At 43.8% G+C, this 144,179-nt stretch overlaps 1 protein-coding gene and 1 non-coding gene across 3 annotated transcripts; both read right to left on the minus strand.

The window, feature by feature from the left end:
* Nucleotides 1-39,208: 39,208 nt before the first annotated feature.
* SLC25A37 (solute carrier family 25 member 37) lies at nucleotides 39,209-84,779 on the minus strand. 2 transcript variants are annotated; one of them, XM_031949658.1, is made up of 4 exons: nucleotides 84,454-84,779; nucleotides 48,782-49,010; nucleotides 46,594-46,650; nucleotides 39,209-42,959 (listed from the first exon to the last, which is right to left on the minus strand). In XM_031949658.1, exons 1-4 carry the CDS (start codon nucleotides 84,667-84,669, stop codon nucleotides 42,439-42,441), a joined length of 1,023 nt encoding a protein of 340 aa, XP_031805518.1. In that variant the 5' UTR covers nucleotides 84,670-84,779; the 3' UTR covers nucleotides 39,209-42,438. The 2 variants fall into 2 exon arrangements, with proteins under 2 accessions (XP_031805518.1, XP_023351072.2); XM_023495304.2 differs by lacking the exons at nucleotides 48,782-49,010; nucleotides 84,454-84,779 and adding an exon at nucleotides 48,048-48,687.
* On the minus strand, nucleotides 62,235-62,453 carry LOC111718743. Its single transcript, XR_002769231.1, has one exon. It is a non-coding gene; the product is annotated as a small nucleolar RNA SNORD17 (small nucleolar RNA).
* Nucleotides 84,780-144,179: the final 59,400 nt, after the last annotated feature.

Here is a 144,179-nt window from a genome sequence, read left to right on the forward strand (position 1 = left end):
AGTCCCAATTCTAGAGGTAAAAATACAAAACTACCAAGGTACCCGATGGCAACAAGCTCACATTCTAATGAGAGGGATACAATACAAACAAAAAGTACATAGGATAGGAATTTCTGGGAGGCAATGATACCCCTCGGCAGAGTGCTCTAGGAACATCGGAGAAGGGAGGGAATGCTTTCAGTCAAAGAAAGAATAACAGAATTGGGCAGCAGATCAGGGAAGTCTTCACAAGAAGAGATAGTGCCTGATGAGCCTTGAAGGAAGATAAGAATTTGGAAGTTAGAGAGGAGGAGAGAGCCCAAGTGGGACTCAATGGAGTACACTGAGAGAGGAAGTAACCTGCTAGATTCGTGGCACAGCTAGGAGCCCACTATTTCTGCCACTGGCTATGTAAAGAGGAATAATATTAAATAAAGCTGGAAATATATGGCAGAGCTTAAATGTCAGAAGGAGGAGTTTGTTTTATCCTAGAGTTGCCTACAGGGACCCAGTGAAAGTTTCTTCAGCAGGAGAATAATAACTGTGCCTGATTTCAGCAGGGTCCATTAGAGAAGAAAGAAACTGAAGTCAAGGAGACCAAAATGAGGAAGGAACAACATTAATGCAGGAAAGATGTGATTAGAACCCAAGTTAGGGTAGTGTTATTTGGAGAGAGGGGAGGATGCTAGAATAAAGAAATTTGGAAATTTGTGAGAAAAACAGATTTACAGAGACAAGAGTGTCAAAGAATCAAATTTCCTTGAGTGAAAAAAATGGTGGTACTTTCAACTGGTCTCAAGAAGTGGGAGGGAGAGTCAGATTTAGGAGAGAATACAATAAAAGGATGAGTTCCACTCTGGACAAGGGATCATTGGATCAAAATTTAGACCAGAAAGAATCTTAGAAATCATCTAGTCCACATATAGATATAATAGGTGATAAAACTGAGGCAAACCAAGGTTAAATGGTTTGTTCAGTGTCAAAAAGTTGCAAGTGACAGAGTCAAGACTCAGCCTGAAGTCTCTATCCTTAATATTCAGCACTGATTCCAGTGAGTTTCGATCTTCTCTAATTGGCTCGGCTATTTTTTCAGATGGTATCTCCCAGATAGAGTCCTCTTGGGTGATTAGAGTACAGGGCTGCAGGCTCATAATGGTCTGTGAGGTTTGGCTTGGGAAAAGGACTCTAATCTGGAACCATCTCTTTGCTCCGGCCCCTTTCCTTCATCCCTGGAGCCCAGTTCTCTCCTGATAACAAACTACTTCTTGTAAAGATGTGCTCCAGGACAAAAGACATCTGTCCTAGTGGCCCCCAGGGCAACTGTGACCAGATCACTTTGTTCCTGCTCTTCCAGGCCCCATCAGTGAGTCAGAGCTGGCATTTGGAGGCAAAGACGTCTACAAATCTGGGGTAAGGTTTCCTCTAAAAGATGAGCATCTTTGACAAAGTTAACTAGTTTGTAATACTAAAAGTCAATGATTTGTAGAGGAAATCGTGCCTTTACTCAAACCATTCTCCTAAGACCTGGAATGGATTCTCAATTTAAAGCTGGAAAAGATCCAGAGGTCAGTAAGTCTAAGCGCCTTATTTTTACATACGGGGAAACTGAGGCCCAAAGAGGGGAAAGAGATGTGTCCAAGATCACTTAAGTAGTTTCAAAGAGCTTCTCCCCGGTCACATAGACGAGATTTTCAAGTTGAGTGAGAGTTTGCCTAGTACAAAGCTTCTTAGACTGTGGGTTGCAATCCCATGTGGGATCAGATAAATGAATATGGGGGTCATGAAATTGATTTATTATCAGTAAATGTTTGCTTTATATACTTAATTTATATACTTATATATCCTTGGTCATGTAAAAATTTCTCAGATGAAAAGAGTTCACTAGTAGCAAAAGTTTAAGAAGCCCTGACCTAGAAGTCTTATCCAGTTGAAACTAAAAGGAAACCCAGTCTCTTTCAACTTGCCATCAAAAACCTTGAGTCCCTTACTATGTATAAGGCATCATAGTGTACCAAAGATAGTGTACCAAATACTAATATATGGGGGAGCTCTTTATTAAAAATAACCGCCTTGCTATAAATAAATCTCTGCTCAATGTATTTCAACAACTGATTCATAATTTAGAGTAAGATTTAAAGAAATGCAAACCCAAGTACTTTTCGCCCACCTAAGTACTTTTCTGTCCCTTACTTCCACAGTTTAATTTCCCTGACTTCTTTCAAGGCTCAGTTCAATTCCCACTTTCTGCAGATCTTTTCTAGGTCCTCATCCCAAGATGCTACGCCATCTACTCTATATATCTTGACTATTCCTGGTTATATGTCCCTTGAGAGGATGTACCATCTTTTTGTCTTCCCTTCTATTATTCCTCTTGCTTAGCTCAGTGCTTGGAACACCGAAACTACTTGATAAACACTTATTGACCACCTGACTCCAAATCTATAACTCCCATCTATCGCTGCTTAATATAATCTTGAATTTTCTGAGCCCATCTTTAAGAGAACCTTTAAAAATACACAGAAAAGAACAGAAGGAGGTTCAAAGGGGCACATAGATAAGCCAAGCTGTATTGGAAGTACTATATTAAATAGAATATGTACTTTTAAAAAGCCGTACATAATAGAGCTTCATAATGTCCCATACAATCTTTCTGTTCTTTGTATATGGATAAGTTCATGTTTGTTGATGTTTCTCAAATTCACAATAAAAAAGAAAGAAACTTAACCATTTGCTGACAATACTTAGCAGGTTCCCCACTTCTCCCACTAGCTGGGCTTCATCCTTACTTTGGATGGGAACTAAATAAGAAGTTCAGGATCTGCTGAGTCCTTCATCAACACATTGGCTGACTCCCTCCTTCACCTAATCTTTGAAAGCACAAGAAGAGGAACTTCTCAGTTCCTCTGAGAAGTATCACAAATTCAAGTCTTCCAGCCCCTGGATGTACTCCCTAGAGCACGACAGGGAAGAAAGAATGAGGGCAGACATATTCAGAACTTGAATTCACAACCCAACAGTTTTCTTCCAGCAGATCTTCCCTGGAATGATGGAGTTTCTTCAACACCTAGCTGAATATATTAATAAGAACAGCAGGAATTGATTTAACATGGTGCTTTAAGGTTTGCCAAGAACTTTGCACTTGTTTGATCTCTCAACAATCCTGTAAAGTGAATGCTATTATGATTTCCATTTTAGAAATGAGGGAATTGAGGCAGAAGGAGGTTAATTGACTTGCCTAGCACTCTTTCCTCTGTAGCACTGAGGTATGATCTTATTGATATTGGGTCTCCAATTTATATCAATCACAAATCACTCAGCTTTCCAAAACTCATCTACACAGGGTCCACTAAGGAAAGAAAAAAGATACTTTATAATTATTATTTCAATTGATCTTCACAACAATCCTAGGGATGCTAAATGCTGTTCTTATGTCAATTTTGCATTTGGAGAAACTGAGATAAATGAAGTTAAATGACTTGTCTAGAATCCCACTAGATTTGAACTTGGGTATTCTTGATTCCAAGCCTAGGATTCTATCTACTGAACCACTGAGCTGACTCCTGGGTCCTTTTTCTGGATCTCTTGACATCACTCAGGTACCACTGAAGCATCTGGGCTATGTACCTGTCATCCCTCTTTCTTGTTCCCCTCTTTTTCCATTCAAATATCTCTTTGATTTTTTTCCCACCATTTTTTCATCCATTTCCCATTGGTTGAATGCAATTTGTACATACATATGTATGATGTCATTTACCTCTCTATTGCTTTGGGAGTGACTTGCAGTTATGTTTCTTCAAAAAAGTGCTTTTCCTATGATTCATAGGCACATAGGACTACCTATAGAACATGAGTATACAAATAAGATTTTTTTGTTTCCAGGAGAAGCTTGGGGTCTTTGAAAGCATAATCCAATTTCCTAATGCCTTCCAGCTCATTCTCTGCCCTTCATTTCACTCTAGTTTCAGTTTTGAAGTTACTCATGGAGTAAGGGACTGATTCAGTCAATTGAGTCTGTCAGATTCATTTGGTGAAAATATAGTATAGACCTTTGGCAGAAAGGGGCATCTCCAATGAGTTGAACCATGGTCACAGGTATGAACTGGTAAATGTTTAACAACTGGTTTCCTAGAAAAACTTATGTCCACATGGGATACACTTTTTAAAGTTAAACTCTATTATTGTCATTTTCTCCATCACTTTCTTAAGTCTAGACAATTGACAAAACAGTAAATTAAGCCCTGATTTATAACATTTGCCAGTTGTCAAAGTTTGCTGGCAATTATTACATAACAAATTTTCATGATCTGCTCCTAATCAGTTTGAGCTAGCTCTGGGGTCCCATTTGAACCAAGTGCGGAACTGAGATGAAAATGGGATTCTGGACAGCAATCCCATGAGGGGACTTTTACCTTGAAGGGAGAGCAAATGTTTTCTACGTTTGTGCATGCTCAGGAGTCATTTGTATCTAAGGCATTTTCTGTGGTAGAAGAATTAGCCATCTGTACCTGATAACTACTTTGTATTTGGAATTTCTTTTCTAGAATGGACCCTGGTACTATCATTTTGGAGAGGCCTTAGACATAAAATACCTAAACTTTTAAAAGATATTTTCCAAGACTTAAATTAAAGTGAGGGGATGATGAGGCAGAGGGATAAGAAATTGAATTTCACTATTTAGTGTCAGTCCTATCTCCTCGGGATTGACCCTAGTTCTCTGAACTCAGAGTTACAGAGCCTTATGGAAAGGGAATCCTAAGTGAGAATCACATTCAATTATATTATACCTTCACAAAGTTCAGAATATTTGGTTCCACAAAGACTGTGGGGGGGGGGGGGGAGGAGCAAGCGGAAGAGCTCATGAAGAGCCCTTCAGAGAAATAACAAGAAATAACAAATCTCTTCACTTTACTGGGACTTAGTGTCCTCATTTCTGAAATGAGGAATTTGGTTTCATCAGTGGTTTCATCAAGCTCTAATAAGTTAAGAATTCTTAGTTTTAGGATTCTTTAACCTGGAGAAGAAACTTCACTAGGGCTACTTCACTAGGGTTTTCTAAATATAAGATGCAGTATTAGGGCAGATGTGTTTTGAATTAGAACCCATAGTTTACTCCCATCTGATGTGATTTTCAGGGGAAGGAAAATAGCATTTACATAGTACCTTGTAGTTGGAAACATAGTTTATTTGTCTTTTTAGCCTTATGACCCTCACAACCCTTTGTGAGGTGGGCACTAACCATTTTTAGGATGAGAATATTTAGGCATAGAGAAGTTAAGATTTGTTTAAAAATTTAAAATTAGAAGGGAATTTTTGGTCTATATTGTCACTCAAATGACAACTCAAATGAGTTACCTGATGTCACAGTCCTCTGGCCTCAACTCTCAGGCTCTTCCCACCATGTCCCCTAGACCAACAGAAGAAATACCCCCATTTCCAAGGTGTCATCCTCATCAGCTTATCCACAGTTCTTAATTATCACAATAGCCCACGATAGCAGGCTCCTTGCTGCTCCCCAAACACAACTCCATCTCCCAACGCCAAGCCTTTCCACTGGCTAAACCTCATGTTTAGAATTCAGGCTTTCTTCAAATTCCTGAATTGCATCAATAAATTCTTCCTTTTCAAGAAGCCTTGTCCAGTTCTCCTCATTCTTACTACCTTTCCTCTGCAATTATTTTCAATGGATCCTGTAAATATATCTTGTTTGTACATTATTATTTGCATGGTATTTTTCCATTAAAATTGTGAGTTCTAAAAAGGTAAGGACTGGTTTGGATTATAAAACCTTTCTTTGTATCTTCAGGGTTTAATACAATGGCTGGCACATAGTAAGAGCTTAATAAATGCAGGTTAACTTGATTTCCTTGTTACCCCAAACCTTTGTTCAAAGGCAAATATATTACCCATAATCAAGTAAATTATCATCTGCCATCCATCACTATAGATAATATCATCAGATTTGTCCCAGCAAATATAGGATGAAACATAGGATAAGTAATTTTGGATGGAGATGATGGAATACCCTGAATACTGAGAATACTCTAAACCATGGGACACTGTAACTGGGAACCCTTGTCAATCTAGGAGACATGGGGGATTGTAAGATGGATGAAAGGGGAGTGTGACAAAAAGGAGGATAGAAACACATGCATTTGTTGGGAGAATTGAAAGAAGGGCTGATATGAAGAGCCTTTAAAAGCTGGATTCAATATACTTAGGTCTACAACCACATGGAGCAAATTTCTGCTTATAAGTATAATAGCTGATTATCATCATCCTTCACAATTCACATGTACCTAGTGTTTTCTCTTTCTTAATCTCCCAGGAAGTTTCATACTTTCCTTATAATATTATCTCCCATTTAAACTGTATACATCATGCATATGTACAATTATTTTCTCCCACTTTGATCTGTGATAATCTTAAAAGCAGTCTGTCTTTTGTCTTTCTTTGTATTTCTGGTTTTTGACACGGTGCCTCCTACATGGTAGGTGATTAATACATGTTTGTTGACTGACCGACTGGGTTTTCCAAGATCTTTCCAGAACATTAAGGGCTAGCTAGCTTTGCAATATAAATAGAATGCCTAGAGTTTTCTAATGTAAAGAGGTTAGGATTGGAGAGAAATGGTGATGTGACATTTTAAAGTGGTGCTTTATGAGGATGCAAGAGAAAGATTGTAGAGATCCTGGAGGCAGGATGCAATAAGAGAAGAAGATGAATGAGGGCTATTGCACAGTAGCATTATTATATATTACAACGTGTGCATTCTTGGAACAGTCTTTCTTTTGTTTAATTGGGAAGCCCCCTTCCCTCATCCAGGGAACAGCAATACCAGGGATGGATATTGGGAAATAATGTCTTAAAAGGACTCTGCTGAGGCTGCAAAGGGGCCAAGTAGTGGTCATTCTAGGAGCAACCCAACAGTAGGAGGTGAGTGGGAAGGGAGGAGACCACTCCATACTTTTCTCTCTGAGATGGAATTACTTGATGGCCGATCTCCTATCACTGTAGCTCTTCAATGTGCCTGGGAGGAAGCAGGCATGGAAGCCTAGGAGAAAATTCAGGTTTCAAATCTCATGAAGTATTTGGGTTCCCTGACACTCAGGGGATTTAAAGTCTACACTGTTCATTTCGTTTTCCTTGCAGGAAAGAGTCCCTTGAAACTGTGTAGGAGTGAGTAATCCTTTCAAATCACTTAATAAACTGGCTTAGAATTTCAATAGGATGGGGGCTGAGCCATAAGAGATTCACGAGTTATAAATTTTCATGGTCCAAACTGAAGGCCCAGATAAGGCAACTAGGGAGTTCTGAGCATGTTCACTTGGTAGGGAACTGTTCACGCATGTGCAGTTATATTGGTAAGCTCAAGCTTGGAGTGCCACCTGTTGGCCAATGAAGACTGTACATGCTGAATAAGCAATCGATCAAAAAATATTTATTAAACACCTACTGTATTCCAGGCATTATGTGAAGCATGGGGTAGACAAAAAAGAAGTAAAAAAGTCTCTGTCCTTAAAGAACTTATAGTCTAATAGAGGAGAAATACAAGCCAAGATATACAAAGTAAACTATATGCAGGGGAAATGGTTATTTTGTTGAAGATCTAAGCTTAAGAAGCCCAAGGTTCCCATCCGCAGCCATTTCCAATCATCTTATCTTGCCACAGAATCTAGATGGTTCTAACGGGGAGAGTGCACAACCTTCCCTCACTTCAACCCAATATCATGGGATCACCTCTGATGTCATGGTCCTCTTCGAGAATGAAGGACGAACAGCAACTTCTGTGAGTAAAGCTGGCCATGGAATTGGTCAGCTGAAAAATTCTTTCCTTCCTTCCTTCCCTCCTTCCTTTCTTCTCTCCCTCCCTCCCTCCCTTCCTTCCTTTTTTCCTTCCTTTCTCCCATTCTTCATTTATTCGTTCCTTCTTTCATTTCTTTTTTCTTCCTTCCTTCCTTTTCCCTTCCTTTCTCCTATTCTTCCTTCCTTTCTCTTCTCTCTCTCTCTCTCTCTCTCTCTCTCTCTCTCTCTCTTTTTCTCCCTTCTTCACTTCCTGCCTTCCTTCCTTCCTTTCCTCTACAGGGAAAATAATTAAAAGAGGGTAGGCACTTTGCATGTCTTTATATAAGGCTCTGGAACAACATCCTAGTGTTAAAACTATAGATGGTCAGATCTAGAAAACATTTTTTAATATAGCTATAAAATGTCAGAGCTGAAAGGGACCTTTGAATACAAATGAGCAAATGTCAGAGCTGAAACTGACTTTAAAACATAATGCATAGAATTAAATTAATAAAAAGAAACTTTGAATCTAGAGCATAGAATGGCATAATTGAACAAGACCTTTCAGCTGTCCAATTCAGCCCCTTCTTTTAATAGAGGAGAAAAATGAGTCCTAGAGAGATTTATGCAATTTCAGTGGCACGCCAGGACTGGAGTCTGGAACACCTGTCTCCCTGATTTAATCTTGATCTCAGGCACTGATAAATTATGTGATTCTGGGCAAATCACTGAACCCTATTTGCCTCAGTTTTGTCATCTGTAAAATGAGTTAGAGAAGAAAACGGCAAACCACTGTGTGTCCTTGCCAAGAAAACCTCAAATGGGGTCATGAAGAGTTGGACATAACTGAACAACAACACAATAATGAATGGCACAAATAGATCTAAAAGTCCTATCTCCTGTCTTTTTCCTGTCTTTGAATATCCATCCTCAGATACAGTGGGTGCTTAATAAATGCTTATTTGCCGGCTGAGTTCTGATCCAGTGGTCATCCTACAGTATAAGGAATTCTCTCTTAGACAGTATCTCTACTTAGAAGAATATTTCTCTATGAGATAGTGTGGTATAGTAGAAATGGCACTCACATTGGAATCAAGACAAGCTCCAGCTCTGACACTTCTATATTCTGTGACTTTGAACAAGCCACTTTATTTCTCTCTGCCACTGTTTGCTCATCTGTAAAATAGGGGTCATAGAATCTCCAAATATTAGAACTAAAGGAAACTTTTCAGTCACTCAACACTCTCAGATAATAACTCCCTTGCTGTTCCTGCCTATCTGCTTCACATACTTATTATGGAGAAAGCACTTTGTAAACCTGAAAGTCCTTTAAAAGGTGAGAATTGTCATTATGTTTATTCTTACCATTCTCCTACTCTCCTCTGGATTGCAGACTCCTGGAGGGCAGGAATTGCGTCTTATCTGATCTTTGAACCTCCCCTAGCAAATTCTGAGAAGGCATTTGATAAATGAGTGTGGATGGAAGTGGTTAAAGATCAAATAAGATAAGGTTTGGGGAAGTACTTTGACTTAAAAAAAAAGTATTATACAAATAGGTACTGGAGATATATGAAAGTGTTTTCCCCCTTAAAAGACTTATGTTCTATTGGCATATGTAACAAGCAACTAATAAAAGTGATAGATTATATGGTTCTGTGGACTGGGTGGAAGGAACCTTTCAGACAAAATATTCTTTGAAAATCTGGAGACAGAGGCAGCTAGGTGGTGCAATGGATAGACCACCAGCCCTGAAGTCAGGAGGACTTGAGTTCAAATCAGGTCTCAGACACTTTTACACTTCCTAGCTATATGATCCTGGGCAAGTTACTTAACCCCAATTGCCTCAGGAGGGGGAAAAAAGGAAAGAAAGAAAATCTGGATACAGAAGAACACAGTGATCCCCCTGCTCTGACCAGGCTAGAGCCTGGAATATCGAGTTTTGCTTTTTTATTTATTGATGTGTTTGTCATACCTTTCAACGGAACGTTAGTTCCCTAAAGATAAGGATTATGTTTATTCTCTGGCAACATGGGACTCAACCCTGGACAGTTTGGTACTTTGGAATAATGTCAAAAATCCTTTATAATAGAATCTGCGAATTGGAAGGAGACTCAGTGGCCATGAACAATCCATGAACAAAAATCCTCACTACATATCATAGCAGACAAGTGATCATAGGTTCTTTGCTTGGAGAGGAAACCCCACCTCTTGAGATAGTTTGTTCCATTCTGGGACAGCTTTCCTAACATCCAATATAATCTATCTCTTTATATCTTCCCTCCACTGTTGCTGGTTCTCCTGGGTTTGTCTGTTATTGTGTTTGGCTTGGGGTGTGTAATACTTAAACACCCCAATTGGTCTATGATCTCACAGATTCATATGTTCCCTCTAATAGTGCAGATCTGAGCCTGCCGCTCTTGTCCAATTTTTCCCATAAGTTCAAGGTAGCTGGGTGGTCCAGTGGATAGAGGAATCAGAAAACTTGAGTTCAAATCCAGCCTCAAACATTGTATGATTCTGGGCCAATCACTTAATCTCTGCCTGCCTTAGTTTGCTCATGTAAAATGGCATAATAATCGCACTTCTAGGGGGATTGTGAGAATCAAATGAAATTATACATATATGTGCATATATAGAGTACTTTAGAAACCTTCAAGTTCTATGTAGATACTAGCTATCATTATTGTTATTGTTAACTTTGCTACAGGGAGCCAATCCTCAGTCAAGTCCTTCTCATTGCTCCTCAGTTCTCAGCATGTACAGAGAGGACAGTCAGAGACCTACCCATCCTCCTTTGCTTCCACATGACCAGCCCATTTTCTCTTCCTAGCATGCAATTCCTGGGTGGCTTGATTTTTAATTCTTATTGATCGATTGGCACATACATGCCTCATGAAATTCAAAGGCATAAAAGACCTCTCCATTTACAAAGCTGGTGTTCTAATTGAAAAGACATGGCTATGCTATTATTCTAAAGGACCTTTGCTTATTTGAAATAAATTGTTCCTTTGAACAATCTAAGTCAGTGGTTCTCAAAGTATGATCTAGAGAATCCTGGGGATCTCTGAAATCCTTTTAGAGCGTCTACAAATTCAAAAATAGTTTTTATTTCCAATATGGTAAATGTCTATAAATATAATCCAGATAAACAAAAACGCTTTGGAGAGATCCTCAATCATTTTTAATAGGATAAAGATACTGAAAACAAAAGTTTGAGAACCACTGATCTAAGTGATTCATTGGGAGGGTAGGTAGAGCGGTGGGTAGAGTGCCAAGTCTGGAGTCAGGAAGTTTCTTCCTTCTAAGTTCAGAGAGATACTAATTGTGTGACTCTAAGTGAATCACTTAAGTTTGTTTGCCTCAGTTTCTTCATCTGTAAAATGAGCTGGAGAAGTAAATGGCAAACCACTCTAGCAGCTCTGCCAACAAAAACCCCAAACTGGCTCATGAAGAGTCAGACACAGCCTAAAAATAACTGAAGAACAGAATTGAAGTAAGGACAGTTGAATTGAAAAAGAGGAAGAACTTGCCAATGGGTGTGGGCGAAATAAGCCAGGGAGAATATCACGAATCTGGGAGTTACAATTAGGGGAAGATTGCTCATAAACCCCAAGAAACTGTGACACTAACCAACATCCATGAAAAGAACTAATAGAAGAAGGCAAACTTTATATCCTAAGTACCCAGTGAGTGGTATGAGCAATTAGTACTCTAGGGGTTCTGAGCCAGGAGAGATCACTGTGGTTTGAAGAACTCAGGGAACATTTCCGGGAGGGTGTGGGACTTGGGCAGGGTTTGGAAAGACGAGGTGGATTTTCTTTTCAAATGTTTGTTACCCCTTCCCCCCTCCCCTGACTTTACCCACTATGAAATACTGTCTCCTCTTTATAATCAAGACAGCTAAGGCAAACCAACAGAAGATAAAGGAAAGGAAATGGATCAGAAAGGGTATGAAGGTGCTACACCCATAATCCACCATCTCTCTGGGAAGTTTTTCATCATCAGTCAAGGTGAGCTGAATTTTGAGCACTAAAGTAGAGAAGGATATAGCTTATCCTTATTCAGTGCAATAATTCCGGCATGCCCTCTCCTTGGGGGTCATATTGACACTAAGTATTTTAAGATGCTCCAGTCATCCCTGGCTTTGCTGAGTGCTTTATTTAACTTGGCCCTACAGACTATACTTTATGATGTTTCACTCGCTCCCTTCTTGTCTATTTATTGTCCATGAAGAATGATGGCAAAAACTCTTTCCAAATGCCAAAAAAATATCAACATTTGGCTTTCAAGTTATTGATATTCAGATTTATTTCAGTCATCTAGCACTTTCCTGGAAAATTTTTGCTCAGGGTTCCCAGGAAGGCTGCCCAGTGAGACTCTGGGAGAGGCACTCGGGACTCTCTCATCCAACAGTCAATGTACAGGGCTTCAAGGAAATCCTGCTCCCTGAAGAAACTTCCATGGTCTGTTGGGTGCATAAGACACATTGAAAAAGACCCAAAAGCTGTATTTACACTTGTTGCTGTCATCATTCCAAAGCAGCCATTAGTGACGTTTGGGTAAATAAAACTATTTTAAGTGTCGCTAAATACATATTTGAGAGATGTTAGCTGGTTTTCTTTATAGGCCCAGGATGGCCCAGCTTCCATTTCAAGTGAAACCTTAGTTGGGCAACATGTGCCCCATGAAACGCTCCTCTGATTTCTCTATCTACTTCTATTTTTTTTTCCTAACAGAATGGAGAGATGAAAACAGACCACTTCCCTGAATGATACTTTTTGGTCTGCCCAATTACAAAGGAAGAATTCCTTCCCAGTCCCAAGATGCCTTGGGCATTTAGTCATTCAGTCACTCAATCAACAAGCTCTGCTCTTTGCCAGGCAGTGTGTTAAGTAGTGGGGACCAGATCTAGGATTTCATAGCAGAGGGAAATCCCAGCTGAGAAAGGCCCTTCCTCTGAAGCAAATCCACACAATACTATTATTTATAGTCTTAGAGAGTTGCCAGTCTCTGTCAGAGGCAAAATTTGGACTCAGGTCTTCTGAGTTTGATCTCTCTTTGGTGGACCTGAGCCCATGGGAGCTAAAACACATGTTGCATCTTTGAGATCTGATCTCTCTCTATAACGTGTTCTCTCTCTATAACTCTCTCTCTATATATATATAAATGTTAAAATCGAAATAGTTCCTGATCTCTGGAAGATTTGTTCTTTTGAAATCAAAAGGAGTGAGATAAATAGCAACATGTGCATATGGAGAAATACAAAATAGATAACAGATAATGGGGGGAGAGTAGAACAGTAGTAAATTGGGGAGTGTCAGAAAAGTCTTCACTATGAGGTAGAACTTGTGGCGAGGAAGGAAATCGTATATGAAGACTAGCAAAAAGGCCAAGTTTAGTAGTCGTTTATGGGTAAGGGAAATGTATAATGATGCTAGAAAGGTCAATTGTAATGAGTTTTAAGTATCAAATATAGAGGTTTACATATTATCCTGGAAGTAATAAGTAACTAATCAATGTTTTTGAATGGTGGGGCTGGAGAAGACTTTTGAGAGTTCCTTGGACAACAAGGAGATCAAATCATGCAATACATAGAGAAATTAATTCAGGCTATTCACTGGAAGATCAAATACTGAAAAGCTGAAGTTTAAATACTTTGGCCATATAATGAAAAGATAAGATTCACTGGAAAAGACCTCAATTTGGGGAGAGATGGAAGGCAAAAGGCAAAGAAGATGGCAGAGGATGAAATGGATAGAAGGTGCCATGGAAACAAATATGAGCTTGGGCAGATTTTGAGAGATAGTGGAAGATAGAAGGAGCTGGTTATGGTTCATAGGATCATGAAGAATCATGACTGAACAACAAATTTTACTGAATAGGGGAGTAATGTAGAGAAAGATGTGCTTCAGAAAAATCTTTTTGTCAACTTTGTGGTGTATGGATTGATCCAAGACAAAGGTTTGGAATCCTTGCAAGGGCTTAAAAGACTAGAAGAGACAGATAATGATTTGGGACAACAGCTCAGGAGAAAGATTAGGGCTGGTTACATAGATTGGAGAATCACCTCCACAGAGCTAAATGAATCCTTAAGAGTTGATGAGATCATTGGTTGAAAGAGTCGAGAGTAAAAAGAGGAAGGCCCAGGACTGGACCTTGGGGGGATGTCTATGGCTAATGGGTGTGTGAGGAATGAAGTAGCAGAAAAGTGGGAAAGAGCAGTCAAATAAAAGGTAAATGAGTAAAAAGAGGATCACTAAAACTCAGAGAGGAGCAAAAGTGAAGTGCAGGAGAGAGTGGTCAAGGATTTCATGTTGCTGACAATTCAAGAAAATCAAGAAGACTGAAGGGCTCAAGGTTAGGCGCTATCTTGTCCCCAAATTTAGTCCAGTGGTTTGCACATAGACAGAAATGTTTTTTAATTCATTCATCTCTACCTCTTAGAATCTCCAGTTTTCTTCAAAGTTCAAATCAAGGGCTACCTGATATAGGAAACTTTTCTTGATTCTGCCAACTTCCCAAAAGACTCTGACATTCTATTCTCTACTCTCCATTTGTGGGATCCTCTGTTCTAAATACATGGATGTGATTGGACTGGGTTCAATTTTTAGGGAGCCTCCTTTTCTCTTTGGTTTACTATGTTTTCTACCCCAGCATTCTCAAGGAAAAACTACTTAAAGTTTAGATTTTGACTCATTCCAAGATTTCTCCAAAAGCAAGGAATGGTGGGAGAAGGGAAGAGTAGAAAGGAACTCTCGGTATACAAAATGAATCAGGCATGGGACAGGTATTTATTTCCCAAACACAAAATATTCATAAGAAAGACTGAAATTGGGGTTCAGTAACTTAGTTTGTAATTTAAACTTTCTCAACACAAAAATGCAGTTTTGCAGGACTGCTGAACAGGTATTTCAATCTCTCCTTAGTTCCCATTAGACCTTTCATTATAGATATCTTCTGGCAAGACAGTCCTGAGTTTAGGATCTCGGTGATGATTAGCTGCTCCAAGAACACCTGAGTGGCTGCTGGGAACTCTTCCCCTTGTCACTAGTCATCTCAGACCAAAGGACGCAGGATCTTCAAACCTCTCAAATTCACAGGCAGACTGGACTCCAAGCCCAGGCTCTTGGGACTAATACTCATTCCCCCACAATTAGGAGGACAGAAGAACAGTGCCGAGGCATCCCCACACTCAGGATTGAGAATACTCAGCTGCACCATGTATTTTAGCTTCCATGGGCTCAGGTCCACCATTTCTGCTCATCTGAGTGGACAAATGATTCCTGATCTCCAGTCCTCATGGGAAACCTGATTGTTACATGGAGTGAGTCCAAGGAAGAAGAGACTAGGGATGGATTTTACTGCCTTTTTGAGAGGTCCACTAAATCATCATCTCTTCCTGCTCATCGGGCAATGAGGCGATTGATTTGTCATCTCAGAGCCCATTATTTCTCCTCAATAGAAGGTAAGCCCCTTGGGCACAAGGATTATTTTGTTCTTGTTTCTGTGTTCCGAACATCTTGCCCAGTGACTGACACACAGTAGATGCTTAAAGAAGGACTGTTGAATGAAAGTACTGTCAGTAGCATTTACATTTTCTGGCAAGGTGGGATGAGGCTCATTAACTCATCAACTGTGATCAGTCTCCCTCCCTCCACATCCAAAGCCACAAATATGTAGGATCCTGGGAGGGCGTGGGCAAAGAGTTATCTCCATTACATCCCTGCTTTGCTCCGGTTGACACCTTCCTCAGTTCCAGTCCAAAACAAATGCCAAATTAGGCCAGAATGCTAGAAAAGGCTCTGGAACACGCCCCAGTCAAGTCCCCAAAGTCGATTGGAGTCATTCTCCCAGAACAAATGAGTGCCTGGACCCAGTGAGCAGTCACCTATGCTTGTGCTCAATAAAATGTCCGTGCCCATGATTTGCACAGAAGATGGAATATCTCTGGAACTACCCAGCAATATTGTCTCGAGGTCTTGTATCAGAAACTATAAAATTGTTTTCTACTTGACCTAGGAGTAAAGTCCAGTGAAGAAGGCAATGACTCTGGGGTTAGAGGTGGGGAGTTCACACCCACAGCTGTAAAGACCAGCTACATAACCCTTGGCAAGTCACTTAAACTCTGCCTCAATTTCTCTACCTGTTGAATAAGGAATTTATCTTGCATCTTTCTGAGCTCTAGAGATTAGTGAACTCACAAAGATTCACTTTACCTTATGGCATAAAGATGATATCCTTTCACCTTTATTGTATTTAAAGTAGGGGTTATTAACCTTTCTCCTTCTGGACCCTAGGCTATGCTTTCAAATGTTAAAATAACTCTGAAAAAATGTGTTGAGAAACTTTAAATTTTGATCTTTATTATTAACAGTTGCTTCATTATTTTCTTAAGTTTGGACAATCAACAAAAGAACAAATTCAATCCTTGATTTGTTATGTTGGCTACTTTTAAGGGTGAGTATTCACTCGATAAATTTAATAATAGACTCTCTCTAGTCAATCTGAGCTGAGTCCTGCACACCTCTACCTGGATTCCCTTGGGAATCTGGTGGTGTCTATGGATTTTCTCAATGATGTGTTTTAAAACAATTGATGGAAATTAGAAGTTAGTGAAAATAAAAATTCAAGTTTTTCCTTTACAAGTTCATAGACCCTCAGGAGTTGATCCATGGAGCTTGCGTTTAGATCATTTTCTTAAGAGTGTGATACTAAAGAACTAATCAGAATAGGGGAAAAGAGATTCACTTAGGGGAGGATTTTGAGAGAGATCAGAGGTATTTTGTTTTTCTTTTAGTTTGGTCAAGGAAATAACAAGTCTGGAAGTGACTCTAATCCCAAATGACCTTTTCAGGGATAAAGTATAACCTGGTGTAATTAAAGGGATCTATTAAAGACAGTCATTAACTTGGGTTAGTCTGTTTGGAGTTCTTTTTCAGAGAGGGATAGAGACACAGAAAGACAGAAAGAGAAAGAGAGAGAGAGAAAAAGGGAAGGCAACTCATTTAGAGACTAGAATCACTCCTTTCCCTTCAAGTGACCAAGTAAAGAAATGCCCCCGAGTCTGTTCACTGGGCCTTGTTTGACTGTTTTCTTATCAAGGTAAACAGAAAGATAATATCACAGTCTAGGGGTGGAGAGATTGGAGAAACTGATAGGGAAATCATGCATATAAGTGTATTTCAAGGAAAGGAGAAGATGAAAGAAAATCAAAACTCTGGGATTGGACCCCTCTACATATTCTTCAAAGTGTCAGAGGTAAAATTTGCCCCTCTGAGCCTTGGTTTCCTTACCTGTGAAATGGGGGTCAAGGTGTAATATTTCCCTTACAGAGTTATGATGAACAAAAAGAATTTTGTGAATCACAAATGGTTCTGTAGAAGAAGGATAAGTCGATCAATAAGCATTTATTGCATGCCAACTGCATACCAGGCATGTTATACAATGCAATGCTGTAGATATAAAGAAAGGCAAAAGATAGTTCCTACCCTCAAGTATCTCACAGTCTAAAGGGGAGACAAGCAACTAATACAAACAAAACTATGTACAGAAGTAGGAGATGATCAGCAGAGGGAAGGCACCAGAATTAAGAGGAAGTGGGAAATGCTTTAGGAGAAATGGCAGGCAGGATTTCTGTTCCGTGAAGACCAGTCTGACTAAATGTGGAAAGCATCAGTAATGGTGGGTTCAAATTGGTCTCCTTGCCTTCAGTCTTCCCTTCTTGCATCCACCTTCCCTGTAGCAATCAAACTATTTCCCAACAGTGCAGATCTGGCCATATGGCTCCTCTGCTCTGGATAATTTGATGGCTCCCATGGCCTCTGAGATAAAATACAAACTTATCGTCTTAGCATTCATAATTTGTGTCCAGCCCACCTTTCCAAGTTTATTGCAAGTTATTCTCCCCTGTGTACTTTGTGCTCCAGTCAAACTGACCTACTCCTTATCAATGATTTGAATAAAGACCATTTATACAAGATGGTCATCAAATCGGCAGAAGAGCTGGGGGAGAGCTAACACACTGAATGGTAGAGTTAGGATCCAATTAGATCTCAAAACCCTCCAGAACTGAATGGAATACAATAAGATTCAATAAGAATGAATGTCAATGGGAATGGACTTGGGTTCAAAAAGTCAATTTCACAAATGCAAGGGAAGGGAAGCATGGTTATCAGTTCTGAAAACAATCCAGGTGGATAGCAAACAAGATAATCAAGAGTTGGATGTAATAATAAATAAAGCTAATAAATTTTTGTGCTGCATTAAGGGAGTCAAAGTTTCTAGGAATAAGAAGTCTGTAGTCCCTCTTTATTTTGCCCTGGTCCATATTTGGATGATCTCTCCCAAGAGGACAGGGTCCCTGATATTATTTCCAAGTCAAAAAGGAGCACACTAGCACTTGTAGCCCCAGCAAAAGAGGGTATCCGGTCACAATTTCAGGACAAAGAGGGGAGTTGCAGAGTAACAAGGTTCCTTCTTAGATAAAGACCAGCACTCAGGTCAGTTGAGCAGTGACTACACTTCCCCTTGGCTCTTTCCCCCTTAGAAGCACTGAAAACTTACAGACCTCCAAAACTGTCTCTGAAAACAGCAGCACAAAAGCTTGAGACAATGCCCCCACCACTACAGAAACAAAGCCTAATTTAAAATAAAGTTAAAAGTAAAATATTAGACTGGTTAAAAAAAAAGAATTTGACTGTAAGAAACTACTATGGTGATAATGAAGATCAAAACACAAGCCCAGCAAAAGACAAGGAAAGCAAAATAACTACAAGCACAATTTCCAAGAAAAAAGCAAATTGAACACAAGCCCAACAAGAATTCCTGAAAGTTTTTAAAGGCTTTTTAAAAATCAAGTAAGAGAAGTGGAAGAAAAATTGGGGGAAAAAATGACAGTGATGCAAGAAAATTATGAAGAGTATCAACAACTTGTAATAGAGGCATACACACATACACACATACACATACTGAAGAAATTAACACTTTAAAAAACAGAATTGGCCAAATGGCAAAACAGGCTTGAAAAAAGAGAAGACCTTAAAAAAATAACTGATCAAATGGCAAAATGGACAAAAGTTCATTGAAGAAAACAATTCCCTAAAAATTAGATTTGCACAAGTGGATACTAATGATTCCAAGAGACATCAAGAAACAATAAAACAGTTTAAAAATGAAAGAAAATTCGAAATATCTCATTGGAAAAACAACTGACTAGAAAAGAAATTCAACTGGGGAAAGATAATTTAAGGATTATTGGACAGTCTGAAAGCCTTTTCAAAAAAAAAAAAAAAAAAAAAACAACCAGCCTAGACATCATATTTCAAGAAATTATCAAGGAAAACTGCCCTGATATACTAGAACAAGAGGGTAAAATAGAAATTAAAAGAATTCACCATTTGGATGCTATACCATTTGGTGCATATATTTAGTATTGATAGTATTTAATATTCTATGGCAAAATATATTTTTAGCAAAATATATTTTCTCTGCTTATTTCTTTTAATTAGGTTTATTTTTGCTTTTGTTATGTCTGAATTCTGATCTGATAATTGCTATCCCTTTCTTTTTAAATTTTTAAAAACTCATCTGAAGAATAAATGATTTAGCTCCAAACCTTGATTTAGCTCCAAACCTCTGTGTGTTTTTTTGTTTCAAATATGTTTTTTGTAAACAACATATTGCTGGATTCTGGTTTCTAATCCATTCTGCTATCTACTCCCATTTTATGGGTGAATTTATCCTCACATTCATAGTTATGATTAACTTCGTATTTCCTTCCATTCTATTTTTTCCCTATTTATGCTTCTTTGTCTCTCTTACATTGTCCCTCTTCAAAAGTCTGTTTTGCTTCTGACCATTGTTTCCCTTATATCTTCCCTTATATCACCCATCTCCCCTCTTATCCTCTTCCATTCTTATATCCCTGATGGGTAAAATAATTTGTATCCCCAATGATTGCATATGTTATTTTCTCTTTGAGAGTAAGGTTCAAGTCTTGCACAAATGGTGTAGCATCCAAATTCTTTTTTTTAATTTTAATTTTAATTTTTTAAATTTATTCATTTATTTATTTTAAATAGCCTTTTATTTACAGGTTATATGTATGGGTAACTTTACAGCATTGACAATTGCCAAACCTCTTGTTCCAATTTTCCCCCTCCTTTCCCCTACCCCCTACTCCAGATGGCAGGATGACTAGTAGATGTTAAATATATTAAAATACAAATTAGATACACAATAAGTATACATAACCAAACCATTATTTTGCTGTACAAAAAGAATCGGACTCTGAAATATTGTACAATTAGCCTGTGAAGGAAATCAAAAATAGCATCTAAATTCTTAAAGAAAAAGTTAAACGAACTATAGGAGGAAGCAAATACAAAACTATATTAATAGAGAACTTCAACTTTTCTCTCTCAAAACTAGATAAATTTAATTATAAAATAAATAAGAAAAAAAGGCAAGAATAGAAATTTAGAAAAAAATTAGCTGTACTAGATCTCTGGAGAAAATGAATGGGAATAGAAAAGAGTTTACCTTTTTCTCAGCTGTACATGGCACTTTCACAGAAATTGACCTATATTAGGGCCTAACAATCTCACAACCAAATGCAGAAAAGCAGGAATATTAAATGCATCCTTTTCAAACTAGTATGCGATAAAAACACATTCAGCAAAAGGACATAGAAGCATAGATTAAAAATCCATTGTAAATTAAATGATTTAATTTTTAAAAAATGAATGAGCCAAAAACAGGTCATAGGAATAATCAATAATTTCATTAAAGGAAATGACAATATTGAGGCAACATTCCAAAATTTGTGGGATGCAGCCAAAGCAGTACTTAGGGAAAATTTTACATCTGTAAATGCTTACATCAGTTAAACGGATTAAAAAACCAGATCAATGAATTGAGTATGCAATTTTTAAAAACTGGAAAAAGAACTCATTTTAAATCCTTAACTAAACACTAAAATGAAAAATTTTGAAAAATAAAGGCAAGGTTAATAAAATTGAAAGGAAAAAAAGCCATAGAACTAATAAACAAAATTGAGTTGATTTTACAAAAATATCCATACACAATAAAATAAATAAATCAATGCTTAATTTGATTTAAAAAAGGAAAGAAGAAAACCAAATTATTAGTACTAAAAATGAAAAGGATGAATTCACCACCAAGGAATATGGAACTAAAATTATTATTAGGAGCTATTTTGCTTGATTATATGACAATAAATCTAACAATCTAAGTGAAATGGATAAATATTTACAAAAATATAAATTGCCCAGATTAATAGAAGAGAAAGTAGATTACTTAAATAATCCTATCTTAGAAAAAGAAATTGAACAAGCCATAAATGAGTTTTCTGAGAAAACTTTTTAGGACCAGATGGATTCACAAGTAAATTCTACCAAACATTTATTTTTTTTAAATAATTATAACTTTTTATTGACAGTTCATATGCATGGGTAATTTTTCACAACATTATCCCTTGCACTCACTTCTGTTCCAATTTTTCCCTTCCCTCCCTCCACTCCCTCTCCTAGATGGCAAGCAGTCTTATACATGTTAAATATGTTAGTATATTCTAGATACAATATATATGTGCAGAACCGAACAGTTCTGTTGTTGCACAGGGAGAATTGGATTCAGAAGGTAAAAGTAACCTGTAAAGAAAAACAAAAATGGAAACAGTTTACACTCATTTCCCAGTGTTCCTTCTCTGGGTGTAGCTGCTTCTGTCCATCATTGGTCAATTGGAACTGAATTAGATCTCTTTGTCAAAGATATCCATTTCCATCAGAATACATCCTCATACAATATCATTTTGAAGTGTATAATGATCTCCTGGTTCTGCTCATTTCACTCAGTATCAGTTCATGTAAGTCTCTCCAGGCCTCTCTGTATTCATCGTGCTGGTCATTTCTTACAGAACAATAATATTCCATAACATTCATATACCACAATTTACCCAACTCGATTCTCCAATTGATGGGCATCCATTCATTTTCCAGTTTCTAGACACTATAAAAAGGACTGCCACAAACATTTTGGCACATAAAGGTCCCTTTCCCTTTTTTAGTATTTCTTTGGGATATAAGCCCAGTATCTACCAAACATTTAAAAAACAACTAGTTCTAATACTATATAAACTATTCGGGGAAATAGGCAAAGAAGGAATCCTACCAAATTCCTTTTATGACATAAATATGGTGCTGATACTTAAGCCAGGAAAAATAAAAACAGATGAAAAAAACTCTGAACCAATTTCCCTAACAAATATTGGTGCAAAAATTTTAAATAAAATTCTAACAAGGAGATCACTGCAAAATATCACAAAAATTATACAATATGACTTGCTGAAATTTGTACAAGAAATGCAAGGCTGACTCAATGTTAGGAAAACTATTAGTCTAAGTGATCATATTGGTAATAAAAAGAAACCAAAATCATATGATAATCTCATGGAAAAAATTATCTGTCAGATCTTGCTAAAGGAAAAGTTTATGACTAAATAAAAGATAGAGGGAAATACAGGAAGCAAAATGGATAATTTTGATTACATTCATTTAAAAGATTTTGCATAAACAAAACCAATGCAGCCAAGATTAGAAAGATTAGGGGAAAGAATTCTATAGCAAGTTTCTTTCATAAAAGTGTCTTTTCTCAAATATACAGGGAACTGAGTCAAATTTATAAAAAATAAAAATCATTCTGATGACTGGTCAAAGGATATAAAACAAGCAGTTTTCAGATGAAAAAATCAAAACTAAATATAGTCATATAAAAATGTTCTAAATCACTCTTGATTAGAGAAATACACATTAAAATAACTCTTAAGATAGGACTTTACACTTATCAGACTAGCTAACATGACAGAAAAAGAACATGCTAAATGTTGTAGGGGATCTGAAAAATTGAAACATTAATGCATTTTTGGTGGAGTTGTGAACTGCCCCAACCATTCTGGAGAAAAATTTGGTATTAAAAAGCTTTTAATCATAGAAACATCATTTTCAGGAGATTCAGAAGTTATCTAATTCGATGACCTCTTTTAAGAAACAACCAAGGTTTTCTGGTTTCCAATACAAGCTTCTTTCCTCTGCTCTATCCTGCCTGTGACACTCTGTCCATATGGCCATTCTTTCCTTTTGCATTTGCATCTCCAATTGTTAGCATACAGTAGGTGATTAATAGATTTTTTTTATTGACATTCCTTTCATTTTGATGGAAAATTTTTCATTGTACATACTTTAACTTTCAATTATTATCTTCTTCAATATATATGAGGAGGGTTGCCCAAAGGGCTATCAAACTGTGCATACCCTTTGATCCAGCAATATCTCCCAAAGATTGTCTGTATCCCAAAAAAAATCACAAAAGAGGGAAAAGACCCACATGTGCCAAAATGTTTGTGGTAGCCCTTTTTGTAATGGCAAGGAACTGGAAACTGAGTGGATGCACATCAGTTGGGGAATGGCTGAATAAGTTAGGGTATATGGATGTTATGGAATATTATTGTTCTTTAAGAAATGATTAGCAGGATGATTTTAGAAAGGCTTGGAGAGACTTACATGAACTGCTGCTAAGTGGAGTAGAACCAAGAGAACATTGTGCACAGCAACAACAAGATTATGTGATGATCAATTCTGATGAACATGGCTCTTTTCAACAATAAGGTTATTCATGCCAGTTCCAATGGTCTTGTGATGGAGAGAGACATTTGCAACCCAGAGAGAGGACTGTGGGGACTGAGTATCGACCACAACATAGTATTGCATAGTATTTTCACTTTTTGTGGTTTGTTTGCAAAATAATATTCTTCAGACCCTGAACTTGCAAAGAACTTAAAAAAAAAAAAAGCTGCTCTTATCAAAAGAAAACTGCACATGCTTGATTCCCCTCTTCAATCTCCATCTTAATTGTTGAGTGTCCTGCCATTCTTCATGGCAAATACTGTTCCAAGAGCAGAAAAAGCTGGCATCCAAGCAGTTCAATTTACAGGTGAGAAAATTGTGCATCAGCTAGGCTCCATCACAGGAAGCTTTTTGGAATGAGTTCTGGGTGCGGCAGGACCATAGCTGGGAGAGATTAGTCCAATCTTTTAATTTTTTCTGAAGAAACAGAATTTTTCCTTTTCATAGAGTCTAAATCTGTTTGTTGGCAACTTTTGTCCAGTTGCTTTCAGGGTCAGACAGACATCAGTGTAACAGATGTGGTGCAGGGAAGAAATGAGGGATGGAAGACTGGAGGTCATCATGATGACAAAGAACAGAGTCTGAGGTTGAAAGAGAGTGAGATAGGTTGTGATCACATAAAATAGTGTCCAAGGTGAGCGATGGCAGATCAAGGTACCTCTGGTTTGGGGTGATGGGGTGGAAACTTGGGTCACAGGAAATAAGGAAGGGAATGAGTTGAGAGGTTGGAGTGGTTGGCGGAGTATCACTTTGCATGTGGAAATTTTCTAGTAAGAAGGCAAGAATTGGGGCAAGGAAAAATTGTGAATTTATTGAGAGAGGAGAGTGTCCTGGAAATTGATAAATAATAGTGAGATCTTGATACTACAAGTGGAAGTGGGGAGCAAAGAGCATTTCAACTCCCCTGCCATGATCGATGAGTGGGTGAAGAATGAAAGGGCCACAGCAGGAATTGGTAGGTCGCAGTGGAGAAGGAAAAGACAGAAAATGACAGTTAGCTTGATACTGAAAAGAGTAGATAGATTTATCGTTGAAGTCGTGGGAGGGCGGGGCAGCCAAAAGAGATAGAGAATAGGTTTGAGTACTAACAGCCAAGGATTCAGAATCACTGCAATTGAGGGTTGATGAGATGGGACTGTGTTAATTATTGAGGGATTGAGTTCCATTCGGTTATTGTTGCTCATAAGGGTTAAACCTTGAGGTGGAGCTGTCTTAGACCATAAGCCCCTATGTGTAGTTAGGAAAATCTGGGGAGGGGGACGGAGGGGCCAGCATTAGGGCTGTGGGAAGCCCCGGTGAGCTGGGAAGCTCTCCACCTTGACCAGCCAGGTGAAGCAATCTCTGATCTCGTTTTCCTCATCTGCAGAAAGGGGGCTTTCTCTCTGCCAGGATGGCTAGGAGGAAAGCGCCAGGGAAACTTGAAGGTGCCAGCAAGCTAGAGCAGGGACAGTGATTATGACAGATCCCTGGTGAGGGAGGCAGCGTCCAAGGCCCCTCTCTCCCGGTGACTCACTTGTGTCAGGCTCTTTCTCTCCACCTGAAACAAAGTGAGCCCCAAAGGACCTGGCTCCATGCCCTGGCCCTCCACTCTGCAGTGCCAGGGTGAGCCCACTCGGAACGCCCTGAGGTCAAGTGCAAACAGCAACCCCCATGAGAAGGAGGAAGTTGCTTTTGTCTCAGGCTGCTGCTCTCTGATGTATGTCAGGGATGACACCCGTTCAATAAACCGAGCAAACTTTACCCGTCCGGCTCTTGGCTCCCTCCAAACCCCACAGTTAGCTCAGCTGTTCCTCTTGGCTGTTTTGTACATCCTGGTGAAGCTTTCCTGGGGCCTCATTTCCCCAAGAAATGCTTCCTTTTGGAGATCCTGGGACAACTCTTCCAGGTCATCTCCCCCCACCAGAATGTGAGCCCCCTCGAGGGCCAGGCCATTGTTGGGATTTTTGTCGTTTTCTTTGTATCCCCAGGCTTTAGCTCAGTGCCTGGCACGGAGGGACCCTTAACAAAGTCTTCCTGACTTGATTCCCCTAGAAGCAACCTCAGAGGACATCTAGTCCAACCCTCTTATTTTACAGATGGAGAGAATAAGACTTGGAGAGGGGAAAAGACTTGCCCAATCACAAAGCTAAGGACAGGGTCACGGAGGAACCCCAGATCTGGAGCTCTTTTCATTTCTTCATCCTTCGTTGGACGTCAGTAGATATAAGAGCTGTTTCTTTGAGAGGTTACACTCAAATAATTGAAAGGCAATTTGTGGATAAGGCTTTTGGTCACAGAGGACAGAACACTCAGTACTTGGTGGACACCACAAAGAGACTGATTTAGCCTTGATATCAGAAAAGGTTTTGTAACAAAGTGGAGATGTCCAAACAGGCTGTCTCGGGAGATGGAGACTTCCTCCCTCTGGATTTCTTTGAGAGGTTTCCCAACCACTTCCTTCCTGGAGATGTTACAGTTGGGACTCCTTCATGCAGGGGAAGACCTAGATGGTCCTTTCCAATTCTCCAGCTCGTGATTCAGGGAAGTTGCATTTTGGTAAATCAGTGATATTTTAAATACTCTGAAAAAACTTAGCACTGAAAAAAAAAAAAAAAAAAAGCTGTCATGACAGCAAAACAAAGATCACCACTCTAAATGGGGAAAGAAGGCTGGGCTTCATAACCGAAACTCAGGCCTTGTACCATTAGCTAATTCTAATCCACACCCTCTCTCCCATCTATATATTATAAATTAAAGAGAGAAGGGAATTCCCCCTCTAGCCCTAGGATCCAGTTTCAAAATTCCCCTTTCCAGTAACTCCAGTGCTTAGTACACAGTAAGTGCATAATTAGTGTTTATTGACTGACTTACATCCTTCTATATACATCCTGGTTCTATATACATTGTCTCCCCCACAATTAGAATGTGGACTCCTTAAGGACAGAGACCCTGTTTTTGTCTTTCTTTATTACTCTAATCCTTAGCATGGTACCTGGAACACAGTAGGTGCTCTAAAAAATGTAAGCTGACTGATCAAGTCGAAATTTGTCTCTTTACCATCTCTCCCTCTCCCTTTCCATCTCATCCTCTATCACTCCTAGCTTTGGGATGCCGAGGTTTGTCTCATCTTGAATCTTGGGGAGAGAGAAAGAGAGAGAGAGAGAGACAGAGAGAGAGACAGAGAGAGAGAGAGAGAGAGAGAGACAGAGAGAGAGAGAGAGAGAGAGACAGAGAGAGAGAGAGAGAGACAGAGAGAGAGAGAGAGAGAGAGAGAGAGAGAGAGAGAGAGAGAGAGAGAGAGAGAGAGAGAGAGAGAGAGAGAACTGAGTATTTCTGGAAAGATTTAAGCCCCCAGCAGGAATAGAAATCTCTTTTTCACTCCTTTGCCAACATCCTTCTGCTTATCTCCCAGTTCTGTCCGTAACCCATCCAGGGACAAGATGTGATCACGAGCTGTATCTTCCAAAAAAGGGAGGGAAGGTGGCTGTGACTGGGAGGGATAAATATAACCCATGGGCCACAAAGTAAACAACCACAAAGCTCATGGGGTGGATATTTATTTTATATAAGGTGGAGTTGAGTTCTAAGGGGAATTATTTTTTTCCTCACGTGATACTCACAAAGTATCCCCCCTCCTACTATTTTGTTCTTTAGAATCCTTCCTAAACACGTGCACACCTTAACTAAAGAGGGGACAATAAGTAGGCTTAAAAGAAAAATTAATGAGTAGCTAAAATCAAACATAAAAGAAACTTTGGAAGACAATTCATGTGCCAGGAAAAGCCATTCCCAGGGAGAAGAAACCACTAGATTTGCCCTCTCTATACAGCAACCTGGGACATGTTATTTTTATCTCCATATTACCTTGAGGAAACTGAGGCAGACATGGAGTTAAATGACTTGCTGAGGGTCACACAGCTTGTAAAGGCAGAATTTGAACTCGGGACTTCCTGACTCCAGGTCTAGTACTTGGGCTACTGTAGAACTAATTATTTCTAGTAGGGAGTATGTCCAATGAGAGCAGCCCAATCATATCACCAGAATTCCTCAGTAGTCCTGCAGCTTTGGAGCTATGAGACATTCCTCCTGACCACCTTTGTTCCCTAAATATGCGTCCCTAGTGGATAATCCTCATGGGCTCCCATTCTTTCTACTGATGATAAATGTGGGTTCGAGGAAAAAAAAGGAACCTTCCATTTCAGATGTTCTTAACCTAAGTCTTTGGATTTGCCTTTTTAATATTTTGAGATATTTATATAATAAAATATTTTAATATTTTGAGAATGGTATTTCAATATATTAATTTTAAGTATTTCAGAAATGCATTCTAAATATCCTCAAGGATCACTAAATTAGCGTGTATCAATCACACACACATAAAAAGGTTATGGTTTTCTTGTGATTTTTCTTATTGCACTATTTGATTCAGTGCTTTTTATTTAAACCGATCGCCTCTCCTGACTCACTTGTAAAAGCCAGTATATTGGACAGGAGCCACACAGAAGGAACTTGATCTCTTTTGTCAGTACAATGTTCTATATCTCAAGACAAGTAGAATATCACTCCACCTCCAGGGGGAGGTTTCTTCTCCAGGTTAAACATTCCCACTTCCTTTGAGTGATCATCATGTGACATGAAGCCAAACAACCAGTCAGGCTACCATCCAATTCATCAATATCCTTCTTAAACTGTGACCTCTCCCCCATCCAATTTCCCAGGTCAAAGGACAACAAGATTGCCCTTTCACATTCCTGGGAGCCTCACCTCTCTCCATGTACCCGAAGATCATAGTTTGGACCTGGCTGAGAGAGTGGAAGTTTCAAACATGGAGAGGCAGACTTTTCTGGAAAGGGATAATGGAAGGATGTGGGGTCTAGACATGAGGCAGGATGTTTCAGAGGCTTAGAAAGAGCCCTGAGAGATTTTTGTTCAATCCCATTGAACAAAATACCCATTATATAAGGACTGTAGTATGGAAGAGAGGTTGGATTTATTCTACTTGATAGTCTCTGCTTTAATATCTCTCCTGGCTTCCTCTCCAACTTCCATGTCTTTAGACTGGCCGTTCTCTCATTTCTGGAGCGTTCTCCCTCCTCACCTCTGACTCAGACACTCTCTAGCTTCCTTCTAGATTCAGTTCATTGTCCACCTTTTGCAGTTCTCTCTGCTTTAGTGCCTTCCCCTGAAAGGTTCCATCTACTCTTAGTGTGTCTTACATATATCTATTTATTTATATTTTGCCTCCCCCTCTGTAAGCTCCTTAAGAATAAGGACTGATTCTACTTTTTCTTTGGATGACCAGTGAATTACCATGGGATCTGACACATAGTAAAAATTTAAGAAATGAGTGTCGATTAATTGATTGATTGGACAAAACTACGTTCTATGGTTCTCTTCTAGCACTGGTGGTCTACAATTGTATGATTTAATGAATGAAGCAGAAAACTTAAGGGAATCGGATCCAATCACTCACTTTTTAAAAAGTAAAGTGCACAACTTTTGCTCTTCTACAATGGTGGGAAACCATTTTTTCTGCCAAGGGTCATTTGGATATTTATAACATCATTCTAAGGCCATACAAAATTATCAACTTCTAGAACTCGAGCAGTGGGAGATTGTTGTCCCTAGCTTTCAGCTCATCATTGCTTGCGGTTGCCTTGGCAAAGGATTTCAGGGGTTTTATAGTCCACAGACCGGATGGTTCCCACCCCTATTGTATAATTCCGAATAGAAAGTTCTCCAAAATAGCCAAGCCAGTGTTTCCCTGAGATGTTGGGTTAACTCCATTGATGAATGACATACACCACCTTGTGGCTAGTGAGAGGAACAACTGGACTTTTAGGTCCAATTTTTCCCAGGGTCTGTGGAATCTGTAGTTGGATCCCATGGCATTCAACACATGTTGAGTGCAGAGGAAGGAGCAGGTCCACAAGGGGAATGAAAGCTCTTTACTAGACATGGTTCCTGACCTCATAAATGGGGAGAGGGCAGGAGGACACGAGACAGAAATGGTTAATCAGAAGACAAAATTCTTGTCAGGACTTTCCACAATGCATTACTATTTGCTAACTGTATATGAGGTATTCGGGAAGTCTAGCACTTCTGGTGGGAGGACTAAAAATCCCACCTGTTTATCCATTTTTGGCATCCACTGATTCACCCAACTCTTACCTGTGGCTCCAAGAATCTGTAAAATCCACACCTCAGTGAAACTAACTCAACAGGTTGAGGGAAACCAACAAGTCTCAAACTAGTTGAGGAGTTAAACATTTAAAGACTTCACCGCATAAAATAGCAGATGAGGGCGACTTGTTCTAATGGCCATGAAGCAGGCTCTGTGGAGCACTTAGATCTTGCTCACACATCAAAGACACTGAGGTCATCCACGGCACCCCTATTGTCTTGACTCACTGGACTTCAGTGGCTCAGGAAGAAAAGGTGAGCCGATGACTTTATGTGACTCTGGTTCACTTAAATCCAAGGCCAAGTCAAGACATCACCCTAGGACACTATTGATCCTCTTAGAAAACCAAGGACACACAACAACAATTTTCTAAGCATGAATGTTATATTTTTCCTTGATAGAAATTTTTGTTTCTTCTTTTTTTTATTAAAGCTTTTTATTTTCAAAACATACGCATGGATAATTTTTCAACAATGATCCTTGCAAAACCTTGTGTTCCAAATTTGTCCCTTCTTTCCTTCCATCTCCTGCCCTGGATGGCAAGTAATCCAATATATGTTAAACATGTTAAAATATATGTTGAATCCAATATAGGCATATATATTTATACAATTATCTTACTGCACAAGAAAAATCAGATCAAAAAAGGAAAAATGAGAAAAAATAAAATGCAATCAAACAACAACAAAAAGAGTGAAAATGCTATGTTGTGATGCACACTCAGTTCCCACAGTTTTCTTTCTTGGTGTAAATGGCTCTCTTTATCACAAGATCATTGGAACTGGTCTGAATCACCTCATTGTTGAAGAGAGCCCCGTCCATCAGAATTAATCATCATATAATCTTGTTGCCATGTATAATGATCTCCTGGTTCTACTCATTTTACTTAGCATGAGATCATATAAGTCTCTTCAGGCTTCTTTGAAATCATCCTGGGGATCATTTCTTATAGAAAAATGATATTCCATAACATTCATATACCATAACTTATTCAGCCATTCTCCAACTGATGGGCAGCCACTCAGTTTCCAGTTTTGCTGCTACATTTTGTACATGTGGGTCCCCTTCCCTCCTTTAAGATCTCTTTGGAATATAAGCCCAGTAGAAACACTGCTGGGTCAAAGGGGATGCATAGCTTGATAATTCTTGGGGCATAGTTCCAAATTGCTCTTCACAATGGTTGGATCAGTTCACAACTCCATCAACAAATTAATGTCCCAATTTTCTCACATTCCCTACAACATTCATCATTATTTTTCCTGTCATCTTAGTCAATCTGAGAGGTGTATAGTGGTACTTCAGAGTTGTCTTAATTTGCATTTCTCTGATCAATAATGATTTAGAGCACCTTTTCATATGGCTAGAATGGTTTCAATTTCTTCATCTGAAAATTGTCTGTTTATATCCTTTAACCATTTATCAATTGGAGAATGGCTTGAATACTTACAAATTTGAGTCAATTCTTTATATATTTTAGAATTGAGGCCTTTATCAGAACCCTTGAATGTACATTTTACCCCAGTTTATTACTTTCCTTCTAATTTTTTCTGCATTGATTTTGTTTGTACAAAAACCTTTTCACTTAATATAATTTAAATTATCTATTTTTTGTTCAATAATGAACTCCAGTTCTTTTTTGGCCACAAATTCCTTCCTTCTTCACAGATCTGAGAGGTAAACTATTCTTTGTCCTTCTAATTTGCTTATAATATCACTATAAATGTTATTATTAAGCATAATAAGTATTATTATCTCCATTTTATTAATGAGGAAACAGGGTTAGAGGTAGGTAATTTAATATGCAGGTACTCAGTAATGAGCTCCAAAACTTGAACCTGGATTTTCAGACTCAAGACCACTGTTCTTCTTTCTATCACTAAAGTGACTTTCAAGTCTACTGGTTTTGGGTCCCCTTTATACTCTTAAAATGAGGATTTCCTGTGTTTTTGAGATTCATATGTAATGGTATGTATTGTATTAAGTTTTATTTTAAAGACTTCCAAAAGAGTCTTGGGGAGCCCGGAAGTCCCTGGACTACACTTAAAGAACTGTTGAACTATACCATGCTAATAAGAGATTTTCAAAGTGATATAGGAGGTAAGAAGGGGGAAGATCATTAATAAGTTGAAATATGGATACAATGGAAGTCTATTCCACTTTTGGCTATTTTTTTTTTGTTAGGAAGGTTTATTCCTGACTCCTAGATCTATACTCTGGGGCCAGAAAGAACAAATTCAATTCGTCTTCCATGTGAGCTTTCAAACAATTGAAGGAATCTATTTTGTTCCTCCGAGTCTTTTCTTCTCTGGATTAAAATACTTAGTTTTTTTTTTTTTTTTTTTTCAACCAAATAAACCTAACTCCTCTTTGTTTTACCAGCCCTTTGAAGGCAGATATCAAGTTCTCCTTAAGACACTTCTTCTCTGGGCTAAAATACTCCAGTTCCTTGAACCAGACTTCCCATGGCTTAATTACTGGTCCTCAAACCCCAAGAGTCTCCTCTCTCCTTGGGATCGATTCCAGGCAGTCAGTGACTTCCTAAAATGTGGTTCTCAGAACAGAATATTCAGATTTGGTCTGGTCAGGATATAGGAGTAACATTTTTACTTCTTTATACTAAACACTGTGCTTTTGTTAATCCAACCAGGGGTCATTTAGATACTAAAGTCCTCCTATGTCTCATTGTAGCATGGAGAAAACTGTCAGATGAAGAGGGGATCTTTCTCCTAGCCAACACCAACAGCTCTACATATACCTTTGGTCTTATCTCCACCTGGACCTCCAGCAGATCACTCCCACCTATCATCCTCTCTCTCTCTCTCTCTCTCTCTCTCTCTCTCTCTCTCTCTCTATCTCTCTCTCTCTCTCTCTCTCTCTCTCTCTCTCTGTATGTGTGTCTGTCTCTCTCTGTCTTTCTCTCTCCCTCCCTCCCTTTCATCTTTCTTTACTCTCCCTCCCATGTCTTTCTCATCTTTAATCCCTCCTATCCCTCAGCTTCTTTTCTGCTGCCAAAAAACCCCAAAACATGACTCCATATCTCCCTATCCTTAAAAAAAAAATCCTCATTTTATTTGTTCCCAACACATATATATTATTTGTTATAAATCTTCTCCCTTTCATGGTTAAACTCCTTGAGAAAGTCAAAAACAATCAGTGCCTCTTCTTACTTCTAAACTCTCTCTATAGCCTGGCTTCCAACTTCATTTAACTGAAAGGTGTTCTCCCTAAATTTAGCAATGATCTCTTAATCAAATTGACTTGTGTTGAATTTTGATCTTATTATCTCATGTAGTTGATTCCTAGATCTTTATATGTATCTCTCCCGAGAGTCCTCTTAGACATTTCCCAGATGGATGCTTTATAGGACTCTCAAACTCAACATATCTAAAAAAGATTCACTTTTATCCCCATATTCCCTACCTTCTAAACTTCCCTATTACTATAGTCAAGAGTACCACCATTCTCAAGATCATCTTCCACATCCACAAATGCAATTTATTGCCAAATTTATCTTCCCGATATCTTTCATCCAAATCCTTATTACCTCTTGACTACAAAACCACAGTAGATTTCTAACTGGTCTTCCTGCCTCAAGTCTCTCCCTAATCCAACCCATCTTCAACTCAGCTGTTAGCGGCTTTTCTAAACTGTAGCTCTGGCCCTGTCACCCTTCCTTCCCCTGACCCCCTCAGTAAGACCCAATGGCTCCCCATCACCTCCAGTATCAAAGAGAAACTATTTGATCAGCACATGAAGGTCTTTATAACCTGGCCCCTTCTACCTTTTCCTTTCCAGCAGTCTAGACTTTGTCTTACCACTGAACTTCGATGACTTTGGAAGAGAGAATGAGGCTGATGACTTGGCAAAGCTCTGTCTCACTTAAGTCCAATTTGTGACCAAGTCAGGACCTTTGTGTTATCATCGATCTAATTTGAAAACGAAAGAAAAACAATAACAAAACATTTCACTCCCCTTCACACGCTATATGATCTGGATGTGCTGCTCCATTACAGTTCCTAGAACACAACATGGAAGATTCTGTTTGCCATTCTTGGTCCCTCTAATCTGCTGATGTCTTCCCCCTTTAAGTCCCGCCCCCCCCCCATTTTCTCCATAATATCTTGTTTCTAAGTAGTATCCTCTATTAAAATGTTAGCTCCTTGAGGACATGAATTATTTTTAGCTTTAGTTTTTCTTTGTATCAACTTCACTTGGCACAGAACTTGACATATAATAAGAGCTTAATAAATGCATGTTAATTTACCAATCAATTCAATGATGAATCAAGATTGCAATATGTTCCCTGACAAAGAAGTGATCAACTAAAATGCAGAATGAGACATGCTTTTTGAACACAGCAAATGTGGGAATATGTTTTGTTTGCTTTTATAAATTTGCTACAAGGATTTTGTTGTTGTTGTTGTTGTTTTCCCAAGATGGCAAGAAAAATGGGGGAAATGATAGGTTGCTTTTTCTCCCAAAGAAAAAGAAAGAAAGAAATGAGGATCATTGAATAATTTTTTATTGCACAGAAAAGGACCAAAGGAAGGTCAGATGGAATCAAACAGCTTTAAAATTTCCACACTGGAAGTCTCTATATTCATCAATAGAAAAGTAAGTTCTACTTGAGAGAGAAGTACTTTTCATGCAGTCCTTTCTCTGTTCTTTTTCAAAAGATGCAATGCTTATCTTAATTTGATATTTGCTAAATTTCAGATCAATTTAATTTAGAAAGAGATAAAAGAAAGAGATTAAAAAAAAAAGCATTAGCTCTGGGACTACCTTATCAGACTACAGGCTTAAGCTTGATTGTGTTCAATTTGCCTGAAGAAGGGAACACAAGCAAGCTTAGAGTACAACAAAATTGGTAAAACCTTCAAGAATGGAGAGGGGACAGTCTCACTGTGCTCTGCCATAGTCAGAGGATTTGGTTCTAGATGTCACTGTTCAGGAAGATAGTCAGACTGGAGGACACTCAAAGAGGCATCCAAGAAGGTGAAGGGTCTCAAGTCCTTGGAACATGGAGATTGCTTGAAGGAACTGAGAATTTTTAGCTGCAGAAAACTCAGGGAGGAGACAGTTCATGAGAACTAACTTCATGTGCCTGGAAGATCATTATGTCAAAGGATGACCAGACTTGGTCTATTGGCCCCAGAAGGCAAAAATAGGAGAAAGGAATAGAAGCTTCAAATAATCCTGTTTAGGCTTTCTTTCCTCCAAGCAGAATGGGTTGCCTTAAGAAGGAGGATAGTGGGTACTCCCTCCCTGGAAGTACCCATAGCAAAGCCTGAATATCTGCTTGAAGAACAGGCTCATTCAGGCATATGTTGGACTAGAAGCTTCTGGGGTCCCTTCCAACTCTGGGGTTCTACAAATGATTCTATTCACGTCTCATTTCTTGTGCCACCGTCCAAAGTTGTCTTCAGCACGTTCACTTTCACCATCTTCCATCAATGTCACGTTTAATGGGACAGGATGTGAGTCAGTGGGACACAGCAATTTTGATCCCAAACTTGCCGTCCTCTCAACAACATCCCTCCTCAAAAAGCTTCATGTATACCAGCATTAAACAACTCAAAGGTGGATAAAAGTTACTAAGAGTATGAGAGGGGAAAAAACCAAACCACAGGAAGACTATTCATAGTTGGCTATTTCCAGTTTATCTGGTGATGCGAATTTCACTTACAAAAGGGATCATGGGATCACAGATTTAGTGTGGGAAGTGTCTTTAGTCTAACTTCCTCACTTGATAGATGAGGAAACTGAGGTCCATAATCTTTCCCAAGGTCACATTTCCTGTGGAATAAGACTTTAGGGTTAGGATTTTGTTTTTCAACCGATATGTAAAAAGCTGGAGTTCATCTTAGGACACAAAATAGGAGAGTTGGGAGATCTTGCTAGGGAACTTCTGCATCCTTTTCTGGATGTAGGTAAAAATGAGAAGATTCCCCCCCAATGCTCAATGACCAACTATTGCAGATGTTTCTTTGAGCTCTCCATTCTAACTAAATTAGCCTGCAGGTCATTTCCCAAGAAAGGCGATCCCTTGGTTGTCCCTGGAGCCTGGAATACACTCTCTCTCACCTCTGCTCATCCCTCTTTTGGAACCCCTCATTCCCTTCAAGACTCAATGCACATGCTGCAACTCAGAGGAAGACTCTTCATGACCCACTCCATTATGACTTTCTTTTCCCCTCCCTTCCTACCAGAGAAATAACCTTATATTGCTTTTATTTTGTATGTATTTATCTGCCTACATTTTAGTTCTCCTGAGAATGCGATCTCTGAGGAGAGGAACCTGTAGTTTCCCTCTATTAATTCCAATTTATCCGACTACATGGTTGTTTGCATGTTGAACCCCTGATGAAATTGTGAGCTTGAGATCAGAGACCATCTTTCACCTTCCTTGTATCTCTAGTGCTTAAAACAGTGCCAGGCACATAGTAGGTGCTTAAAGTTTATTGATTGTGCCGGTACATTTCTTGGCTTACAATAGGCACTTTAATATTAATATTAAATTAATATTAATACTAATAGAGTTTTTATTCTATTAATAGTTTATTTATTATTTTAATAATTATTTAATGGAGAAGGCAGCACAGTATTGTGGAATAAAGGATTTGGAATTCTTGTACCTGGATTCTAATGCTGGCTATTACTACCTGTGTGACCTCAGACAGAAAACTGGCCCTTAATTTTCTCATCCATCCAATGAGGGGGAGCTCTGACACCATGGTCCTGGCTTACAACAGATGACCTTTGAGGTCCCCACCAACTCTAAGACCCTGAGAAACTTCCGCTCTGCTCAGAAAAGTGAATGCTGGGTTTGTAGCCTCCCGGGTCCAAACCTGGCTCTGGCCAATGCTTTTTTCTGCACCTCAGTTTCCTCATCTGTTAAATGAAGTTGGAATAGACAAGTTCAAAGTCCTCTTCCAATTCTGTACATTTCAACATATTCTCTCCTTTCCCTGAATATCGTACCATTCTCATCAGTGATTTTGGGCTATCATTACTTCTAAATTTATTCAATTCCCCAATTAGATTTTAAAGTCTTGGAGGAGAGGAGCAGGGGGATCCCTCACAGCAGTGAGCACGCAGTAGGCACCTAGCATTTGGACCAGCACTTCTTCCCACTCCTGCCATCAATTTCAGGTGGAATCTTAGACCTGAGCTTAGGGTTGCTGGTCCTTGGTCAATCTGTCCATGGACAAAATGGTCTGGCCCTTCTCCAATCAGTCCTAGAAAGACCTTGTCCCTCCTCCCAAATGAGCTTCGGCCCCACATTATCTTAATAAACTTAAGTGGTTAGAATTAGATAAACATTGGCCTGCTGTGAGAAGGACAATGAGTTCTATAGATCTGAGGTCCCGGTGAGACTCCTGACTATCTGATAAGACAGATATTCCAGGTACTACTAATCTCTCTTTACAGATAAGATGAAAACTCAAAAGGTGGAGAGTCTTCTCCAGGGTCACACAGCTAGAAAGCTAGAAACAAACCACTAGGGGATGCAATGGGCCAGGAGGTAAAAAGACCTTTGTTCAAATGCTACCTCAGACACTTAATCTGGGCAAATTTAATGTTTGCCTCAGTTTCCTCATTTGAAAATGAGAATAGGACCTGATTTTAAGGATCATTGAGGAAGAAACAAGACAATACTCATAAAGAACTTAGCATAATATGTATTAAATATTTTATTACTAAGCACAGGTTGTTTTAACTCCATTACATCTAGTGCCTAAACATGCTGCTTCTCAAAAGCCTCAAAAGCTCTGCCCACTATGAGCTGCCCCTACCAAGCCAGGGGTTTCAAATGTCTTCCTCTGTAAAATGAAGAGACTGGATGACCTGGAAGGGAAGAGCCCTCCACTCCTCAAATTAGGAGGTCTCTGGGAAGATTTGGGTTCCTGTAAGGGAGGAGAGCTTTGCCTTTTCTCCTGGGCTCCTGGAATGGGGCTGGCCTGCCTTTTGTGCCCATGAGCACTTGCAAAGGCAGCTGACACTACATTCTGGCTAACAAAAGGCCCCTTTGAAGGCTCTGCCATTGTCTGATTTTTAAAAAGGAAGCTGGATATTCTCTAAGATGTTCACTATGAGGCTCAGAGTCCCAAGGGACCTGAGAAACTCCTTAGTTCAGGCAGCTAAATGCACAGCTGATAGAGGATTGGACCAGGAGTCAGTGAGACCAGAGTTCAAATGTTACCTAATACTTATTAGCTAAGTGGTCCTAGGTAAGTAACTCAACCATCTTTGCTTCAGTTCCTCAGCTGTAAAATGGGGACAACAGTACCTACTTCATAGGATGGTGGTGAGGATCAGATGAGATAATACTCACAAAGTTCTTCACAGAGTGCCTGGTACATAATAGGTAGGTGCTTAATAAATGCTTATTCCCTTTCTCCCTCCCTTCTTCCGTTGGGACAGCCATTCCAGTGCCCGACTCTTCCACATCCCAACTTTCTTCCTTTGACCAATCTACCTTCTGCAGCTCTTGAAGAGCCAGACATGGGCAGGCTGGCAGCCTTGGTGGTCAAGGGCCTACCATTGCCTTGGCTCCCTGATCAATGACAGGACCCAAGTCTCTTCCAGCCTAAAAGCCCTGACTCAGTGACCCTCCCAGAGCTCGGCTTTGTCAGGTAAGAAGACCGGACTGTTATCTGAGGCCATTCCAGCTGAGATCAATGAGACTGGACTTTTATTTCTGTGTCTGTATAGAGAGTTAAGGTGTTTCCATGTCTAAAGCAGCAGCATTCGAGCCCTAACTTGGGATGATTTGGGGTCCAGATCCTGCCTTTGCCCCTCCTTGTGTGACCTCAGTGCCCTATAAGAGCTGGTGTGTTTTTTCCTCTGCATTAAAAGGTTAGACCTCTGAGGTCCCACCCAGCTCTGATTCTGGGAGCCTTCTCTCCTCCAGGTCCATTTCCCCATCGGTCAGGTGACCTCAGAAGTCCCATCCAGCCTCAAGGATGAGACCAAGGGCTAGCACTGACATGGCACTGCAGTTGACAAAGCACTTTCCATGTCCCTTCTGATACAACCCAAGTAGACAGTCATCCCTGCTCTCCTACACAAGGAAACTGAAGCAGAGGTGTGCCATCATCCCTCAGCTCATTTAGTTTCCCATAAAGTGTTAGGATTAGATAATCTCTAAATGTCTCATTATGGGAGACAAGTACGGGGAAGGGCACGCCATCTAATCCTGGGTTCCAATACTTGCTACTTGTGTGCCCCGACACCAAATGTGGACCCAGTTTCCTTTTCTGTAAGAACTGAGGTCTCTCCCAGCTACAAATCTCTGCACTGTGATCATTCTTCTGAGCTGATTTCCTTCTTTGTAAAAGAGGGATGAGTTGGATGATCTCACTGGTCTCTCCCCACTTCATAGCTAGAGTACCATACATAACGCTCCACGGCTAGGGTACCATATACATATCCCTCCACGGCTAGGGAACCGTACATCTCCCTCCAGCCTCAGCCTCCTCAAAATCCCAGCCTAACTCATCCACTCGGGGCAGTGCTTCTGCTCCTCACTCAGCCCCCCCTCTCCCCACCCCCCCCCCCCCATCACACAGCACACGACACAGATGTATCAATACTTTATTTTTTCCTCCAGCTCCAGTGATACAACTGTAGCAGCATTTTGAGAAACAAAACATCCCACACACCAATGCACACTCCTTCCCCCCGCCCCCCAATCTGCCCCATTCCTTCTTCAAACAGCAGATTTAACAATCAGAAAAGAGGGTCGGACAATATTTGATACAAACTACAGGCAGCCATCACAATGTTTTAATTTTTAAACAATACTCTTGCTCCCTTAAAAAAAAATTACATTTTGTGTTCTTGCACTTCAGAAGCAGCAAACACATTTGGATTTCACAGGCCAAACAGAATCCAAGTCATGCTTTCCCCTCACCCCCAGTCAAACACAGTGGTCCCGGGCAGGACGGGCAGCCTCCCAGAGGGAAAGCTGGACCCGTGTGGTTTCTAGCATTGTACGATGAAAGTGAGAGATTGAAAAGCGGGCAAGTTAGCCGGCAGTTAAGTTGGAGCTGGGATAGTGAGGAAGAAGAATCAAGTTCTGAAGGTTTATCCTGTCCATTCCAATGACAGAGAGATTGGAAAAGCAGGCAAGTTAGCCGGCAGTTAAGTTGGAATTGGGGTAAGCGGGGAGGAAGAATCAAGTTCTGAAGGTTTATCCTGTCCATTGCAATTGATTTTAGGAAGGTAGAACCCTGGACTTCGCTCCTTCAAACCAGAAATCAAGGCACAGGACAACAGATTTTGCCGAGCATAAGCCCAGGGCCCTCTGTGCTCTTCAAGGTTAAGTGATGGACTTCAGGCCCCAAGAGAAGACAAGATTTCATTTCTGGCTTGGAATTCCCGCATCCAGTAGGCACTTTAGCTGCTTAATGAATCAAGGCAAAGTAAGGTGAGCTCGGGACCTGAAAAGCAAGTCCCTTCCCTAAAGAGCCTCGCCTAGACAAGCGGGCATTCCAGTTTGTAAATACCACTTGAGGCGAAAGTTTGAGGAGGGATAGGAAACAGCTGGAAGGTAGAGGAAGACAAGGGGAAAGGAGGAGGAGGAGGAGGAGAAACTATTTTAGAAAATAAATTAATCCTGGCTCTAGATTGTGCAGATTCTACCCTTCCGCTGCCCACTTCCCCCATGCCCGTGATGCCCAACATGGCATGGGCGAAACACGCCTGGTACAACCCGTCTGATGGCCCAGCCCACGTGAGCTCTGCCAAGGCTGGCACAAGTTATCTGGATCTAACAACAAGGTCACACAGATTGGTCTGAGGGCCCTCTCCCACCTCCATAAATGAATGAATTCCAGACAGATCTAACTGGTTGGCTTCAGAGGAAAAGCCCCTGGCATCACCAAGCCAAGATTGCCATCCCTTGCCTGAAGCCTACTCACACCTCCCTGGCGCTGTTTCTCAAAAAGCCCTAAAAATCAGCCCCACTTCCAGGTCAGAACTCAGAGGCACCCTGGCCAAGGACAAGTGACTGGTGGCCATCTCTGGGGCCCTTTCAGAGTCTCTGCCAGGAGAAATGCCCAGTGCCTGAGACTTACAGGCGCTTGGGCAAGGAGAAGAGGGGCAAATTAGTCTTTTCAGGTCTGGCAGCTAGCAACGGGTTGGAAAAAAACAGGTTTGTATTTTTTTTTTTAAGGAGATTGTCATTCAAGACACACTACAAAACTTAGAAGGGCTCTATCTAAGTCATTTGTAATCTAAGTGCTAAAAAACCATCTCAAAGATCTTGTCCCTCTCTGAAACTCAAATTCTTCCTCATCATCTATGAAGCTGATCCCCCCAAATACACACACACACACACACACACACACAGAGGACACAGACATGCTTTTCTGGCACCTCCTCCTAGGCATGGAAGAGCAGAGATGAGCTTTAGCAAGGTGGTTCTCATCCCTCCTCACAGCGGCTGAAGGATCAAGACCCTAAGAATTACCACAGGGAAAATGATCTGAAAATGAAGGGTCGGGGAGAGAACAAGAAGCTGCTCTGCCCATGTGCCCCACAGCCACACCTCTGTACTAGAAACAATCCACCTCAGCCGGTGGGGAAGAGGAGGATCCTCAGGACACAGGGAAAGGGTCTTGGAGGGCCCTGGTTGGAACTTCAAAAAACAAACACACACACACACACACACACACACACACACACACAAGCCGAACCCCCTCACACCAGTACAAATCTTCCATCTGGAGATATTGGCAGGGGCCGCTCGGCCATGGCCTTCCTTACAGGGAGGGCCTTGAAGGACATGGGAGTCTCCATTGGAAACAGGAGAAGGGAGTGCTTGCTCTCCAGGGGCTTGGAAATAGATTCATCCAACCCTAAAGGCAGTCACAGTCTGTTTCCTCATCTGTAAAAGCAGGGAGACAGCTCAGTCTCTAACACCCCTTCCCAATTTAACGCCCCAAGTCTGTAAAGAAAAAAAATGACAAAGTAGTCATTTTTTTTCCTCTTGGTTACAGATTTTTTTTTTTTTAAAAAAGGTACTTTTTTCCCATTAAGAAAAAAAAAAAGTTCCAAAGTACAAACTCAACATTACATACATTCAAGTGAAACTTCCATGGGGGGCAGAGAGGGTGACTAACCTCTAGGCTTTCAGGCCCCCCCCGGAGGTTGGGTAAAGATGCTTCGGTGCTTAATTATATATCATGATGGGAGAAACTGAGCCCTTTGTTTTATTTTTTAAAAAAGCTTTAAAATCTCAACTGTAATACTATTTGTACACTCTCCCACCCACACACATACACGTACACACACACAAATACAACTCTAAATAGAAAAATAAAGGATAAACATTATCCATCTATTTTTATATTGCGTAATGGACCTTGTATATACATATATTTAATTTGTCTTTGACATCTTAAGTCTCTGAAGTGCAAACTCCCACCTATCCAGACCCCCCCCCCTCGATCTCCCCAATCCTATTCTGTGGATTTCTAGGGAAGAGGAAGTCGCGTTCGTTCCTCTGGCAGGGGAGGCAAAAGGCAAGAAGAGGGAGGGGGAAGGCATTCATCTTTCTTCCACTCAAATCTGTCCCTAATCCCCAGTGCCGCCATTTTGGATCCGCGCCCTGGCGTCGGGTGGGCGCAGAGCCCCCCCTCGAGGCCGGCCACAGGGAGGGGCTTGTCAGTGGCACATACCCTGCAAGAATCACGGAGCTCGTAAATCTTGGTCCCAGGGCGTAGGGGAAAGAGGGCTGCGGCTGGGAGGGGGAATCCTTTCTTTGTTAAATAAGATGCTGGAATTGTTCCCCCACATTCGGTTCCTTTAGTACAGAGTTGTTTTTTCTGTCCGGTGCTTTGTAAGGAAGTACTTGAAAAACTCATAGACTGACCAGGAGATGGCCGTGGAGGGCATCTGGTAAATTATCCGCGCCTGGATACCTTTAAAGTACCCAGCCACGCCACTGAGCTGGTATACCGTCCGGAAGGCGTTGGCCATGCCCGACAGATGTCCGCTCACGTTGGCCAGGGAGAGCGCCATGTTTTCCTGAGTGTTGAGCAGAGTCTTACAGACATCCAGGGGGGTCGTGGCGGCCGCGGCGATGGCTCCGGCCAGCCCCCCCGCAAGGATGTGAGACTGCGGGTTATAGCCCCGGAGGGGGTTCATCTGTTCCTGAAGGAATTCATAGGTAATAAAGTGAATGGATTGGAAGGGGATGTTCATGGTGAGCTGGGTGGTGTAGCTCCGGTAGAAGGCGCCCAAGCCCTCTTTCCTCCACACGGCCCGGATACATCGAAGAGCCGAATGGTGAGGGGAGTTGTACATCTGCATGCGCTGCTTCACCACTGGCAGTAGAGGGTGCCCATGGTCCAGCATCCAGGTGGAGACGGCGGCCAGCCGGGAGGAGGCAGGTCATAAAGAAAAACAGGCAAGTTAGACCCCAGGGACAGGGACGCGGCTCTCAGCGGCCTGGGCCTGGGGCCGGCACCTCCGGATCCGCCCCGGCCCAGGACTTCTTAACCTTTCTCATGTCCCGGACCCCTCGGGCCCCTTCTCGGAATCATGGTTTACAATAAATCCAGGAGATTACAAAGGAAACCAAAGGTTAGTAAAAATAAAAATGTCACTCTCTCCCCACCCCAGTGAAATCCCCAGGTTAAGGAGCCCTGCCTTACCCACCCACCCCCGCCCAAGCTACTTTCATTAACTTAAAGTCTCCTGTAACATGGCCTGATCTCCCCGCTCTCAGAGAAGGCCTGACCAGCTCCTGGAGCTTCCCAGAGGGGGACACAAGGACCCCGACTCCTAATGCTGCTGAGAAGTCTCGTCATTATAACAACCCAAATCTGAAGTGGCTTTTCCCAGGCTCCCCCCAAACTTCCAATCCTTGGAAATAAGCATCATCTTATTGTGACTGTATCAATTAGGACAGTGCCCGACTCGTGGTAGGTGCTTAATAAATGCTTATTGATGAACTACAGGATGATTGTCTCCTAACAGAGTGTTTCAATGGCCTATGAGAATACTCTTAGGTCCAAGTTTAATTAAATATATATATATATTTTTTTTTTAATTTTTTTTTTTTTGCTGAGGCAATTGGGTTAAGTGACTTAGCCCAGAGTCACACAGTTGGGAAGTGTTAAGTGTCTGAGGTTATATTTGAACTCAGGTCCTCCTGACTTCAGGACTGGTGCTCTATCCAAAGCACCCCCTAGCTGCCCCTAAAATACATTCTTTAAGAGGGAGCTGGCTTGGGGAATTAATGAAAGGTCATGCACAAGATCTTAGAGGTCATCTAGGATCACAGCTCTAGAACCAGAAGGGACCTTGCGGATCATCACGCCTATTTTACAAATAAGGAAACTGAAGTACAGAAAGGCTCTCTACAATGCGAGTTCCCTGAAGACAGGAACTGCTCCATTTTTGCCCTCAAAGCCTCCACAGACCCAGATGGGCTCTTAAAGAGTCTGAAGAATGGAACTGTAGACTCTCTAACAAAAGGCTCCGGAACTCACCAACAGGATCAAGCCAGCCCTTTCCTATTATGGATTAGCTCTTTGAGGGCAAGAACCATTTCTCCTTCGATCTTAGCCTCCCCAGGACCCACTAGAGTTGCCTTCTTTTAATAATCTTAATCAAGGCTGAACTGAATCACTCAAATGATATAAGGAAAAATTTCCTAATGTGGAACTTAGAAACTTTCATCCACTAATCTTAATTCTGGACCACTCAATCCCCACACTATGATCCTGTGGCCCAAGCAGAACAAGAGTTACCCCTCTTCCACAAGGCAGCTCTTCAATCGTTAGTCCCCTCTCTTGGAAATAAGGCTTAATTAATTAATTCCAGGCTCCTTCAAGCTGGTTATTAAATATGCAAAAAGGAGACCATGCTTAAACTCAGTGACAGAGAAAAGACCACAAATCTCAAGTTTTTTTCAAAACCAAACCCACAATCTGAGTTCATGTAGCAGCCCAGGTACTAGAAAGGGGGGTGGGCAGGGACACATCCCAAAGTAAAATTAGACAAGGGGAGTTTCCTTAAGGAGCAGTGAGGTCTCTGGGTTGGATAAGATGGCAAGGCAGTGCTGGATTCACAGTTAGAGGGTCCGGGGGCAAATTCTAGCTTGGCCACTCATCCCGTAGCCACATGACTTTAGGCAAATGCTGCATCTCCATGGAACTCTGTTTCTTCCCTTAAAAAGTGAGTCTGACTTCCCTATTAGGTACAATAAGTTTTGATCTTTGATCTTTCCTTTCTGAAACTTTATACAAACAGATTATAAGGAATCTTTACAGGGCTGAGTTTTGTTTTGTTTTGAAAAAAAGACCATCCAATAGCTGATGTTTCTGGAATCAATCTTTCCTGGCCCCAAGGCTGCCCTGCCCGGGTGAAGTTACAGTCCGAGGAGCACTCAGGAAATGCTGTAAGCTCTCTGAGACCATCACCCTGATTCAGACAGCTGATGTTTACAAAATCGGAAGCAGCTGGCTCTTTCTTCCCCATACTCCCCCCCCCCCCCCCCCAAGTCCTTACTCATCATTCTAGCTTTTACTTTACAAATAAAAACAATCAGCTCTTCCAGGGTGTCTCAACCTAGATAGTGGGAGGAAATCCAACTAAAATCAACCCTTTCATTTCCCTGAAACACTGCTGAACACCAAGGCCAACAAGGGAAGGTCTCTCACTGTCCAGGAACAGAGAAACAGGAGGACCTTGGCCTCTAATACCTTTAGGAGACATTCCCTCTGAACCCAAGGTCCACTGGACAACAGAAGTCCGGGAGCCTCTTTTTGCCCCTAATGCTCTTCCAGGGTCAGCAAAGCACAAAGCGGGGTTGGATTCACAAGTCTGTATTCCCAGTGTGACCACTTGCTATCAGGGTGACTTGGGGCTCAGTTTCCCAATCTATAAAGGGGTTGGACTATATGACCGGTCATTAATGCTCTAAATCCAGTGAATCAAAAAAGCAAGGCAGCATGGCTGAATTTGTGTTCAGAAGATCTGGATTTAATTCCCAACCCAGCCCCCTACACCCACACACAACCTCTTTGTATGCTTCTGAACCAGTCTGGCTCTCAGTTTTCTTATCCATATAATGGGAAGAGACTGGATTTGATGACCTCTAAGATCCTTTCTAGGACTCCTATGATTCTATAACTCATTACAGTTGGTACCATCACCAAATAGAGACCAGATCTCTGCATCTTCTAGATTCTTTATAGAGTCTCAGACTAGGGATTCCTAATCTTGTTTCTCATTATGGCCCTCTTCCCCTATCCTATATTGTTAGCAAAATGTTTTTAAAAACCAGTTCCTGGGCCCTAAATTAAGAACCTGTGTGAAAGTTGCCTAGAACTTAAGTGACTTGCCCAGATTATACAGCCAAGAGTCTAGTTTGGAACTCAGGTCCTTTCCATTTCACCATTCAACCAATTCAGGTAACTGAGGTCTGACCACTGACCTTGGAAGAACTTTACCTCCTCCAGAAAGAAGCCCCTTTGGTGTTTCTCAGAATCATAGCCCTGAGAACACAGATGGGATCACATTGAAATAAGAAAAGGGAAGGGAATAAGCATTTATTTAGCACCTATTACTTGTCAGGCACAAACTAAGTGTTTTATCAATAGTTTGATCATTTGATCAACCAAGTGCTTTATGCATATTTTGATCATTTGATCTTCACAACAACTCTGTGAGGTAGGTGGTGGTGAATCCCTGTAACGGATGAGGAAACTGAGGCAGAGCTAGGTGCCTTGGCCAGGATCACACAGCTAGCGAGTGTCTCATGCCCTATTTGAACTCTGGCCTTCCCGCATCACCTACCTGCCTCAGTAATTAACCACCTTATTTTTACTTAAGGATCCCTGCGAGAAAATAAACTTTGGGGTTTGTTCTTGGTCTCCCTTAACTATTCCTCCCTCCAAGCTGTCGGACCTTGCTCCAGTCTCCCCCTTCCCCAGGGTGGGGACACGTTACCTTCAGCTGGATTCATTACAGCATCGTGGAGCAGGGTGGCCATACTCCCCGCTATTCCTGCAAAAAAAACTCCAGAAAGTTAGCCTCCCAAAGTAAACGGCTTGGGGCTCAGTCCCTGGGGACCTCAAGCTAAGCCTCTCAAGGCCTGGCTTTTTAAGATGAAGGAAAAAAAAAAAAAGGCAAAACCACTTACCATCAGGTGACCGACTTTTTTTTTTTTATCCCCAAAGACCCCAAGCAAGGGCAGAAATGGGAAGGGGGAAGGATCTGTCAGGGTGGGGGAAGGGCGGGGGCTCAGCCAATTCCGGTCCTCTCAAGGGATCTCTGGGGAGGACCTAAGGCCAGAGAGCCCTCAGAACCCCACCCTCAGCAGCCCCCTCACCTTCCGTGGATCTCCCTCACTGCCCTCTCAAATCTTAATAATTCAATCTATCCCATTCAATAATTCAATTCCTTCGTCCCAGTCGGGATGGAGCCCATCGGAGAGGGGGGTGGTGGGAAGGCAAGGCAGAGAGGAAAATGAAAAGAAGGGGGGTCTTGAAGGACAATTCCTGGGTGGCCATAACTGAGAAATGGGCCCAGAAGCTACCTCAGGAAATGCTAGCGATACTATGGAATCCACGCCATGTGGAATAGCGAGGCCAGAAAACCAGGTGTGGCTCCCAGGAAAACGAGTCTACACCATCCCACAAAGCCATCACCCCGGAAGTAAAAACCAGAGCCCAAGCCCCCTCCTCTCCTAACTCACCCTCCCATTTCAAGCCGGCGGGGAAGCGGAACTTTACAGTAGGCAGCAGAAGCGCCGGTTGGGTTAGATATCAGAGGATCTGGGTACAGATCCTCATTGGAGGGAGGGCCTTCATTTCTCAGAGCCTCAGTTTCCCCAGGTGTAAAGTGACGGGACCGGACCAAGATATGACCTTGAAGGTCTAATGAGGCTCTAAGTCTTTGTTCTCACAGAATTGAAATGCAATGGGGCTAGGCTGGGACCGGGATAATTGAAATCAGCTACTGATTACCCCTCCCACCAGGAATCCTGCCCGGGGGCGGGGCCTGAGCGGTCTTATTTTGCCACGTAATGGGCATTGCCACTGCAGAATGGGAGGGGGGCTGGGCAGTGAGGTCCGTTCTCCAGCCCTGCACCGGGAGGGGGAGGAGGAGGAGCCGAAGTCATCAAAAACCTAAATCGAGACGACTCGTAGGTGGCCAGAACTGAGAAGAGGTCCCAGAAGGCATCACGGGAAATAGAACACGCGAGTGACGCGGTGTGGCGAGGTCTGCTTTGGGGGGAGGAAAAGGGGGGGGGGGGCGGAAAAAAAGCTGTCACATCTCAGCTAAGCTCGGAAAAGCCGGTGTGGCTCCCAGGAAAGCGGGTCTACACCATCCCCACCACGCCGCCACCACCCCTGAAGCAAAAACCAGAGCCCAAGGCCCCGCCTCCTCTCCTAACTCACCCTCCCGTTTCCAGCCCACGCGGAACGTTACAGAAGAGCCGTCTAGGAACTCACAAAACCCTGTCTCCACCCCCCTTCTCCTCCAAAAGTAAACTACTCCATCCCTTGCTCCCAGAATGCTGCGTTCTCAGACAAGCCGCAGGGGCGGGAGGGGCCCCTCGTGGAGCTCCGCTCTGGAGAATACGCCTCGGGTCAGTCATTGACACTTCTTGCCAGATCTCGGAAAGCCTCAGCTTTCTGTCGCCGATGCTGCCGCTGGGCCAAAGGTCTTTTTATTTTTTTTTTTAAACATAGTCTGAGAGAGGCTGTTCAGAGAGCGCGTTCTCGTGCCCGCGTTCACGTTTGCTTCCTACTTAAGGTCTGCTCAATAAAGGTCTATTACAAAGAGTCTGAGTGTTAAAGCAAAGATCAAAAAAAAAAAAAAAAAAAAAAAAAGACCAAAAACCAAAAAAGCACAAAAAACAACCGAGCGCACCCCTCGCCCTTGGGTGGCAAGTTCCCCACAGTTCGGAAAAACGGACTTTCTATATCTATCTCTAAATCTACTCCTCCATAGATCTAGAGATAGATATGGGCAGGGCTACTGTTCGTTATTCACAAGCAATCAGGCCGCAGACTGGGTGTTAGCTCGCTGGGTCACCCGGGGGGGAAAAGCCCCAAGGAAGCAGAGAGGGGAGGGGCTGCTGGAGAACAGAACAGAGCAGCGAGGCTCCAGACAAACGCTTTCAAAATACCATTGGCCAGGTGGCTGTTTCCTCGGCGGTTGAGGACCTCATTGAAAGTCCTTTTCATGTTTTCGTAGCAGCCAAAATACATGGCGTGGGCCGGCCCCGCCCCCATCACCATCACGTTGAGACCTCGCAGGGGTCTCCAGAAGCCTTCAGTCCGGATGATTTTCTTGAGGGCGCCGAAGACGCTGGTGTAGCGGGCTTTGGGATCTGGATGCAGGCTCTGCATTCTGGTCTGCGTGGAGAGGGAGAGAGCAGAGTAGGAGTGAGTGACCCTGGGCAGACACCTGGAGGAGAGACGAATGGTCAGAGCCCGGCCCCTCAGGTAAAAGACCGAGAGAGGGAAACGCGGAGTCCCACCCCCTTCATTTAAAAGATGGCCAAAGGGAAAGAGGGTCAATCCCACCCCCTTCATTTAAGAGATGGCCAATGGGAAAGAGGGTCAATCCCACCCCCTTCATTTAAGAGATGGCCAATGGGAAAGAGGGTCAATCCCACCCCCTTCATTTAAGAGATGGCCAATGGGAAAGAGGGTCAATCCCACGCCCCTCATTTAAAAGATGGCCAATGGGAAAGAGTCCATCCCACTCCCCTCCTTTAAAAGATGGCCAATGGGAAAGAAGGTCAATTCCACTCCCCTCATTTAAGAGATGGCCAAAGGGAAAGAGAGTCAATCCCACTCCCCTCATTTAAAAGATAGCGAAAGAGAAATACAGAGAAAAGGTCAATCTCATCCCTCTCATTTAAATGACGGTGAAAGGGAAGTGCGGAGAAGGGGTCAATCCCATCTCCCTCTTTAAAAGATGGCAAAAAAGAAGAGCAGACAAAGGGTCAATCCCACTCCTTTCATTTAAAAAATGGCGAAAGGGAACTGCAGAGAAAGGGTCAATCCCATCCCCCTCATTTAAAAGATGGCGAGAAGAAGTGCAAAGAGGGGTTGGTCACAGAGGCTCTCCAAATAACTGTGATCCTCCCAGCTCCGAGGAAGCCCAGATATGAAGGAGCTGCCTCGGCCACACTGGGACTCCCCCTCCCCCCTTACAAAGGGCCAGACGCAGAATAAGTGCTTATTAAATGTCAAGTGACTAAGAGTGAGGGATTAAAGAGCAGCTGTTCTCAACCGATCCTATGTCCCTTTGGGGCTTAGAAACGAGGTCCTAGGAATAGTCTACCTCAATAAAACTAGCTCTTCTGGAGGAGCAGGACCCATCTCCAATTCTTTAGGTCCCTAGCGACTCAACCAGGAAAAGGCTCTTTGTCTGCGGAATTGAGTTCACTTAGATGCATGTGACATTAAAGATTTGACAAACCCTGGAGGACAGGCTGCTCAGTTGAGGAGAAAGGCCAAGGGGATGTTTATGACAGTCATGGTGTAGGGCGCCATACTGTACAGAATGCAAGACCTGAGTTCAAATTCTGCTTTAAACACTTACTAGAACTGGTATGGAGAGATTAAACCTCTGCTTGCCTCAGAACAGCTCAGAAGCTGTCGTGAAAATCAAAGTTGTAAAATGCTTGGCAAACCTTCAAGTATCATGCATATATGCCAGTGGGCATCATTACTATCATGGAGGCAAGAGGTGGATTGCCCACGTCTCCCACCGGCAACCACACAACACCGAGAGATCTGCAGAAGCCAGAATGCTGAGTGCATCTCCCACCAGTGGATATCCAGGACAGGGACAAAAGAAATAAATATGGATTAAGAGTCTTCTCTACATTGGATCAAAGTTGGAGAGTCCCCACATCCTGGGGTAACGATTCACACTGAAGATGTGGCAGTGATGGTCAAGAAGCTGAGCTTCCCTGGCCCCTCTGGATCACCCAATGGAAAATGGGTCCCCAAGAACTTCCACCCAGACACAATCACCCAGTGGAAAATGGGTCCCCAAGAATTTCCATCCAGACAGAATCACTCAATGGAAAATGGTTCCCCAAGAACTTCCACCCAAACACAATCACCCAATGGAAAATGGCCCCCAAAGAACTTTCACCCAAAGGAAAATGGCTCCCCAAGAACTTCCACCCAGACACAATCACCCAATGGAAAATGGATCTCCAAGAACTTCCATCCAGACAGAATCACCCAATGGAAAATGGATCCCCAAGAACTTCCACCCAGACACAATCAACCCAATGGAAAATGGGTCCCCAAGAACTTCCACCCAGACACAATCAACCCAATGGAAAATGGGTCCCCAAGAACTTCTACCCAGACACAATCACCCAATGGAAAATAGGTCTCCAAGAATTTCCATCCAGACAGAATCATTCAATGGAAAATGGTTCCCCAAGAACTTCCAACCAGACACAATCACCCAATGGAAAATGGCTCCTCAAGAACTTCCATCCAAACAATCATCCCTCCTGTTACTTTTGTCCCCTGGGGCCTGTCACCGAGGAGGCACTTATGTATCCCCCTCTATATCCTAAGGAAAAATAATAATTATATGCTTCGTTTCCACCACACCAAGAGGCAGCAAGGCTTTGCATAAGGGGGTTACACCCAGGTCAGCCGGGCAGACTGCCAGAGGCTGACAAAACAGGTCATAAATTATCCCGGGAGGAGGAAATGTCATTCTCCCCATTTTTGAGAGGAGAAAGAAAACCTTAGTTTCTGATTCTGAAATGGCTGGAGTGGGTGGGGGACACTGGGCAGGCCCCTTCGCTAACTCTTCGAGAGGTTCTAAGTTGTCAAGGAGGTGCCCTGTCACCGGACTCCCACCTGTCAATGAAACCCTACCTTCTCCCCTCAGACGATCAGACTGTGCTCACAGTGGGTCCAGGCTCACACAGATCATTACATGCCGAGAGCTGTGATGTGAACGTGGGTCACTCTGGTTCCCAGAATTCACTGCTCTTTCTGTTAGGCCAGACTGTCTCTCCATTCAAACAGCACCCACAGAAAACTGGGCAGAGAAAAAAAGCTAAGGAATTCCAGAACTGCAGAATAAGGGACCCACCTCTTAAAACAACCTAGTGGCCAACCCTGTAATTGCTCATCCAGCCTCTGTGGGGACCCCCAGAGATGGGGAGAAGCCCATTTTACTTTTCAATGCCTCAGTCTCTCAGAGGGGTTCTCCTCTTGCACCTTGCTGGTCTTGCCCTTGGTTCTGGATGCAATGCCGGCTTCCTCTTATGACTGGATCTCCAGAGCCCTCACTCCTTTGTCCATTGGGTCCCACATACTTCCTGACACGGACCTCGCAAGTGACCAAGGCTGGGTCTGGCTGCAGCTCCCTCCCCCCACCCATTAACATTCCACTCAGCCATCTTATCTTGAAGTCTCCATGGCCCAGGAGGCCTCGGGCCTCTCTCAAGGCCGTTCTGGACCCCAGACTAAACAAAGGGCCTGGTAAAAAGTTACTGAGGCAGCAAGAGAATTCAGTCTTGCTGCAGAGAAACGATGATGATGATAAGTGATCATAATAATGAGAGTTAACATTTATACAGTGCCTACTGTGTACCAGGCCCTGTGCTAATAAACATGTTACAATTATTCTCCTTTGGTCCTCACAACGCTGGGAAGTCGGTGCTATTACTGTCATCCCTATTTTTACAGATGGGGAAACTCAAGCAAGCAGATTGCATAGCTAGTAAGGATCCTCAAACTTTTCCAAGAGTTTAAGTTTACCAGTGAGTTACCAAGACCCTCCTATGTCCAGAGCACTGCCCTCAGTATTTAAGAAGAGCTAGTTTGGCTTATTGGGGAGAGAAGGTCCACCTAACAAGCCTCCCAGTCCTTCCAGTTTTAAAGTTGGAAAGGGGGTCCCTATTAATTTTTTAATTCAGCCCCATCTGAAAAGCAATCAGGTGTCTCCCGACATGTCTGGCAGTTCTCTGAGAGTAGGTAGGGCAAGCCAGATCCCATTTCTCTGGATTTCCCAGAGCTACTTACAGCTGCTTGTGCAGATAGCCCCACTGTCTAGATTCCCCCTATGACCCCTGCTCAGCGCTCACGCTTTTCTGAGTCCCAAGCAGAAGGTCGGCTTTCTCTGCCAGCTATCCACAAAGGCCTATGTGTGGGTGCCGGAAAGGAAAGGGGGTAGCTGCTAAGTCACCTTTCCACAAGAAGAGTCGCCAGCTCTTTGAAGCAGACAGTAAGGTTCTCCTGTCCCGGCAAGGGAAGCCCATGGCTCCAAGCCTGGCAAAGGAGGGCTCTCTACCCAACTGTTGCTTGCCGGCGCTTGCTTGGCTAGCCCATCACTCAGGATATTTCCTGGCGGTGAAGAGAAAACTGAGCCAGCTACCCAGGAAGACTATAGAAGTCTCAGCACCCAGAGCTGGCAGTGATGGGGGCCATTGCTAGCTAGACCAGGCATGCCAGGTGGGGCTGGAGAGAAGGGGGAGAGATGGGCACCAATCCCTCCTGACATCATCCCCTGGGTCAGTTACAAATCTTGCCTTTGTTCCCACTAAAGAAGCTGTTCTCAGCTGAAAGGTGGGATATATAAGGTTGAATGGGAGAAGGGAGGTGGAGAGGAAGGAAGGAAGGAAGGAAGGGGGAGAAAGCAAGAGCAAAAGAGAGAAAAAAGGACAAAAGTGGAGAGGAAGGAAGGGGGAGAAAGCAAGAATAAAGAAGAGAAAAAAGGACAAAGGTGGAGAGGAAGGAAGGGGGAGAAAGCAAGAGCAAAGCAGAAAAAAAAAGAACAAAGGTGGAGAGGAAGGAAGGGGGAGAAAGCAAGAATAAAGAGAAAAAAGGACAAAGGTGGAGAAGAAGGAAGAAAGGGGGAGAGAATGAATAGAAACCATCCATTTCAACCTGAGCCCACATAAGAAAAAAAAAAAAAAAGACATGTTCCAATGTATTTCCCCAAACAGAGAAAACCCCAGAAATACACTTGAATACACCTTTTAGCCTGGCTATTTTAAGGAAGTCCCCAACTTTAAGAAACGGAGTCACTACAAGCTTCCCAGAGTTGAACTAGAAAGGGAAACCAAGCTATCTCCAGGGCTGGAAGGCTCTCCCTCCTCCCCTCTGACCAGTGACCTTTGGGGCTTCCTTTATGTCCCAACAAAAAGCCCAGCCCCAGGGGAGCCTCCCCCAATTCTTCTTAAGTCCAGGATAAGTCTTCTTAAGTCCTCCGTGAATCATTTCCCATTCATCCTGTCCAGAACTTGCTTCATGCTGGTTTATTTGTTCTCTCTTTCTATCCCTCTCCCCCAATTAGATTAAAAGCTCCTGATGGACAGGAAGGCAGGACAGTTATTACCGGCATCGGAGGTGAGGAAATCCGGGACTAGAGGGGAAATCGGTCCTACTAGAACCCAAGTCCAGATCACTATCACTGCCACTACCTGGCGGTCTGCAAGTGGCCGAAGGATGGCCGGCAACTAGAATAACAGAGCTACAAGGGAAGGGCATTCGAGGCCTCAGGGAACAAGGAGACCCAGAACCAGGAGGTCAGGACACCAAGGGCACAAGAGGATGATGGAGGAGCAGGAGAAGCCCTGCTAGGCCATACCAGAGAGGAAGGGAAGGGGGGAGAAAGGAGAGGCACAGAGAGCATCTATTAAGCACCTTCTGTGTGCCAGGTTCTGAGCTAAGCATGAGAACCAAATATGAGCCCAAAAGACAGTCTGCTCTCAAGGGACTACATTCAAATGGGGGAAGACAACCACAAAGAGGGAGCCAGGATGTGGAGGAGGAAGAAGACCTTCCCAGAGAGAAAGCTGCTCGGGAAGATGGAGAGCCATGAATGAAGTGAACATGAAGACCAATTTCTTTTCTTCCTTCCTCCCTCCCTCCCTCTCTTCCTTCCTCTCTCCTTTCCTTTCTTCCCTCCTCCCTCCTCATTCCCTTCCTTCCTTTTCTTTCTCTTTCTCTCTCGCCTTTCATTTTCTTTCTCCTTGTTTCTTGCTTACCTATTTAGTTTCTTTTTTTTCTCCTTTTCTCTCCTTCCTCTCTCCCTTTTCTCCTTTCTTCTCTTTTCCCCTTCCTCCAGGGGCCAGGGGTCAGGAACTCACCAATCAGAGAAAAGGGTCAAAGGGTAAAGCATCTCCAATCCCACATCACAAAAAGCCCTGAATGTCAGCCAAGAAGAAGCCCTGCCCTTCTCCCCTAGGCAGTTCTGTTCCAGCAACCTAGCAGCAGCTAGCTGGCTCTCGGAGTCCCAGAAAAACCCTTCTCCCAATGCAGCATCACTGGGAGTCTGTCTGGAGCCTGGAGTGGACGCTTTACTATTGGAACATGACAGGCTTTCTCAGCCCAGCGGACAGTGGTTGTGGGTGGGCCGGGGACCTGAGTCCTACGGCCCCTCCGCCTCCTCGCTGGGGCCAGATGATTTCAGAGAGAAAAGGGTGACCCCTCAAATCCTCCTGAGCCCAGCCTGTTGGGAGGCTGCCAGAAGGCATTCTGGGGAGGCCAGAGTTCTGGACGTGGCTCTAGACAGACTGGGAAGCCTGATCCTCGCTAGCCCTCTGACTGGAGGAGAGTCACCTACGCTCCCCCATCTGTAAAATGCAGAAGACCCGAGTTCAAATCCCACTTCCAACACAACTTGTATATCTAAGGCAAGTTCCAGAGGCCTCAGTTTCCTTCTCCGTAAAATAAGGGGGAGAAGTTTAGCTTAGACTGTCTTCTGAGGTCCCTGCCTTTGGTCCCAACAAACTGCCTGGGGAGAGGTGGGGGAGTGGCCTCCAGGGAGCTGGGAGGCACCAACTTAAATTGATAAAAAGGAATTTGCTACAGCTGAGGCTGCTGGGTAATGGAAAAAGCCAGAGCAGGAAAGATCAAAGTTCAAATCTCACCTCAAATACTTATCCTGGGTAAGTTGTTCATTTCTCTTGGCCTCAGTTTCCCCACTGGTCAAATGGAGAGAATAGCACCTACTTCATAAGGCTGTTGTGATGAATGAATGAGAATAAATACCAAGGATGTTTCCAAACCTCAAAGTGCTCTATAAACGCTGGCTACCATCATCATCATCATCATCATCATCATCATCATCATCATCATCATTGTCATCTCAATGACATCACAGATTTGCCCCCCCCCCAAATAATCTGGAGACTAAGAGCGGCTCCAATGGATGGCAACCGCTCCTTATCACCTCCCCTCATCAGCAGACTCAAAGCCCAAAGGATCCTGGGCTGGATTACTCTGATTACTCAGACATGATAAATCTTTCAAAACACAAACATACTGAAAAGGTATTTTAATTGAGATAAGGAAAAGAGTCGGTCCCTTAAGGGAATTCCCAGATGAAGAAACTTCCTCCCCTGGCCAAGGGCTCCCTGGCACCCAGGCTGAGGAAGCTGGGCAAGGAAGACCCGCATGCGATGCCAGCTGCCAAAGGTCACCCAGACAGTGGCAAGCAGGGGCCTTCTCTGGCCTCCCCGAGGCTCTGCTCACAATGCTTCCCTTTGATTTAGACAACAATAACCACCACAGTAAATGCTGTGATAATACACAATTATAGTACCATATATAACTGTGTTTCCTTTTATATGTGTGTATACAGTATATGTGTATATATAAGTGTGCAAGCAAACACACACCCTCACAGACACACATACGTGTGCCCGTGACACACACGCTCGTGCCCGTACACACTCGGCACTTCTAAATGTTCTCCAGGCCTTGGCAGGGACCTTGGACTGGCCAAAGCTCCACCAGCCAGAGCATCCAGGTCGCATCTGTCATTCACAGCTCGGCCCCTCCTCCCCGGGCTGGCCAGAGGGCCACCCCTGCTCATCTTTAGTCCCAAAGGAGCAGGGACCTCTGGGGGCAAACCTCTTCCTCTCCTCTCTGGGCCTGTCTGTTCAAAATGTAAAATGAGGGGGAGGGGGAACTCGGTAGCCCTCGGGCTCTCACCAGCTCCCCATCTAGGTTCCTGTGACCTCCCTGAGGCTCATTTTCTTTATCTGAGTAGCAGAGACGTTCATCACTAACACTGAGAGAAGCTTCCAGGTTCCTTGAGTGACTTTCTCTATATTCTCTCACTTGATTGATCCTCACAGAAACCCTGTGAGGAAGGGATGCCGTTATTAGGACCCTTGACAGAGAAGAAATTCTAGCACAGTCCCAGAGTCAGTAAATAAAGGCTCATGCAGTCAGTAAATAAAAGACGAGATAGGATTTGAACTCTGATCTCTCTGACTGCTGGATCTAACATCCTTCCCCTAGGATTTGAACTCTAGTCTTTCTGACTCCTGGATCTAATATCCTTCCCCTACCCCCCAACACTACATCACAGCTTGACCCAACGTTTAACTCTTTAAAAATACCAATAAAATCAAGGCTTTTAATCCTAATTCCCTTACTCTGTGGGCACAGCATCACTCTCGGCTGCCAGATACCCAACGTCTGCCATCGCCCATCGGCTGGCTTGTTTACACAGCTGGAAGCCTCAGCGCCAGGCCTCCGAGGCCCACCTTCGAAGGCTCTCCCCCCCACAGGGACCTCCAAGTCTTGCCGGCCCCTGTGATTTTCTGATCCGAACTGGAGGACGGCAGATAACGCTCGGGCGGCACAAGGCCACCTTCCGGCTGCCTATCTTTGAAGAAGGACGCTTTGGCAGAGGAGAGCATCCCTGGCCAGAGCTGGCCTTTCACACACACAAACAGAACCACAAATCATCCTCCCTTCCCCCCAGCCGGCCCCCTGCACACAGGAGGAAATCCTGGGTCCGGAGGCAGTCTGTCTGTCCAAATGACGCAGCCAGGACGAGGTCAGCACAATGTCACTACCAGCACCAAGGCCTTCCCTTCCCAACTCTGCTTTCCCTCACCCCAAAGGCCAAGAGCTCAAAGCCACATCAAGGTAATTTGTGGATGTGTGGAGCCGTCCAGCCTGCCAATGAAAACGGAAAACAGACACCGGGCACCGGGGGGTCCGGGGCCGGCTGGCGGCCACGACCATGGACCTGTCACCGAGTCATCCACTGAGCCCCGCGGCCGCCCACGTCGGCCTTCAGAACCGCCTTACGGAGGTCCCAGGTGCCCAAACCGGTCCCAGGACACAAGCCAGCACGGCCAGCACCAGGGGGCCCACCAAGGCTTCAGAGAACAGAGGCTTTCCCGAGTGGAGGGAACCTCAGAGCTCACTGGGAGCAACTGGACTTTCTGTGTGTCCTGGTTCCCGCAAGCAGTCAGTCCGGTGGACCCCTTCTCAGAACCATGTTTTAAAAATAACATCCATAGGACTGCAAAGGGAAGAAGATAAAGATTATATTTTTCCTTTTCAGAATCATGTTTTAAAAATAAAATCCACAGCATTACAAAGGGAGGAAGATGTAGATTTTTTTCTTATCTATGTCAACAAACTACCTGAAATTTATCCACGTATTCACAGACTCAGAATCCCTGATCTAGGGCAGCCTAATCCTGAGGAAGTGGCTCAGTTGAAGAGAGCACTGAGTGTTTCCAATCTGGCCTCAGACACTCTCTAGCTGTGTGACCCCGGGCAGGTCAGTTTCCGATTTACCTCAGTTTCCTCACCTGTAAAATGAGCTGGAAAAGGAAATGCCCAACCCACTCCGGAATCTCTGCCGAGAAAACCAGAGGCAATCACAGAGTCAGACACACAGAACAAAGCTCCTGAAGAAGAAATGACTTTTACAGCATCTCCCACCAAGTCACCCAGCCAACACAGAAAGCTCACCAGTGCCTGTGAAAATTCATTCTACCGTCCCACAAATCTAATCATTAAAAGGTTCCCAGCCAATTAGCAAGCACGTTGTTTAAAGACGAAAAGTAACATGAAATAGGGCTGGAGAGGTCATCAGCGGGGGCCCAATAGGGAGCCTATTGTAGTAGAGTAGCTAAAGTCGGATAGAGAAGTTAAATGACTTGTCCAAGGTCACACAGCTAGGATTTGAATCCCAGACCTTCTCCAGGAATTCCAGAGAACCTTCTGGAATCCTGGAAAGGAAAAGAAAAGAAAAGGAAAAAAAAAGAAAAGAAAGGAAAGGAAAAGAAAAGAAAAAAGTGATAATGGGAAGGGGAAAAAAAGAAAAGAGAAGAAAAGAAAAGAAAAAACATGGGGAAGTGACAGGAGAACAGCGGGGAAACACCATTCCCTTCCTTCACTGGGTAAAGAGGCAAGGGCCCCACAGGATCCAAGTGCGGCATACACTGTCACAAAAAGTCCTTTCACGTGGTCACTTGTGACTGTTTCCAAGGCAGGTTCAATGGTGGGAAAGGGCCATAACTAACTAGAAAGGCAAACTAAGTAGCAAAAGCATCAATAAACATTAAAAAAAGGTGAAACTTAATGGTGTGAGAAGAGCCTTCCATGTGGCCTGAGCCTCCACTTCCCAGATCAGGAAAGGCAGGGACGGAGCACCAGGCTCGCCAACCCTCCAGGGTGCTCTGCTCCCTCCACCAATGGGGGCAACTACAAAGGAACCAAAGGCAGTCACAGACGCTGAATGACACTGGCCCCAATACGATAACACTGGAAGGGCCCAGAAGTCCTCACAAAAGTCCTTGGGCAGTGTCGGGCAGTGTCGGGCAGGGCAGTGTCGGGCAGGGCAGGGCAGGGCATGGCAGGGCAGGGCAGGGCTGAGCCCTCCGAGAGGCACTGCCCCGGCCTTTCCCTCACCTTGCTAAAGTCCACCACGTGGGCCAGGCTCCTGCAAAACCAAAAGGTATTGGCTCCACCTCCTGGCATCGGGGCCCGGCTCTGCCCTTGGCCCCAGCCAACGGAGCAGAGGAAAAGGGCCCGCGCCAGCCCAGCACCCGGGGGTGGCGGGGCCAAGGCTGAATGCCCAGTCTCCTACCAGTCTGGCACCAGGAAAGCCATGGAGGAGGCAGCATCCTCTGCTCCACGCCAGGACAGGAGAGGTGTGTGTGAATCGGTGCACATCCATGTTTACACATACATGTACACACACACTCACACACTCTTACTCTCACACACACATGTACTCACACAAGCACGCTCTCCACAATAAATACCATCCCAGCCCAAAGCCTCAACACAGCCAGGGACTCCTATAAAAGTGACCACCCTCTGGGACACCAAACTGGGCCCGCTGCTCGGAGGGGAGACTCACAAAGCCGGGTCTGGGAGCTGCCTGACGACGCCCTCTGCCCCAGTCTGCCTTCTCAACACTCACCCCGTGAGCTTGCAGTCAGTGTTAGGGAACAAATGAGAGGAAGAGCCAGAATCATAGGATCCCTGAGTCCTGGAAGGGCCTCAAGGCCCCAGCTCTAGCCCTGGAAGGGCTCTCTTTGTAGAGGAGAATACCACAGGCCCAGTGTCATAAGGCCAGGAGTCAAACCCAGCTCCCTTTTGACTTCAGACTGCACACTTTTATGACCCTTTATCACTATTACTTTGTTCCTATTGCTAATAATAATAACTGGCACTTTTCCTGAATTTTCAAGTGTACAAACACTTCCCCCAGGCTCCTTTAGGAGCCCCACAAGCCCCTGGCCACTTTACAAAGGAGAACACCCAGCTGTGTCAGGGACGGGATTGGCACCCGGGCCCATGCTGCCTGCAGGCCCACGCTGCCCGCAGGCCCAGCACTCAACCCTCAAGGCCCCTCCAGTTTGCTGACACTGCTCCTGGACATTTTTCAGATGAGCCAAGTCTGAGGCTCAACCCAGAGGCCCCGGCTTTTAAGCCCCCGGGATCAGGCCAGAACCCCAGCTCTCCACACGACTCCCTGCCAGCCCCAGAGCTTCCTTTGGAAGCAAATCCCCAGCTCCTAATTGAGGGATCCTGCCATCGGGTGCCAAACCTCCCCGGCTTTGCCCAGAGCTCCCATACCCACCTATTATAATAGTAATAACTGGGTCTGCCATGTCTGGCTGGGACCCTGGACACGGAGCCTTCCTTCTCTTGTACACCTGAAGTCACCAAGGCCCAGAGAAGAAATCTCCGACATCACCCCTCAATATCATCCCCCCTTTCATTGCCCTGAACACATCCCCTTCCTGGGCCTCAGGCGCCACCCTGTAAGCTGAGGGGGGCTGGGCTAGTGGACCTACTGTATGGTCTCTTCCAGATCCATCCTAGTCAAGCCTTGGGCACCATAGTACACAGACTGGACCTCTGCCTGCCTCAGTTTCCTCATCTGTAAAAATGGAGATGACAGCCCCTCTCTTAAAGCATTATTATGAAGATCGAATGAGGTAATCATTGTAAATGGGAGCTATTATCATCATCACCATTATTATTATTAAGTTTCTAAGTCTCTTGGGCTTAGAAAAAGTGAGGAGAAATGGGGTTTGGAGTCGAGAAGATCTAACGTTCAAGTCTTCCCCGGCACACTGACTCGTGTCTGTGACCCTGTGCCAATAATTCCCTTCTCCTCCTGGGGCTTCTCACCTATAAAATGAAGGGACTGGACCCCATGCCCCGTTCAGTTTTAAATCTAGGGTCCAGTGAAATCTCAGGTGGGGACCCCCATCCCACATCCTGGCAACCTTCTCTTCAGGAAGGCAAATAATCCCTCCCCACTCAGCCTGGCTTGGGAGTTTTGATCCATCTTTTCAAATCTGGTGGGTCTGATGATGGGGACCGGGGGAGTTCAGAATTAGGGGCGGCCCTGAAAGCTGAATGGGAAAAGTGGGGCAACTGCTGAGGCCTCGGAGGGAGCCCGGCATCCGGAACATCCTCCCGCCCCACGGTGTCGGCCCGCTGGCCCACTGGCAGGTTAGCCGGACTCTGGAGTCCCAGTAAGAGGAACTTCCCCAGCTCAGAGCAAACCAGGCACTTGCTTAGGAATGACTTCCAATATTTGCACAATATTAAAGGCTTTATATAATGTTCAACGATTTGCATACTGGGAAGGCAAGGAAATCACAGGAGCTGAGCATCTCCCCCCACGCCTCCACAGAGGAAGTTCAGAAGAGAAAAAGGAAGGGAATAACCCCGGGTAAATCCCCTACTCGGTGCCGGGCACAGAGGAAGCAAAAAAAGGCAAAACTGATGGTGTCCACCCTCCTCGAGAGCTCGGCCAAGTGGGCAGGGCCGTCATGAACTGAGGAAATGGGAGAACCTCAGGGATACGGGACGTTAATGCTTCATCCTGCTACCTTGATTCCATGGATGTCATCCCTGCCTTGTGCCTTGGTTTCCTGCCCCATCCCTTCTCGGGCTTCTCTACTCAACATTCGGAGCAGGGTCACTCCTATGGAGGTCTCCAGGGGAGGGAAAGGGTCGGCAGAAGGGGGATTTATCTGGAGAAATCCGTAGCCCCACACTTGGCAGCCGGCAGAGAGTGGCCCAAGATCACCCTTCTTGGCCATGGACCAATAGCCCTTCAGGAAGGGAAAAGAAGGGCCAGGTTAATCATTACAAGGCACCACAGCCTTCAGAGGGTCAACAAACTTTGCCTCCCTCCTGATGAGTCCTCTGGCCAGACGGCACACACTACCTGAACCCCCCGGCAGCCGCCGGTCCTTTCTGAAGAGCCCCCGGAGCCCCTCCATGAGGACCAACCCCGTGGCCGCCCTCGACTCTCCTGGCTGGGCTCTCTGTGGTTTAAAAATCACCTGGCACGTGATCAGACCAGCAGCCTCCGTCTCAGCCCGATGGGACCCCAAAGAGAAGGGGTGCCATCTTGGCTGCCACTGTCCCAATCCTGACCGCAGGCCCCACCCACCCACTGTCCCCAGCAGAAGCTGAAGACCGCAGGACACATGTTGGTCACGGGCTCAGAGCCAGAGGGCAGACAGGGCAGCATGCTTGGAGAAAGGATGGGCGTCTTCATCACTTTACAAGTCAGGGCCTCTGATCCAAGGGCCAAAGGAGAGGGCCCAGATCTACCTTCAAGGAAGGAGTCAGTCACTCAACTGGCATTTAGTTGTTCAATAAGACATTAGTTGTCTTTAATTGTTCAATAAGACATTTATTTGTTAAAGACATATCTATATCCCAATAAGACATCTACTTGTTAAGGACATATCTATATCTCAATAAGACATTTGCACTCTCTTCCCAATCACTTCTCAGAGTTCCAGCTCCTTCAAAGCTTAGCTCAAAGGCCGACTTTTACATGAAGCAACAAGGTAGTACAACGAACAGTCTAGGAGACTAGGGAGTCAGGAATATCTGAGTTCAAGTCTAGTCACACTCACTGGCTGCGTGATCCTGGGCAAGTCACTTAACCACTTTCGGTTGCCAAATGAGCCGAAGAAGTAATGGTGATCGTAGGAAATTCTATTTATAAAACACTTTGCAACCTCAGGGCACCATTCCAAGACTAACTCCGTGATTTCCTACCTCCTGCTCCCCATGGCTATTTCCTAATTCCCCAATCTATCTGATATCCATTTTTTAACATTGTATATATACAGTCCCCCTGCTAAACTATGAGCCCGTTGAGGAATGGAACTGAGTCTTTAATGAATGGGCACGGATCGATTTTCACTGCCCTCCCCCCAGTGCCAATGCAGCAGAGATCACTCTCAATTCTCCAATTTTAAACTCCAAGAACTGGAAGGAAATCCGAGCTCCTCAGCTCGGGAGAAAAAGGCTCCAAGGTCTCAGTGGACCCCATCTGAATCAACATTTTATCGAGCCCCTAGAGCTTCAGAAGAATGGGGAATCAAAAGACAAAGAGTCTCCTGAAGATGACACCGGCTTACAAAGGTAAAGGTAGCTCCCATGGGAACAGAGGCAAGATGTCACCGCAGCTTAGTAACGTGAAGTTCATCAGGAAAGGTCAACTCAAGGAGGATTAGAAAGGGCTTTAAATGCCAAAGAGGGAAGCCAGTATTTTAATCCCAAGGCAACTGGGAGCCATGGGAGATTCCTGAGCACTGTCACAATCAGTCTGGATCTTTAGGAATACCAATTGGCTTCTGTGGGAAGGTGGGAAGGCTGGAGTTGGAGGCCGGGAGAATAACTGGGAGACAAATGCAATGCTTCCAGAAATAAGTGATAAGATCCCGAGCCAGAGTCACGAGTAAAGAGAAGGGGACTAATGGAGGGAGGGAGGAAAGGAGGTAAGGAGGAATGGAGAGGGGGATGGCGGACGAACAATCGGAAGGCTGGGTGCATGAGGGGGAGGACAGGAGGGTTTGTGAATATCCTGAGCCACTTCCCTCCAATCCATGGGGCCAGATCTTCCTAAGCCCCTGCTCTGAGCTCTTCTCAACAGACTTCAGCTGCTTCCCAATGACTACTGAATATACAGACATTCTGATTCCGGCATTCAAGGCTCTCTTTACAAGCTGTCTCCCTTTCAGGTCTTCTCATATTACAAAGCCAATTTAAGTTACTCACTATCTCCCGTTCTTGTCCTGCCTTTTCCCATATCCGGACCTTCGCTCATGTGTCCTCCATCTTGGAACCCACCTAGATCCTGGGTCAAGTCCCAACATGGACGATACCCTCTCCAAGATGACTTCCTTGATTTAGACTTCAGCCTAAATGAAAGGGATTCCCTCCTTCCTACCATTTCTCACAATACTTTGCCGGGTCTCCTGCTCTGGCAGCCTCTTGGATCACACCCAGTGGCTTCTGTCCAAGTTTTTCCTTATGTGACCATAAGCTCATGGATCAATGTCAGTGTATATCTTTGTATCCCTAGCAGCACCAATACAAGCTGCCTTACATGCAAGCTTGTTACACAAGCTAAAGAGTGACGTGGTAATTCACACGGATGCTGAAAGGGCTTGACAGTTTTTCTGTGCTGATATAGTAATTCACAAATCAATATGAGGATCTGACAGTTTCGTTTGTCACCTAGAGAGTGAGAAGAAAGCAGGACAAGTATATAATACATATCTTTGTATCCCCCAAACCTGATACAATGTATCCTACATGCCCGTCTGTTGAACAAAACTAAAGAGCGATGTGGTAATTCACATGGATGCTGAAAGGCCTTGACAGTTTTTCTGTGCTGATATAGTAATTCACAAATCAGTATGAGGATCTGACAGTTTCGTTTGTCACCCAGAGAGTGAGGAGAAAGCAGGACAGGTATATAATACATATCTTTGTATCCCCCAAACCTGACACAATGTATCCTACGTGCACGTCTGTTGAACAAAACTAAAGAGCGACGTGGTAATTCACACGGATGGTGAAAGGGCTCGACAGTTTTTTCTGTGCTGATATGGTAATTCACAAATCAGTAAGAGGATCTGACAGTTTCGTTTGTCACTAGAAAGTGAGGATATAGTAGGACAGGTATAAAATATATTACATATATTATATACCTTTGTATCCCCAAAACCTGACACAATGTATCTTACATGCACGTCTGTTGAACAAAACTAAAGAGTGATGTGGTAATTCACATGAATGCTGAAAGGGCTAGACAGTTTTTCTGTGACTCAGAATTTGACAGTTTATCAACCGGAGAGTGAGGAAATACCGGGACAGGCCATCGAGGCCATCAAGAACTAACCAGAAGCCACTCTCGAAATCTAATCTCCCTTCTCCCATTTTACGATGAGGAAACCAAGGCTTGACAAATAATTCATCCAATGTCACATAGCTACTTTAATCCTGCCTCAGATGGTAACTAGCCTATGTAGCTCTAGACAAATCACTCTGGACCTCAGTTTCTTCATCTATATAATAGGAACAATAGAACATTTACTTCCAAAGGGTTATCTTGTTTTTCTTTTTGTATCTCTAACATAAAGGGCAGTACCTGGAACACCACCGGCATTTAACAAATGCTTGATGAATTCTAGTTAGCAGATGCCCAATACCTTCCAACTCGCTCCAAACTCACCAACAAATGTTTCAAGGGCAGACAGAAGGACAAGTCGGGTGCTCTGGGCTGCTTTTTCCTAGGCCGGTCTTTTCTCGTCCTCTGGCAGCTTCAGGGTTACACAAACATCTCCCATGATCCTCCCTGGCCCCCTCACCCATCTTCCGCCAAATCGCTTGGAGCTGCCTGCCAGAAACCTGTTTTCAATTAAAATCATCTTCCAGTAAAAACCACATATTCTGAGTGAGTTTGGATTGTTCCGGAATCAGTCTAAAGGAACTCTGGGAACTTTCTATGAAGAAGTGGCTGTGAGAGTGGCCCAGAACTCCCCTGGACAGGGCATCCCACAACTCGCCTACCAAGGGAGGCTAAATACTATCCTGACAAGACACCCCAAAGAGACAACAGAGAAATCCACACTTAACCGATCCCTGAAATGAAAGGCTGGGGTGGAGTCAAAGGATCTGAGTTCAAATCTGACCTTACACACTTACTGGATGTGTGACCCTAAAAAAGTCACTTCATCTCTCTCAATAGTTCAGTTTCCTCATCTGTAAAATGAAGGAGCTAGATTAACGTAGCATCTCTCAATCACTTTGCAGGTTTAAATCTAAGATCCCGAAGCTTAGGTTCGAAAACTAGGGCTACCTTTACACAGCGGGTGAGTCACGGGCCGTCTCAGAGCCCTCAGCTTCCCCTCATCTACATAAAGGAAGAATTCCACCGGACTTGAGTGTGTCGGAGCCCCGGCTAACAGTCCCGGGTGTGGGAGCCGGCCGGAGCTGCTTCCCAGACTGCTGCCAGGCTCCAAGGAGAAGTGCCACATGTAGGCGCTCTCACTCCCACTGAGGCCTCATCCCAGCGGATACGGGAGCCAAGGGCCCAATTTCAATTTTACTCCCAGCCTTGAGGAAGGCCAAGGAGAGAAACGGGAATCCCAGTGGTCGGTCCCAGAGCGGAAAATCAGACGCCAAATTCTCAAAAGGAAATCCCAGAATTAGAAACAAGGGTGGGCGCAGGAATGCTCTAGAGGGATCTCATCTCCCAGATGAGGAGACTGGAATCTAGGAGCCCAATGACTTATCTAAGATCATCCAACCCAGCAAGTCAGTAGGCAGGCTTCCAGGCAGGCGCTCCGGCCATTAGGCCAGGCCTGAACAGTAGTTTTCAAAAGGAGGAAGAGGACTGAGGACTTAGTTCTGCCTAATCTGCTGGGCCCAAGAGTTATTAGTCAGCAACTTTGTTAGAAGGCAAGGTTCAGGCATGTTGAGAGAAGGGAGAGAAAGGAGAGAAGGAAGGAAGGAAGGAAGGAAGGAAGGAAGGAAGGAAGGAAGGAAGGAAAAGAGAGAAAGAAAGAAAGAGAAAGAAAAAAAAGAAGGAAGGGAAGGGAAAGAAGAAAAAAAGAAAAAGAGAGGGAGAAAAATGGCTCCCTGGCCTCCTGAACAACTGAGGGGCTTTAAGTCTTGGACCAGAAACGCTTGCTTCCTCCCCCACCACACTCTCACCCCAATCAGGCCGTTTATGAAATTCAAGCCGCTCTCCCGGCCACACGATGTCACGCTGACCTTCTCCCTGAACAGCTGGGCGTTGTCAGAAGCCCCGCTCGGCCCACACGAGCCAGGCTGCCCCCTCCCCTCAGGCGATGCCCAGCCAGCTCAGGCCTGTGGCAGGGCAGCCTCCAAGCCCCTCCGGGTTTCGTCTTTTCCAAGGCGGGCCCGCTTCTGGGCATCTGATACGCCAGCCTGGGCATGAAGGCCAACAAACAAGCCCGAAATAAAAACCCGCGCCGGCTCAGCCTTGGATCCAGTGTCAGGGCCCGCGGGAGGTAACAGGATGTGGCTGGCACCGAGACCTCCCCTCCCCCACAGTTCTCTCGGGTGGCACTGATCTGAGTTCAAATCCCCATGAGGCGCCTCCTAGCTGTGGGACCCTGCGCGTGTCCCAGAACAGCTCCGAGATTCAGTTTCCCCGTCTTGTAAAACGGGGACAAGAATGGCACCCCCTCCAAAGGCTCAAATCATATCACGCACATAGAGCCAGGCCCAAGAGCTCTGACTGATCCCATTAAGAACCGTCACCAAAGCAGCTTGGCCGGGTTGCTGGGGCCTGCCGGGTCACTGGGCTCTGCCACCACCCTTGACCAGCCAGAAGGAACCTGTAACGTGCTCTCCCGTTTCTACGGGGCATCTGTGCAAAGGCAGCGCCCGTCCTCCCAGCAGCCCTACAGGGCAGGCAGTCCCATCTTACAGGTGAGGAGACTGAGACCCAGATAAGTTCAAGGCCTCTTGCAGGATCACAGAGCCTGTGCGTGCCTGGGGTGGAATCCGGGCCGGCACTCTGTTCCCTATTCCGAAGGCCTTGGATTCTAGGAGAGGACTAAGGGTCACCACGAGAAGCCCTGTCTCTGTAAGTCAGCCACCCCTTCCCCTAGGGCATGTGGGACACTGGCGAGCTCTCCGGAGCCGCCTCCCGACTCCTCTGAAAGGCACACCCCATACAAGCTGGGTCCCCGGCGCGCAGAGCCCCCCTGCCCACAGCCCCACTGCGGGAGCCACCCTGAGGCCTGCGATGTTCTTGCTCACCCCTCGGGGTCTGGCTTCTCCCGGCCGGGGCCCTACCCACATCTCTCAGGGCAGCCTCGAGGTGCCCATGGTCAGCCTGGCCACTCTCACGGGAGGCAGCCGGGAAGGCAGAGCCAGGGAGAAGGGTCCAGGTGGGCTTCCTCCACCTTGCCTCTGCAGAGGCGAACCAAACCCTGCCCGCTGCCAGCCCTTACGGGTCATCCCCTGAGGCAAGAGGGCCAGGGATCCCCAGTCTCTTTTCTTCTACCTTCCGCTTCCTCCTCACTTGTTCCAAGGAATGGGTGTATGTGGGAAGATGAGGAAAAAGAAAAGTAGAGGACTGGCTGAGGAAAGCCCCAGCCAAGGGCAGGGAAGGAGCTGGAAGGAATCTTCCCCGCTCATCAGCTCCAACCTCCTTATACTACACAGAGGGAAACTGAGGCCCAGAGCAGTTAAGTGGCTTGCTCGGGGGCACCCTTGTCTGAAGACTTTTTCTAAGTCTTCCCAAGATGATGAACAGAGAAGAAATCCCCGCTCTCCACAAGCACAGGGAAGAAGGCTGCGGCCATCGCTACGAGGGGAAAGCATTTCCCATCTGGCTCAGGTTGGCAAAGGTGATGAGACCATCGTGCTGGGGGGGGACGTGGCAGGGAAGTCCGCGGCTCCTATCTGGGCAGCCATCCACCCTCCGACTCAGCCCCCTAAGAGGGCAAAGATCCCCAACACTGAGAGCAGCCCTCCTTGGGCGTAGCAAACACCTGGGAACCAATGGCCTCCAGGGGGAGCCACAAGGAGGCCCACGAAGGCAAAGAAACATTACTGCCCCCTAAGAAACACCAAAGGGGCCGACTCCATGAAGCTGAAGAGTCTCACATGGACCGGTGCCAACTAAAATCAGCAAAAGCCAATGGGAGCTCAGCTAGGAAGTGTTAAGTGTCTGAGGTCAAATTTGAACTCAGGTCCTCCTGACTTCAGGGCCGGTGCTCTAACCACTGCACCACCCAGCTGCCCCTCACCTCTCAGCTTCTTAAGAGTCCTAATAGCCTTTAAAATTCTGCGTGAGCCTCCCTCTCTGAAATCTTTCCTCACTTGCTCGAGCCCTCAGCCTCAATGTTACTTAGTATTTCCCTTGTGCAAATACATTGTACAGAACCGTACGGATGATATACAAAGTCTCTCTGGAAAGGGAGAGCCATTTCTTGCGGGTTTCCCCCATGTGTTCTGTGCTTATATTGGTGCTTAATAAATGCTTGTTGACTGAATGAACTTCAGGTGACTTCAGGGGAAGGAGGCAGGGCCTAATTAGTCAGTGGGTTTCATTTCATTTGCCCAACTATACTTATTTGTTATGGAGGGGAGGAGGGATCTTAAAAAAGAAGAAAAGGACCTTTTCTTTGAGCAACAATTCCTCAAGTTGTCTGTTTTGGCTAAAAGAGGCTTTAAGGTGGACACGTCCCAAGATCCTCGAGCAAGATGGACACGTCCCAAGATCCTCGAGCAAGATGGACACGTCCCAAGATCCTTGAGCACTGACTGAGCAGTGAAGGGACCTGATTCAGCAAAAGACACAAGATCTGTTTCCTGGTAAAGAGGGAAAGTGAAGGTGGAGGTGGAAGAGGAAAGTCAAATGACGTGTCTAAAAACACAGCACAACTAAGTCTCAAAGGAGGGATTTAAAGCCAGGGCTTTCCATAGTCCGAGCTCTTTATCAGACACTGCATCAAGCTCTACCCCCCATCCCAAAGGGTGATTTCTCTCCAGTATTCTCTCTCCCTCTCTCACTGGGCCTCAGGACAGCTAGCTGGGACAGGCAGCAGCGGCACAGTAGGCACCAGGTACCCATCTTTGTTCTCACCTTACAGGTGAAGGATCCACCAGAGTCCAAGGCTCACCATCCCTTGGAGGCCACTGAATCCAGCCCCTTTCACTTTGTTCTTGGAGAAACTGAGGCTGGGGAGTTTAAGGGTCTCATCTATGATCACTCGGGTACTAATCATCAGGGACGGGACTCAGAGGGTCCCTTGCTTCCTCCTCCCCATCCTCTCCCTCCAAGGTCATCTTCTCCAACCTCTGGGTTTTCCAATGTGACTTGCAGTTAAGTCAGGTTCAAATCCCAGAACCACCGTCTGCGGATCCGGTGCCAGGTTGCAGCTAAGGCAGCCCCTTCAGAGAGAGCTTTATGATTTCCACAGTGTTTTCTGGCTGTTCCTTCACAAGATCTGGCACATTGAGGGAGCAGAGTGGAGGGTCCTGGGCCCAGCTGGGGTCGGTCCAAATTGGAGCTCAAATACACTTGGCCTCTACCAGCCCCCTTTTCCTCATCTGTAAAATGGGAATCACCCTAGACTCTACCTCTCAGGGCTGTTTCCTCCATAGTAAAATGGAGATAACAGCATCCACTTCCCAGGGTGGTTGGGAGCATCAGCTGAGATAATATCTGTAATCTGCTTTGCATAGTGCTTGGTGCATAGTAGGTGCTTAATAAAAATTATTCCCTTTCTCTGTGTGGATGAGGAGATCTCCTAGGCCCAAAGTGGTCAGGAACTGTCCCAGTCGTGCCTTCCTGGGGTTCGGGGAGGGTATTCTGCCTCCCACTTCTATCCAGTCCCAGGGCAAGTGCAGTGTACTGGGACCAGAGGCCTGGTTTGGAAGCTCGGCTTGGCTCCTTCCTCTCTCGAGGTGACTCTGTGGCCACCAGAGTCCTCCTCTGTAACATGAAGGAGAGCGAGGGGCAATTCTAAGGTCTCTGAGTCTATGTGACTCACAGCCAGCCGGGCAGGAAGTCATCTGAGGGCCCCGCCAGCCAATGGGGCAGAAATGTCTGTGGGCCATCTACCCAGCATCCTGACCACACTAAAGCTTAGCCCCTCGGGCCCAGAACATCCAGTCATCTTTTCGGCACAGGGAAGAGGCGGCCGAGCCAGCAATCCACAAGTGTTTATTCCATGCCTTCCTTGTGCCAGAGAATGGGCGAGGGCAGGGCAGGGGTCCAGAAGTCCACGGGGGACTGAAGGAGGGAATACTGCAGTTGGGGCACTGAACGGGGGGCAGAGAGCCCACGTTTCCTCTCACCTCCTCGCTGCCCACTACAGCCTCCTCTCGGAGCCCGTCCCAAAGCCCACGACAGTTGGCGCTTGGTGAAATCCACTTTGCTGTCTGAGAACTGTGCCCTGCCCTGTCCTGTCCCCCGTATAACATGGGAGCTCCCTGAGGGCAGGTCCTGGGCTCCCTTCTGGGTTCTCTTATACAATTAGAAGTCAGGGGCTGGTTCATTTTTGTCTCTGAACCCCCCGCCCCCCCACTGAATAGCACAGTGTCTAGTAAACAGCAGGTGCTTAATAAAGGAAGGCTGAAGCAAACTAAATTAAAATCCAGTTCTTTTCCCCAGACTTGGCACAAAGCTCTGGACCCAGCAGAAAAGCTGAGTAAGTGCACCTCCTCCTTTCATGCAAGTGGGGGGCTATGGGTGGGGAATACCACATATACCAGTCAGACCTAGCTGCTGGGGTGGGTTAGTTTTACTGAGCTGTCTCTTCCTCAGTTCTTTTTTATTCACCCAAGACATGGCCTGGGTGGGGCTGGAGAATGAACAGTAAATGAAGGTATAAAGAAAGCAAAAATTACCCAGCCCCACCCCCAACTCAGCTTCAGGGTTTGGCCAGGTTTGCCTCGGTTTCCCCTTAGGATAGATTGACCCCGGACCCCGGGAGGGTGGGAGCCCAAGGCCAAACCAGACCCACAAACAATCGGTCCCTTCCTGTGGACCAACCCCAGCCAGATGTTGCACAAATTGGCCAGATGTTGCACAAACCTGCTCGCCTGGTTGGGCAAGAGACCCCACCCTGCTGAGACTTTCCCCAATGTCCACACTTTAGTTTGTTTATCCGGAAAACACTTTGAGGCAGGAAAAAGAAAAACAACCCAAAGACTACTATGTCTAAGAGAGGGGATGGCTACTAGCCCGTTTGGAACTGGGGGGGTGGGGAGCAAGAAGGGAGAGAAGGAACAGAAAGAAAGAGGAAGAAAAGGAGGAGGGGGGAGGGGTGGAGGGAGAAAAGGAAAGGGGGGAGAAGGAGGGAGGGAAAGGAAAAATAGAGGGGGAAATTAAGGAGGAGGAAAGGAAGAGAGAAAGGGGGGAGGGAACACAGAAGAGACAGAAGGAAGGAGAAAGGAAGCAGGGAGGGGGAAAGAAGGAGGAAGGAGGCCAAGGGAGAAAGGAAAGGGGCTTCTGTGTTTGCGTTTTTAAGGCTATTCATGGCGGCCCACATGAGCTCCCACAGTGACTAATCTTGGCAAACACAGAGAAAGGCTGGGATTGGCAGGCCTGTGGGCAGGAGGACCATGAAGCAGAAAATGCCATCTCCATCTGGGAAGGATCTCAGAAATAACCTACCTCTTTCATCTTACAGAGGGGAAAACTGAGGCTAGGGAAAGGAAAGCATTTGCCCCTGATCCTCCCAACTCCAAATCGCTCTTTCTGCTCCACAGGTTCCCACTCCCTTTGTTGTCCCTCCCTCTATATTTCAGCCAAAGCGCTCCCTCGTCTCCCACTGCCACCTCCAGGCCTTTGGATCTGCCTTTCCCCTCTGGGGACCAGCGTCATCTCTCATGGGTTTACTTCTCATCGCTATACAAATGATTCCCAGACTAAGATGTCCTGCCCCTCACCACGGGCCTACTGGACCCTTCCTCCTGCACATGCGTCCCATGGGCATCTCACTCCCCAAATGTCCAAAACAGAACCCAGCATCTCCCCTCCAGCTCTGCCCCCTCTTCCAAACCTTCCCCTTTTTCTGTTGGATGCACTATCACCTTCCCAGGATCTCAGTTTCAAAATCCCGCCATTACCCAGAACTCATTCTCCCCCCACTGATGAGCCCAATCTTCGCCCTCCACAGTGCATCTGACCCCCATTTCTCTCCTCTCAAAGCTGCCAGCCAGGCCCAGACTATTACAATGGCCTCATCTGCCTCCCCCATGAACACAAATATCGTACAAAGGAGCGCTTTCTGTGCCGGCAAAGAACTGGAACTAAATGGCTGAACAAGTCACGGTACCTGACGTGATGGAATATTATTATTCTATACGACAGGCAGGAAGCTCTCAGAAAAACCTGAGAAGACTTAGATGAATGGGTGCAAAGTGAAGGGAACAGGACCAGGAGAACATCTTACACAGCAGCAGCAATGTGGTCACGTGATCAACTGGGAAAGACTTTTCTCTTCTCTGAAAGGCAGCAACACAAAACAATTCTGAAAATGTTCCCCACCTCCACAGAAAGAACTCAAGGGAGCTGAGTGCAGATCCAAGCATACTTGGTCAACTTTTTTCTTGTTTTTTTTGTCTCTTTTCTTTTGCAAGAGGGCTAATCTGAAAATTTTTACATGGTTACACACAGCATGTACAATTTAGAGCAAATTGTTTTCTCGAGGAGGGAGGAGGAGAGGGAAGGAGAAAAAAATAGAACTAAAAATATTAAAAACTGTTTTTCCATGTAAATGAGAAAAAAATAAATCGATATAAAAGCATTTGTCTCCCTAACTCGGATCCCTCTCCACTCTAGTTGAGACCCTCATCACACCTAAATGTGTAGCTGGGGACAGAGAGAAGAAGAACCCTCTTCTTAAACTGGACAGCTTTGGTTCAAACCTTTGCCCTGATTCAGTACCCTCATAACTTAGGGCAAGTCCCATCAAAACTCTGGGTCTCCCTTCGTTCATCTATAAAACTGGGGGGAGTCACACTAAATAGCTTCCAAGGTCCCTTCTAGCTCTTATTTAAAAAGGCTCCTTGGCAAATATCCACAATAAGCCTGAAGGTGACTTAAACTATTGGCAAGTATCTAATGAGCACCTACTATGTGCTATGTATGTGATTATGAAGGCAAAAAATGAAGGAGGTCAGAGGTGAGTGGGTGATTCACATCCCACTGTCAAAGGGCAAGGCCACCATTCTGAGGGGCAGTTTTCCATTTGGAAGGCTAATCAGCTGCCTGTCTGCTGAGCTTCATGACAAGCCTGACAGCAGAGATGATGTCATCAAAGGCCCCAAAATGTCTAGTTCAGAAGCATCAGCCCCGGTTTTCATCAGAAGGGACAGGCAGCAGAACAAAGACCAGAGCCTGGAAGTGAACACCAAGGGTTCTAATTATGGCTCTCCATGAATCAGCTTTTTATCAGAAAAGAAAGGAAAAAACAAGTGTGGAGAGATAATGACCATATTTGTCTGGCCAACCCAACAGCTGGTTTTATGAAAGCAACTCACAATTCTAAAATGATTCAACCTCAAGAGCATGTATTAAACACCTACTATGTGCTGCCAACAGGGAGACATCTGCTCCCTGCTCTTCGAGAAGCTTTGGCTTTTATAAAAAAAATTAACCTGAGGGTTATAGGTTCAAAGCTGGAATGGAACTTAGAGATCATCAATTCCATCAATTCCAATTCCCCTCTTTACAGAAGGGGAAACTGAGGCAAGAAGTTCACTCTATTAGGCACCTAGGTGGCCCAGTGGATATAGTACTAGGCTTAGAGTCAGGAAGATGTAAGTTAAAATATGAGCTAGCTATGTGACCCTAAGCAAATCACTTTACCTCTGTATCTACCTCTGTAAAAATGGGGATAATAGCACCTACTTCCCAGGGTTGTTGTAAGGATCAGAAGAGATAATAAGTATAAAAAGGTAGCCTGGGGCCTGGCTCAGAACAGGCGGATATAAATGTTTATTTCCCCCTTCCCAACCCCACTTTATAAATTTTTTTTTAAATATAAAAATAAAAGCAAAATTGAATGTTGTGTAAATATTATGGAAACCAGTGTGAACCCCAAGAAAAGTGGAGAAAATATACCTCCCGTCTTTCTTGGCAGAGCTGAAGGGAGTAGACTACTGTTGTCTCCAACATCCCACGGGCTGAGAAACTAAATACCCAGCAGGGATTCTGGAGAGATTTTTGCACTTGAAACGTGGAATCTATGATCTTCCCTCTCAGGAGACTTTTATTCTTCTCCTTTATATGGGAAAGGAACAAACACTTATTAAGCACTTACTATGTGCTTTTCACTGTGCTAAGCACTTTTAAAATATGCTTTCACTGGATGGATCCTCACTAGATGTCATTATTATCTTATTTAACAGATGAGGAAACTGAGGCACTGAGACAGAGACACATTAAGGGGCTTACTAGTGTCAGACAGTCTTTCCATCTGAGGCTGGATTTGCAAATCCCCCCAATGTTTGTACATAAAATTCTATCAACACAGGCAATTATTATATCTAGAAGTGTCTTCAAAGATTTGTAACCTTTGAGGACTGAGACTGCTTCAATTTTTCTATTTCCCCAGTGCCTAGCACTGTGTGTTGCCCAGAACAAACCTTTAATGAATGTTTACTGATTGACTAATACAGTAACAACCTTAAGAGGGAGGCAACTGAGGCCCAGAGAAAAATAGTACTTGGCCAAGAGGACACAACCAGCAGTGGCCAGTGGGGGGCCCCTCCTGAACCACTGATCTTTTCAATATCTGAGGACCCAGAAAGTCACAGTTCAGCTGTGCCCGCCCTGCCTGGTAGACTCAATCAACCATTTCCCCCCTACAATTTATTCTCAAGTACTCAGAAAAAGAGGCAAGACCTGCCCACCTGATAGGCAGGTTTCAATTTTCAAGGTCTCTTTTCAACTGTTCCCTTTTCATTATTACTTCCTCTGTCTCTGTCTCTCTCACATACACACATTCTCTCCTCTCTCCTCTCTCTCTCTCTCTCTCTCTCTCTCTCTCTCTCTCTCTCTCTCTCTCTCTCTCCTCTTAAAATCAAACTCCCTCTCCTCTCTGCCCAGGAGAACTCTAGATGTAGAATACTTCATATACTGATTGTCCGACTCAATGGATACCAATCGATTTAACAAAATGCTTGAGTCTTTCTTCAAAAAGAATGGTTAACTGATGAAGGATGGAAAGGGTTATAGTCAGATTTTCCCCCCTAAAAATCAAGACTTCATTATTTCTCAGTGACAAGGGACAGACAAGGGAGGTCATACCTTCTGGTTCCAACAGGAAATCAAATAGGTCACTGAACTGAGGAGTCAGAGATCTGGATTCAAATCCTGAACTTTAGGCAGACTACAGAATCACAGAAGGATAGGGAAGCTCAGATTGTCCCTTCTCCCATCCATCCTCCACTTTCTAAAGTCCAAGACTGGCCACCATACTCCCCACCCCCTCCAACTCCCACCTGCATTGTGGAATCAACTCCTCCGGCTCCTTCGCAAGAGCAAGATTAACTACAAACTCTTCTTTTTGGGAATTCTTAGAACTTAGCTATGTTTCCTAAAGAGAAGGATATCTCAGTTAGGAAGGGCTGAGTTTAAGTCCAGCCTCCAACACATCCTGGCTCTGTGATCCTGGACAAGTCATGTAGAATTTCTCAGAGTCCCCCAAATAATTCTTGGTAGAGGGAGTTTTCAACATTGTTTATATATGGAAAAGAATGTAACGTAATAGATTGGCAATAGTCTCGGAGGGCAGAGACTCCTGTTTGTCAAGTATCCTCAGCACCTAGCATAATGCCTGGTATACAGTAGGTGCAGACTAAATTCTCACTGAGGAATAAAGGCAAACTGCCTCCCTCCACTCATCGTCACCCCATCTCAGATCTCACTCTGGGGGCTGCCAGATTGGAGACACTTGGCTAGGAAAGTGTGGCTCAGTGCAGAGCACCTTGGGCATGGCACTTCCCATTAATCAGCAAGCACTTATTAATCGCCTTCTATGTACCAGCCACTGACTAGCTGTGTGCCTCAGAATCAGTCATTCTTTCTCCATCAATGAAATGGAGACAACACAACTGGTGGCAACCACCTCCCAGGCTGGGTGTGGGGTCCAAGCTTCAGAATGCTGCATTTGTTTATCGTTATTACTATTTATCATTACTATCACTTGTTATGTTATTTTCTGTAATTATAGGAGAGAAGGACCTGCAAGACTTCCCTAAGACCGAAGCACACTGTTGGAAGGAGTAGGGAAATGAGCACCTCATTGCTGAGGTATCCAAGCAGAGACAGGTAGGAGGCTGGTAGGATTCTACTTTTGGGTGAGTGGATCACATGCTGGGACAGAGAAATCAGAAGATGGGAGCCCCCAGAGAAGCCCCGCTCTCCGGGGTACAAGGGCCTGGGAGAACCACACCTGAGCACCTGAGGAAAAACTTTCTCTAGAAAATCAGGGGCAAGATCCCACAAACCTGGAAAAGGGACTAGACTCCTGGGTGCACAAGCCTACTGCTGGTGGTTGCCCAGCTCACCTCTGGACCTCAGCCGCTGCTTTGGGGAAATGAGAGAAGTCGACTCTGAGCCAGCACTACTGGAGACACAGAGAGAGACATATAGAACACACACACACACACACACACACACACACACGTGTCTGTATGTACACATGTGGGTATTACATATACACATGGATATATGGCTACGTATACTGGTGGCTGTTGCCCTTCGAACTGAAGATTACCAAAATGACATCATATGTCAGGGTCAGGGGTCCCCTACGTCCCACCGTGGCTGATCACGCGCACAGCTCAGAGGTCAAGCACAAACAGTTCACATCAATACCTGGAGTGGAGATGTCTCTACATTTGCATATTTTATGTTTCTTTTGAGTTACTGCATCTATGTATATACACACATACACCCCTGGGAAGTCAGAGAAAAACAAGTCATTCAATCATAGACAAGCATTTATTAAATCCTATTATGCACCGGGGCGGCTCTGATACAAAGACAAAAAATGAATCAGTATCTGCCGTAGAGGAGCTTATACTTTGATGGGAGCAGCAGCCTTATATATGTACTTATTGGGGGGGGGGGGGGGGGGGGCGGGGGGGGGGGGGGGGGGAGTGCCAAGAACTGGAAACAAAGTGAGCACCAACTGGGAAAATGACAAAACCTAGCGAGGCATTTGGACCTAATGGCCCCGGGCAGTCCACGAGGCATCTTGGAAGGCTGGGCTGGGCTGGTGCTGAATGAAGGGAGTGGTGCTTTTGGAGAGCAAGACCCACAATTACCGCAGTCAGGTGAAGAGCTCCAATAGGGCTCTGTACTTCAAAGAATAACCATCATTAAGGCCCAGAAAACAGACTGAGGAGACCAGGGCTCCCTTCTCTGGCCAGAGAGGAGTAGAACCCCAGGGTTAGAACACTATATATACTCTCAGACCAAAACAACTGGATTAGGCGTAACTGTTTCTCTTCATTACTGGGAAGGATTCCAGCAACTTTAGGGCTCTGTACTCCAAAGACTAACCATCTTTATCACTTATACACAGCAACAACAAGACTATACAAAGATCAATTCTGACGGATGTGGCTCTCTTCAACAACGAGATGATTCAAACCACTTCCAATCGTTCAATGATGAAGAGAGCCCTTTACACTCAAAGAGAGGACTATGGGAAATGAGTGTGGACCACAGCATAGAATTTTCACTTTCTGTTATTGTCTGCTTGCATTTTTGTTTTCCTTCTCAGGTTTTTTCCTTTCTTTCTAGACCCAATTCTTCTTGTGCAGCAAGATAACTGTATAAATATGTACAAATACATTGTATTTAACATATTTAACATGTATAGAACTATCTGCCATCCAGAGAAGGGGGTCGGGGAAGGAGGGGAAAATTTGGAACAGAAGGTTTTGCAAGAGTCAATGTTGAAAAATTACCCATGCACATGTTTTATTAAAAAAAAAAAAAAAAAAAAAAAAAGAATAAAAGCATTAGGGCCCAGCAAACAGACTAAGGGACCAGGGGCTCCCTTCTCTGGCAGAGAGGAGTAGAACCACCGGGTCAGAACACTGTATACACTCTCAGACCAAAACAACGGATTGGGCATCACTGTTTCTCTTCATTACTGGGAAAGATTCCAGCAACTTTATGGGCATTAGAAACTTCCATCTAAGGAAACTCCTTCTAAAGGTACAGATAGCACCTCCTCTGCAACCCACCAGTCCAAGGTCCCTGGGCACTAAGGGCTTACCCAGGTTTCCACAGACAGTATGGCCTTCCTAAGAGCAGCCCCCTCACCACTGCTGCCCAAAAGCCACGGACAAATCTCATTTTTCAAACACCAGGTTATCATGCTGAGTGATTTGTCATCTGACTCAAGTCCATGATCTGCCAGTCTGGGGCCTGAGGAAGGCCAGGAATCCAGCCCGTGTATTTCCCTAACCACATGCCATCCCCGTGTACCGTACTGACTTTCCACCCCAGCACCACTTCCAGACAAACCCTCCCCGCTCACTCCAGAAACTGTTTCTGAATTCTGCCCCTGGGTTCCAACCCTCATCCCCCCATGTTCCCTTCTTCCCCAGATTTGGAGTCAAAGCTACCGGGTAACGTCGGCCCTCATCCCTCAAATAAGGAGAGTTTGGTCCGACTGCTCTAAATCGCCCCATCTCAGGGACACCGCCCCCCCCCATGTCAAATGAGCCAAGCACAGAGTTTTCTGCCTCTCCAAGTCTTGGATCCCCCCAATGTCACAAACAGGATATATCAAGAATAAAGAAATAAAATAATAATAAAAGAGTAAAAGGGAAGAGAAAAAAGCCTGGGGGAGGGAGGAGAGAGCAGAGAATTGGGATAATTTTGCTCCAAGCCTGGAAACCTGGGGCCTGGCTCTGGCGGCACTTTGTTTTTGCAGGGACAAAAGGGGCAGAAAGGATATACTCCCTCCCCAACATCTGGTTCACCAGGGCTGAAAGCTTTGTATCATTGACCAGCATTGGCTCCAGAGGCAGTGAAGGAGGTCAGAGGCCATAAATTCAAACCTCTGACACATGGTTCCTCAGCAGAAATCACCAAGACTATGCTCGTTACCTAAGTGACTTTGGCCAAGTCATTTCCCCCCTCCCTAAGCCTTGGTTCATCATCTGTCAAATCATGAAGACAAGAGGTGCTGAAGGCCCTTATTCATGGCACCTGAAGCTAGAAGGGACCTCATGGGACCAATTCCCCTTCATTTTACAGATAGGGAAACTGAGACCTAAGCAAAGAGGGAAACTGAGACCCAAGCAAAGGAAGGGTGCCTGAGGAACAGGAAAAGGAGTGAGATTCCCAGCCAGGTCTTGGAATTCCCAAGCTTCCATTTCCTCTGTACCAAAGCCCAGTGTGGGAGAGCAAGTCAGAGGGTTCTTCAACCCATCCCTCCAGGCCATGGGGGGAGGGGAAGAGGCGGGGAGGGCAACTGGGGCAGGAGGAAAAAGGGAGGGAAGAGCCATGCTGGGAGATCCCTTCTGCCCTCTGGCTCAGCCGCTCCGGCCGGCCACGGCTGGGTCTGGGGACCGGCACGGGCTCCGGGTGGTATGCCTAATCTGCTTGGAATTTCCTCCTCCACCCACCTGGCATTCTTGCCCCACTCTCCTAACTCCTGGCTTGGAACCGCAGAGCCCTCCATCCAAACTGACACCCCGTGGCCCTGAGGAACCCTGGGCAACACCTAAAGGTGCTTGCCCGCCCCCTGGCCCTGGGGGTGGGGGGGGGGGGAGGAGGCTGTAAGAAAGTGAAGAGCTTATGAGGACTCAGAGGGTGAACTCAACCATGACCCCAAGTGGGCACTGCCCAGCCCCGGGCCAGCTGCCCAATAACAACAGATTATATCTCCATTCACCCCATTTGACCCTCATAAACCTCTGAGGCAGACCCAAGCATTTGTCCCCACTTTACAGATGAGGAAGTTGAGGTTCACAAATTGTAACCAGAGTCACCCTGACACAGTGTGACTGAGGCGAGATCAGAACCCGTGGGTTAGAAGATCAGAGAGACGCAATACTAGAGGGAACCTTGGAAACCATCCAAGCAACCCCTTCCTTTGGGGGGGAGGGGGGCGGGTTTGGGGTTTTTGAGGCAATTGGACTTAAATGACTTGCTCAGCATCACACAGTTAGTAAGTGTTAAGTGTCTGAGGCTGCATTCGAATTCGGATCCTCCTGACTCCAGGGCTGGTGCTCTATCCACAGAGCCATCTAGCTGCCCCCAACCCCCTCATTTAACAAATAAGGAAACTGAGGCTCATAGAGGAAGTGATTTACCTGTGGACTCGGCTATCATCAGAGGGCTCCCAGATTCCAAGCCCCTAACTTTATTCTGAAGACACCCCCCCCCCATTCTGAAATCCAGTGGCAGACACTGAGAGAAGGGGAGATGTGGGAAAGGCCTCAGGGCACAGAGGGAAGGCTCTGGCTGCTGGAGGGGGGAGGTCCCTCAGGACCAGAGAGACCAGAGTCTCCCCTCAGGCCCTCGCCAGCTGAGTGAGGCCCAGCAACTCACTACCTTTCTTTCTCAGGCTCCTCAAATGTAAAACTGGGATGGATGGAAGCGGCAACGATAGGTCTCCCCCGGTCTTTGTGAGGATACGATCATCATGGCTGCCCAAGTCTAACAAGCCCATTTTAAAAGGTGAAAGGCCTTTATAGATAGGGGAAGTACCTGGCCCTGCTGGGCCACACACAGGGATATGGGCAGTGCCAGGAGTAGAATCCGAGACTCCCAACACCTAAGTCACCGCTCTTCCCAGGGTGCCTTCCAGTTCCAGGTCCTGAAAGGCTCTGCAGAGAATGTACTTCCCAACTGGACACGGACACCCCCATGGCTACTGGGGCCAATCAACAAAGACCCTGGGAGCCCCAAGAACAGAAGCAAGTCAGAGCAACCCCCCCCCCCCCCCTTCCCAAGGTAGGGATTTCCCCCAGAAGATCCCAAGAATGGTACGGTTGGTCATGTGTTTTTAAGGATGGAAGTCAAAGTGGCCCCGGCCACATGGAGACACTGTTATCTGCTGGACCTAGACAGAAGCACCAGGCAGGCTGCCACAGCCATGGCAGCCAGGGCGCCCGGCCAGCTCTGTCTGGGCTCCAGGGCGTGCTCAGATAACCGGCCCAGCCTCCAAAGGGACCGTGGCCTCCAAAAAGGCCGACAGATGGACCTCTTCCTAAGGGAGGGCCACGTGGTATTCCATGGCTCCGGGAAAACGCTCTCATTTGAAGTTTAAAAATAAAAAGTCTTTTTTTCTTGCCCAGGTCTTTACCATGAACTGTCCCTCCTCTCTGATATGCACACCCCCTGGGGAATAGTCCATCCAGGGATTTCAGCCCCATTTTAGAGATGGAATAATCAAGGATCAGAGAGATGATGCTATTACTCCCATCTCCCACCACCCCAGGTCTAATTAACTGGCAGAGCTGAGGCCTCCTCCCTGAAAGTCCCCAATCATAAGGTGTTTCCTGCTCAGAACAGTGTGGCAATCTAAGACAGGAATGGGTGAAAGAGACTAGTGGGAAATTTATTTTCAGCAACTGAATGTGTCTAGGAGCTGCAGGGGAGAGCCCAGAGCTAAAGGACAGACGAGAAACTCAGCTGCACGGGAAAGCCCAGAACAAGGGACATGAGAAACTCAGATGCAAGGAAGAGCCCAGAACTAAGGGACAGATGAGAAACTCAGCAGCAGGGGAGAGCCTAGAACTAAGGGACATGAGAAATTCAGCTGCAAGGGAGAGCCCAGAACTAAGAGACATGAGAAACTCAGCTGCAAGGGAGAGCCTAGAACTAAGGGACATGAGAAACTCAGCTGCAGGGGAGAGCCCAGAACTAAGAGACATGAGAAACTCAGCTGCAAGGGAGAGCTCTGCTCTAGGGACCAGACTGGCATCTTGACTCTTTCCCATATGGCTGTGACTCTGGGCAAGTGGCTGGGTTTCCTGCCTGTCACAGGATGAAGTTGCCCGGCCTCTCCCTAATGGATGCTGCTCTCCATTTCCCAGTCACACCCCCTCCCACCCCCAGCAAACAGCAGGCTGGCCGGGTCTCTAACTTCCTTGTGTGGCTCTGGCTTTAGCAGTGGGCAGAACTGAGAACTATCTGTCCTCCATCCAGTTACCAATCATTCCCCAACGCCTGCCAGATCCTGCTCGAAACAGATCCCGGGCAGGGCTGCAAGGGACCCTCAGAGACCCTGGGGCCAAAGACCAGCCACCGGCATCATCCCTGCCATCCAAGCTGGAATGGCTCCGCAGGGAGGATGCCCGGGGGAGGGCGTTCCAATAGTGAGAGGTCCTGGGAGCTGGCACCAACTCACCCACCATTACTAAGCACCTACTGTGTGTCAGGGACTACTGAGCCTGCCCTCAGTGAGTTGCCATGATCTACATCACAAATAGTGAGCCGCCCACAGAGCCCTGCCAGCTCTGCCCACAGAGCAGTGCCAGCACGGCAGGGCCAGTGCTGGGGCCAAACTCTTGGCCAGCCCCGTGGCCCTCTAGGCTGGTGGTGCGGGAGAAGGCAGAGGAAGCTATGGGCCGGGAGGGGCTGCCACCACCTGTGTGACCTTGGACCAGGGACAAAATCCCTTGTGCAATAAGAAGAAAGTTGGGTCCCTTCTGAGTTCCAGAGTCTAATCAGGAGAGTCTCAAACACCATGCACTTCTTTCTTCCCTCATATACTTTTTTTTTTTTTTTTTGGGGGGGGGAGGTGGGGCAGGGAGAATCCTAGAGAAATGACCAACTCAAGGTCACACAGCTAAGCTAGATCACAGTTGGTTAGCGGCAGGACCAGCCCTAAATAGATCTGGCTTCTGCCTCCCACGACCCGAGGGGCTGCCACTTTCTCCACGTGGGTGTTTCCCACGATCCGGAGAGAGAAACGAAACCGCAACTCTCTCGCAGCCCTTCTTCTGCCGGAGGGAGCGGAATCCCTTGGGCCAGCTCCCGGTCCTGGGCCAGGAATCTTGCACCCACCCACCCCAGCAGCTGCTCCCTCCCGGGGAATGGCTGCCTCGGATCTTTCGGCACTGGAGGCAGGGAAGGGCCCCGGGCTACCTAAGGAGGCCTGACAGTTGCTATATCCGGGAGAGGCTGCTCAAAACCAGGGTATCCGCAGCAGGGGGGCCCAGCCCCTTTTCTCCCGGGCAGGGAGCAGCCTCCCGGACGGACGCAAGTTTCTCCCGTGCAAGCTCCGGCTCCGGGGGAAGAGTGTGTTCCCCCAGCTCCCAGAACGCACACACCCACTCTGGGAGAAATGTGCTCGCTCCAGGCCAGGGGGAGGAGGAGGAGCAGCAGGGGGAGGGGGCGGGCCGAGCCCTCCCAGGCCGAGGAAGAGGGCTCCCGAGGCACCCGCCATCCCCGGCTCCGGGGGCGGGAGCAGGGCACGGCCCGCCGGCCTCAGCGGCCAAGCACGCTCCTCCCCGCTCCCGGAACGGAACGCCCCCCCCCCTCCCCGGGCTGGAACGTCCCTGCGATGAGGGGCCCCAGGGAACGGGGCGCCCCCCGGGATGGAATGTCCCCGGGACGGAACGCCCCCCTCCAACTGGAAGTTCCCGGAACGGACCCCCCCTCCCCCCGGGAGAAGAACGCCCCCCGGGAGCACGGGGGCAGCCGGACGGGATGGCAGAGTGCACGGCTCGCAGGGGTGGTCTCGGGGCGGGCGGCCGCCCACGCGTGCTCGCGGAGCCTCACCTTCACGCAGTCCACGGGGTACATGACGGAGTGCTCCAGGATCCCGGCCATGGCCCCCGCTGTCATGTGCGTGGACAGAGAGGCGTTCGTAGGCAGGTTCTCGTAGTCCTCGGCGCCCGCGTCCTTGCCGCCGCCGCCGCCGGGGCCGGAGCCGCCGCCTCCTTCGCGAGAGTCCGCATCCATCCTCCGTCCGGCGGCCGGGCTCCGCAGCGCCATCCGCCAGCCGGGGCCGAAGCGTGGGCGCAGGAGGGCGAGCGGAGCACGGCGAGCCAAGAAAAAAACTTCACTCTTTCAGCGGGTCCCACCTCCGGCTGCAGTGGCGCCTGACGCCATGGCGGGAGGGGAAAACGCTGCCGGGGGAGCCGCCGCAGCTAATCCCGAGCGCCGAAGGGCCTGTCTGAGCCTCTCCATTGGCCAACCTGCCGCCCATGCCCGCCCCTTTGTGACGTCACAGCTCTTCTGCACATTTCCAGGCAGCCGGGCCGCGGCCGGGGGGGGGCGGGAAGGGCTGAGGCGGCGGGCTCGGGGTGCTTCTCGGGGAGAGGCGAGGGGGCTCCCCCCCCTCCACCCCGCTCCTCCCTCCGGCGCTCCCTCGGGAAGGATGCGCGTGCACGGCCCGGCCGGGAGCGGGGCGGAGACCGGAGTGGCGCCCGCCGCTGCGAGGACCCCCGCCGGGGGCCGGGAGCGTGGTGCAAAGCCAGCCCGGTCGGTTCCCGAGGCCCGGGCTGGAGCACAGTGACGGGGTGGCCTGTTGCGCGAATCGCGGCTGTCCCGGCGTGGAGAGGCGCCCGTGCCGCCGGCGGTATCCCTCAGCCCCTCCTCCGTGCCTGGCCCCGGGGGCTCCGGGGCCGCCCCCGCCCTCTGAGGGAGCCGGCCCCAAGCCCCTCCTTTCCTCCATTTCTCCGCAAGCCGTGAGGCCTGCGCTCCTTCCACGCTTCCCGCTGTGGAAGCTTCCACTGCACCTAGCGAGCTCCGGGTCGGGACCGGCGCCAAGCCCAGCCTTACCTAGGCCCCGGAATCGTGCCAGCGGCTGACATTTCTGTAGAGTTTGCAAAGCACTCTGGGCACATTGTGCCATCCGAGTCTCCCAATAACCCTGTGGAGGTAAGGGCCGAGGAGATCCCAAGGAAAACCCGATCCACTAGCGCCGGGGACTTCCCCTCGCTCACCGGGTCACTCGGCTCGACAAGGAGCATTAATAAATGGCACGTATTATCGGTGCCATTATTATCCCCAAATTGCAGATAAGGAAACTGAGGCAGGGAAGTTAGATGGACCGTTGTAGTTATTCAGTCCCTTCCCAGCCTTTGATGTTTTCTCTGGGCAGAGAGAAGTGGCTTGCCCTTTCCTTCTCCCGCTTATTTGACAGATAAGGAAACTGAGGCAGAATGAAGCGATTTGCCCAGGGTCACACAGCTAGTTGGGACTGGAGGCTGGATTTGAACTCAGGTTTTTATGGACCCCAATTTAGGGTGACATTTCACTCCAATGCATCCTCCAGCTGCCAAGCAGATTTTCCTAAACTCCAGGGACTGGAACACCTTCCCTTGGATGGTTTCTGCAAGAACAGGAGCCTTATGTCCCCTCCCCAGCCATTAGAACTTGCTTCTACTTTGTATCTAAACTGTATTCATTTTGTGTGCACTCATCATGTGCATGTTATATCCCCAGAACGTGTAAGTTTCTTGTGACCACATGTTTCCCTTTCTCTCTGCAGCCAACATTAATTATACTTGACATCCAAATAGTAAATGCAGTAGGCGCTTGTTGTTATTGACTTCACGTAGTAGGTCATCCCCTTTTTAAACAGGGGGTTGGACTTTATGACCTCTGTGGGACATGTTAACGTTCCAGGGCCTAAGATCCTTCTTAGTGGAACATAGTGTGTCTACAGCTTCTGAAAAAAGTGGGGAGTGGACCAGAGGAGCCCTAAAGGCCTTTCCTTTCCAAGCCTATCAGCCTGTCATCCTTAGCCCCTTAGGCCCTATCCCTGACCTGCCACCACACCCATGCCCTTCCCTTTCTGGGTGCCCCCAGATAAGGAAGAGTGGAGAATCAATGAATCACAGCTGGAAGCCTCCTGGGAGATCGTCCATTGCAGGTGGGAACCAGGCACCAACTTGTACCCTCCCACCCTTATCGTCGTGCACAAGACACCCCACACCAGGTGGATTTCTAAGGACCTGAGATTCTGGGGGCCATGAATGGTTCCAGTTCCCTTGCACCATAGCTGCCCATTCTGAATTCAGATGTGGGCTTAGACACTTACTAGGTGGCTGATCCTGAGTAAGTCACGACCTCTACCAGCCTCAGTTTTTCTACTGTAAAATGGGGATAATATATCACCTCCCACAAAGGGTTACTCTGAGAATCCGATGAGATATTTGTTGTTTGTTTTTTAAACACATTTAGTACAGTGCCTGGCACATAGTAGGTGTGACAAAATTATTTCTTTCCTTCTAGTTCACCAGCCACAGGCAGTGCCTAGAACATAAGCAATATTCTGAACTGGAAATCTCTTTCCTGGGGGATGCTTCCTTTGGCAGAGGCAAACACTTCAGTTTCCCTCTCTCAAATAAAAGCACAGTCTGATGGGGCAAACTTTGGCTCCAAAATGCCTTGGATTTCAGAGGCCTATAAGGCACTTGCCAAAGACACATTTCTAAAAGTGGGCCTGTAGCTCAAAATGATCTTTTTAAGGTAACATATTCCGAGTTTTAGCCAAGCTGGATGAGCCAATGAATGGACACCCATTCATTGAACAAACATTTAATTTTTTTTTTTGTAATAGCTTTTTATTTTTTCAAATACATGCAAAGATAGCCTGCAACATTCACCCCTGCAAAACCTTAGACTCCATATCTTGCTCCCTACCTTCCCCTTCCCCCAGACAACAAGCAATCCAATACAGGTTAAACATGTGCAGTTCTTCCAAAGACATTTCCACCTCTATCATGCTGCACAAGAAAAATCAGATCAAAAAGGAAAAAAAAAAAAAAAGAGGAAAAGAACAAGCAAACAAACAACAAAAAAAGATGAAAATACGATGCTGTAATCCACATTCAGTCCCCTTGGTCTTCCCCTCTGGATGTAGCTGGCTCTCTCCATCACAAGTCCACCACAATTGGCCTGAATCGTCTCAATGTGGAGAAGAGCCATGTCCATCACAGTTGATCATCATATAATCTTGGAAACAAATATTTATCAAAATGTCTATTCTGTGCATAGGCTGAGAATTAGAAGGGACCTTACAGATCTTTCTTACTGGCAATCAACCCAAGAACTGATTATATTTTGTATATATAAAATAAATTATAAGCCAAAAAAATGACATTTTTACTATCTTTTGATAATCCTGTATATTAACAAAATTATGTGATGATCAACTGTGATGGACTTGGTTTTTCAACCAAGTGGACTTTGGATGTAGATCCAAAGAGGGGATTGTGGGAACTGAATGTGAATCGCAACACAGTATTTTCAGCTTTTTATTTTGTTGTTGTTTGTTTACTGCTTGTTTTTTTCTTGTGTTTTTTCTTTTACCTTTTGATCTGATTTTTTTTGCACAATATTATTATGAATATGGAAATATGTTTTAAAGAAGAAGTGTTTAATCTACATTGTTAGGGAGGAAGAGAGGGAGAAAAATTTGGAACACAAGGTTTTGCAAGGGTGAATGTTGAAAATTATCTTTACATGTATTTGGAAAAAAATTTTTTTAATTTTAAAAAAAGAAAATGTATAAAAATTTGGAACTCAAACTCTTACAAAAATAAATGTTGAAAACTTTTTACATATAATTGGAAAAAATTAAATACATTGTGGAAAATAAAAGAAAGTGATAGATAATCCTGTATATTTTATTTTATGCATTTACAATGATTATTCTTGGGAGTGTGAATTCTTCTCCAGATCACCCACGGGTTCCCTTTGACTCAGAAACTTTGGCTCCAAAATGCCTTGGACTTCAGAGGCCTATAAGGCACTTGCCAAAGACACATTTCTAAGAGTAGGCCTGTAGCTCAAAATGATCTTTTTAAGGTACATATTCCGAGTTTTAGCCAAGCTGGATGAGCCAAGCTCCATTTTGCTGTCTGTTTCTATTTTGACATTTGCCCAGAATGCAACGTTCTCCCATCAAGTTTCAGAAAGGCTCTGGAGTCACAGGGACTGGGTTTCTATCCTGGATCTGCCACTTATGGCTGTGTGGTCTTGAATAAATCATGTAACCATCTTAGAGGAATAGGAGGTGCAAAGACCAGAAGATGAGAGATGGGGCCTGCTGAAGGTAGAACCCCAAGTGAGCCGGGTGGATATATTTGGGAGGTGAGTGATGTGTATTAAGAATGGAAACAAGAGAGGCAGCTAGATGGTGCAGTGGATAGAGTGCTGATCCTGAAGTCAGCAGAGCCTGATTTCAAATCCAGCTTCAGACACGTAACACTTCCTAGCTTTGTGACCCTGGGCAAGTCACTTAACACCAATTGCCTCAGAAAAAAAAAAAAAAAAAAAAGAATGGAAACAAGAGGCCAGGTGGACCAGAGCTTCACTTGACAAGCCCAGGAGTATCTGCTTCATTCTGGAGGCAACAGGGATGCCCCAGAACCTGATGGGAGCAGGACAAGGGAAGACTGAGGCACTGGAGTACGTAGAGAGGTTTCACCAACTGGCAGCTATGAGTGATTTTATTGGATCCCAAGGCCTCCATTATTATCTCCATACAGATGACTTTCATGTTTCTATATCCAACCCATCCCTTTCTGTGTCTGTCTAACTGTGTGGCCCCACTCTGTCCCTCTGTCTCTGTGTATTCTCTCCTTCCTTTCCTCCTCTCTCTCTTTTTCTTCTTCCCTCCCTTCTCTCTCTGTATCTTTATCTCTTTATCTCTGATTCTCTTTCCTTCTTTCATCCTTTCCTTCCATCTCTGTCTTTGTTTCTATGTGACTGCCTCTGTATCTGCTTCTCTCTTTTCTCTCTCTCTCTCTCTCTCTCTCTCTCTCTCTCTCTCTCTCTCTCTCTCTTTCTCTCTCTCTCTCTCTGCTTCTATCTCTGTCTCTCTCTCCCCTCTCTCTCTCTTCTCTCTCTATATCTCTGTCTCTTTCTCACTTTCTCTGGCTCTCATCTCTTTCCCTCTCTCTCTTTCTTCTTTCTCTCTCCCTTTGCACCCCCTCTTTCCATTCCTCTCTCTCTTTCTCTGTCTCTCTCTCTTCTCTCTCTGTCTCTCTTTCTCTTTGTGTCTTTCCCTTTCTCTTTCTTCTCTCTCTCCCTCTCCCCCCTTCCTGAAGTCTCATCATACAATAACACTTGTCCATTGTATATCAACAGGATGTCCTATAGGTATCCAGTCTCACTATTTCCAGAACAGAACTCACCCTTTTGTTCACCCTGATTTACAACCTCAGAGTCAAATCTTCTGCTCTTTCCTCTCCTGTGCCCCCAAATACTCAGTTGTAAAGTCAGTTCATCTCTGCCTCCAGAACATCACTCCATGTCCTTGGGCTCCATGTAAGCCCCAGCCCTTATTGCTGCCGTTACAGTAGTCTCCTAATTGGATTTCCTGAACCAGACTCCTCCATCCTGTGCATTTTGCTATGTTACATACTTTGTGCTTCCTTATATGTGCACCTACTGTATACTAATGTACCAGATACTGCACTAAGCACTTCACAGATATCTCTTCTGAGCTTCATAACAACCCTTTAAGGTCAGATCTGTTATTCTTGTTTTACAGATGAGGAAACTGAGACAGAGAGTAATAAAGTGACTTGCCAGGGTCACACAGCTAGTAAGTGTCTGCAACTGGGAGCTCTACATACTGAATTTACTGAATTGAAATTATGGAATACACAGATACTTACTCCTACTCCAATAAGGGATGGAGGATGTGACAGCTTAGGTGACTTGTCCTATTCCCATGATCCTCCCTGAAGATTCAAACCCAGGTCTCTTGACTCTAGTTGGAAGCAAATCTCCCTTTCCTCTGAATTCCAGGTGGAAGACCTGTTCAGTTTACTGCCCTCCCTTCCCACAGTAACTCTGAGCAGTGGTTGGTAGGCCTCTGCTTGAATACTTCCAAGGGACAGGGAAGTCATTACCTCACAAAGCAATCCATTCCATTATTGGGCCCCTCCAATTGTTGGAAAGTTGTCCCTTATAATGAATTCAGATCTGCTTTTCCATTTCCTATTGATTCTGTCCCTGGAGCACTAGAGGAAAAGGCTAATTCTTCTTCCATGTAGCAGCATCCCAGATATATGAAATTATATCATATATATCCTATCATACATTATTCTCTTATTTATCACATGTCATCATGTGATTCCACCATATTGTGTGTATAATATAGTGTTATATGTCATGTCTTAAGGTCATTATATATCTTAGATGTCATGTCATCTTATCATATATATAATATTGAAGGTCATTATATCACGTTTTTTCCAGCCCAGTCATCCCTACGTGACAGAATTGATTCATAGAATTTTATACTTCCCTCCTCTATTTCATAAAAGAGTGATCTGAAAGGCCCAGAGAAGAAAAATAAGAGACCTGCCCAAGACCACAGATAAGGGATATAATTTGAAGCCAGGTCCTCTGAAGCCCAAGCCGTACCTCTTTGGTCTCCAGCTCAATGGCCTCTTCCTTTAGCTGTTCCTCACCTGACCTTTTAACTTTGAGCCTACTCCCATCATGGTTATAGGACAATGGAGAAAGGCCCCGAATCCAAATCCCTGCTCTGATTCAGGGATTCAGGGGACCTGTGGGACCCCTTCACCTCAGTTTCCTTATCTGTAAAAACAAAAGCATTGGACTAGATGGCTCCAAGGTCCCTTCAGTTCTAGACCTGAGCTCCTATGATCCCGTTACTTCTCCTTTCTGGGAAGTGAACCTACCCAAAATCATGGCATCTACACGACATTGCTGTCCGTTGAGGGTTTCATGTGTGGCGGGCTCTGTCCTAAGCACTGGGGTTACCTAGAAAGGCAAAAGCGAGTCGTCCCCAAGTGAGGATCAGTGGAGAAGAGGTGCCCCAAAGGGCTGTACACTTAAACTGGGAATATCAGCTCTCATTATTGACTTTGGAGTACTTCTTGGTTGGGGGCACAGGCTGGAGTCTGAAGGTCTGATTAACTGGTCTTTATGAGTAGATTCTGTGCTTCTGCCTCCTGACTAAACTGGAAGGGAGACGCTGCTAACTGGGAAGTGCGAGCAGGGGATAAGGGAAAGCCCCCACCGGCCTCTACTTGCAGGGTCCCAAGCCCGGGAGATGCCCAGGAGATTAGCTCCAAGGAGCCAGTCATAAGCAGCCGTGCATTGTGTGGCTGGCAAGGCAGGGCCATGCTCTATGACTTTCTACTGCTGCCAGTCTCTGATGCCAACTTCCTAGACATTGAGCCCGCAGTCTGTCAGCCAACGGAACCTCAGAAAGGTTAAGTGATTTATTCAAGGTCACACAGGAAAGCGTATTCAAATGGCACAAGAAACTACAAGAAATGTTACTCCCAGGCGGGCTGATAACAAGGCTAGCAGTCATTATGGCACTCCCTAGGCGTCTCTAATCAGACGTGGCATAGGAGCAGCCACACCCCAGTCCTCACCCCCCTCACTTCCATCCCAATCTACTCCTAGACTTTGCACACATTCTCTGCATTAGCGACAATAAACAGTAATCTGTGTGCACCTCACTTTTTTTCCAGTAGAATAAAAGCTTAGTGAGAAGAAGGGTCGATTTCTTTGTGTCTGTACCTCCAGGGCCTGGAGGTATAAGTGAGACTGAGTGAGGAATATATGTTGGTTAAATGAAGTTATTCCCCCATGCATCCAAATGTGAGCCTATGACCCTCTGCTCCAGTATCCTAGAGGTAGGAACTTAGAGAACAGAGACAGAGAGACAGAGAGACAGACACAGAGAGACACACAGAGAGAGAGAGACAGAGAAAGGAGACAGCAATGACTGGAAAAGAGAGAGAGCATTTATCAGGCGCTCACTACTACATGCTAGACACTTGTGAGCTAGGAATACAGTTTTTCCTCAAGAAGTTGACATTCTAGTGAAGGAAGCAAGCCCCGCTAGGCAACTGGGAGCCAGAGCAGAAGTATGCTCAAGCAGTCTAGCATGGAGGCTTGGGAAGCTGCCAGGAGACCTGATTCCAGGGAAAAGATCAAAGCTCCCTGTTGGAATCTTTTACAAAGTGTTAAGACATTTCTTTACAAAGTGTGAAGACATTGGAGTTGATTTGATCTGATTTTGGGCCAGAACTTGAAACAAGGTATTAGGTGGAACTGATGGAAACAATGCTTGTGTTCACACCTTTAGAGAGCTCATAAAAGTACTCAATGGAGTTCACACATGTAGGGTTTAGTCTGAATTCACACCTCTCTCAGGACCAGAGAGCACTCTGGGCATAATCCCTGCCTCTAGAAGGAGGAGTTAACCTTTGGGAGATGATATATATGGAGGAAGCTCTTGGAGCAAAAGAGAATTTTTTCTGGAACATCAACAGGGCTCTGAGACAGAACACTCTGGAAGAAAAGACTACTCGCCAGACTGGAGATTAAGAAGCCACGAGTCGGAACTGACTGGAGGCTGAAGAAAGCAGAGGCAGAAGCCAAGGACAAGCTGCAAGATCTCTTGGAGCCAGGCAGAGAGATAGGCCTCAACTAACCGGGCTAATTTTGGAAGGAGAAATAAACGTTTGCAATTTTTACCAGCTGGCTGAGATTTTGGAATAATTATTTATTTCAACTGAGACTAAGGGTGCCTCCTCAAGAAAACCCACCACAGCTCCCCATCAGGGGCAGAGTCTCCAAGATTGGAAGAAGAGACCAGGCAAGGAGGCCGGAGGGGGCAGAAGAGGCCAGAGGAGGACATGGTCAGGAATGCCTGGGTAGAACCTTCAATTCCCACTTCACTTTAGGGCTGGGGGATCTGGTGAGATCCAGAGAGCCGTCTTCTCATTTCAAAGCCAGCTTTCTTTCCAGGGCCCTGCAGCTTAAGCAAAGCATGGAGACCCCTTGGACCCCCAAATGTGCTGACTTCTAAGTCAGGAGGGGAGCAGATCTCTGCCAAACTGAATATGGCCTGGCTTCTCCCCCTTTCCCAGACTTATTTCCTCAAATCCAGATGGCCTGTCTCCAGAAGAAGCCCTACTTTAGCTGACTGTGTTCCTGGGCAAATCCATAGCTGAGCTCCCATACCAAGTTGGACATGGAGTCATTGAGTGCATGGGTATCTCAGTGACATCTAGGGGGAAGCTAGTGATGAGTTCAGAGGAGAGATGAGTTCCCTAGCCTGGGTGTCTTCTGCTTAGATGTGACATTTGAATAGGTGGGGAGCTGGGAATACGGAATGTGATGTAGGACAAGAATCCTGGGTCAGAGACCTGGAGGTCCCCCATTGTAAGCGAGCGAGCGAGCGAGCGGTGTGGGATGTGCATGAAGGGAAAGCAAGGAAGCTGAGGAGCGGCCCTGAAGGCAGAAAAAGAAGGAGGAAAGGAGCATCCCAGAGGCCCAGCCAGGAAGCAGCATCCAGACCCAGACACAGACACAGAGAAAAGCAGGGCTAGAAATTTCCTCCTGAATTCAGGGGGAAAGAAAGGCTAATGTTCCTCAGGCCCCAGATTGATTCTTAGGAGTGGCTGGCTGGTATAGTGATTAGAGGGCCAACCCTGAGGTCAGGAGGACCTGAGTTCCAAGAGAGAGGCAGAGAGATAGAGACAGACAGAGACAGAGACAGAGACAGACAGAGACACAGAGACAGAGAGACAGAGACAGACAGACAGAGAGAGACAGAGAATGGTTCTTATCTTTCCTGTGGCTCCTTGAGCAAAGTATCTAGTGTCAAAAGAGCCCTTTCTGCCCTCACCCCTGAAGAAGGAAGGCTCATTTGGAACCTCCTCCAAGTGCAAGGGTTGGTCAACCTGGGAGATCCTCTTCAGCTGTGACACCCCAGGACTGAAGCTGTAAATGGGTATATAATAAAACATTGCTCCTCCCTACCCACACGCCTACCGGCCTTCTTCCCCACCACCTCCATTTATAACACCTTTACTTCTCCCCCAGCAGAATAGAAATAGCTTGAGGGCAGGTCTAGTTTTCAGTGTATCATGTCGTCAGAAAGATTCCTCTCTATGCTCCTAAAAGACCTGGGTTCCCATCTCACCTCTGCTACCCAACAGCATTGTGACTACAAGCAATCCATTCCCCCCTTGTGGCACCTTAGTTTCCTCACCCCCATTTGCCCTCTCTATAGCTTATCTGTACATAGTTGTGAGGATGTTGCGTTGTTCATTAACACAACCCCCCCATCACCACCACCACTATAGAATGAGCTCTGGAGGGTGAGGAATGTATTTTTTCCTTTCTTTATATTTCCAGCACTTAGCCCAGTGCTTGGCATACAGTAAGTGCTTAATAAATGCTTAATGATTTGACTTTTTAACTCCACAGCCACAATACAGAGTGCCAAGTCTTCCACCTCCATACATTCATACTTGTTTTTTTCTTGAAATAATTATTTCTGTTTTGGTCAGAAACCTTAAAGTTCTCTTCCCAGAATGACTTGTTCTTTTTTGACAAAGTAAAAGACGTCACTTTGGGCCTCATTTCTTACCTAGCCTTAATCACTGATGGGGCCGTTGCCTCAGTCAGACTGAGACCTGATACAAAGACTTGAGTTTAAAAAGGCCCAGGTTTCCCCTTTCATCCGGAGCCATCTCCACTCACTCTGGTCTATGTCTGGCCACTGGACCCAGGTGGCTCTGGAGGGGAAAGTGAGGCAGGTGACCTTGCACGGCCCTCCCTCGCGTCCATCCTATTCCCTTGCATGTTATAGAATTGCCTTCCTGATGTCATCATCTTTCAAATCAAAGGACAAATAGTAATAATTTTTTCCTGTGATTTCATTGGTATGGAAAGCTCTCAGAGAGGATTCCCTCTATTACTATGGATTACTATCTGTTCTGTATACAGCTTAGAAACTTAGGTCTGGGGCACTGAGGGTTAATAATAATAACAAAAATAAGGGCAAACATTTACACAGCATTACGGTGTGCCAGGCCCTGTCCTTGGAGCTTTACAACCGCCCTGGGATGTAGATGCTGTTATTATCCCCATTTTACAGATGAAGAAATGGAGGCAAATGGAAGTCAAGTCAGAAGCCACATTTTAACTCCTGACTTCCGGGGCCCATGCTCCATACTGCACTGCCTCGCTGACTCTAACTTCCTCATTTTTAAAATTAAAGGCTTTCACCCAGGTCTTTAAGGTCCCTTCTGCCTCTCAGTTTATGAGCCTTTGAATCTCAAAGAATAAACAAATCTGCTAAAGGTCTCAGCTAGTCAGAGACAGATCTGAGATTAGATTTCCAGTCTCTTGACTCCCGGGGATCGAGGTCTTTCAGACAACACTGAGCTGCCCACTTTATGTTCATTATTGAGGACATTAAAAAAAAAAAAAAAAAAAAAAAAAAAAACAACTCAGAAGCCTGGAGGGAGTCTCTTTAACTCGACACTCTCAGGGCCTCAGTCTATCTCCAACTAGCTTTGGCCAAACATTTATAACCTTCCTCACCCCCTCCCCCATCCCCTCCCGGGGCCTTCACCCGAGCATTGGTGGCCACATCCATCCTCGATATCTTGGGTTGCTTGACACCCCGCCAAGGTCTGGGGATGGCCGCTCACAGTCTGATTGTAAAAGAAAACAAAACAAAAAAAAAAAACCAAAAATAAAAAAAGGGCCAAACCCTGACCCAATCTAGCAGCTGTCAGCCTGGATTGTGATTTCAGAGAAATTAAAACCACCTTCCCCACCCCAGCTTCCTAAACCAAAAGAATTTATTTATTTGCCCGATTTTAAATGGCAGGGAAACAGCTGGAGGGGGGGAGGGAGGTCCCACAGCTAAGGGAGGCAAGAGACAAGGTTTTAAATCCACAGATTTCTGTAGGGACAATTCAGCTCCGTTTTCTCTGGAAAAAGGGGTGATTGTGAGGTTCTCTCCTGGGCTAACATGGCCTGAGGTTTGACAGCAGAACCTTGTGGTCCTGCTGTTCTGGGCTCTGCAGCCTCTCCCATGAGGCTCCATTCCAAGGCTCCTCCCAGAGCCGACATTGCCCCGCTCCGGCATTGCCTTTCCCGGTCCTCCCCAGCTCTGGCATTCTGGGACTCTGTCCTGTAAAGCCCTCGGAACCCAGACTAAAGGAGGCAGAGGCACATTTGTTCTCCCACTCCCTTGGGTTTTGCTGATGAGAAGGGTTTTTGCTTGGTTAATTAGTGGTTTGTGGAGCGGCTGCTGCTCTGGGCAGCCTCCTCGGCCTCGGGGTTTGCTGGTTGCCCATACCCACTTCTCCTGGGGGAGGTGCAGGTAGGAGAAGCCACAAGCCTGGTCAGGGGCCTTCAGGCCCAGACAGTTCGGCCCTTCAAGGATGAACCTCTTCTTCCTCAAACTTCCCTTCTGCAGTGACTCTGGCTTCCTTCCTCAATCTGTCTCCCCTGTTGCAGTGATCTGGGCTCCTTCCTCAGTCTCCCTCATTGTAGTAACTCTGGGCCCCTTCCTCAGTCTCCCCAGTGCAGTGACTCTGGGTTCCTTCCTCAGTCTCCCCAGTGCAGTGACTCTGGGTTCTTCCCAGATGGGATCCCCTTCAGGGACTTGTTCTTTAGCGCGCATTTAGGGATCCTCTCCCCCTAATTGGGATCTTGCCTTCTCTAAACTCTGAAGCTCTTCAGACACACCTTTTAAGTTACTTATGTTTAATGAGAATATTGAGCGGCAGATCTAAAACATGGGAGCTGGAAATCCATCAGATTCACCCCTGAGAGGGTACGTGGATCACTGGAAAATGCACTGGATTTGGAGCTGGGAGACAAAGTTGCTAATTCTAGACCTTTTACTTGTTCCTTGTGTGGCTTTGGACAGATCCTTTTCCCTTCTTCACCTTTGTTTCTCCTGTTCCCTGTGTGACTTTGGACAAGACCCTTTTTCCTTCTGAACCTTTGTTTCTCCATCTATGAAACAAGTAGGTTGGATTAGCTGAGCTCCAAGGCCCATCTAGCTCTGAGCCTGGTGTTCAAGGCTTGTATAAATATAAATGTATTACTAAGTTGTCACGATTAGAGGAAGGTGGAAGAAAATAAACATTTATATTGTGCTTACTGTGTGCCAGGCCCTGTGCTGACCTTTTTTTACAATTATTTTTTCATTTGACCCTCACCACAATGCTGGAAAGTGTGTTATTATTCCCATTTTACAGATAAAGAAACTGAAGAAAACAGTTTAAATGACTCGCCCAGGGTCACAATAAGTTTCTGCAGCAAGATTTGAACTTGGTCTTCATAACTCCAGGTTTCTTTGCCACAAGACAGCTGTGAAATTTAGAGAGCAAGACAGAGAGAGAAGGGAGGGAATAGTGAGAGGGAAGGGAGGAGAGAGACAGAGAGACACAGAAAGACAGATGAAGAGAGAAAATCAGACAAAGATATTGAGAGACAGAGATAGAGGGAGGGGAAGGACAGAGAGACAGAAAAAGACACACAGAATGACAGAAGCAGAGAAAAAAGAGAGAGACAGATAAAGGAAGAGAGGAGAGAGACAGACAGACTTGGAGGGAGAGACAAACAGACACAGAGAGACATACACCGAAAGACAGAAACAGAGAGAAAAGGAGAAAAAAAGAAAGAGGAAGAGAGACAGACAGAGAAAGAGAGACAGAGAGACATATACACACACACACACATACACATACACGCACACACACAAAAACAGAGAGAGACAGAGAGCCTGCAATGAAAAGATCACAGGATCAGGCTTGGGAGGAATGTCTAGTCCAATCCCCTTATTTCCCCACCATTTTGCAGAGCAGTAGACTGAAGTCCAGGCAATGTCTTGCTCAGTCACACAACTAGTAAATGTTTAAGGACAAATTTGAACCCAGGTCATTTGTGGTTCCAAGCCCAGAACTCTACTGTACTATGTTATTATTAACATAATAATAGTGACTGATAATAGCTGACCTTTATAAAGTGCTTACAAATGTTATCTCAATGTTAACAACAGCTTGGGACACAGGGGCTATTATTATGTTCATTTTATAGGTGAGGAAACTGAGGCAGAGGTGCTTCACACAACTTGTAACTGCCTGAGGCTGGATTTGAACTCAGATCTTAGTGACACCAGGTCCTGTGCTCCATCCATTATGACACCTGTCTGCCTCCTATATTAGAGTATAATTAGATAGAATGTAGACTCTTTGAAAGCTAAGATTATTTTTTATTTTATCTTTGTAACAAAGTGCTTGGCACGTAGCTGGTGCCTAATAAATTCTTGGTGAGTGAGTGAGTGACATTTATATAGAATTTGAAAAAGCACTTTTTGTAAGTTATTCCATCTGATCATCTCAACTTCTCAGGGGAGACAGTATAAATATTTTCCCCATTTCATAGATGAGGAAACTGAGGCACAGAAAATTGCTCTGAGAGACTTGTGTAAGGTCACAAAGATCCCACAAAGAGATGGGGTCTTCCTGAATCACCCGGATTACTAACAGATTCTCCCTGTTGAAATCACTGTTAATATTTTTTGTTTCTTTTCTTTTTCTTTATTTCTTTTCTTTTCTTTTCTTTTCTTTTCTTTTTTAGCCAATCTGGGATAAGTGACTTACTCATAGTTGCACATCTAGTAAGTATCTAAAGCTGAAGTTGAACTCAGAACCTCCTCTAAGCCAGAGCCCCCACCACTGTGCCATCTAGCTGCCCTCCTACCTTTTTTTTTAAATCCCTAATATACATATTGAATGTTTATTCCATTCTCCCTTATCTAGTAGAATCTAAGTTCCTTGAAGACCTTTTTAGTTTTCCCTTTGTATTGCTAATTCCCCAAACACTTTAAAAAAAAAAAAAAACTTTTGGATTAAAATGAATTAAAAAAAGTAATAAAGCTAGAATCCCAAATTTAACTCTTTGGACTCCAGAGGAAGTGGTGTTTACATTAAGCCCCAGCTGCACTAAGAAACTTTGTATACAACAAGCATTTAATTATTGTTGGTTGAATGGAAACAATAATGTACACTTAATGTCATCAGTAGAACTGGACCAGAAATTGTTTATCAACTCCCAACAGGATGACAAGCTTCGGAACTGGAAGGGAACTTAGCAGGTATTGGGACTAATCATCTTCTTTGATAGGAAAATGGAGATGACTTGTCCAGGTTCAAGGGAGGGCCTTTGAGACTTTGGACTTCCATGCTGGAGTAGTTTGGGCCGTGCCTCGTTTTACCCATCAGCTTCCAGCCAGGGCTTTTGTTGTAGTGAATTATTCCCAAGATCAGGTCCAGAGCCTTCTCGTTTCATCATACTTCCCAGGATTCAATAAAGCTCATGGGGCTGAAAGGAGGAGTTGGGAAAAGAGTTGGCAATGGAGAGATGCTCTTTGTGACTGTTCCCATCGGAGATGTGAATAGAGGGAGGCCTCAGAAGGGCTATCTCCCCTCCACCTGCTGCTGGCTGCTCTGGGATTGATTAGGAGGAGGGTGGGGGAGCTTGGTATCAGACACGAGCTGCTTCTGAGCACAGAACATGTGAAAGACCAAAGATGCTGCTCCAAGATCGTGGGGAACGCCGATAAGCTGGGGGTGCCCCGCCCAGAGAAAACCCTTCGTGGAAGCAGAAGTGGGAAGCGCAGACAGAACAAGCAGAAGGGATTCTATTTGCTGTTTGTGTTCAGATTTCTACGTCATCAAAGGCAAATCAGCCGGGTGGAAGGAGGAGACTGGGAAGACCTGGCTGCTCTGCTGGCTCTGCCATGTACTACCCAGTTATTTCCCCTGAAGCTTAGGGGAAGACTGGGCAGCTCTGCCATTCAGTAACTGTGACAACTCAGCCCGCTACCATACAGAGAGATGAATTCTGGGTGACAGAACTGGATTTTGGATGACAGAACTAGACCTAGACTAGGCCACTGAATGCAAACCCCTCGATTTCTAGAAAAGGAAACAGGTCTTAGAAAGTGGGGTAACTCATAGGATCATTCAGAGGGCTAGCTCTAGAACCCAGGTGACGTGACTACTGTCCAGCTCTCTTTTCATGCTACTGACACCCCACACTCTTGGAAAGCACCCCCAGCCACCCTTCTCTGTCAACCAGACTCTGGGAGATTCCCAGGCTTCACATCCCCACCTTGGTGCGCCTACTAAGACCTTTGGGGCAAGAGACCGTTCCATTGATCTATGCACCTAACACAGGGCCTGGCCCACAGTAGGCAATAAATGCTCCCACATTGAGATCTAAACTTATTTGTACTTATCAGTTTATTGGATCAAGTAGCCACAAGGATCTTTTGAAAAATTATTTTTAAATTGTATCTTTTCCCAATTATAGTAAAAACAATTTGAACATTCTTTTCACATTTTGAGCCTGGATGATCTTTACAGGCTTTAAGACAATGAGTCACAGCCTTGCTCTCTGGCCCTTATTTTCCTTACCCATCCAAGGAGGAGAAGTAGAAGTTCAGAGCCCATTTGTTCATTTGGAAGAAGAGGCAGGCCCCTTCCTCTCTCTAGGCCCTGGCTGTATTTCAAGATCTAAGAAGTTAAAAGAGGGGAAAAACCCCTAAAATTTTATTTCAAAAGAATTGGCTTCCTTTGTAAACTTTGGTGTTTTAGTCTGTAATTAAGGGGTCCCTAGACTCACCACTCTGAGTGCCAGAGGAGTCCAGGACACCCAAAACAAGGAAGGAGGCTTTGCTCTAGGACTCAAGTTCAATGCAATCATATACTTATTTTTTTAAAATAATTTTTAATACTGTATATTGCTGTCTTCCTCTATGTTGTTGAGTTTATTTTCCAGTCGTGTCTGATTCTTGGTGACCCCATTTGGGGTTTTCTTTCTTGGCAGAGACACCAGAGCAGTTTGCCATTTCCTTTTCCAGCTCAGTTTACAGATTAGGCTACTGAGGCAAACAGGCTGAAATGATTTGGCCAGAATCCCACAGCTGGTGTCAGAGGCTGCATTTAAACTCATGCCCTTCTGACTCCTGGTCTGTCCCTAAAAATGTTTTTTGATTGACTAATTAACCAGGAAGAGGGGGTTGCTTTACACCAATAGTACCTTAGACCACAGAAATCACAGGTCCAGACACAGTCCAAAGACTCCTGCCAACTAAGGAAAAGCCTATATTTCTCATGCCTGCAGAGTATTAAGTTTTCTTTGTGAGAGTGAACTAATGATTGTTCTAGGAGCCCTTGTACTCCAGGATTCTTTCTGAGCTGACATTAAGCTGTTTGCTGTGCTGTACAACCCTCTGGGGATATGATGTCATCCATTGGCAAAGAGTAGGGCAGGTTTTGTGTGTGTGTGTGTGTGTGTGTGTGTGTGTGTGTGTGTGTTAAAAAAAAATCCAAACCAAGGGAGATTGTGAAGAGGGAAGTAGCCTCAAAGAATATAACCAGGAACAGTGGTAAGCACATGTGAAGGAACGGGTTTTTGCTCCGTTTAAGGAGGAAGAGATTCTCTCAAGGCTAATCCAAGAAGGGCCCATTGGGCCGGGTCAGGAAGTGAGGGGTCCCCTCCCTCCCAGCCTTTCAAGCAGGGTCTGGATGCCCACTTAAGAGGGAGAGAAAGAACACTTACTCAAGCATGGGCTTCATAGATGATCCAACTCTGCTAATCTGGGATTACATGAAGGAAGGTCATGGGATGTTGGATTTGGAGCAGAACAGGATCAGAAAGGCCAGCAAAGTGTTGGGATGAGTTCAGTGCTGAGAGTTGGAAGACCTGGGTTCTCATGTCTGGCTTTGTTGCTAACATTGTCCCCTAGAGGAAAGACTTCTGCAGCTCTAGCTGGGGAACCACGGATGAGGATGTTGTAGAGAGGATTCCAGTTGAGGCATGAGAAGTCCACTTCCAGACCGTGCCTTGGCTGCCTTCTTGCCTTCTGCCATCTCAGAGTGACTTCTATAACCTCTATTTTGAGGAAGGAAAGTCAGCCGTCACACCTTTCCCAGCTCTTCTTCTGACTTTATTAACGTTGTCATGTTCTTCTTCTGTACAGACTTCTCACCTAGGAACATGTCCAGCCTCTCTTTCCCCAGGGATTGGCTTTTCTCTTGCTTGCAGAACATAAAAAATGCCTGGTGACTTGATTTTACTGTTGAGGGCCTCAGTTTCCTCTTTTTTAAAAATAAAATTAGATGAGATTATCTTAGAAGTTACTTCAAACTCTGACGTGATATTTTACTTCAGAGAATCTCTGAGTTAAAGAGATATCCAGTGCCATCTAATCTAATCCCCTAACTCTAAAAGGAGGAAAATGAAAGGGGGTTAGATTACACGATCTCCCCAGTTCCCTTACAGATATAGTCCCACGCTCCCCCTATTCCCTTTTTACTGAGCAACACTATCCTTGTAGAAGGGATGAGAGTCTATAGTCTCTGAGGTCCCCTTCAGCTGATGATCCAGTCATGATCCAGATCATGATCCAATGGATCCCAGAGGAATGAAGTGATCTTTCCATGGCTGAACAGGAATGTTTTCTACATTTCTGATCATTAGCCTTTGTCTGAAGATCTCAAAGTGATGAGTAACTCATTGTCTCTTAAGGTAGTTCATTCTACTTTGTTCCTGGCTCTAACATTCTATGTTCTAAGGGCCTGTCCAGTCTTGTCACTTTATTTGCTATAAGTAGCTGGGTGCCCCAATGGATAGGATTCTGAGCCTGGAGTCAGGAAGATCTGAATTCAAATCCAGCCTCAGACACGTGACCTTGAATGAGTTACGAGCTACCTGCCTCAGATCCCTCATCTATAAAATGGAATAATAGTACCTACTTCCCAGAGCTGTTGTGAATATCAAATGAGTGCAAGTTTTTAGAGTTCTATGTAAATATGAGCTATTATCATTATGTTCTAGAGGCCCTCCTAGCTCTAACATTCTCTGATTTCAGTCCATATGTAATATATCTTCCCTTTCCACAGGTAACATTAGTCTAAATCTCCCATAATTGTAGACAGCCCTCAAGCTAAGCTTTATATCTTAGGAGGATCAGTGTAAAAACTCACAAATCTTTGTCTTGTTTCCACAGCTTCCAGTTTAGGCCATTATCCCAGAGACACAATCCTTGCTTTGATTTAACATAATCTCTCCCCCTAAATAGCTCCAGCTACTTTACCAAGGAGATCTCGATTACAAATGTCATAGAATCTCCTGTGTAGGAAGGGATTTCCAAAGCCAGCTGGTGTGATCTGTACCTGCTTGAGAAGTCTCTGTACATTCTAACAAGCCTTTGAGGAAAGACACTCTACCTCCTGAGGAGATGGGCTCTGTTTTTGGAGAGCCTTAAACCAAAGGAAGTCTCTTTTTACATTGTGTCAGAATCTACTTCCCAGTAATTCCCATGCAATTATTTCTAGTGTTAGGAGGGCTGCTTTTAATGAATCCTTCCACTTCATTTGTTGTTGGTCAGTCATTCAGTCATGTCTGACTCTTCATGATCTCATTTGGAGTTTTCTTGCAAAGACATTGCACTGGTTGGCCATTTACTTTTCTAGCTCATTTTACAGATGAGGAAACTGAGGCAGAGTTAAGGTACATGCCCAGGGTCACACAACTAGTAAGTGTCTGAGGCCAGATTTACTCTAGGTCTAAGCACTCTATTGGCCACTTAGCTGCTTCCTTTTGCTATGTAACCCTTCACATACTAGAAAACAGCTCTCATGTGGCCCTCTAAGTCTTTTCTATAAGCTAAGCATTCTCAGTTGCTTTGATTAATCTTCATAAGGCATGTTTTTAAGGCTCTTCATTATCCTGATGGATTGTAAGCTCCTCGAGGCCAGGAATTGTTTCATTTTTGTCTTGGTGTCCACAGTGATTGACACATAGTAGGTGTTTATTTGATTAATCAGCCCTGGCTGATTCCTGGCTTTCCCTGATCAAGTTTATCTGAATGTGTTTTGCTTATGACTAATTCCTCTCTGAATCTACCCTCCTTTTTATTTCCTCTCTCCGCTCCCAGTTTTCCTGTTGAGTAGAATGGATTTCTGTGCCAAATTCTGTGTATATGTGTCTCCTCTATCTGAAGGTCAGACTGAGGCCCAGAGAGATTGAGAAAAACTCTGGTTTCTTTGGTCTTACTTTTTCTTCATTAGAATTTAAGTTCTTTGAGGAATTGACTTTCTTTTTGCTTTTTAATATAGATAATTATCTATATTATCACCAGGTCTCAGCAGTGTCTGGTGCATAATAAGTAGTTAAGAAATTCCTATTTTCCTTCCCTTTTTTATTCCTTCCTCTTTCCCTCCCTTCATTCTTCTTTCCTTCCTTTCTTCCCTCCTCCCTTTCTCCCTTCCTCTCTTCCTTTCCTTCCTCCCTCACTCCCTCCTTCCTTCTTTTCTTCCTTCTCTCCTTCCTCCTTCCACCCCCCTTTTTTCCTTCTTTTCTTTCTTTTTTCCTTTCTTCTCTCCCTCCTTCATGCCTTCCTTCTTTCCTTTCAAACTGCCTCTCTCTCTTCTCCTCTCTCTTACTCTTTTTTCTCCTCCCTTCCCTTCTTCCTTTTGTCCTTTCTCCCCTTTTCCTTTCTTTCCCTAGCTCTCAATTTGCAAGAAATCCATCTATGTTTTTCTCCCCAGCAAATACTATCCTCAGAGTCAACTCTATTCCAAATAGGACTGAATAGGTCCTACCACCTTCAAGGACACTACCATCCTTCCAATATCCCAGGTTGCCAATCACAGTGTCCCCCAAATTTCTCATTGACATTCATTGCACATATTCAGGTAGGTGCTAAGGTTATCATCTCTATCTTCATCCCCCCCTCTCTTTCATATGGCCCTTCCTGTCAATTCACAGTCACCACCTTAATTCAGGTCCCCATCACTGTGATCTTACTTATTGTAATTACTTCCTATTTGACCTCCCTACCTCCACCAAGCCACTTTTCATTCATCTGCTAAAGTTATTTTTATAAAGTACAAGTCTAATTCTGTAATACACACACACACACACACACACACACACACACAAAACTCCATTTGTTGCCCTTTTCCTCTAAGATCAAAAGTAAACTCGCCTATAGATCATCAGATTTGTTATATGTCTCTGGGTGAATCACTTAACACTTCTCAACTTAACACTTAACACTTCCTCATCTGTAAAGTAGGGATAAAAATAGCATTTAGGTCTCAGTTATGATAAGGATCCAATGAGATAATATATGTAATGTGATTTGCAAACTTTAATGTACTATAAAAATGCTAGTTATTACTAAATTATTACTTAAACCAATCTGGTTTCAATTTATCTTTTCAGGCTTATTTCACGTTTTTTCTCCCTGGCGTTATTCCATATAAACTAAATTTATCTGAAGCATACTAGATTTTAATTCAACCTCTTATTTGAACTCTATGAATTTTATATTTCTTGTAAACAACATATTATTGAATTCCATTTTCCATTTTATTGGTTGGTTCATCCCATCTATGTTCACAATTATTTAACTATATGTTTCCATTATTCTGTTCTCTGATTATTTTTTCTTCCCTGAATTCTGATCCTCTCTTTATAAAAAAGAAAAGGATAATGAGAGAAGAAAAGTGCTCATTGCTAGTGATCTATACTTGAGGCAATTGACCTTTGTTCTTTTAATCCTTTTCCTTCCCTCATCTTGACCCGAATCACAGGTTTTTCCTTTTCTTTCTTTATGAGCCTTTCTCTTAACAATCCATCCTTTGAAGCTTGTTTTGCTTATGATTAATCCCTATCTGAAATTATCCTCCCTCTTTTTCTTCCATTCTTTCCCCTCCCAATTTCCTCGTTTCCCTGTTGATTTGAATGTATTTCTACACTGAACTTCATATGTGTATTCTCCTCTCATTTGACTGCTTCAAATGAAAATCTGGTTCAAGTAACACCCACTTGCAATAACTTTTTTATTGTTTGTAGTCTTTTACTTGCACACCCAGATTATATGAGATAGTCTCCTCATCCTTCCTTCTCTTTTCTTCTCTGGTGTAACCCTTTCCCTTCTCCCGTTTCTTCTATTAAGAACATCAAAACTAGGCCCTTTATCTTATTTATTTAACTCTATGACCCTTGTAAATATCAGGTTCTGGGGAAACATCTGTTTTTAACTCATTTTAGGATGTAAATGCTTGTGATTTTCAAATGTATTTATTTTTATTATATTTTTCTTGACTCCAATGTTTACATTTCTAAGTTTTTACTCTAGCCTGTTCTTTGCTTCAGGAATGCTTGGAAGTTCTCTGTTTCATTAAAGATTCATTTTTTTTTTCCCTCAGTAAGAGATGACTTTTGATGTAGAGAGAGCAGCTAGAGGATGAATACAGAGAGGCTTGGAGAGACTTCCATGAACTGATGCTAAGTGAAATGAGCAGAACCGGGAGATCATTATACACTTCAACAACATTACTATATGAGGATCAATTCTGATGGAAGTGGCTATTTTCGGCAATGAGAATCCAATTCAGTTCCAGTTGATCAATGATGAACAGAACCAGCTACACCCAGAGAAAGAACACTGGGAAATGAGTGTGGACCACAACATAGCATTTCCACTCTTTCTGTTGTTGTTTGCTTGCATTTTTGTTTCTTCCCAGGTTATTTTTACCTTTTTAAATATGATTTTTCTTGTGCAACAAGAGAACAAGAGTAAATATGTACACATATATTGTATTTAAGATATACTTTAACATATTTAACATATATGAGACTGCCTGCGATCTAGGAGAGAGGGTGGAGGGAAGAAGGGAAAAAGTTGGATTAGAAGTGTTTGCAAGGGTCAATGTTGAAAAATTACTCATGCATATGTTCTGTCAATAAAAAGCTATAATAATAATAATAATAATAATAAAAGAGCAGCTAGGTAACTGTTTGAGGAACAGACAGGACAGGGGAGCGGCAATAAGCAGAGAGACCATTTGGGAAGCTGACACAACAATCTTCCGAATTTGAAGGCCTAATTACATCATTCCTCAGCTCAAAGACCTTCGGTATTAACTGGACGAAGAGTCCCCAGTCCTAGAGTCTAACTACAGCAGAAGTGGGCTGATTGGAGTCCTTGTATCCCAAGGGGTTAAAAAGATTTATCAAGAGGATAATTTTGCTTTATGAAAATTAATGTATTTTATATGCATATGGATGATAAATGCTAGAATTTATTTTATGTCTTATATTGAATTGGGAATCTAGAGGATAAGTAATTACATATTTGTTGTTGTTATTCAGTCATTTTTCAGTTCTGTCTGATTCTTTGTGGCCCTATTGGGGGTTTTCTTGGCAAAGATACTGCAGCGGTTTGCCATTCCTTATCCAGCTCATTTGACAGAGGAGGAAACTGAGGCAAACAGGATGAAGTGATTTGCTCAGAGTCACACAGCCAGTGTCAAGGTCAGATTTGAACTCAGGAAGATAAATCTTCCTGACTCCAGGCTCAATATTCAATATGCTTGCCCACCTAGCTTGGTCCCTAATTTTATATATCTATAACTATACACACATATACATATATATTTACACACACATGAACACACATTATATATACATACATATATATAAAGGCAATACATATACAATATAACAGATAGCTACTTAAACACATGTTTATGGTATATGGCACAAATATGTGTGTGTATAATAAAGCATTATACTCTGTGTGTTTGATATATATATATATCTACATTTATACCTGTATAGACAACTATATATATAGAGAGAGAGAGACACCTACATCGACATTGACATCGACATCGACATCTACATGTATGTAGACATCTCCATATAGCATCATGTTCTTCCATTTTTTGTAAGGGATTCTGCATCTTAGCTCCCATGGTCCCCGGCTTGGGACCTGACCTGCCTTGTAGCAAGTCTCTAATACTTTTTGTTGATAGAAATTTGATAAATGAGAGAGATGCTAAGAATATGCTCAGAAGCCCTGAGCACTAATCTCAGACCAGGGAGACATGAATCTTGAATCTCTTTCCCCAGAGTACAAAGCTCAGCCCGTCAGCTCTCCTCCTCCTTACCCTTTCACCTTTCACAACTGCTCCACAGGATAAAATCCCAAGTCCTGCTTTTCTCATTCCCAACCCCCCTCTTTACCCACCGCACCTGCCCAGCCCCAGCCAATTGCCCTCTGCTCTTTGGATCGGCAGCCGGCCTTCCTGGGACTGTTCTCTCTCAATGACAGTGGGTTGGTGAGTACTTAACAATCAACTTTCCGGTTGATAACAATGTACCACATTTCTCAGCATTAGCAACATTTTCTCTTTCACTTTCTTAAGTCTAGATAAATAGGAAAACAATAAATCGAGTTACAATGATTTGTAACATTGGTCAATTTCCAAGGTGTAAGTGATCATGCTGAAATTAACAAGTGACTCCTGATTAGGGCTGGCTGGATTCGACTCCTGGATCCAGAGATTTGCAAATCAACAGTGCTATGGAGATTGTAAAGGAGCTTCTCCCACACCTCCAGACAGGCTGCCCAAAGCTAAAGATCTCTCCGACCCCTAATTCTCTATATGCATGGTCTACCCCATTAGAAAGGGAGATCCTTGAGGGCAGGAACTGTTTTACTTTTGTATTTATATCTTTTTAGTATTTATTTTATTTCTATATATTAGGATTTAGTATTTATAACTAGCCCCAGAACCCGGGAAATCCCTGTTCATCCTTTCCTTAGGTAGCTCACATTGCTCATTTGTTAGTTCTGGTGAAAGTGATCTACTTGCACTTCTCTGAATACATCCCATGGGAATCCAGTCTCCCTTGGTTACACTGTTTCCTACGCCTGGAAGGCGACCCCCAGCCCCAGCCACCTCTTCTGCCAGATGAAATCTTTCCCAACCTTCAAGGCTCTAGTACCTCCTCCTTATAGCTTTCTTGGAGCCCCAGCCAAAAAGGATTCCTCTCTGCCGTTGGTATTTGTTTCTCTTTCTTGTTTTGCTCCTACCAGAGTGGGAGGTCTTTGAGAGGAGGAAGAAATCATTCTGTTTCCCGTGACCTCTAGCGCGGGGCTCCATAATTAGATCTGTTGAATTGAATTGGGTGAGCTCTGTGACAATAACCTAAGAGGAAAGAATGTTGGAGGTGGAGTCAGAAAGAAAAGCTTCCTGCTGTCTCTGACACTTCCAACCCAAACCAGAGTATAACCTTTGTGTCTGTCTGGCATAGCCGGGGAGCCAGGCTAGAGGTCACGGAACCTTGGCTTCAAATCTTGCTTCTGACATGCTTCAGCTGTGTGCCCCGGCCAAGTCACTTAACCTCTGCCTCAGTTTTCCTATCTGCAAAATGGGAATAAAAACAGCCCTCCCCAGGCCGTTATAAAAATCAAAAGATATATGGAAAGGGGATTAGCACAGTGATCAGCACATAGTCTCTAAATTTAAAAAAAATTTTCTTTCTTTCCTTCCTTCCTTTCTCCCTCCTTCTCTTTCTTTCCTTCCTTGCTTTTTTCTTCTTTCCTTCCTCCTTTCTTCTTTCTTTCCTTCCTTCTTTCTTTCCTTATTTTTTCTCTTTCCTTCCTCCTCTCCTCCTTCCCTCCTTTTCTCTCCCCCCCCCCTTTGTCTCTGTGGGTGTGTGTCTGTCTGTCTGTCTCTCTCTGTCTGTCTGTGTCTGTTTCTCTGTCTCTCTGTCTGTCTCTCTCTCTCTCTCTCTCTCTCTCTCTCTCTCTCTCTCACACACACACACACACACACACACACACACACACACACACACAGCAATGGCATACAATAAACATAAAAAACTATTTTAGAGCCAGGTTGAAAAGACTTTTAAATGTCAAATAGGAGAGGTTAGCAAGAGAAGCCACTGACTGATCTTGAGCAGGGCAGTAACTTGATCATACTTTTACTTCAAAAAGATGACTTTAATCAGCTGTTTGGAACACCATCTATCAATCAACCAGTAAACATTTATGAAGCACCTACTGTGACCAGGCACTATGCTAAGTACTGGGGACACAAAAAGAGGCAAAAGGCAGTTCCTGTGCTCTAGGAGCTTATAATTTAATAAGAGAGACAATATACAAAGCAAAATATATACAGGACAGATAGGAAATAATTGGAAGGCACACAATCAGTGACTCAAAGTAATCTAGCAACCCTGAAACCTATGTACTACTAATATCATTATCATTTTACAGATGAGGAAACTGAGGCTTGCAGAGGTCAAACGACTTAAGATCCTAGATTTAAAATTAGAAAGGACTTCAGGGGTCATTTATTGTTAGGCTAACAGATGGGGTACTAGAAGGGACCTCCAAGGCCACTGGATCTAACACCCTCATTTTATGGAGGAAGAAATTTAGACTCTTGAAGTTTAAATGATTTCCCCATGATCACACAGATAATAAATGTAAACTTTGTAGCCAATGTGTTTGACTCCAAAGTCAATGTGTTTTCTCATTCTTTTTTGGAGGCAATTAGGCTTAGGTGACTTGTCCAGGGTCACACAGCCACCAATCATCTGAGGGCACATTTGAACTCAGGTCCTTCTGACTACAGGACCTGTCCTCTATCTACTGCATCACCTAGCTGCCCCCTGGTTTTTTTTAATTTTATAAACAAGGCTATGGAGACATGGAAAAATTAAGGGAAGAAGTAGCAAAAATGGGACTGGAACTCTGCTCTCCACCTCCAGAAGGATCCCCTCTTGCTGAAAGTCACTGGGTGAGTGTGGGGCAGAATGGGCAGAGGGTCTGTATCTGGACCCTCTCCCCTTGCAGCTGAGCCATGTCTCTCCCCTTGCAGCTGAGCCACGTCTCTCCCCACGGTGACTGCGTTTGGCCACTCTCCCCGGGCCCTCCTGAGGCCCTGCTCCTGCCTTCCCGGCACACAGCTGGCCCGCACCCAGCAAGCTGGAGGGGCGACAGCTTCCTTCTGAGCAGGCATTCAGAATGTGTCAGATGTTTTAAATTCCCGCTGGTCACTCTAACCTTAGTCAGCGATAACATCTTGCAGACGCTCACTTCCTGCAGCCAGAGAGAGTTTGGCCACACAGCCTTTCTTTCTTCTTGTTGCTGCCTGTGGCACAATGAAGACAAGGAAGGGGAGGAAAGAGGGCAAATGAAGCATTCCTTTTTCCGTATGGGTTAGAGGGGCAGGGCAAGCCCAGAATTCATTGGGGAGGGAAAATGACTGAACATAGAAGCATAGATAGAGCACCAGCCCTGAAGTCAGGAGGATCTGAGTTCAAATCTGATCTCAGACCCTTAACACTTCCTAGCTGTGTGACCCTGGGCAAGTCACTTAACCCCAATTGCCTCTGGGAGAAAAAAAGAATATAGAAGTATATCCAACACTCCCACCTTTGCTACCAGTTCACTCAGGGGCAGAAGGGAGAAAACTGGAACCTTGAGGCAGGAAACTGGAGTGTAAACTGTGTGACTCTAAGCAAGTCATTTAACTTGTCTGGGTCTCACTTTCCTTACCTGTAAAATCTCTAAAAGGATACTTCACTTTCAATCTCAAAGGTTTATAGTAAAAAGTGTATTTTGCAAATAAGAGTGTGGACTAAGGATGTTTACTTTCTGTGCCTTGCTTTCCCCTCCATAAAATGAGTAGATTTCTATTTTATATTAGAGCTAGAAGGGAATATATTGATTCCAAGACTACCATTGTACAATGGAAAAAATGGAGTCCAGAACCACCTGACATTTGTTGCCTTTGATTCAGATTGTGAAGGATCTTTCCAGATCACAAAGCTTGAGGGCTTCCCTGCGTACAGTGTAGCCTTAATAATGTTACTCATGATTACTCTGTACCATCAAGAAAAAGTTGAATTGAGGTCAGCTGGCTCTGCTTAATAAGGCAGGGAAATGTAAAATACCTCCTGGATACAGATCTGTCCAAAAGGCATTCCCATTTTAGAGATAAGTAACAGGTTCAGAGAGGTCTGCACATTTAGTAAACCATTTCTCCAACTTGGGCACAAGTTCCCTCATCTATTAAATGAGGATGTTGGACCGGATGACTGTTAGAGAAATCTCATCCTTGGCTTTCCTCCCATTAAATAGACCTAATGACCCCTGCAAAGCTTACCTGGAAAGGTTTAATGAGGTTTTGTGTGTGTGTGTGTGTGTGTGTGTGTGTGTGTGTGTGTGTGTGAAAGTGTTTCATATGCTACAAATCACCTGCGGACATTGGATTGTTGTTAGAGCTGGAAGGCAGCTCAGAAATAATCTATTCAAAACTCCTCATTTTTCAGATAAGAATTTCATCACAGGATTGTTGTGCTAGAGCTGAAAGCTTTAACTTAACTCTTTATTTTACAGACGAGGAAACTGAGTCCCACAGAAGTTAAGTGCTTTAACCAGAGCAGGAAGTTGAACTAAACTCAGCAAACTTGCAGATTTTTGGAGATCAGGGATTACTTCGTTTTAGTCCTACTATGTGCTTGGCACATAGGAGACAATTAACACTGCTTAATTGATTGTTGATTGATTGAGAGCTCCCTGTGCTAGGCACCGGGATGCAGAATGATGAATAGTGAAGTCCCTGACTTCAAAATTAAGTCAACAAATGTTTATTAAGCACCTACTATGTGCAAGACACTGGGCTAAGTACTTAGAATCCAAGAATATGTACAGACTCTTCAGCCTGTTGTTGTTTTTTCAAGCCCTTTACAATCAGAATACTTTTCCAGTCTGATTTCACATTATTTCCCTTTATACACTTTCGGTTTCAGTCAAACAGGTCTATTTTTGGTCCTTAAATCAGATATCCCATCTCCGACTCAGCACTGACTGTTCTCAATGCCTGTCATTAATTTCTTTCTCAACTCTTATAATTCCCCTCTTCTATCAGGACTCAGCATAATGTTGCCTCTCCTATGGGACTTTTTTTTTTTTTATCTATTCTTCTCCACTCTGTCTTCTCTCTTTCTCCATCCCTTTATCTCTCCTTCCTCCACCTCTTTAAAGTTTCTTCCTTCTTAAAATCACTTTGCATTACTTTGAATATCTCTTGCATATCACCTTACCTGTGGTATCCCTCGAATCACACATAAACGTCTTGAGGGCAGGGATTTATATGCCTTTTTTTGTCTTTATATCCCTAGCACATAGCTTGACATATAATGGGGTATCTTACAAATGATGAATTGGATTAAATTAAAGTGAATTAAACAGTAGGATCTGGGAAAATAACATGTAAATAAAAAAGTGATATTTATTTTTGGAGAAAACTGCTAGATTATAATTAGAGTTAGGGGGAGCCCTTACAGATAATTCCAATCAAGCCTCTCATCTCACAGATATGGAAACTGAGGCTGAGAAAGGTCATTTAGTACTAGGGATATTTAAGGGTTTGGAAGGGTAGCAAAGAAATACCCTGAGTAGAGGGATCCTGAACCAACCAAGTTCCTATGATGGAGTTCCTGTGATGGCAACCCTAGTTCCTATGATGGCACCCCCAGTTCCTATGATGGTTGATTATCTGATGGCTTTCTTGAAGCATCCTTTCAGAGCAGACTTGCAATGTTTGTAGAGGGAGCCTCCCATGGTTCTCAAGCAAGTGGAGCAGTTTGTACTCCTACTCTTTGATCTCCATCCTCCTAAAAGGAGGACTAAGTTGGGCTTGAAAGGCAAGGCCAAATGCCCTTTGGTGAGTCCCACCCTGAAGTTAGGAGGCTAGATGTTACTATTAGTAGAAGATGAGGTGTGATTTCATTCAAAGCTAGGCTGTGACTCTTCCTAATAACTAAAGCCAAACTTGGCTTTTTTATTGCAGTTTTCTACAAAGCTTTTCCAGTCTCAACTGGTCTCCACAAGCTTCTCTTAAAGGATCCATTCCTCACACTCCAGGTAGCACAGATGGAGTCATACTCAGCCCAAGTATTCATTTATTTATCCATACCACTGCAGTCTGAGCATTTTCAGCACTGCCCTCCCCCCCCCCCAAGCTCCACCTAGATTCTCATTAAACTTCTAGACATCATCTATTCAAAGCCAAAGGTCATGAGCTCCTCTCCAATGACTCTCTATTAACTAGACCCAGACAGATGACACATGCATTCGAAGCAAACATACTCACGCATGCATTAAGCTTGCATTATTTAATGGAACAAAAGTCAAGGGTTTTGAGTACCCTTAGCTACAGAACTACTTCCCGTGACTGGTATGAACGTTGTGAGAGAGCTTTCCTGTCCATCCCCATCATACCACCTTGCAAAGAAGCCCCACACACAACCTTGTCAATCGTGCAGTCCATAAATTCTCAAAATGAACACGGCTCAGCTCCCCAGCATTGTGACGACTCTGGAGGAGTGGATTACTGGAAAAGAAAAATTAGTGTTTCCTGCATCCATAGCACTGTGTGAAAGCTTAGATTGCTATCCAAGTATTCTTATATTCTATACAAGATATCTTACACAAAAAAGTCATAAAATTAACCAAAAGTAAATTATTATTAAAATTATTATTATTACTTTTTTGCTGAGGCAATTGGGATTAAGTGACTTGCCCAGAGTCACACTGTTGAGGTCTAGATTTGGGGTACCTAAATGAGATTAGGGTCTAGTTGAGGTCTAGTGGCAGGTTTGGGGTACAGGGAGTCAAACAGAGCTCCCCTGCAACCCCCTGGATTCGGAGCAAGTTCCCAATAAAGGAATTTATTGGCCCAGAGAGCTAGATTGATAAAAGAGATTTATTATTGGGTTTGGAAGTAGGAGATAGGTGAAGGTAGAGATAAGGAGGGCACTGGACAGAGGGCCCAGTGGACAGAGGGTCCTCACATGGCAAGCATATTTGGAATCTCTGCAAAGAGGGGGTCCCACCGTGGCCCTTTTATAATAGGAGACTTAGCTCAAGGGGCTTTTGGGTGTTGCCCCAAAGTTGGCTCAGATCCGGATGGGGCTGGGACAGGTCCAGATCTTCTATTGGGATTCAAAGGGACCAGGATTTGTGAGTCAAAGAGTAATTACATTCACTAGAGGGGTTTGGGAATCAAAGATAGGAATCTTTCCCATATCAACACAACTAGGAAGTATTGTGAGTTGAGGTCACATTTGAACTCAGGTCTTTTTGACTTCAGGGCTGGTGCTCTATCCACTGTGCCGCTCAGCTGCCCCCATTATTAAAATTATTACAAAATTAAAAATAGATCACTATACAAAACATCTTTTATTTCTACACAAGGCCATGCTTCAAGATAGATTGTAAGGTGTGTACTGTGTGCCGACAATAAGTGCTCCCATTGCTATAGGAAGCTCAGTTTTTATATTGCATCTTTCCCAAGAACCTGTGGGGCAGACAGTGGGGTTATTACCATTTAGTTGAAAGGGACATCAATGGCCCATCCAACAGTGGTCTTGCTTGCTTTTTTTTCTGCATCCCCAGAGGGTTCTACACATAGTAATTGTCAAATAAATATTTTACAGTCATTTATTCAGATATTAATTCAGATTTATTCAGATATTGATGATAAAGCCCATCGAATGGACCACCACCTCATGCTCTAATAGCCACATGCAGCCCTCACCCTAAACAGACAACATCAGGATCACCCCTTCCCAACTGTGCAGCCTAAAGACTCCAGGGCCTTGCCATTGGCCCTGAAGCTGTCTTTTCTATGTTGTGTGATTAGAATGACTGGCTGAGAGACAGCCAATCAACCTTTATTGGGGACCTGTTATGTTGCAGACACCGTTTTAAGCACCAGGGATACATAGAATGGCAAAACCCAATAATTACGAAACAAAAACCCCATCATCCCCTGGAGGAATACAGCATGCAAATAATCATTTCCAAACAAAATATAATGCTTGGAAAATTGGAGAAAATTAACCTGAGGAAGGCACTAGCCTAAGGGGATAGGGAAACTCTTCTTGCAGAAGGTGGGATTTATACGTGAAGGAAGTCAGGAGGTGGAGATGGGAAGAGAAAGAATGCCAGGCTGGGGGGCAGCCTATGAAAGCTCCCAGACTTAGAAGGTGGACTCTTGTTCAAGACAGAGGAGGAAGCCAGTCATGCACTGAATCCCACAGTTTTGTTTTTGTTTTTGTTTTTTCTTTCAGGGGATTAAGATGTAAGAATACTGGCAAGGGAGAAGTTGGTCAGGTGATGAAAGGCTTTCAGAGCCAAACAGGATTTTCCATTTGATCCTAGAAGTAATAGGGAGCCGCTAGAAGCTCATTGAATGGGGGCTAGGGGTGACGTAGTGAGATCTGAATTTGAAGAGGATTGATTTCTCTGCTGAGTAAGGATGAGTAAGAGGGGAGAGAGCCTTATTGCAATAAGCCCATTATGAGGAAATGAGGTCTGCACTAGGGGGTGGGGGGGGTGGCAAGTGTTAGGGAAAAGAAGGGGGTATATTAAAGAGACATTACAAGCTAAAATTGATAGGCCTTGGTTACTGGTTAGATATGAGGAGGGGTGGTAGGAGAGAGAGGAGCTGGGGATGACCCCTGGGTTGGGAGCTTGGGATATGTTGTGTTTAAGATATCTACAAGACATCCAGCTTGAGATAGCCACTAGTCAGAAATTCGAGTCTGGGGGCTACTGCGCTATTCCAGGCCAGAGGTCATGAGGGGCTGACCTGGGGTGTGAATGGAGAAAGATGGATATGGCAGAGGGGGAATGGATGATATTTGGCACCATGGGGCACAGGGGAGAGGGAACAGTCTGTACATTATGAGTCTGGGGAACTGGAAGAATGGTGTAGTTCCACTTTAGCCCAAGCTTCCTCTATAAGAATGTCTAATATCACTTTCCACCAGGTTTCTTTGCCTTATACGGTGGCAAAATGAAAGCCAAAGAAAGCCACCTGGTGTTCCATAGGGGGTGTAATTTGCCCAAAATAGCCAGGTAAGGAGATAGGGGTGATTAACTTCAGCAGAGGCCCAATGCCCCAGGCTTTGGATTAGTTGAACATACTCTTCCCCTCCCTTCTCCCTGCCACTAGGGAAAAAATAAAATAAAAGGGGAAACAACCCCCACGACCATGATAGAGGTAAGCCGTCCCCCATCCTCACGTCCGGAGAACGGCCTGGTGCTGCCCTGTCCTCCTCCCCATCCAGTCCCTTCTCCCTCTGCTTTATAACTCAAGCTTGAGCTCCTGAATTTCCAGGGCAAATCATATGACTTAAGTCACCATTATCTCCCACTAAGGTTTAGGATAACAAGGAAAGGTGAGCTCTGATGTAACTCTGTAATTAGATACCCGGGCCTATTGGTAAAGGGAACTCACCTTTCCAGTTTGGGGGGGCCAGGGAGATGGGGAATGAGATACTGGGAAGCATTGGTCCAGGTGAAATTGTGGCTGCGTCTCTGCTCAAATCCCCTCCCCTCCCCTTCCTCAATCGGGCACCTGCTGATGGAGGATGTCCTAGTGGATTTATACCTCCCCCATTCTGGCCACAGGCTGACGTCTATCCTTCCAAACCTCAGGACTTCCCTCTGCCCTTCGAAAGCCCAGCTCCTTGTCCTGTACCTCATAACAGGGTGTTCAAACTTGATTGTGTCGATTTTCTTCCCCATTGACTGAAAGCTCCCTGAGGAAAAGAATTATCTTTTGCCTCTTTTTGTATCTTCAGCACTTAGCACAGTGCCTGGCACATAGTAAAGGTGCTTAATAATTGTTTATTGACTGACTGACTTTTATCTGAGCCTACATATGCTATTTATAATGGCAAGAATTTGGAAACCACCCAAATGTCCAAGTTTAACAGAATGTTTTGGCACTTTATGGCATAAAAGGACCCACAGATGGCAGAGAATGCAAAGGTAACGTAGCAGCAACCTTTTATTATGCACAAGGGGAAATTAAGGCACAGAAAAGGGAAATGATTTACCCACAGCTGTACAGGAGTTAAATCATGGAGCAAAGAAACATCACACAGATGTGGGATTTACATTGTTTCATACTGACCAGAGATTGAACTAGACCAGAGTAAGGAGCAATGGGGGATGACCTAGGCTAAAGATTAAGAAATAATAGCTTTTTATTTTCAAAATACATGCAAAGATTTGGAATTATGCCCAAAGAGCTATTAAACTGTGTATACTCTTTGACCTAGCAGTGTCTCTACTGGGCCTCTATCCCAAGGAGATCATAAAAAAGGGAAAAGGATCCACATGTGCAAAAGTGTTTGTGGCAGCTCTCTTTATATTGACAAGAAACTAGAAACTGAGTGGCCGCCCATCAGTTGGAGAATGGCTGAATAAATCGTGGTATATGAATGTTATGGAATATTATTGTTCTGTAAGAAATGATCAGCAGGATGATCACAGAGAGGCCTGAAGAGACTTACATGAACTGATGCTAAATGAAGTGAGTAGAACCAAGAGAACATTGTATACAGCAACAACAAAATTATGTGATGATCAGCTCTGATGGATGGGGTTCTTTTCAATAATGAGGTGATTCAGACCAGTTCCAATAGACTTGTGAAAGAAAGAACCATCTGCATCCAGAGAGAGGAATATGGAGCACAACATAGTATTTTCAGTTTTTTTGGTTGTTGTTTGCTTGCTTAATGTTTTTTCTTCCTCATCCCCCCCCCCTTTTTGATCTGATTTTTCTTGTGCAGCATGATAAATTTGTAAAAGAATTGCACATGTTTAACCTTTATTGGATCATTTGATGTCTAGGGAAGGAGGTGAGGGAAGGGAAGGAAATAAGATGTTTTTTGGTTTGTTTGTTTGTTTATTTTGGCAAAACCCAAAGTTTTGTAAGGGTGAATGTTAAAAACTAGCTTTGCATATATTTTGAAAATAAAAAAGCTATTATATTTTTTAAATATGCAAAAAATAGTTTTCAATATTCACCCTTTCAACATCTTATATTCCAAATTTTCTCCCTCCCTTCTGCCCCTCTCCCCATTTCTTCCCCTTATACATCGAGTAATCCATTATAGGCTAAACAAGAAGGCCTTTCTAACACTTTGAGTTGTGGGCTAGGCCACCCCTGGGTTGACCTTTCTTCATTGGAAGTCTTCAAATAGAGGCAGGAGAAGCTTTCATCCAGTGAGCTGTGGTGGAGGCTCCTTCTGGATGAAGCAGTGGCTTCTGGGATCCCTTCAGGTCAGATCTTCTGCAGTTTTGATTCTCATAATATGGTAGGTAAAATCCAACCAGTATGGACCAAGTCACCTCTTGGATGTTTTCCACCTCAACGATTCTGTGATTCGGTCTTAGGAAGGGAGGCTAGAGGCATATAAAATGGCAAGTTTATGGGCTATGTTGTAATCTGGAAGCTGACCATGAAATTTATTGCTATTGTTGAGTTGTTTTTCAGTCGTATCCAATTCCTTATGACTCCATTTGGGATTTTCTTGGCAGAGATACTAGAATGGTTTGCCATTTCCTTCTCTAGATCATTTTATAGATGAGAAAACTGAGGCAAACAGGATTAAGTGACTTGCTTATGGTTATACAGTGAGTAAATATCAGGCTGGATTTGAACTCGAGAAGATGAGGCTTCCTGAGTTCAGGCCCAGTGCTCTTATCCACTATGCCACCTAGCTGTCTTGGCCATGGAATATTGTTATATAAAAAAGGGTGAGCTCAGAGTCATTTATGTCTTCTGTTTACAAAGACATCAAAGTATTTGCACATGTGTGAAAGGAGATGGGAAGATGGAGACGTGAACAGGTCCAGCTATTTCGAAAAACAATTAGGAACGTGCCCCCAAAATCAGTATATTGTGCAAACTCTCTGACCCAGCAATACCAGTACTAGGCCTATAGCCCCAAAGACATAAAAGGAAGAGGAAAAATCCCTCTGTGTGTTCAAAACACTAAAAATGCACCTCATTTCAGCACTGGACCTGGAGTCAGGAAGAGTCTAATAGGCTGACACGAAACCTCTGACTTTAGTGTAGAGCAATGGCACTTACCTCTCAAAGATATTGGAAGGATCACTTGAGATAGTAGTAGAGTTTTTATAAACCTCAAAGCTCTTTATAATAATGTTATTTATTATTAATATTAGTAGGTGGGTTCCCCTTAATTTGTGGAATGGCTGAACAAATTATGGTATATGAATATAATGAAATTATTATGCAGTAAGATATGATGAATGGAACAGCTTCAGTGAAACCTGGAAAGATTTGTTTGAATAAGACACACTTACATATACATAGATGGACATATATATATATATATATATATATATATATATATACATACATGAGAGGGGGAAGAAGAAAAAGGGGAAAACAGAGAGAGTGGTATTAATATATCTCTAGATCTATTCAACCTCTTTCAATATTTATATATTATGTATATAGATATAATATATATACATGTTATATTAATTATGTATTACATGTGTGTATTATACACATATATCATATGTACATATACATGCAAACAGATACATATATGAATATATTTTACTTGACTTTGCATATTTTTCTTTTTTTTTCTTATTTCAATTCTAGGATAGTAAAAGGGAGAGTTAATTTTTGTTCACAAGAAAATTAATTTTAAACAAATAAAGGAAAAAAGACATTGAGGGATGTAAATAATATTTAATGTTCCTCATCTTGTAGACCCGGTGACTAATGCAGTATCTAGCACAAAATAGGTATTTAATAATGTTTATGATTAATTGACTGGCCATAGAATCTTGGTAGAGCAAAAGAACACTGGGTTTGAATTTTGACTTCACTATGTACTATCTGTGGAACCTTGAGTGTTTCCTTCTTTGAGCCTCAATTTCCTCATCTGTAAAATGAGGAATATGAGAACCAGATGAACTCTCAGGTCTCTTCCAGACCTAGATCATATTAAAATGACATCTCAGATCCCTAGGAAAGGGATGATCAAGCTGCAAGGGACTTTAGAGCTGCACCAGTCTACCCTGCTGAATTTTCTTTTTAAGTACAGGCTGCATTAGGCAACCTCTGAAGTCCCCCCAGGTTATGAGAGGCTGTGATAAAGAGGCCTAGAGAGGAAGTGTGTTCCTTGACCCAGGTTGTACATCATGTTAGTGGTAGAGCTGGTAATACAACCCATTTCTCTTCATCAGGAACTTCATAGATGTGGCTTTGGGGGTAATGAATAGAGGCAGCCTTGTCAGAAAGACAGACTCACATCCCACTTCTGACACTTATTAACACTTTGGGACCATAGTTCACCTCTGCCTCCTGCACTCCCTGGCTTCCTTCTAGACTCAATTCTTGTCTTACCTGCTCCAGGTGGCTTCCCCCTGCTTGAACCACCTCATGTCAGAGTTTCCCCCCAAATAACCACCCTTCCACTGCATCTATCTTGTAGACACATAGTTATTAGAGTATTGTTTCCTCATTCGAATGTGCTCTTCCTGCGAGCAGATATTGGGGGATACATTTTTATTTTACACTTTATTCAAAATGAGAAAAGAACAAAAAACAAATAAATATTGACACATACACAGCAGATCCTAAGAGAGAATTCAATACAAAACAACAAATTTCCATTTCAAGAAAACATGTATAATAGTTAACTGCACAATTTTTTCAAATCTACTTAGCTTTTCTTTCTTCCTTGTGGTTTTCTTTTGTTCACTGCTGTGCACTTTTTGCTTTATTATTTTCTCCTCTCCCCCAAAAGAAGACTTCAATTAAGTGTGGAGATATGTGTGTGTGTGTATGTGTGTATGTTTATATATCTATAAATATACACTTATATACTCATATAAGGAATGTTTTTATTATTATAACACATAATCATTAATTTTATTATTATATATAATTATTAAATTTATAATTTAAATTATTATAAATAGTAAATTATTATAATAATTTATTAGCAATTATGATTATTAAATTTATTATTAACAATTATTAAATTATTATCATAATTAATTGATAATAATGAGTTATTATTATTTCTTTCTGTCTCTAGTGCTCTGCACAATGTATGGCACTTAAGCTGTTCTTTGTTGCTCCTTTTCAAAGAGCACCGATGACTCCTTGGGTGATGTTTTGACGCTGGGATCAGTTGGATTTAAATGAAGCAGGGATGCAAGAAGTCCTGGCACAGGAGCTTAATAAATGTTTATTGATTGATTGACAACTTGGAGCCCCGAGCAGCTTTATAACTATAACACTTGGAAGACAGAAGAGCATCAGTAAGAAAGCAGGTTCCCTACTCTGGTGCGGTCACAGATCTGACAGCAGACCCCAAACCCTAAAAACAAACAAACAAAACCCCCAGATGTTTGCACTGGATACATTTTAACACGTCGTTGACTTTGTGGTTGGGAGAGAGACCGGGGATCTAGCCTGTCCCTGCCCCAGAGGCAGGAAGGTGATTGTGAAAGTGAAAACTCCTAGAGGAGAGCGACAAGAGCCCGCGGGGGTCCGAGCCTGGGGCTGCCTCCTCAGCTTAGGGACGCTCGGGCTCCAGAGGGGCCGTATCTCGGCCCCGCAGGCGCAGCTGCTCGAGCTCATCAGCTGGAGCCCCCGCACAGCTGGGCATCTGCGCATCTGGCTCTCTCCATCTCCCGGCGCAGCTGTCACGAGGCGGGGAGGGGTGGGAACTGCTCCCCGGCGTGTGGGGGAGAGATAAGGGCACGCCCACACCCTGTGAGCCCCGCCTCCCGCATCGGACCGCTGTGCCCGCTGGGCTGAAATTGAGGGGAATAAAGAGAGTACAGAGACTGAAATCGGAGGGAAAGAGAGGGAGAGTGAAAGAGAAAGACAGAAAGAGGTTTCCTTTTATGAAGGATGGATTCTTTAAAAGACAGTATGGCCTAGTGGGAAATTCACACGAAGAATAAAGGGTGGGAAGGGGAGACGAGACAGAGAGAGACAGAGACAGAGAAAGAGAGAGAGACACAGAGAGACAGAGACTGAGAGACAGAAAAAGAGAGAGACAGAGACAGAGAGAAGGTGCACAGTGGGTAGAATTGTTAACCTGAGTTCAAACCCAACCTCAAATACTTAGTAGCTGTGGGACCCTGGGCAAGTCACTTGACCTCAGTTTCTTCATCTGTAAAATGAGCTGGAAAATGAAGTGGCAAACAATTCCAGTATCTTTACCAAGAAAATCTCAAATGGGTCACAGATAAGTTTTATCTATATATCTCCATGTGTGTGGATATGTATTATATCTATCTATCTATCCATATAGGCATTTATTCATATACCTGTTTCATATATTCATTCATATATTTGCATAGGTTTTAATATATGCTACATATCTAATACAATGTCAATATATTATCATATACTCCCCACCCACCCACCCACACACACACTAGATTCTAAGGGCCATAGACTTCAGAGGAATTAGAAATTGCTTTGTGACTGAGTAGTCAGGAAAGGCTTCGTGGAAGAGAAGTGCCTTTGATGGTGAATAGTATTTAGAAAGGCAGAAAGAGGAGTGGAAGAGAGTGCATTTCAGACCAGGGACAACATGAGAATATACTGGAAGAGGAATATTAAATTAGCTCATATTTTTATAGCACTAAAGCTTGCAAAATACTTTAGCCATACATTATCTCATGGAACTTCAGAGGCACCCTGAATGCTTATAGGTTTTATTATCCCCATTTTACAGATGAAAAAAACTGAGGGTCAGTAAAGATAAAAGTCTTTGCCAGAATCACCGTGCTAAGAGTTGGAGAGACGTAGAAAAGCAAAATCAGTCTCTATCCTTGAGGATTGTTTTGCATTAGGGAAGATCAATTAGGGTAGAGAATGGACTGGAATGGAAGAGACGAGTCAGGGAGACCTACCAATGGGCTACTGGGATGGACCAGGGATGAGAGGATGAGTGGATCAACGTCAGAGGAGAGAAGGGAGTGGCACCAGAGTGGGATGGATGTTAGAGGAAAGAAGGTGAAATCAACAGGCCCAGCACCACATTGGATACAGAGGATGAGAGACAGTGAGGTGTCCGGATAGTTCCTACATTGAGAGCCTGTGTACTGGGAGAATGATGATGCTTTCTACAGTAATAGGACCAGAAGAAGAGAGAGATTAAGAAGGGAAGATAATGAGTTCTGTTCCAGACATGTCAAGTTTAAGGGTTTAAAATGTCCAGTGAGTCCAATTGGAAATGTGAGACTACAGGCCAGGGCTAGATAAATAGATCTGAGAATCACCTGCTTAGAAGAGATAATTGGGAGGTGATGAGAGCACCCTGGTGAAATAATAGGAGGGAGAAGAGAAGAAAGCTCAGGACAGAGCCCTAGCGGACATCCATTGTTAATAATTATGAGCTGGATGAGGTCAAAGGCAGAGGCTTGACCCAGAGGTCTCACAAGTAGAAAAGGAGAACCATGAGTCAATAATAATATACTTGGATGATGCTGTAAGGCTTATGAAATGCGTTCTTTGCAATAATCCCATGAGGTAGGTTGTATATGTTAATATTTATATTAATTAGTTGCTGTTGAGTCATTTCAGTCATGTCTAAATCTTTGTGATCCCCATTGGCATTTTCTTGGCAAAGATACTGGAATGGTTTGCCATTTCCTTCTCCAGCTCATTTTACAGACGAGGAAACTGGGGTAAAGCAGGTAAAGTGATTTATCCAGGGTCACACAGTTAGTAGGTGTCTGACGACAAATTTGAACTCAAGAAGAGTCTTTCTTACTCCGGCCTGGGACTCTGTCCACTACCTACCTGCCATATTATAACAATTAATATTAGTTAATACTAATTTAAAATTTTATCCCATCTTATGAATAAAGAAACAGAAAGAAGTAATCTAGCAACTTGATCAATATCACAAAGTAAAGAGTAGAGCTAACATTTGAACAAGGAATTCTGAAACAAAGTCTCTTTTATTTTTAATGAAAATTTTTGTTTAATTAACAAGAATTGATTTTCATCGCATCTCATCACCATACCACCACTCAAATGAAAAAAAGAAACCCTTGTAATAGATATATTTAACTAAGCAAAACAAATTCCAAATGATCCAATGCTGGATAATCCCAAAATGTCTGTCTCATTCTGCATATATCATCCCAGTTCTCTCTTTTCTTCCTGTAGTGCCCCTTTCAATTTGGCTGTCCAGAGGCAACCAAGGGAATATCTGACTCAAGGGAGGAAGCCATTCAGTGGGCAAAGCTTGGAAGTAGAATGGGAAGAAATGGAAAGAGCACTGTCCAAGAACACAGAAAATAAGTCATCATGGGATATAAAAAGATCTTTTTCAAAAGAGGAAAAAAAATCTGATCAGAAATAATACCCACAACATATTAACTATCCAAAGGTTTTCAAAGCAGAATGATAGATAATTGCAAAAACAAGAAGGAATCTAAATAGCCAACAAGAGGGGAAGTTTAATACATCAGTGGTACGTTAATGTATAGGTTTCCATATACAAAGAGTCACATAGAGTGAGAGGCTGTCAAAGGGCAGCTCTGGTACACACCAGAATCTTCAAAATGTCAAGAGAATCCTCCAAATTTCCATACCACATCAGTTGAACCTCCTGTAATGAATGAGATTAAAGAAGAACATGGAGGGCATTCACATGCGATGAGTGATATGGAAGGATTCCAGTCTGCATCATGGGAGGGATCCCCAACTTGTTTGAGATCACAAATCCTTTAGTGTATTGGGATATCTTAATGTAATAATAAAAATGATGAAGCTGATGGCTGTGGTGGTGATGCTGCTAATGATGGCAACCAACATTTAGATAGCACTTTAAGGTTGCAAATTACTTATCATACCAATATTATCTCGTTTATCCTCCCATCAACCCCTATGATCGCAACAACATTATGACTACATAAGAGGGAAAATGAAAGGAAATCAATAAAGAAATAGAATCTTGATAGAGACAAAGAGATATTTATGAGTTAAGAGAGTCACTGAAATGAATTGAAACACGAAGCAACTTTGATTAATTGTATTCTAGTTCTTGTCATGTCCGAAAATAAATTTAACTATGGGAGGACTTGTCAAATTCAAAATTCACATTGTGTTTTTAAACAGATCAGTGAATAAGGGAAAAAAAAATGAAAACAGAATGGACAAAAAAGAGCGCTTTGGAACAACAGTAAGTGTGTAGGCTTGGGCAGAGATCCTCCGCTCTCCAAATCATCTTAGTGAAGAGCCCCAAGTTTTTGCTTTGTGGAGGGTTAAAAAGTGTAATCCTTCCCAGAGCACTGTTCTTGTACCTTGGGAATGCAGATGGGATGAAAACTGTTGTAAGGACTCTTCCCTCCTCCATTGTAGTGTCTGTGTGTGTTCATACCTTACCAAAGGCTCCTCTAGGAAGGTGGAGTACTTGACGCTTTCTTCCACTGATTTAGACCAACTTGTTGGGGCAAGTTGCTGCTCCCTGCTGCTTCCAATCCTGCTTGGAAGGAAATAGCCTCCCAGTTCAGTGATGCCCTACGGGAAGGGAGGCTCTTGGCAGGACCTCACCCCTTCAGACACTGGCACCATTCCTGGTCTAGTCAGGAGAAGGAGACAGAATGCTTGTCTTTATGGTCAATCAGGCTGGACTCTGGGAGGTTCACAGTTCTGTCCTAAAGGGTTTACCAGCAGCCCGGGATATGTACTTTTGTGAATAATTTTCAGGCAGGATGAACCTTTTCACAACTTGGCTCCAAGTTACTTTTCCATGATCGTTTCCCATTAGTCTTTGTCAGGTTTTCCGCCATATTGGCCCATTTGGTTTTTCCTCTATATACTTATTCCATCACCTACCACCCTTGTACAAATCACCTCCCAGGCTTAGATTGCTACCCCCTCCCAATCTCTTTTACCTAGAATCCCAAACTCCCTTTAAGCCTTAACCCAAAGGCTGCCTCTTACTCGAAGCCTTTTTTGCCATCTCCTACTCCCCAAATTACTTTTTATTTCTTCATCTTTGTACATCCTGTTTTCTCCCGATGGAGTAAAGACAGCAGAGATTATATTTTTGTTAATATTTGTACACACGTCTAACAGCATGATAAGTCCGTGATAAGCCTTCAGCAAACGCTTGTTGATTAATTCACTGATCCTTTGAGAGTTTTGCTTATCACTCATGCTTAGAACCATCTCTTGCTTACAGTAAGTAGATTCCCAACAAAATGCTTGAGGAATTGAATTGAATTAAAATAGAATTGTATTACATTGAATTGAATTGAACAGACCTGGCCAGAGAGCTACCTGTGAGAATTCTGCCCCATAAATTAACTTGCTGGCTGCCAAGAATAACCCTGGCCACCTTCATCAGTCATTCCATGTATATACATCAGGAAATTCAGTCACTCTTGTCAGTCAATTCTATCTTGAAAGCCTTTCAGGATGAAGTAGTTTTTTTCTTCTTGACTAGGGGATTCTTAACCATAAACCTAAAAAAATTGATATCTGCATTTCAATATAATTAACTTTTGGGTAATAACAATACCAGTTAGTATTTATATAGGCTGGTTATTGGCACCAAGCAGGCTAGACCACCAGGCAGAATTCACATGGGAAGGAACTGATGAAGAATGTTGTCATTAGGATCCAAAAAACAATGTATACAATGATTGCTATGTAAGCAGAAGAATCAAATGAGACTGAATGTTGTGTACCTGGTTTTGGAAGAGATGAAGAAATGCAAAAGTGGGGGACTATGGGTGTGTGGTATTTCACATGTCAGGAACAATAGATGAGTCTGTTTGACTCCATCCATCCAGATATTCTCTTCACCCACTCAAAGATTTTATAATCAGATCGAGGATTTCATTAGTGAAGAAACTCCCTTTTTTACCAAAGCAAATGGGACCCTTCTCCATGCTTCACAGAATTGCCTAGAGCCCTGAAAAGTTAGATGAATGATTCAGGATTATACAATTAATCTATGCCAGAGACACAATTTAAACCCCGTTCCCTCTATCCCACTCCACCCTTATCCCTGAAGACATTTCCCTGGTGCCATAAGTGGAATACTTAATTGAGATTCAGGAAAACTTGAGTTCAAATGCAACTTTAGATATTCACAGACCATGCGATATGGACAAATCACTTTACCTCAGTTTCTGCATCTGTAAAATTGGGATAATAATAATACCTACCTCCCAAGGTTGTTGTGAAGCTAAAAACAGATAATTATGAAGTACTTAGCACTGAGCCTGGCACATAATAGATGTTTAATAAATGTTTATTTAATCATTTTAATCAGTCTGCTCTAAATCTGTTTTTGAAGCCTACTCTATGTCTCTCTATCTCTCTCTATTTCTTTTTCTCTGTCTCTCTGTTTCTCAGTGTCTCTTTTTCTCTTCTTATTCTGTCTGTCTTAGTCTCTGTCTCTATCTCTCTTTGTCTCTTTGTCTTTGTCTTTCTGTCTCTTGTCTCTCTGTCTCTGTCTCTGTCTCTGTCTTGGTCTCTCTCTCTCTGTGTCTCTGTCTCTGTCTCTGTATCTCTCTTTGTCTCTCTTTCTTTTTCTATCTCTTCTCTTCTCTCTCACTCAAACTAAAAGGAGACGTGATAGAAGAAGTAAACAGAAAAAAAACTTAATCCCAGGTCACCTTTCTTCTTCTCTTCCTTCTACCACATCTTTAAGGTTACTTCTTTCTTCTTGTCTCTCTTCTTCACAAACTACACACCCTGTATAATGAGAGGCCCTTAAAAAGGGCTTTATTCACAAGGATAATAGAACATAGGAAAATATCATGAAGAAGATTTCAAGGAAGGGAGGGAGCACATGGATAGCTTCATCTAGACTAAAGTGGATGGTGCTAACATTTTAGCCTTAATTATGGATCCATATTTCTAGGAGGGATTGGGGATCCCCAAATGGTGGCCTATACTCTGGGATGTGCTGCTTCTTTCCTCTTTGCATCAGATCACAGAGAAGTCTTTCAGAGGCAATGTGATACTCTAGCTAGAGTCAGAATCAGGAAAACCTGAACTCAAATCCAGCCTCAGACTCTTCCTAGCTATGTGACCTGGCCAAGTCAATTAACCTCTGTCTCAGTTTTCCTACCTGTAAAATGGGGGAAATACTACTTGTACCATTTACTTCATAAAATTATTGTGACACTCAATGATGCAATGTACGTAGAGTACCTTAAAGCACAGTACAAGCTGTCCCAAAAGTCTTAGACTCTCTCAAATTTAAAGTAGCCTTTTTAAATGAATAAATCTTCAATCTTCAGTAAGACTTTTGGGACAACTTGTTTAACCATCAGTTATTATTCATACTTGACCGATTTGGAATTGTGTAACTCATTGTTGGAATGGATTTTGTCAACCTTTCCTATTTTCCCTCTGTTTGGAGTCCTCCTTCCATTTTAATTCTTGAGGTTGGCTTTGCTTGGTCAGAGAGCTTGCCAAGATTTCTTTGGACTGGTTCAGCCTCCACTGCTTCTCTCTGCTTCATAAAATGATGCTGTTCATAATCACCCGTCATCTGCGTCTCCATAAGATTTTCCAGACAAGTTAATACTCTAGCTTAGTAATACTTTGGGAAGAAGGGAAACTATGTGTGCCAGGCATTGGGCTAAGCACTTTTTACAAATATTGTCTCATCTGCTCTTTGCAACACCTCAGAGACATAAATATTAGGATTATCCTCATTTTACAGCTGAGGAAACTGAGGCAGGTAGAGATTAAATGACTTACCCAGAGTTATACAGTTAATAAGTGTCTGAGTCTGAATTCAAACTCGGGTTTTCCTGACTCCAGACCTAGTGCTCACCATCTGCAGCTTTTGGGCAGCCATCTTTCTCTCCATGTGAACAAGTAGTTAGATGTTTGGTCAGTCATTAAGCAGTTTCTGGGGGTTTTTTGGTCTTCTTATTGTAGCAGTTCATTTAAATAGGTTGAACTTTTGAGTAAATTTATTATACTTAGTGTCAATGTCATTTCTGTTGTCCGTTTCTCATTTTTAAATTTCCAATGACTTGTTTAAGGGTTAAATATTTTAATTTTACACCATTTTCTGTTTTTCACTGGTCTTTCTTTTTCTATTAATCCTGATTTTAGCTCTGACTATATACAAATAGCTGACTCGGATAACTCCCACATCGTAACAAGTCTTTTCCTGCCTATTAAAATGCAGTCGATGTCATTCTTTATGATGCTAGTTGGTACTCATTATTCTCTGTGCCTACCAATTTTTTTTTAAAAGAAGGTATTCATGATACAGGGTTAGGAAACTCTGGATAATCTAATATATATGGACTCTCATTTCTGACCCATTGTGGCATTGAAGTGCCCCTGGGTTATTGAGGGCTATAGCAGTTTCCCACAAGCTTAGACAGAATCTTTCAGTTGGAAAGACTTCAAGAATGACCCAGTAGTGGGCCGAGGCTATTTTCTGAACCTAACCTAGCAAATTACTGACAGGCACCTCACTGGCAGACTGGCCACCTGGTGGTAGAATCATTTTTGGCCAAGGCAACCGCTAGAATGAAGAAAAGTACCCAATGGTTTTCAGTTTTTCGGAACCCCCTTCCAATCCAGTTAAGTTGCTGGAAAGGGGTCAAAGCTTGGCAAGAATATTCCATCAAAGAACAAAAAAATCAAGAATATCAAGGGAATTAATGGGAAAAAAAATACAAAGGACGATGGCCTAACAGTACCAGATCTAAAACTCTTTTATAAAGTAGCAGTTATCAAAAATACATGGTACTGGCTAAGAAATAAAGTGGGGGATAAGTGAGATAGATTAGATACACATGACACAGTAATTAAAGACTTTGATAAATGCAAAATCTCCAGCTTCTAGGATAAGAACTCACTATTTCACAAAGATTCCTCAAAAAATTGGAAAATAATGTTAGAAATTTGGCACAGACCTACATCTCATGCCCTTACCAAAATAGAGTCAAAATGAGTTCATGATTCAGGCATAAAAAATAATACCATAAACAAATTAGGAGAGCAAGGGATAATTTACCTTTCAGATTTTTGGAGAAGGGAGGAATTTATAGCCAACAACTAGAGAACATTATACAGTGCAAAATGGATAACTTTGATTACATTAAATTAAAAAGGTTTTGCACAAACAAAATCAACATAGCCAAAATTAGAAGGGGAACACAAAACTGAGGGGAGATTCTTACAGACAAAGTTTCTGATAAAGACTCCAATTCTAGCCTGGTCTTGATAATAATAACCTGTATTTCTTGCAAATTAAGACAGCTCTGAGGAATATTACCTTATATTTCTTAGATTGGCTAGGGTGATAAGAAAAAGATAATGATAAATATTGGAGGGGATGTGGGGAAATTAGGACACTAATGCATTGTTGATGGAATTGTGAACTGATCTAACTATTCTGGAGAGCAATTTGGAACTATGCCCAAAGAGCAATAAAACTGGGCATACCCTTTGAATTCAGTGTTCCACTACTGAGTCTGTTTCCCAAAGAAATCATAAAAGAGAGAAAAGGACCCATATGTGTAAAAATGCTTATCCCAGCTCTTTTTGTGGTGGCAAAGAATTGGAAAATGAATAGTTGTCTCTCTGTTGGGGAATGGCTGAATAAGTTATGGTATATGAAAGTAATGGAATATTATAGAAAGGCCTGGAAAGAGTTACATGAACTGATGCTGAGTAAAACAAGCAGAACATTGTACAAAGTAACAGCAAGATGGTGTAAAAATCAACTATCACAGACTTGATTCTTCTCAGCAGTTCAGTGATCCAAGGCAATCCCAATAAACTCTGGATGGAAAATGCTATCTGCATCCAAAGATAGAATGGAAATCAACACATGCTATGTTCACTTTTTTTTCTTTTCCTCTTGTGGTTTTTCCCTTTTGTTCTCATTTTCTCTCTCTCAATATGATTCATAAAGAAAGATATAAAAATATATACACGTATAACCATAAAAACATTTTTTATGTGTAACTGGGGAAAATTTTAAAAAAGAATATTTTATCAGTGAACTTTGATTTGACCTTTGGTATTCTAAATGAGAGGCCCTTGTCATTGGACAACCAAGGGTTGTATCCCCAGAGGACCTTAATAATATCAGTTGTGACATTCTTGATAATAATGATACTAGAAGAAGAAAGTTGCAATTAGATGGAAGGAGAGCTCCTAAATCTACCTGAGACAGGAATTGGCCACCTGAGGTTAAGATCATTGTTTCATGGAACATGTAACCAAGATACATTATAATACTAATGAAAACCTTTTGCAAACAAAAAAGAAAGAAATGCATGAAAATAATTTCAGCCTACACACATTGGTATTGATTGCTGAGGTAATCAAGAAATTCTTTGAGGAAGTTGATAGGACCCTTATGCTTTGTGACTTCAGTGAAAAGGTAGGTAAAGGTAAGATATATGAAAATAGTACAATTCAGAACAATTCTGTGTAGGGATGTGGGATTAGTTTCTATAGTGCTTCAAAAATGGTATTATTAATATCTCACATATGGCATCTTTCTATTTTAACTATTTTTTAAAAAAATAATATTTAATTTTCCCCAATTATATGTAAAAACAATTTTAACATTCACTTAAAATTTTTTTGAGTTCTCAACTCTCTCCCTTTCCTTCTTCCTTTTTCAGATAGTAAGCAATTTGATATAGATTATACATGTTCAATCATGCAAAACATATTTCCACATTAGTCATGTTATGAACGAAAAAGCAGACTGAAAAAAAAAGACAAAAGAAATAAAGAAAATGGAAAAATAGTATGCTTCAATCTGCATTCAGACTTCAACCAATTTTTCTCTGGAGTTAAACAGCATTTTTCATCATGAATCCTTTGGAATTGTCTTGTATCATTGTATTGCCGAGAATAGCTAAGTAATTCACTGTTGATCATCATACCATAAAGCTGCTACGATGTATAAAGTTCTCCTGGTTCTGCTCACTTCACTTTGCATCTGTTCATGTAAGTCTTTCCAGGTATTTTTTTAGAGTACCCTATTTATTTTTTCTGATAGCACAATAGTATTCTATCCCAATCATATACCACAACTTATTCAACCATTCCCCAATTGAAGAGCAGCCCTTCAATTTCCAATTCTTTGCCACAACAAGAAAAACTGCTATAAATATTTTTGCACAATTTCCCCCATTTCACCAATTTTTATAATTGGTTATAACTAAGTTAATTTTAATAATTAATATTCTTGTAGCTACATAGTCAACCATGGGGGAGTGGATACCTTATAGTCAATACATATTTACTTTTCCCTCTTTCTTAATATATTTTATTTTTTCCAATTACATAGTTTTCAACATTCATTCTTATAAGACATTGAGTTCCAATTTTTCCCCTCCTTTCCCTCCCTTCTCCTAAGACAACAAACAATCTGATATAGTTAAGCCATGTACAATCATATTGAACACACTTTCACATTAGTTATGTCTCATTAATCACATTTTGAAAGAGTATTAATGATCTGGAAGGAGTCTAGAAAAAGGTACAAGGATAGTAGAGGCTTCTAGATCATGACATATGAGGCTTGGTTGAAGGAAGTAGAGATGTTTACCCTGGAGAATAGAAGACTCAGGAGAGATATAATAATAACTGACATTTATTAAACCTACATGCCAAACACTTTAGAAATATTATCCCATTTGCTCCTTACAACAATCCTGGGAGGCAGGTACTATTATTATCCCCATTTTACAGATGAGGAAACTGAGGCAAACAGGGGCCAAGGTCACTCAGTATCTGAGACCGGATTTGAACTCAGGTCATCCTATCTCAGGCTTTATCCATGTGCTTTATCTATGGCACCAACAGCACACGGCTGGTTTTAAGTATTAGGAAGATTGTTTCAGGGAAGAAGGTATATACTCTGCCTAGCTGCAAAAGGCTCCCAAGGCAGAACCAAAGGTGGAAATTGTAAAGATAAGGGTCCAATTTGGTTCATTGTCTGGGAAAACAGGATGGCACTTGGAGCAGTCATACAGTAGTCTGTTCCTGGAGGCAGTGAGCATCCTCTCATTGGAGGTCTTCAGCACTGGCTCCATGACTATTGGCAGGGACGTTCAGTGGGGATTGTTGTGCAGTTAGGAGCTTGACTGAGTGACCCAGAATGGCCCTTAAAGCTCTGACATTCTGTACTTGTTTAAAAGACAGGAACATGGGGGAAAGAGCCCTCCATTTAGATCCCAAGGACCCAGTTTTGTCACTTTCTAGATGTACCATTGAGGAAATCATTTCTGTAAAGTGAGTCAAATAGACTCTAAGAACTTTTCCAGATTTAAATCTTTGATCCTACCAAGAATGGACCCATTTTTCTATTGAAAAAGGAGAGACTAGAGACCTAAAAACTATTTTGGGAGTGGGTGATGGAGAAAGGGAGAGAGATGCAGACTTTAACAGGACTTTGGACGAAGATTCAAGCAACTCCATCTCCTTTCTCAGTCCTGGATGTTTACAGGAGAGGACAAGGGACTCTAGCCTTGAGGGCTGGGCAGAGCTGAGAGGAGGTGGGCATAGGACAAAGTGGTCTAGCAAGTGGGCCAGATCCCACCTGGAGGGTGGGCACATGGTGGGAAAGTAGAGATGGAAGCAGGAGCCAGAGATGATTCGAGGAACTTGGCTGTGAGAAGTGATAGGAGAAAGAAAGAGACTGAGTGTAAAATGAGGGGGGAAGAGTAGGGGAGGGACAGCTGGAGCCAATCTGCAGACACAACATTGGGGAGGATGTGCCAGTCTGGGTGAGCATTCTAGCTGCTTCATTTTTTGTTTTGTTTCCTTTCCTTTTCTCTTTCTGATTGGCAGGAAGGATAGAAAAAATGTGTTCCTTGGGAGGAAGCTGGAAAACTTCCAACTATAGAACATCAACTTAGAAGGGACAAGAAGGAGAAAGTCAAAGAGCCCTGGCCAACCAAGTCCTGGAAAAAGAGAATCTGGCCTCAAAAAACGAGAGTTGGGAACTTTTGATTTTGGCTTTATCATGTGCTAAGTGTGTCCTAACAGATCAGTCATGAAATCTGTTCTTAGCCTGCACTAGCGATGCCTTCGATACTCCAAAGAGTCATTCGTTCATTGGGATGGGTGCTCCCTCCACAGATGCAAGTGGCAGCCACACTATCAGCCGCTGCTGTCACCATTCTTCTGATGTTGCCATTCCTCTGAGGAAGAGGCTTTCTGTTTTTAGCTAAGCAGAGCAACTAGGTGGTGGGTTACTGGATAGTCTTGGAGTCAGGAAATCTAAGTTTAAATGTGATCTCAAACACTATCTGAACAAGTCACTTACCCTGTTTGCCTCAGTTTCCTTATCTGTAAAATGGAGAAAAAATGGCAAACCTCTCCATTATCTTTGCCAAGAAAACTCCAAATTGGGTCAGAGTCTGAAATGACTGAATATAACAAGCTGGTTCTTAAGGAATAAACAAAATAATCAGCCCCCAGTATTAAACTGGGATTCCTTCAAGCTTGATAGAACCTTTCAAAACTTGCCTTCTCTCATATGCTTAGGAATCTCAGTCCCTCCAAAGCAGAACTGTAAAGGAGAACAAAGCAATCAAAGGCCCCCTTGACTTCTGCCCTACTGGTCTTCTTGGTGCCTCCAGTAAATTTCATCTTTGAACCCTGTCTTTATTCACTTGGAAAAACTTGGAAACAAATACAAGCTGAGAGCTAACTTACAGTTAGGAAGACCAGAGTTCAAGTTTCATCTCTGACACATGTTGACTGTATGTCTTGGGACAAATAACTTAACCACTCAATTCCCTGAGCAACTCTCCAAGTCTGTAAGTTGCACAGTAATTACCCATCTACACTGGCAAAGGATCTTACTCCCCAGGACTTCCTTGTACTAGTCAAAACACAGGTGTAGTCCCAAAAGATAAGCAGGGAGAGACAGAGATGGATAGATATGTAAATATATGGAGATACAGATAGATGATTGAAAGAGAGAGAAAGAAAGGAAGGAGAAACAGAGGAAGGAAGAAAGGAGTGTGTGTAGAGAGAGACAGATAGACAGACAGGTGAGACAGATAGACAGACCTACAGAGAGAGTATTAATCTAAGTCTAAAGATATTTGTAGATGTCTTTCTATCTATGCCTTACATTTTGTTATATCTTGTGATGGGAGAGAGAGAAAGGGGATGCATAGACATATACACACTTATATTAGTGGTAATAGTAGTGGGAGTGAGATTTGGTAATAGTAGTAGTAGTAGTAGTACCACCACCAGCAGTAGCAGCCTCAATAGTAATAGTAGTAGTAGTAGTAGTAATAGTTTCAGTAGTAGTAATAGTAGTAGTAGTAGCAATAGCAGCAGCAGCAGCAGTCATAACAACAGTAATGTTGTTATGTAAAGTAGTAACAGTAATAGTAGCAGCAGCAATAGCTTCAGTATCAATAGCAGTAATAGTAGTAGTAGTAATAGTAGCAACAGTAGTAATGGTAGCAGTAGGAATAATAGTAGTAGTAGTAGTAATAGGAGTAGTAGTAGTAGTAGCAGCAGCAGCAACAGCAGCATCAGTAGTCATAGCAGTAGCAATAACAGTAATAGTAGCAGCAGTAATAGCTTCAGTATCAATAGCAGTAATAGTAGCAGTAGTAGTAGCATTAATAATAGTAGCAGCAGCAGTCGTAGTAGCAGCATTAGTATTAGTAACAGTAGAAGTAATAGTAGTAACAGTAGCAACAGTAGTAATGGTAGCAGTAGGAATAATAGTAGTAGTAATAGTAGTAATAGGAGGAGGAGGAGGAGGAGTAGCAGCAGCAGCAACAGCAGCATCAGTAGTCATAGCAGTAGCAGTAATAGGAATAGTAGCAGCAGTAATAGCTTCAGTATCAATAGCAGTAATAGTAGTAGTAGTAGTAGTAGCATTAGTAATAGTAGCAGCAGCAGTAGTAGTAGCAGCATTAGTATTAGTAGCAGTAGAAGTAATAGTAGTAGTAGTAATAGCAGCAGTAGTAGCCTAGTATTAATAGTACCAACAGGAAAAGGAAGAGGAGGAGGAGGAAAAGGAGAAGAAGGAAGAGAAAAAGGAAGAGGACCTAGAGTGAGAAGGAGAATGAAAAGGAATAGTATTCCCAGATGTCGTATGGGAAGTATCAAACACTGCTGAAGGCATTCCTAGGTAGCTGAATCAAATGAAAATATAATTGGGAATAAAACTATGATAAAACACAGATAGAATTAATATAATTTCCAGGTCATCGCTTGGCCCCCGAGGTTTCTTCAGCAGAGTTTCGCAGCACCTTCTATTTGGGTCTGATGTTGTAGATAGGTCACCCAGCCCAGTGTCTGGCCTATAGTCAGTGACTGGTGAATAATTTTGAACCTTTGCTCTCACTGTTCACCCTCTCTAGTACCTTCACTGCCATTTTTTCCTTAGATAGCTTGTTCAATTTCATTTTCTAAAATGGAGTTATTTATAGTTCCTTTTTGTCCTTCAGTGCCTAAGAGTCATAACAGACACAAAGTCAAGAAGACTTGATTCCAAGGCATGCTTTCCACACTCGCCCATTTTCCAGACTTGACTGCCTTCTATGACCATACCCATCTCACCTCAGAGGTACCAGCATCCTGCAACTCTGAAGATTACTATTTATTACTTATTTTATTTTTCATTTATAGGATAAAACAAGCATTTTCATAACATAATGTAATTAAAAAAAATGAATGAAACTGCAAATCTATTAAGTGCAACTTGTTATTCTTTTTAAATAAATATTAAAGTTGTCATGTAAATTTCTTTTTCTTCCCCGCCTTCTTTTTTCTTTTTTTTCCCTTCTGATTAATGATTTTCTGGTCTGGATCAGACCATAGCATGAAGCACTCTAATTATGCTTATGTCACTCTTGATTTCATTCCTCAACCATCTCTCTCCTTGGATACCCTCCCCCTTCCTTCCCAGAACCTCTTTGTGTCTCATCTTCCTCCATTAAAATGGAAGCTTCTCTAGATCAAGAACTATCTAGTTTGTTTGTATCTGAATCTTTGCTTAGGGCACATAAGTACTTAATAAATGCTTTATCATTATGTGACCTTAGATAAGTTAATCTTTTAGCATTGTAGATAATTTTCTAAGGGCACAAATTGCCCAGAATATACAGATTAACTTGGGGAGAGAGAGTTTCTTCACCAGGAAATTGCCCAGAATAATGCAATCCAAGCCCCAGTCCCCATCCACACCCCATTCCTAGTCCAGGACCTGGCAACTGGAAGTGCTTAACGAATGCTTCTGGAGTTGAAATTAGTTTAAAGTTAGCTTCACCCACAGGGCACAAAGCCAGGGGCCATGAGGACACAAATAAGGCTTGTCAGCAGCATAAGGAGGTAGCCAAAGTCCATCCTCCAACTTGGGAACTTTACTCCCCTCCAAACCTCTCAAGACCTCTTTCTCAGGTCGTTCATACTATGTATTGTGTGAAGCATATTTTAGAAAGGTCTCTGGCCCAAATGGAAACTGCTGAGACTTCTTCCCATTTTCCTCCCTTAAGCAGGTACTATTTCCCTTCCACTCCCAAACATTTACCTGAAAGGTCTTAAGATTCATTTCTTGCCAATATAACTCCCATTGGTGACATTTTAAAGGCATTTAAATTAATCAGATCAATTTGTTTTGACTAGAATGGATTTGGGAATGGGGACCAGAGAGCTGTGATTTCACTGGTATGGAGAATTCCCTGGCGAGGAAACTCCCTCCCTCGTGCAGGTTGGAACCTTCTATGTGATTTATTTTAAAAAAATAATAATAATCTTAGCAAATTGCCTAGAAGTGATTTGGCTAGGGTCACACAGCCAGCAGCTGTCAGGGGGCAGGACTTGAACCCAGGCCTTCCTGACTTCATCTTCTATACTACACTAATGGACTTAGAGTGCCTTTTCTTGTGTGCGTGTGTGTGTGTGTGTGTGTGTGTTTTTTTTTTTTTTTTTTTTTACCATTCTGTGCAATGTCTTCCTCTATCAAGCTCTGCCCATCAAGCTTTATAATGGCTTCTGGGGTGATTTCAGATTCTAAAGTCATGGCAGGGGAGTTGAAACTTAAAATAGGTTCTTCTCTGAGAAAAGGACTGTTAGAGCTGTCCCAGCTATGGCCCACTTGTCTCACCAAGCTAAGGACAAAGAGGCTCTTGGCCAAGATGATGGCTGTTAGATAATGAATTTGTTGGCCTTGGTCACACAAGTTAGTTATTAAAAATAATTAGCTATTGGAGATGGGATTCCCCATCTTTTGCTTTCTCCTTTTATCTACAGTTGTTGAAGGTTCTTGGGCAATCCACTTTATCTAAGAGTCCCTGCTCAAGAAATTTCTTTTTATCTCTAGAAAATCCAGTCACTGAACTCTCCAACTTGGGTTTACTTTTGAGGCAACCCTTAAGCTTTGTGTTTGGACAGCTTGTGCTATCCAAAGAATACCGACTCTCTGAGATAACACTGTTGGGAGCTCAGAATACCTCCTCTTCTCCCTTTTCTCTTTTCAGGAGACTATAGTTCTGACTTTGAGGTCTAGGGATGCACCCTCTCAAGTTATCTGAATGAGTTCATGTAGCTTATAGTAAGTTTTGGTTACCAGTCCTAAGTGCTTCTAGCTGAAGGGTAGACGAGAGAAAGAGATTCTTAACCTAAACTCTGGAAGAAAGAGAGAGTAAAGAAGAAAAGTGAAGAAGGTCTATCAACTCAACTTTATGAGCCAATAAGAGTTCCTTAAGAGTTTTCATCCTGGCTAAACATTTTCCAAGGAGCCTCTGTCACTGATACTCAAGCATGGTTCAAAATAAAAAGTCCTGGTTTGGAGTCACAGGCACTAGTTCAGATCCTGCCTTTAATGTTTATTATGCCCTCATCAGAAAAGGTGCTGGGCTCTATGAGCAAAACAATTGAATTAGCTCAGAAGAAACACGAGATGTACAAAAATAGAGAAACCCCCCCGAAATGTTCATAGGGACTATTTGTGTTTGATCTGTGGCAGAGCACCCTGAGCTTGTGTTAGTCTGATCAGCCATAGTCAGACACACTGTAACCTAACTTTAACACAAAGTGAAGTCATTTTGGTTCTCTTCTAGAATGAAGGACAACACCAACTAACAAATCTGATCAATCTACAGAATCTTGGGGAAAGTTGTTGGAATACACGGGAGCTATTGGAAAAACGTGGGAGCCACCTGACAGTGGCTGCTGGAGATCCAACCCAGAATGGATCTCCTTTTGTGAGAGGATGTTACAAAGAGACTGAGAGGCAGTTGCTGTTCTCTGTCCTCTCTGACTGAGAGGCCATTGTGTGGTCTAACTTCTCTCTTCCCTCTACCTCCAATTTATCTCGTTCCCAGTCCGCAACATCTGTGTCAGCTAGGCTGTCTTGCAACAAATTTAGATGTTATGATCCACAGCTGTGGAGGCTCTTGGAGACTTGACCAGTCCCTTAACAGAAAGTCCCCTAACTCTCAGTTTCCTAACATATGAAATGAAAGGTTTGAACCAAGTAGCTTCCAAGGCTCCTTCTAGCCATGATTCTATCATCTTTTTTTTTTTATTAAAGCTTTTTTATTTTCAAAACATATGCAGATAATTTTCAACATTCACCCTTACAAAACCTTGTGCTCCAATTTTTTCCCCCTTTCCCTCCACCCCCTTCCCTAGATGGCAAATAATCCAATATATATTAAATATGTGTATCATCTTAAGAGCACAGAAACCCATCCATGTCCTCTCAGAACAAAGAAACAAAACCTCTTGTCATGTAATTATTTATGGCTCTTAATGGTTCAGAGAAGTTTCCATTTTGTACTCATCTCATCCACCTGTCAGCTCTTTGAAGGCAAAGAGTATAGCTTAGTATTGTTCAGTCACTAGCTCAGCATTGAAAGCACTGGATATCTTCCATAATCCTCAAAGCTCGGTGTAATATTCTCTTTAAAATGTAATGTTCTCTATTGAGGTTTTCTTGGGGTCTCTGGAGGCAGCCTTCATTTCAGTTCAGTAATCACCCCAAATGCAACCAGGTATTAAAGTCCAAATCCTTTATTGTTTCCTTCAAAGTCTTATCTCCTTCATTTAGGGATCAACTAATTTTCTGGAGGCCTTTCCGGATCTTGGTTTCAGTGGAAAAGCGAAGGAGAGCCTGCCACCACTTCTCTGTCTTCCCTCGTTCTGATTCTGGCTGAGTTTGTCCGAGTTTATATGCTCTCTTATCAAAGGTGTGAAGCTTGTAGAACTATAGGAAGTACTAAGTACATGTATTAAATTAGAGAACTGTTAAGCACCAGGCTAAATTAGATAACTATTGTCTCTATCAATTCCACCGACTTAGTACCTTGTAAGAATCCTTTGTTTCAAGTTCAGAATTCTGGCCCATAACGGCTCAGAATCTTAGAATTGGAGAAACTTCAAAATCTATTTAATATAACTTCTTTCTGAGCAAGACTTCTACACCCACTACCTCTATTCCTCCCCACCCCCTCATATGCAATATCCCAGATAGTGGTCATCCAGCATTTTTATGATAAACTCTGACATAAGGAAACTTGTGACCTCCTAAGATAGATCATTCCATTTTTGGACCATTCTAATTGTTAGGGAGTTTTTCCCCCTAACGTTAAACTTGAAATAACCACCCTTATTTCCCGATTCTGCCCTCTGTGGCCAAACAGAACAAATTCTCATCCCTCTTCTCCAGGACAGTTATTCAAGTATCATATCTGTCCCCGAGCCTTCTCTTCTCCTGGCTAAATAATCCCAATTCCTTTTGCTGATCCTCATATGACCTGGATTCAAGGCATTTGTTTCACCATGTTAGTTGTCCTTTCTTCTCTGGCTACTCTCCAGCTGAACAAGGTCATTCCTAAACCAAGGTGCCTAGATTCTTTCATTCACTGATAACTGTTCATTGATTTTTTTAGGATTAGGATATTAGGATAATCAGCTCATTCCTTGCAAATAGTTTTGATAGAGACAAAAAAGGAGAAGGACTTAGTTATTAAAAGTAATTAGCTGTCAGGATGAATGGAGTAAAAAGGTATGATTGATTAATTTGTTAATTATTAATATTCCTACTAGGATATTGGCCTTTGAGCTCAGGATAGTAGTGATAGTCACCACTTATATTTCTATAATGCTTTAAACAGTATGCTTTCCTCACACTAAGGTGGCTGGGAGGTTGAGTCATGGAGATCACATAAGCTGCTGGTGCAGCAATTGATATGTTGTCATTTTTTCATTCAGAGATTTTCTTGGCAAAGATGCTGGAATGGTTTTCCATCTTCTCCAGATCCTAGAGATAAGGAGTCAAGTCACTTGCCCAGGGTCACATAACTAATAAGTGCCTGACAGTGCCTGAACAGGATCGAGGTCTTCCTGAATGAAAGATCTATTCTATCCCAATGTCCATCTATTTAATGGATAAGGAAAATGAGATTCAGAGAGTTTAAATGAAGAAGGGGTTGAAACAGTAATGGCCCTGAAGACAGAAGATCTGGATTCAAATCTTAGATACTGTCTCTGCCACATAACTTCCTTGGGTCTTAATTTCCTCAAAGTAAAATGGCAGGTTTGGATTAGAAGACCTCTAGGGCTTCTTTCAGTAGCTAGGTAATTCAAAAAACAGGAGGTCAGCCCCACCACAACCACCTTCACGCCAAGTTCAGTTTAAGCTTCTGACACTTTCTTATTTGGGAGACCTTCAGGCAAACCCTTCATTATCCTGGACTTCATTTTCCTCATTTGTAATATAATGGGATTGGCCTGAATGACCTTCAGATCCCTTCCAGCTCCAGACCCACAATGCAATGAGAATAACACCTGCTTGTGGTCACCCAGGTAAAAAATAAGGGGTCCAGGATTCAAATTCAAATTGAGTAACTCCAAAGCCCAGTGTTCTTCCCAAGGGAACTGGTTGACTTTCTTTTAGCCTAAGCAAGAAGGTTGGCCACTTTTCCTCTCTCCCTCCCTTCCTTCTTTTCTTCCTTCTCTCCCTCCCTCCTTCCCCTTCCTATCCAAGGCAATAGGTGAATAGGATAATATCTTTAGAGAAGTTCCTCATGTTCCTGGGCTTATGCACACCTGTCACCAGTAACTCAACCTTTGACTAAAGATGGCCCCAGGCAAAGTCTTTCTTAATGAAAGATTTGCAGTTATTGGTGAAGTCCCTACTCCCTCCCTCTTTGCTTAGTTGCCTTCTCCTTTTGTAATTACCAGACCTCTTTTGCTCTAAAATGAATCCTTTTTTAAGTGTTCCATAACAGTTGATTCTCCTAAGCAGTTGAACACAATCCCTTTAATGTTGAGCATTTTCTTTCCATGGGAAGATAGATAACCTTTAAGCTTGCTGTACACTATACCTAACACGTTGGCATACAGGAGCCACCTGCCAGTGGCTGCTGGAGATCCAACCCAAATCTCCAGAATGGATCTCCTCGTGTGAGAGGATGATACAAGGAGACTGAGAGGCAGTTGCTGTTCTCTGACCTCTCTGTGAGTGGCCTTTGAATTGTCTGACCTTTCTCCTCTTTCCTCTGTCTCCAATTTATCTCATTCCCAGTCCACAAGCAACACTTGTGTCAGTAAAGGCTACCCTGCCGCTCCTTCGGATTCTCTGATCCACAGCTATGGTTCTTGGAGAATTGACCTGCCCCTTAACACTAACAGATAAATAGCAAGCATCTATTAATTACTCAATATATACCAGGCAACATGAAAACCAAAATGCAGAAATTAAATAGTTTCTACACTCCTGGGTGAGAAAAGTACACAGGTAAGTAAAAATAGTAGCACAAGTCATTTTTAAATGACTTACTTTAGTTTTTTAGCCAATCTGTACAAGAAGGAAGGAAGCGAACATTTATTAAACTCCTTTTGTCAGGCACTGATAAACACTTTGCAAATATGATCTCATTTTGTCTTTACAACAGCTTTGGAAAGGAGGTGCTGTTATTAATACTATTTTACAGTTGAGGACACTAAGGTAGA

This window comes from Sarcophilus harrisii, chromosome 2 (assembly GCF_902635505.1).
Source record: "Sarcophilus harrisii chromosome 2, mSarHar1.11, whole genome shotgun sequence".
NCBI classification, from domain to species: Eukaryota; Metazoa; Chordata; class Mammalia; order Dasyuromorphia; family Dasyuridae; genus Sarcophilus; species Sarcophilus harrisii.

Coding starts and splice junctions, on each gene's coding strand:
- SLC25A37 (XM_031949658.1), bottom strand. CDS start 84,669: ATGGCGCTGCGGAGCCCGGCCGCCGGACGGAGGATGGATGCGGACTCT. Junction 49,011..84,453: donor ACCCCGTGGACTGCGTGAAG/GTGAGGCTCCGC, acceptor CTCTCCACGCAG/ACCAGAATGCAGAGCCTGCA. Junction 46,651..48,781: donor AAACAGCCACCTGGCCAATG/GTATTTTGAAAG, acceptor TTTTTTTTGCAG/GAATAGCGGGGAGTATGGCC.